Source organism: Alosa pseudoharengus, unplaced genomic scaffold (genome assembly GCF_046254945.1).
Source record: "Alosa pseudoharengus isolate Yale_2024_CS ecotype anadromous, Long Island Sound unplaced genomic scaffold, YU_APseudo_1.1 YU_APseudo_1.1_scf_2, whole genome shotgun sequence".
NCBI classification, from domain to species: Eukaryota; Metazoa; Chordata; class Actinopteri; order Clupeiformes; family Clupeidae; genus Alosa; species Alosa pseudoharengus.
The window spans coordinates 8,536,989-8,681,167 of record NW_027468663.1 but is presented as its reverse complement, the minus strand read 5'-3'; the positions used below and the strand labels follow the sequence as shown (position 1 = coordinate 8,681,167).

The window sequence follows — 144,179 nt, the reverse complement described above, 5'->3', positions numbered from 1 at the left end:
GAAATGTATACATAGTAAGAAAATAATATATGACTGAAAGATATAGAGACTACCCTAAGATGTATTCCTTTATGCAGTCAAGCTGTCAAACTAGCTGATAGCTTAATCATTAATGTTATTAATTGGGTTTGTTACTGAGCTACTTGTTGATAAAAACCTATAGGTAGCCATGCCAGCTCACTTCAGGTACTCAGATCCAACGGTGGTCTTACATTATAGCTATTTTTCATTTGTTCACTTCAAGATTTATTCAGATTTGTGATCACCAAGTGAGTTCATTCACTGAGCCATACATCAGTATACAAAGCAGATGAGCCTTCAAACTGTTGATTCAAACAGCATCCACATATACAAAGGTAAGAGGTAATGTTAGGCCTAAGACATAACATTCTTGTGCATTATTATTAGCCAATGCTAGCAATATAACTAACATTAACATAACTAACGGGGGCAGCCGTGGCCTACTGGTTAGCGCTTTGGACTTGTAACCGGAGGGTTGCCGGTTTGAACCCCAACCAGTAGGAACGGCTGAAGCAAGGCACCTAACCCCTCACTGCTCCCCGAGCGCCGCTGTTGTAGCAGACAGCTCACTGCGCCGGGATTAGTGTGTGCTTCACCTCACTGTGTGTTCACTGTGTGTTCACTGTGTGCTGAGTGTATTTTACTAATTCACGGATTGGGATAAATGCAGAGACCAAATTTCCCTCACGGGATCAAAAGAGTATATATACTTATACTTATATTATTATGTGTCTTGTCACTGTTACACATTTCTTTCTGTCATGGTCAATCTTAAATGAATCAAGGAAAGGAAAAGCAAGAACCTTTTATATTTCCCTTTAGACTGGCTCATAAAACAGGTGTTCCTAAAATCAGATTCCTGCTAAGGCTACTTGTAATAAGTTACAATTACTTACTTCACACTGGAAGAAACTGAAGTACAGCAAAGCTACCATTGGGGGAAAAAGTAGTTCACACAAACACTCTAACAGACTTTTTAGCCACTTCCCCATTGGCAGGCCAAAGTCAGGCAAATGAAGGCTTGTAGAGGCTAATTGGCTCCCCATGATCATTTATAATGCTCGAGTATGCCTCCACGGGGCTTCTTCACTGTCACCTTTACCCTCTGGCCCTTTAAATCATATTTCAGTACAAGACATCACTGGCTGAAGACAACATGGGCGAATGGATGTATAATTGCCATAAAATGTATAGTGGTTCATAATTAACACTTTTGTAGCCAGCCCAGGTTCACTTTGAGCCAGTGGTGTATTGTACTAAATATGAATGATAAGCTAGCTAGCCATGGAACACTGGGCTAATTGATCTGGGCATGACAGTAACATCAAGGCAGCATTGTGGGCGGAATCTAGGACAATACAGACAGTCATGAGGCTATGAGCCTGTTAATGGGGATGTAAACGTTTTCTCATTTTCGGGGTTTGATGCTCCGGCCATTAACATCTGTAAGCTCGAATTAGCCTTGTTATTGACTCAAGTTAGCCTGGCTATTGACTAATTGACTCACTAGTGTCTCTGTAAGAACGGCGTTACATTCTCTCACATTTGGTGTTTCTTTGGATTACAGAAAATTTAATAAGCTTATCTTGCCAGAACATTCATCACTCCTTTGCTATGTCTCCCTCCATAGTCATAGTCAGACAGCCTCATTAGTTAACACACAGTTTCGCACGGCCATAAATCCAACCCTGAGGCCAGACATCGGTCCGTGAAACATGCCTCCTCCTCGGCCAGGTGCCTGGCCATGTTGTTGGTTGCTAGGATGCTGCTAGGGGGCATGGGAGGTTACGTAGGGCCATGCGAGGGAGCAGTGGGCTGCCCTCCAAGGCAGTGAGTCAGGACCCTGAAGGTGACAAATGACTGGGCTGAATTATCAGCCCACTCGGCCAGATAATTGCTCCATTTGGTCCCGTAGCTGGTGAAGGAGTTCTAATTAGCCCCCTGTAGCCCCCACCCCCTCCTACCTCCTCCCTATCTGCCCCTGGATAAACACTCCTCCACATGTTACAAGGCTGACCAACTGGGTTTCTATGACAAACATGAGAATAGGAAGAAGCAACCAACAGTGGCCAGTTGCTGCCAAATCCAGTTTAATAATTTACAGGCCTCTGGAAAATATATATTATCTACCAGCCGACCTTGTTCGTATGGGAAAAAAGAGGTTCACTGATTGGAATACATTAAATTGTTTTCATAACCTATAATGCACAATGGCAGTGCTGATAAAGGGTTCACATTTGTTTTTATGATTGGTTTGAGGTTTTGGCATGTCAACAGTCTCTGCAAATAGAGTTAACATTTGGTTGAAAGATTTACATGCTACCATATGCAGAGATTTGCAGTTTAATATACAATGATTGAACTGCCTTTCACATTATGATATCCATTTGATAGTATAAAAATAGCATAAGGCAAAATGTCTTAAATAAGAGAGCATATAATAATCACATTGTTTTTTGTTTATTTCACGTCTTCAGTCCTAAAGGCTAATTGTTAAAACCAAGATACTGTCTCATGTCATTTCTGTGTGTATGCACCATCTGACGTCTAATCTGACTAGGCCTCATCCTCTTCACCTTTCAGGTCATGTCCATTGAGCCTGATGTCTTTATGATCAGTCTCTGTGGCTTTTCACCATGTTGTTTTAACACCTGTCTGTTAACAGCCTCAGGTGAGAGGTCCTGGTGGCCTTTACAACTGGAGATGAGAAGCAATTTGGAGATCATCTGCCTTCATTAGGGCCAAGGCCTTAGGTCATCACGGCCTCTCTGCTTCCTGCCAAGGTGAGTAGTGTCCCTATTGCACTCCCCCAAAACTCTGATCAGCTGGTCAACCATGAGCAAATGGCTTGACTGCCTTTGTCATACTGCTACACTGGTGGTCTGAGCAGACCGGAAGGAGTTACGGCAGTGTCTATGTGTGTGTGTGTGTGTATGTTGGGGGGTGGGGAATGGAAGGTTGCAACTCAATCACTCATTCTTACAGCAAAAGGGCATAGTGACTGGGAGGAGGTCTTTGACACATACCTAGTGTTGCCCCGTCATGCGTGAAAACCTGGTGGTTAGACACTTGCAAGTGTGAGGTCAAAGTCTTTCTATTGAGTCCAGCTGGATCAGTAGAGTCAGAAGGAGAGGAGAGGGGGGAGGGCAGGTGGGGAGCAAAGCGGTCTATAGATAAACCAAAAAAGAGACCCTAAATCAAAGCACTAAAACTAGCAACAGCTAGCTGTGCGCAGAGGACTTGCTGACAGATCAAGTGGACAAGCCACTGCTGTGACATGCTGCCACAGGACCCTCCCTGACACACATGGCCCACACTAAACATGTGCAATGAAGAGTGGGGCGAGAGTGCGTTGAGTGGGTGATAAAGAGGAGATAGCAACAGACTCCACACAACCTGATCCTAAACAGGTCTGTGCCAGAATCGTCTGCTATGTGAGCATCTAGCATATTGCAGTTGTTTGATAAAAGAGAGAGAGAATGTGTGTGTGAGAGAGAGAGAATTGATGCCGACATGTAACTGTAGGATGAGATCAGAAAGCAGCACTTACTGTACTCATGTTGCGGGCTAATTTTGGGATGAGGCATGGGAGAGGAGTTGACAGGCACACACATAATGAGTTTACACTGACTCCACTGTTTATGACAGCATAAATTGTCAGTCATTAAGGCATAATCCTCCAAGATGTCTATGGACTCTTCATAATAAATGCAGCTGAAGGATTTCACATGGGCGTAAATTTAAGTGTTAGATTAATCTTAAACAACACAATGTTATTATGGGAAACATATAAGTTAGTTTAAATTTAGCGCACTGTAACATATATGTACATTTCATTTAAAGGCTCATGTTTTATATTTTCCTTGGGGCTAAATGTGTCTGTATACATTTCAACTGTATTCACAAAATATCTAAAGACAAGGATCTGGACCGATAAATCCAGAGACATTTGTGGCTGATATCAGTATAGTGTGTATTGAGTTTAACTGACCAAAGATCTGCATAACAGGAATATGATACTCTTCACCTTTATGTGGAATCTTGAGACGGGAGAGCAGAGACTGGACAAAGACAGCGTGGTATTTCTATCTGGGCACATTCCCTCCGTTATCCAGGGGAGGGTCGAGGGAATCGATTTGCGCTATTCCACTTCGTGGCCTAAGCTCTGCTTGTTTGGAGTGCTTTTGGATATCCTAACACAACCACAGCGGCGGAGCTCACACAAAGTGCTAGTGGGATCTCGACTGGGCTCACGAACGAGGCACCCAGGGAAAATAATCAGACGGGGCGGCAGTGAATGATCCCAGTGTGTGTGGGGCGTAATCTTTCCCCAAACTCTCCTGTTTATGGATACTGGGATTTATCCCACAGGTGTGACATTTTTCTCTCAGGCGCATCTCAAGTGCTTCGCTGCAGAAAAAGAATGAGCATGAGGAGGACAGGGTCATGTTCAAATATACATTTTATGGCATACCTTTTATATAATGTTGGTGCTTGTAAAAATAAATAAATAAATATGTAATACATGACATAGGGCCGCTGTTTCAACATACAAGTACAGATACTAGCATGCTTCACCACAAACACCCAATGGATCTGCCAGTGCTCCAGGGGGACTTTGCTAATGCACTGGCAGTATATCATTATGCCTGTCATCAAGTGTGTTTGACAAGCATGGATTTATCACCTTCCCTGCGGGACAGAGCATTAAATATAAGGTGGTGCTGGAAGGGGGTGGTGGTGTAAATTTATAGGTGTTTTAGGAAGGGGTTCTTAATTACCTTTGAACACAAAAGGTGACACCCCAAGCCCTACTGAATCACCAGAAAACCTCAACATAGGGTTACTGATTCCACTGTTGTACATGTGATGGCATCAACTAGTTGGTCAATTTGAACACTCTGATGGCTTGGTCCTGACAACCAAAGACTGTGATGCCACCAATTCTCTGCAACTTTTTTCTAAACATGGTCGACATCCCACCGTGCTGATACCTGCGAGTCCCCGAATGTGATCGAGGGCGATAAAGCTGGATTGTGTAGCCGTAATCAGAGACAGATGGCGCGAGGGCCCCACACCACGGAGGTCCCGCCAACATCTGCAAGTGTCAGGAGAGCGGGGTGGAGCCACAGCTGGGTGACCTCCGACCTGCGGCGAGGCTGTGCGAGCCAAGGCTGACAGCAGCTGTGCGAGAGGCAGGCGACCTGCTATCATCTCCTTCCCTCCTGCCATGTTTTATTATTCCATTTCATATTTCAGTCATTATGGGTCAGCCAGATGCTTTGCCGGTGTCTGCTGTAGGTTGTATGATTTAATGGGAGCTCCATCCAGGCGCATGTGTTGCCTCAAGCCCACTGTTAGCCACTCAAATGACAGGGTGTGACGTTTATCAGTAATACTCATTAGGCTGATGGCGACACACACTGTGTTAACACAGTTAACAGTTCCTTATTTACTATTTTCAAAATGAAAAATCAAGTTAGATATGGATTTAGCAGCTCAGTTAATATGTGCAAATACTTATTCTTCTCGTCTAGATAACTAGTTATGCAACTTTGATATATTCTCTTGACTGGGTTGGCTGGCATTTTGCCAACCTTCCTAGGTATTTATTGTGTAATATTCAAGCATTCTAATTTTGATTAAGCCACACAATAGTAACCTGTGTCCCTTGTCTCAAACAGTTGTTGCACAGAGATGCAAAGATGTGTCTCATGTCAAACGGATCTCAAGTCAAGGAGAGAAAAGGCAGTTGTGCTAATTTATTCTGATTGATGTGTGGGTTTGCACATCAGACCATATGCCAACTTTCATAGCCAAAGGTGTTGTCTGTTTTGGTTGTTCAGTTTGCATACGTAATAGGTGAACATGTGAAACTCCATCTGTGATACTTAGTGATTGGATGTCAAACCGGCTCATACAAAATTACACATTTTTGTTGTGTAAAAATAATCCAAACAAACAAGCACATAGAACAGCAAGCTATGTTTTGCACTTCCTGATTTGACGCTGATATGAGTTTATAGACTGGTTTATTGCATGATCCTGCTGACATACCTGTGGGTTCACAAGCAGCCCTGAGGCATAAACTGCTGTCTGATGATGGACAGCTTTGTGGTTTGAGCTTGCTTGAATATTTCTCTCACTCTCTCTGTTTCTCTCATGCTCTTCAGATCTTCACAACTCCTATTTTATAAACGTTCGTTGATAGTGATAAGTACAGGTATGTTTACATGTATTATCTAAAATAGGTAAGCTTGGTATCAATGTTGCTTTTTATTTGCTATCTTGGTGCGATGACATGCGATAAGGCCTAGTCAGACTGTAGATAAGCAATCCATTGTGTGGCACCCAAACTCTGATGCCATGCATGACGCACATCATGACACTTTTAAATGTCAATCACACCACATGGCAAGCTCTACGTGACGAACGAGACAAGCCCAACAGGTTGGGATGGAAACTGTGGACAGGTGCTGAAAAACCAATTGAGGGAATATGAGTTATTTATGTTCAGGCCCGTCTTTCCAGAGCACAGACAATGAAAGGATCTGTTTGTGATACCTCAACGGCAATATTGCATCTGAGGGGGAAAAAAAAGTGAACATGTTAGGTGAGGTGAGATGGAGAATGTGGTCCTGGATGTCAATGGCAATTCAGTTCATGCATGAAAATGTCAACTGAGGTGATGAGGCTACAATAAAAAGCTTAAAGTGACATAATGTGCTTTGTCAATTTGCAATTAACTTAACTGACATAACTGCAATTAACATAACTGACACGCAGGGTCATGTTCCTGGTCGGAATAGCAAAGCTACATAGTGCAAAAGCAGACATTCTGGGCACGCATCTGTATTGACAGAAACACAGTTCTATTATAAGTCCGCATATCATCAAAATGAGTTTGAAGCCATTATTTTAAGATAAGTTAAAGAACCAATGTCATTGTGTTGTTTTATTTATTGAGTGGGACTTACACAAGATTTTGCTTTGCTGTAAAGGTTGTGTTGTGACAAGATGGATTATAATGTATTAAGGCTTAATCATAAACTACATCAAGGAGTGTAGGTTATGAAAACAACTTAAACTTAACATCTATGTCAACTTCCAATATCTTTAATGACAGCAAAGTATGTAGTTGTGAACTTGTGATATTTTTTGTTTACATTTCGTCATGAAATGTAAGACCGTGTCTGTAGTCTACTGTACCACAATGCATAGCTAAACCATGCTGAGGTGACGGTGAAGGTGCTGCAGGTGCAAAGATGTTTTTCACCAGCGGAGGAGGAGGCTGCGAAAAGACAGTTGGGACTGGTCACTCCACACCTTCCAAACTGGGCAAACAAGCATGACGGAGCTCCCCCAGGCGCTGCCTGGCCCAGTGGCTCTGCACCAGCAGCCTCACACAGCCATCAACCACCAGAACAGACCCCAAGATCCCGGACGGCGATGAGAGAACAAATCCCACAGCGTGCGGCCGAGCTCTGGCTCTCATGCGTCCAAGCACAGAGGGTGTGCCTGGCCAGAAAAATACACACATGCCCTGGAATGTGGCGCATGGCGGACACGGCGTCCATCCCTTGCCAACAGCACTGACGCAAGTCTAGTATGCTGGGGTGTTTGACCTCATAATGACACCCTGATTTACTGGAAGTGCAGATAATAGGCAGGGCTGAGTGGCGGGTGAGGTTTGGGACCATGCCCTCCTGGTTGCCACAGTTCCTATGACCTGGACGCCGGACCATGTTGTTTGACCACAGGGTCGGATGACGGGTCTTTCCCCCTGGGGGCCTGACACGGGCCCCTATTTTAGTGTGAATTAATCACATCTTAAAGACTCTGTTATCTTATCCTCTTCAGTCTTGTAGGGTGATTAATTAGCTATTGGCCGGTGAGCTCTGGACTGTCTCAAAGCCGTCTGCACAGACCCAGTCCACTCTCAGCATTACACTTGGAGCTTTTGAATGCCCATGTCATCATAGAGTTTTCCGCCAAACACCTTTCCAGAAAAAAAAAAACATTCCAGGGGTTTACGGTTATTACTGCAACAATAGCCTTGATGTGCAAAAAGGGAAATTAAGAGTGAATGTTTTGTGCAGGGTAGGTAGAAACAACAGCTGCGGACAATTCAAACGTGAGACTCCTTTTTATCTACTGTCTGAGTGTGCTGGGCCAAGCTGTCAGCCGCGATCTTAAGCATGAGGAGGGAAGAAAATGAGCTCTTTGGCACTGGGACTGCTTCAGGCCCCGAGTCTGCCTGCAGATGAGAGGTGGCCGAGAGGTCAAATGTAACTACCCACACTCGGCGGCTGAGTCTCGGGGCGATAGGGGCTCACAGTCATCACTCGGGCGGAGAGAGCCCTATCTCCTGCAGCCGCTGATGGAGATGCCATAAAAACGAGAGAGATTTATCTGTCCTCACGTCGGCCAAGACGAACGAGGTGCCGGGAGAAGTATCTCTGCGACGACGTGTCTCCTCTCAGTTCACTGCCTCAGGTGTTTCACGTTTCGGGGTGTGTGTGTGTGTGTGCATTTTTCTTTTTTTCTCCCTATGTCTCTAGTTAGTTGTGGCTCGCACTGCTTTTATCAGATAGAGAGCATGAGAGAGAGAGCTAAATCACGGCAGACAGGCTTGGTGTGAAGATGGGGTGACCCCTGGAGGCTCGGGCCAACTCGAATGGACTCCAGGTCACATGATCGACCACACTGATAGCCATGGACAGGTCAAATGTGATGATTGTGGTGCTGCATTTGTTTATATACATTTTTAGATGTAAATGGGTTTACAGGCCATTGATACTGCCCAGTCGATGAACACTACTAACTGTGTGACCGCACAATGTTGGACACAAATATTTGTCAAATACCTTGACAACTAAGCACTAGTCTCAAAAGAATCCAATCCAAGAATCTAACGACTAATGGCACTGCCATTGTTATTCTTCACTGTAACATAAACACATTGACAGAAGCCCTACTTCACCTCCTTTGTGAATACGAAATGTTTTCCCATAATGACGGCCTTTGCTGCGTGGGTTATTGTGGGTAATTTTGGCGGGGCAGAGGGGGTATGAGAGGATTCTTGTGTCCGTCAGGGAGTTCGGCACCACAGACATTCCTCAGGTCCACGTGACGTGATGAGATATAAATAGAGACATAGGTCACCGGGAGTTATTCTGGACAGTCATGACTTATCAGTGTAAGTCGACCTGATTTATGCCAGGCTGATTTGTAGCAGTGGGCGTGCTGTAAATCAACTGCAGCAGGCATCAATGAGCCGGACTGGAGACGCGGCCGTCAGACGCAGGGGGACAGGATTGGTAATATATGGATCTCTTTGACCTCCCCGCTCACTGTCATTTCCCACACAGCAACAAGCCGTCACCACGTTGCTATTTACATAACACTTTGCTATCTGGGGTCCATCAGCGAGCCAGGATGGACAGCCCTTTAATGTATGTGAATTGCATGCATGTGTTTTTTTTATAGGTCTCACATGTAAACCGTGGTTTGTAATAAATCATGACAATCAACATATATATAAAGCTCTCTTTTATAGTCCTGCTAAACCACTGAGACTCCGTCAGAAACAATGTGATTGAGCCATTTTACTGCAAAAGTCTTACATCATTTTCAAAACAAGAAATACAACTCAGAGAAAGAGAGATGAAATCCTTACTTTGCCGAATGTCGTCCCACATAGGGATCAAACTGCAGGAGAAAACTTTGAGATCTGCTCAGGCCTTGTGTAGTACACACCACTGGAGCATGTTTATTTTTTTCTTTTACAATTACTATATTTAAATCTGCCATGTTTGAAATAGATCTGAGGACCAAACGGTAGCAGTTCAGTGCATCCTGGGCTGCTGCTACAAATGCATTACTTTAACTCCTCCCCTTCACATCTTGCTGCTACCACAAATGTTATTACTACTGATATCACCACTACTATTTATTCAACAAATGTTTTTACAACTGCCAGTACTACTAAAACTAGTAGTAGTAGTAGTATTAGTAGTAGTGGTGGTGTATGGATAATTACCATCTGTATGCATTATGTCTGTTCATTTCCGTATATTGAAATGCATTGTCTGAATTAAAACAAATAATTTGCAAATGTGGAATGATAATGTCTTCCCTTAGACACTAAGAAAACGATTGTCAGTATAATATCAGGCAGCTGACAGAGATAGAGTGCCTTGGGGCTATTTTTGTAAAACCTGTATGATCCTGCACATCATGTTTGCATAAGCCCATAATAATGGGTGTTGCTAAAGATTAATTGTATAGCAACACACGAGCAAGCAGAGACCATCTCCACTTGCCTTGTTTACACAGAGAGTGGAGCATGCTGCCTATGGGGGGCGCTGTTGAGAGTGTATGTGTGCTACATAAAGGGGGTTTTGTGGAAGGCTTTGCTTGCTGCCTCTACTGACAGCAGCCAGCAGGTAAAGCGAGTGCTGTAATACGGCGTGTGTGTTTGGGCGGAGGTGTGTGTGTGGCATGGGGGTGGGGGGGGGGGGTCAAAGGGGGACTGCAAAGGACTGTTCATCTCAGCCTCAGCAGTCAGTGTGCCAAGAGACATCCATGGCACATGTATTTTCATGTTGCAATCGGAGCAAGGCCTTGGAATTTGTTCTGAACACAGCTTGACAGCTTGACAATTTGTCAGTTTAGCAGGGAAGGGGAAAGCCTGCGCTCAAGGGGAGCACCTGAACTACACGTGCAGGTTTCAGTGGCTGGGGTTGCTATGGTGATCTCACAAATATAGTTCTCCAGCCCAAACTCATGGCTGTCATCCAAGATTCACATGAATCAACAATAACTTACTTTTACTGACTAAAAATGACTTTTTTTCTGCATGAAAAAAACCTGGTAAGCAAAACAACTACTGTATAGTTACAAGAGAAGTTGTATATTGCACATATTATTTTCAGAGACAACACACAACTATCAATTAGTGCAGAAGACCGAGGACACGTGTTGAAGATTTAGCAAACACAACAGTGTTTCAGGACTTCTCAGGACAAACACAACAGTGTTTCAGGACTTAAGGATGTTTCCACAAACTCTGATGAAATCAGACGTTTTGTTTTTTTGGCCAGTTATCTGGTCATCTTTACTGATGCTGCTGATATTGGAACTTTCTCAGTTTCCTCTATGAATGATACCTTCACAGATCATATTTTTGTTATTGTGTCATGTCTTGATTGTGTGTTCATCATATCCCACAGCTACCTACAGTTACCATTGCAACTTTTGTTGCACTGCAATGTCAGATAGATGTGATGTACAGCTGCAGTCTTGAGTGAGGTGCCTTCCACAGTTGATAAACTGAGTGATTTACAATTTGATTGTATGTGCTCATAAAAAAAGTAAGTAACTAGGCCAATAAACTTTTTTTATTTTACGAGACATGGCAACATATTATTAAAGCCTATAATTTTACAAACTCTCGCATTTACATTTGCCCATGTTACGTCATGAGTATTTGTATTGGCTACCAAGGTAGGAGACCAACTGATTAGGAAAGTTAAAAGTGAACAAGACCTTTTATTAACCACAGCTACAAATACTTTCTTCTCACATGGTGGTAATTTAATGCTGATGTTTGCCAAGATATAAAAGGCAAAGAGAAAGAGAGAAAACAAAAACAGAAGCGATACAGACCTGTCCGACGAGAGATCGCAATCTCTGTTGGGTGCCACACACACACACACGCACATGAGTGAGTCAATCAGACAGACTAAAAAAAGCAGCTTGTGAAAAGCCAAAGCAAGTCCACAGCCTCTTCCCAGGTAACCTGTCACCGGCTTTGAGTGACAGGTAGAGGCTGGAGTGCTCAAGGCATGGCCGCAACTGAGGGCCTCTCCATTGTGTGGCTGCCAGCGTTCCTCGTCACGCTCCGGTAAGGGCAGGTGCTCGCATGGGTGTGAAAATAGGAAGCTCTCGGACAGGCTTGGCTGAGGTCCATGCCCTCCTGAGATAAGACAAAGCCCCTTTACACCAAAGACCCCGGCGGCTCAGGGCCACCAAGCGCACCGGGTTTCTCACAAAGGCCGGCCGCGGACGCCATGTCTTGCTCAAACAGGAAGGACTAACCTTTGTTCTGCACACCAATGGACTCTGGAAAAACATGATCATCCCTGTTTTTCACAATTATTTTTTTTAACATGAGCTCAGCCTCTCGGATTCTGACGATAATTAGCTTATCTTCAGCTTTCAACCGCAGGCAATGTGCCAACAGGACATCATAAATGACCACAAGGAAAACAACAAAAGGACGAGAAATTAGTGCCTTATCTCCTTGCAAACATAATAGTGATATGAAGTCACTCCTAATACCCTTTACAGATACTAGTCTGGAAACAATGTCAAGCCTTCCACAAAGTGGCATATGACTACCAAAAAAAGTTGTCTGTTTATTATACACTGCATGCGTCTTTGTATTGGACAGCAGGGTCAGAGAAAATTATGCATTGTTCATATGGAGAGAGAGACCAAAACAGTAAGGCATTGTGATTCGACAGACCGTTAGCATATAGAGGAAAAACTGGACAATGTCCCAGAAGATAGGCCCACTGCTCATCAAAGCCCATCTGATTATTTTCCACAAGATCTTCCTGTCAGGATGTTATGATTCTCTCGATGTTGGAGGCCGCTGATAAATTGCCACTCTCTCTTTCTCGTTTCTCTCTACTCAGGGCGTGATGTCATGTGGCAGAGAGAAAAGTCAACTTCCTGTCCGCACGGGCTAAAGGATGGCCCCTGGCCTATCCTCTCCCAGGCAGGCGTGTGCTGGAATGGCATTCCGCTGCTAGGGTGACCTTCTGCTTGCCATAGTCATGCTTGGTCTTAGGATAGAGGGCCTGGATCTCTTCCCAGACCTCCAGTGCCCTCACCAATACATTTACAGCCTCCTCCTTCCATGACATTTCATTTTACAACCCTGTTTCCAAAAAGGTTGGGACTAAACCTAAATGGTAATAAAAACAGAATGCTATTATTTGCAAATAATGTAAACCCTATATTTAATTGAAAATACTGTAAAGATAGCATATCAGTTGTTAAAATATATAAGTAAGTATAAGTATATATACTCTTTTGATCCTGTGAGGGAAATTTGGTCTCTGCATTTATCCCAATCCGTGAATTAGTGAAACACACTCAACACACATTGAACACACAGTGAGGTGAAGCACACACTAATCCCGGCGCAGTGAGCTGCCTGCAACAACAGCGGTGCCCATCTGAAATGATTCAGTATTTCTGGATTATGTCTAAATGGTTCTTTACATAGTAGAGTTTCAACCAGCATTTGTTGTTGGAGCAACTGTGTTCATAGACAATATTTATCAGAAGCTTTCCTGAGCCCATGCACTAATTTTCTTTTACAGAAACAGGTCTGTTTTTAATGCAGTGCCATCTGAGGCACAGAATGAACCCCCCAAATTATTCATGGTTTCACATTGAGGAGAGTTATTATTGTCCATTATCCATGATTTGCCATCACAGGCTTACCTCAACATTTTTACTTCCAAGAGACTCTTTCTATCTGGTATGCTCTTTTTGGTAACACTTTACTTGACAGTATCGACATAAGAGTGACATGACACTGTCATGACACATGAACCCTAACCCTAACCCTAACCTCTAACCCTAATCCTAACCCTAACACTAAACCTAACCCTAAACCTAAATTGTTATGACAAAAACCGAATGACGCTTAATGACAGAAGCGTTAAGTCATAAACGCTTATGACTTGTTTATGACACGTTCATGACAGTGTCATGTCACTCTTATGTCGATACTGTCAAGTAAAGTGTTACCCTCTTGGTAGTAAGGGATAAAGGCCGCCGAGGTGTCCTGTTATACGGAATTAATGGACGAGGGCGAGAGGCAAAGAACTCCCGGACGCGCAGCTCTGCCCAAGTCCATCAATTCCGTATAAAAGGACACCTCGAAGGCCGTTAATCCCGCTTATCACCCGGTTGCCACTATAGGCTATAGTCATGCCTTTAACACGCAAAGGAAACAAGCGGCTCCGTTTAAAAAGAACCCGACAACTTTCTTTGGCCCTATAACAGCGATTGCATGGACAGTTAGCTTGTTTACAGTTGATTCCATTGTTGCGAAGCCTGCTTTCAGGCTCTACCGTCGTCCTACTATGGTTGTTATAGTTACCATTCATAAGCATTGATATGGAACGGTGATTAAACTTTTTTTTACCAGATCTACTTGTCCTGTTATTCAGAATTAATAGCCACCCCAATAGCCAATCTGAAAAGAGTATTTCTTCTCTCCGGGTGATAATACACAATAATGTCTGCAGTAAGCTCCTCTGGATGTTTTACCAGTCAGTCATTGCCAGTGTCCTCTTTTATGCTGTGGTTATGCTGGGGAGGCAGCATTAAGAAGAGGGACGCTGGGCGACTGAACAGGCTGGTAAGGAAAGCTGGCTCTGTTGTTGCCATTGAGCTGGAGTCACTCACAACAACTGCAGAGAAACGGACCGTGAGACAATGACAATGACCGCCACCCACTACACAGCATGCTAAATAAACAGATGAATATGTTCAGTGGAAGACTTCTGTCACTGTCATGCTCAATAGACAGGTTGAGGAGGTCCTTTGTCCCCAGGGCCATCCAACTTTTCAGTACCACACAAAAGGGGAGGGGAGAAATTGACTTTTCTGCATGAGCCTGTCTCTCTTTGTCTGCTGTCCACCTGACTGTATACACAATCTGGACTGTGGTCATAACATCTACATCTTATAACTTATCCCCTGTTATATATTGTTCTTTAAGTATTTGTTCTTGTTTTTCAAGCAATTCTATGTTTACATTCTTGTCTTTTCATAGTCATAGATAATATTTAATAATATAGCAAAGCTATTCCACTGTTTAATCCCTGCACTGTTCACTTTTGCACTACCACCATTGCTCTACCACTCTACCATAGCACTTTATCATGGTCAATGCATCACATGGTCAGTCCATTCCAGACCTTTGTATTCACTTCACAAAATATTTAACTCTTTAATTTAAAACATTCTGTGAGTGATTTTTATGTATGTGAGTTATATCTGTGTATGTGTATTTGTTGTGTTATGGTCAGTGATGCCAGTAACGCGTTAGTCTATTTTTACCACTTTTTTCAGTAACGAGTAATCTAACGCGCTACTATTTACAAACCAGTAATCAGATTAAAGTTACTTATCTAAGTTACTGTGCGTTAATATTTTTGTCATGTTCCTTAATAAAAAGATATATTCTTTGCTTTCTTCTTGTCTTGGCGATAAATGTCATGTAGGCTATGCTCACGTTTTCAGCATGAGGACAATTCACGTGCAGCGACACAAACGAAAACAACAATGGAGGGAGAGAGAGAGAGATGCACATTTCATCAGTCATTACTTTGAGTTTGTGTCAGCTAAACATGACAACATTAAGGTACATTGTACATTCTGTGCTGGCGACAAAGTGCTGTCTAGCTAGACATCCCAAGTCTCCCGAACTTTTGGGAGTCTCCCACATATTGATAGCGGCTTCCTGACGCCCGCAAATTACATAAAATCTCCCGAAACCTAGAGCGAACAAGAGCACGCAAGCCAGACCGGACTTCAAATCAAAGATTCTAGAATCTTTGCTTCAAATCGCGTGTGCATAGCTTAATGCGCACACAAAGGAGAGGGAGAGAGAGAGGAGTGGTGAGTTTCTGCCTGAAGCGCATCCAAGACAGAGAGCATCCTGGTCTGTTTTGCTAAATCAACCAATCCGTTTTCAGTGTAAGTGCTTATATCTCTTTTCTCCCAAACATAATTAATCAGTTCAGTCAGTGTATCTAGGAACAGAAGCGTCATGGCAGCGTCAGTGCCCCTCAAAAAGGAAGATTTAAGACCCATTTCACATCAGACTACACAAAAGTGTACCCAATTGTCTCAAAAGATTAAAACATAATGATAATCTTGCACACTGCACTGTTTGTAACAGCAACTTTAGCATTGCTCACGGCGGGTTAAATGATTGCAAAAGACTTGTTGAGGTGAGTTTAACAAGTGTAATTTCATTTGCATATTACTCAGGCCTATAGGCTACAAGATGGCTAGTTGCCAAGGCTACATGAAAAAAAATCTACATATTTTACTATAACAATTTCTATCAATAGGCCTTCCTTATTTGGTGTACTTAGACATTATTGAACAAACATCTGAATTTCAGTATCTAAGTAGGTTAGGTTGGGATGTCTGCTATACATTGCTGTTAAAATGCACTTCCAGTATAGTGAGTATTGGCAAAACCGGTTATCATTTTTATGTTGAGGCGTTGGGGGTGTTGTCGGCAGCTGCTGAAAGTAACTAATAAAGTAACTTGTAATCTAACATAGTTACTTTTAAAATCAAGTAATCAGTAAAGTAACTAAGTTACTTTTTAAAGGAGTAATCAGTAATCAGTAATCAGATTACTTTTTCAAGGTAACTGTGGCAACACTGGTTATGGTTGTAAAAACTACTGGATGCCTAAAATTTCCCTCAGGATGAATAAAGTATCTACCTACCTACCTACCTACATACCTACCTAATGGTGCCAGTTAACCTAAATAGTTGTGTTGTTTTCTTCAGCATTCACAACTTTTCCAGCCTTTTGTTGCCCCCAACTTTTTGAGACCTGTTGCTGGCATCAAATTCAAAATGAGAACATATTTTTCATGACATAGTCAAATTAGTCAGGTCCAACATTTGATATGTTGCCTATGTCCTCTTTGCAACTAAATATGGGTTTACAAGATTTGAAGATTCACAGATGGTTTGTCTTTTAACATTTTTTACAGGGTACCAACTTTTTTTGGAAACAGGGTTGTATGTTTACCTTTCAGTGAAACCATTGAATAGTTAAGTTACACAGGTACTATTAGTGTGTTAAAGCATGCCAATGCAGTGGTGTTGATCAACACAGCTGAGTGGCAATGAAATGCTGTTAGCTTTGGGTGCTAATGAACAACAGGATTGTGAGCATCAAATGTTCACTCCAACCACATGAGAAAATGCCTGTTTGATTGTGTATCTGGTTGCATAATGGCTAATATCAACGCCTCAGAAAATGATTTCAGGAGGGGTTTTTAATCTTACAAAAGAGAAAGGAAAAAAGATACCTTGTTACATTAGCAGGTGAATGCCTGATTCACACCAAGAAGCTGAAACAAGTGTTTGGATAAGTATTTCATGACCATAGCAATAATCCTTCAAGCACTCTCTCTCCTTCCTAACTGTTTGTGCAGTAATTCAATTTGGATTTAATTATTATTGTCCACAAATAGATAAGTGAGAATGGAATGTGTTATTTCTCCCCCTTGGCACGCCGAGGTGTTTTCTCAGCAATCGTGTCTGCAAAAGCATTAAATCAACAAGCTGGGGTGCTTTGTTTGTTTTCACAGAGTATCTCGCCCTCACTCCGTATTGGATGATTGGGCTTAGATTTCCTGCCATGTAATGGGAGCCACTGCGGGAATGTGCGAGCTTCACCAGGCTACACGCTACACGCTAGTGCAGCGCTGGGTTGCCAGCCCAGGACCGACACAGTGGCTGCCGGGCGGCACGTCAGCCTCTAACCAAGTGATTACAATAATTGGAGGCTTGAGGGGTTCCCTCGTTTTTTTTTTTTAGCTCGACGTTAATCATTTTGGTGATGCCGTGTTGACAAGCAAAGAGTTGTAAATCAAGCTCACTGTACAAAACAGATGTGTGACTGAGCAACAGAAATGCAAACATACAGTATGTGCCAATTGACTATACATCCCTATTATATGTCCACATGTCTCTATTATATGGCCATTATTATGACCGCCGCGCAGCAGTCATATAGGTTTAGTCAGATTTTTTTTTTTTTTTTTTTTTTTTTCGCATGCCCAAATTTTCTGTCAAGGATTCCCGGTACACAAAACTTGGTGGGCATGTAACCCCACATGGATAGCATGGAAACATCGTTTTTCGTTTTGATCTGTAGCCTCCCCGCTGGACTGGACCCCCCGAAAGGAGGGTAGGGCAGACACAGTTTTCTGTGAATATCTCGAGAACCATAGGGTTTAGGAGGACCATTTTTTTTTGTATGTTGATCTCAAGGGGCCATGTCAACCCATTCCATAACCACTCATTTATTGTATAGCGCCACCTAGTTAAACACAAAAAAGTAAAAATGAGGTGTTGTAATCGAAGGTATCTGTGACCTAACATAGTCAAAACTGCACGAAATTGGAAGTGTAGGATTGGATCATTATGACACCCTCTGTATGCATGCCAAGTTTTGTGGAATTCCATTCATGGGGGGCCACACAATAAATTAATTTATGTTACTATACACCAACTGGCCTGTAGGTGGCCGGAGACAGTTTTCTGTGAATATCTCGAGAACCGTAAGGCCTAGGAGGTCCACATTTTTTATGTATGTTGGTCTTAAGGGGGCATGTCAACCCATCCCATTACCACTTATTTCATGTATAGCGCCACCTAGTTAAAAATTAAAAAGCAAAAAATTAGGTGTTTTCATCACAATATCTCTGGCTGACAAGGTCAAAACTGCACAAAATTAAAAGTGTAGGATCATTGTGACACCCTCCGTATGCATGCCAAGTTTTGTGTACTTTCGTTCATGGGGGGCCTTACAATAAAATAATTTATGTGTACATTTAGTGACGTACACCAACAAGGATTCCCGGGACACTGAAAGACCGGGGCACACAAAACTTGGTGGGCATGTAACCCCACATGGATAGCATGGAACCGTCGTTTTTCGTTTTGATCTGTAGCCCCCCCGCTGGACTGGACCCCCCGAAAGGAGGGTAGGGCAGACACAGTTTTCTGTGAATATCTTGAGAACCGTAGGGCCTTGGATGACCATTTTTTTCTGTATGTTTGCCTCCAGGGGTCATGTTAACCCATTTCATGTGCACACATGTGCACAAACAGATACACACACACACACATACATTCACAGTAATAATACGTATGACACATACTCACACAGTAGACATATGTATGCTTGCATGCACAGGCACATACGCAGGCACACACACAAGCACACACACACACACACACACACACACACACACACACACACACACACACACACACACACACACACATAACATAAACATGTACATGCACACATGCACACAATTCAAGAATTTCTCAGAATTATGAACAGGCAAGATGGAGGTGGGGTTGTATAAAATGAATTTTACATGTGAAATCTATGAAATAATCATGTTTTGGTACTTGTTGTCTAGCAGATACCAGTGAGAATTGAGTGTGGATAATGCAATTTAGTGAGACAGTTAGAATCATATAGGCCTTTCAGCGTGATTTATTTTTGTGGAAAAAATGTGCTGGACTGGGCGGCGGTCATATTTTGTACCGCTCTGCGGTACATCTAGTTATATGTAAAACTGTCAAAATCTGCACTTGCTGGTAAACAGGTCTTTTGGAACAGAAGAATGCATTTTTCCAAACAACTAGGAATTCATGATATGCAAAAAACAAAATCACAGCACCCACTACATACCAGGCCGGGTGATACCAGGTAAGCCTGTAAATGGAAGAAAGAAATGTTGCATGAAGTAACATGAGTCTGTGCCAACATATATTCTCATGCTTCCTGATAAAAGGTTATGATTGTCAGGGCACAATAAACAGCATGGTGTGACAATAATGACAGGCAGGGAAGACCTTACAGCAAAATTACACAAGACAATTGCAAATCTAATATCCTCCTTGGCCTCAGAGAGGTCTTGAGTGGGAGGTGAAGTGAGCACCAGAGATCCGGAAATGCTATCGGGGAGGGAGTAGGACCTCTGTCGTCTGTAGAGGAGCGGGAGTCCCGTGAGTAGGACCTCAGTCGTCTGTAGAGGAGCGGGAGTCCCGTGTGTTGGGCCGCAGGCTGCCTGTGTTTATGGGGGGGGGGGGGGTGTGTGGAAGACCAGCAGTGGGGGGTGAGTGGAGGGTGGGAGAGGACAGAGGGTAGCAGGGTTAATTGCAGGCTGACCTTCAGAATGGATTTTCCTAGCCAGGCCTGCCTCCTCTTTCCAGCGCTAGTTATTCTGATTGAGCAATTAATCCTCTCGCACTCCCCCTGTTCTCTCTCTCTCCACACACATATGCCTCTCTACACACTTGCATACGGCACACATACACACACACACACATGCACGCAGAACACACACATTCACACACACACACACACACGTGTTTGTGCTCACACACATGTTTGCACACACGTGCACGACTTTGACACAATTCCCTCCCTCCTTACTTTCTCTAATGTACAAATTCTTCCACTTTTCTTCTCACTTCCTTCCCTCTGTCTCCCTCAACCTTTGTTCATTTTCCTTAACAGCTCTTATGTCTCACTGACCTCTGTTTCCCTCTGTCCAGTGTGTGTGTGTGTGTGTGTGTGTGTGTGTGTGCGTGTGTGTCCATACCATAGATGGAAGGAGAGACAGACAAGTGAGCTTTCTGCCATAACCTAGCTGAAAGAACCATCCAAAACATTCCTGAGGTGATTCAATGAACTCTCCATCTCATAGTCCCTCATGAGCGCTTGAGTGTGTGTGTGTAGTGTGTACAAGAAAATATAATGTGTGTGTGTAAGTAAGTGTGCATGTGTGTGCCAATTCAAGTTCTTATTGCATCTCTCTCTCTCTCTCTCCCCCTCTCTCTCTTTCCTTAGCGGTTTATCTCCAGTGTCAGTGGCGCTGAGATTGCTGGCTGACTGTGCTTCCCCTTCAGCCATTGTTCTCCAGGCTGGGGGCACTGGGCAGGCCCCTGCGCTGACGGACAGCGCCGCTGATCGCCCCGCGCTTCCTGTGTAGACCCAGACACCACTCACTGTTTGCCTCACGGCTCTTATCAAGCCTGACACTGGGACACAGCCACAGAGCGAGGGAGGCAGGGGAGCAGAGGGAAGGAGAGATAGGGAGAAAGCAGGAAAAGAAAGAGTATGTGCAGGAGAGGGAGGTAGAGAGAAAGAGAGAGAGAGAGAGGGCAAGTCTGATGGGTAATAAAGATTTAAAAAAGAAGGGTGGGGAACTTTTGTGCATATGTGTATGTGTGTGTGTGTCTGTGTTTACAAGACAATGTGTAGTGTATGAACATGGCTTATTGGAGGTGTTAAAATTAATATTATGAAGCATGTTATTCTGTTCTGAAACTATATGTTTGCGAAAAAGAGAGTGTGTGTGCATACATGCATGCTTGTTTCAACGTAGGATGTGTGGAGGAAGAAATCGCACTTTCATTATGTGCCTCTCTTTCCCTGTTTGGGCACGACGAGACGCGAGATTGTTGCCGCCGATAAGATAAGAATGTAGCAGTCACTCGCTGCCACAGATCACCGCTGTACGAGGAGGAAATGCCTATCTGATGGGATTTTCACTTCGCATTTTCAATGGAGAGGGAGAGAGAGAAAGAAAGGAAAAAAGGAGAGATATTTACACATCTGGCTCTCTCCATGGGCAGAAGAGGAGGGGAGGGCCAGCAGACTTGTAAACAACAGTGAGACACTAAAAATGAACATTTATTCCACTGGGGTGGGGACAAGCCCACTCACGCCACTCAAGGGCCAAGATCTAACATCACAGGCAGACGATCGCCTGCATTCTTCAGTCCCCGGATACTAGAAGTGTTCCACTTCTTCTCCAAAGGGGGAGGGTGGACCTGACAGCTTCAGGCTTTTCGGAGAGGGGGACTGGCTGTATGAACTGACTGTCAAATATTCCATGGCCTCTCCTCCACCACCTCCCCTAGTTTTCTTTCCTTTTGTTTTTTTTTCTCTCTCTCTCTCTTCTCCCCCATGTCCTTGCCTATTTATTAACTCTTCTAGTGCCATGGACACAGAGCTCTCAGTTCACTGGATGGCATGCTCACTTTTGTCATCGCTCACTCTGGAGTAATGAGCTGTCAGACACAAGTCACAACAATCTCTACTCAGTGCTAACATGCTAACTGCTTTGCACTTTCAGCTTTCAGTGTATTGACAAGGAGGGTAGCTATACAGCCACAAATGAGTTTTAATCGTTCAGTGCACCATATTCTTCACTACATGCTTTTTTTTTATCTTTACAGGTTTTGGGTTCCACACAATCCAAAACACATCAAAGCTATCGTCTGATCTGAGCTCATAGCCAATGTGAATGGAGAATGGAGAAATATTCCTAAATGTGCTGCGACTGGAATGGTTGTGCTTACACATGGAGAGGGTATTTACCTCAGGCTTGCCCCTGCTGAGATTGTGTTCCATTGTGCAGGACGTGGAGTTGAGAGCGGCTGAGCTGCTGAGGGTGACAGGATCTGTTGGTGAGGGGAAAAGCTCTTTGGATGGGTGGATTTCCTCCCCCCCCCCCCCCAAAATTGCACACACACACACACACACACACACACACACACACACACACACACACACACACGCAAACTTAGTGCCAGGGACTCAATTCTCAGGATGTCTCTTGGGGAGCACAGAGCCAAAAATGCACATACAACATTCCTGGAAAAAAGGCATGATTCATCTCCATTAACAGTCCTGGTGATGACAGTACTTGGAGAGTTTGACTGTATCAAGGGCCTGCTCCCGTCCATGCAAAAAAAAAAAAAAAAAAGCACGCATGGTGACACAAAAACAGACGCAGTGAGGTCACATAACAACTACACTATATGATATCAATATAACAGTGATATGCACTGAGTGACCTACAGTTTGTGAGTAGCTGGTGAGATTGCCATTTGAGAACAGAACTGGAAAAAGAAGGAGGGGGGTGGCAAGAGGGAACGCAACGCAGACGCCACACAAACCGGCCTGTCAGATTCTGAGGGCTTGCACGAGAAAGACAGGAGCCGCCTCCCCTTTTATGGCCCGCATAGCGGGGCCCGAAGATGAAGTGCAGTCTGGGTACACCTTCACACAGCTGGCTGGAATGGGGGCCTCGGGGGCCCATCCCACCTCCGGGCCCTCACCCGTCTCCATCTCCAGCGCTCCCTGCCCTGACAAAATATTGCCCTTTCATGAGAAAGAGGAAGGAATTCTGATAGGGCTGGCGTTGCCCCCGTCCGCCTGTCCGGCCGTAGTGTGTGTGAGCAGCGGTGCGGCAGCAACACGCCGGAGAGCAGGAGGTGCTGAAGCAGGGTGGTGGTGATGAAGCAGGGTGGTGGTGATGAAGCGGGGTGGTGGTGATGAAGCAGGGTGGTGGTGATGGGTGGTGCTGATGGGGGAGGTGCTAATGCGGGGTGGTGGTGATGGGGGAGGTGCTGAAGCGGGGGGGTGGTGCTGATGGTGATGGGGGTGTTTTAGACCCACACCCGCGCAGACAGAGCTGGGGCGGCTCACGGGCACAGCACCCACCCAGGACGGGTAGCAGTGTCGCTGGTGGTCCCCAACACCCCCCCCCCCCACACACACACACACACACACACACACACACACAAAACATTTACACATGAGCATACATGAGCTTGAAACATTCACACATGCCAGACACAGACATACGATGTGTCAGACAAATATTCAGGTGAGTAGGGTGTCGCTTTTGTTAGAGCAAAGATGGTATTAACTGAAAATTAAAAGTAATTGTAAAAAATAAACCACCTGTTTCAAATAAACCATCTTGCATGATGTACTCTGTAAAGTAAAATAGCTATTGAACTTCAAAACTACGATTAACAAAATAAAAGGACTCAGTTATTTTCATTAAAGCAGGATCCACCTAGCCCAAGAACCATACATCTAGGGGTATATGTTTACAATATGTTTAAGTTTATGCAAGTTCACAGGCTCTCAACTACATACAAAATGTTCAGGATCGCCATTTGAGAAAAACACCCAAGGATTTCACACACACAGGCGCGACCATTAATACACACACGTACACACACACACTAACATACCAACGAAAGGTGTAAAAGAAAAGACTTTGTTTGCTGTCATGAAGTGATATGTCAAGTGTTGTGAAGTAAGGCCTATGGCAGTTTGGGGTAGGCTTCTTGAGAACTCTAGAGTAAAGTGCTGCTTGTTTTCCTTCTGCACACACCCTCCATTCTGTAGTGGTTGGGATGAGTTGACTTGTTTATTTTTGTTGGCAGTGGAAGCAGTCCAACGATGAAGACTGCTTTAGCCTCTCAAAATCATGCCACCATAATACAATGGAGAAGGGCAAAGATCACGTTCTTTCAAGTGTATGTCCTAAAGAAAAATACACAGAAGCTCCATAATACTTCATAAAAGGAAAATTATGATGTATTATGAGAGAGGCATACTGCACTTCCCATGAACCAGAAAAGACACACAAAACATGTTGTAAAAGTGTTTTTTATTATAATGTAATAATATATTTAAAATAGAGGTGACACTTCTGGTAGTATGTCTACTGTCTACTAGTCTGCCCACAGAGACTTAACAAATCATCAAGATTAAATTTTAGTATGCAACATTGTTGTTTAACACAACAGTTACTGAACATTATCTTAACCAAATCCAAGCCCTAACCTTAACCTTGACCATAAATTGTAGTTAACAGAGAATCAAAAGCTTGTTGATAATCTGAGCATCTATAGATCCAAGTTAAGTGTGACCAAAAAATAAATACATAGTAGCATTTGATTTCCAGTGCACAACACTGTTTTGAATCAAGAATGGACCAACCGAACAATCTATGAAAAAAAGAATTAATTTAGTCTGATGTAGGCTCAAATGATGCCGTCTTATTAAACATGAAACGTGAATTAATTAGTACAATTACCTCAATTAGATTGAGCAATGGTTAAATCCATTATGACCTCATATTAGCATGAATACATTCTTTTTATTGAAATGTGTTTTACCACAACAAAACTGAACTTCTATTGCCATTCTTTAATCACATTTGCTGAAAACTAACTTTGCAGCCAAGATTAAAAATATACTTTCCAAGCTTATTCTGTGACATTTATCAGAGCTGAGGTAACATTGCAAGAGCAAATCTCTTTGATTATTTTAATGGTATCCAGTGAGTCCGAGTCTTTCCTGACTAAGCAAGTCGTACAACAAAACAGTTGAAATCTTACTATAGCGTATTGCTTTCCAGGTGGCTCAACTGTAGACTTGTTTATATAGTGTGTGTGGGTTTGTGTGTCTGTGAATATATGTGTATTGTGCATGTGTCTGGGTTTATAGTCCAGTGTGTGTGTGTGTGTGTGTGCGTGTCTAAGTGTGTGCATGCGTGTGTGTGTGTGCATTTGTCGGTTCCTTTCATGTTTTCCCCACAAAATCCCCCCAGTCTCGTTATGAGCATGAAGTAAATAAAGCATTATGTCATCATTAATCATTGGCCAGTGATGTGTCAAGTCAGCAGTGGGAGAGAGAGATAAAGAGCAACAAGCGAGAGAAAGAGAGAGAGAAAGAGAGAGAGAGAGAGAGAGAGAGAGAGAGAGAGAAAGAAAATCAGAGAGCGGTAGAGAGAGAAAGAGAGAGAGAGAGCGAGATTCCTGCGCAGGACTGCAGTTTGCCACGGTGGGATGCAGGTCGTCCAAGCTCAGTGCGCCAGACTCACATTCTCCCTCGCCAGCCCTGCTGCAGGCCACCTCCCGCCCAGACCTCAGGTCCCAATGTGTAAGACCATTATTCAAATTACACGTCAATTAAGATAAGAAGAAATTACTTTCTCCGTCTCTCGATTGAAGTCCTGGGTTTTTTCCCTACTCTGCAGCTGAGGACCACTTGGCTAAATGGGGGGGGACTGCTGTCTTCAGACTTTGATCTTGTGGTTATGAAATTGCATGGAAAGCGCTGTGTGCCGTTTGATTAAATATGGACTGTGTCTCTGCCAACAATACTCAGCGATGCAGTAAGGCACCATCTCTATACATTAGCTCTGTACTATACTTCTTGTTATTTGCCATGTCCTATTTAAATCATATGGGAAGTATAATGTATATGTACAATAAGAGTGAAATTTAACTTTCATTTAGGCCCAGTCACAAAGATATTGACATTGTACAATGTGTCAAAAACGCCACTTGACCTGTAATGATATGCTATATGGGTCAATTTGTAGCGTTCCAAGATAAAAAGAAGAGTGAATGTTTTGGCTGGGGAATGATCCCTCAAATCCATGGCTGCCACTTCAGATCACTTCAAAGATGTCGGGGTTGGGGAAAGAGCGAGAGAGCATTAGAGAGAGAGGAGCGGGAGACAGAGAGGGAGGGAGGGAGAGAGAGAGACAAAGGGAGAGAGAGAGAGCCTTGCAGTCTGAACTCTCGGTGTCGGTGTGAAAACGTGACTTGTTGTTCCTCCCTCCCAAGCGCTGAGGCGGTGTAATTGAATCCGTTTCCCCGCCGGGTGGAGACTGGGAGAGGGTCAGCGTGAGCGCAGCCCCCTGCCTGGGAAGCGCCGCCGGAGGCCGGGGCCGCGGCTGCGTGTGTGGCTCAGCCGGGGCCTGCCGGGGGCAGCCAGGCCGTCCGGCAGGAGATGTGCCGATACACCCCGCACCACCAGCGGCCAGACTAAGCAAATTCACGCCCGGGATGCGTGGCGACGGAGGTGTCACCGTGCGGGGCCGAGGACGATGATTAATGGCCGCTTCATGTTTTTTGTACCAGCCTCTCTTCTCCATGTCTCTCTTCCTCCAAAAAGAAAAGAGGGGGGAACAGCGTGGAGGGGCGCTGTGTGTTTTTTTGATCACCTCTGGGCGTGTGGGGAAGGGAGAGATGGCAGCGCTGATCAGGGGCTATCAGGGAGCGCCATCGCCGCTGCGCACAGACAAACACCATCAGTCTCTCCCTGACCGCCACGCCACGGATACACAGGAAGTGGCATCTGCCTGCTTCCTGTGTACAGTGTGAAAAGTGTTACAGTGAAATGTGTGTGTGTGTGGGGGGGGGAGCAGATCCTGCTGCTAGAACAATGAGGAATTGATGTAATATTATTATGTGGGAAAATGCATAGAAATGCATCAATGATGTAGCATCTGAGACTGAGTTGTGAATTATACTGTTCATGTCAGTAAATCAGCCAATGCCCTAGACAGATATGAAATGGATTATGGCTATACATAGATGGATGCAGATTTTGTTTTCTGATAAATTACACACTTTTATTTCACTTCATAGCAAATTTAACCAAAACTGAACATGTTGTATGTAAATGTTTGCACCTCACATGCTTGTCTCCTTGCAGAGATCTGCTAACCGAAAACAAGTAGGTACCTTACTACCTTTACACCAGAAGCCTGTTAAAACCACAAAAGAGTTCCCAGGACTGTAACAGGCAAATAGCTGGTCGTTATATAAAAATAACAACCCAGTACCTGCTCAGGAATGATGCTGGACGACCCTGTTGGAGACTAATAGATTTGTTATTAACAACACACCTACACCGAGCCTGACAGAACAGGTCTATAGGAAACCCATTAATCTCTCTGTGACTGGAGCTGTCCTAGAGGCCTGGTAGTGTGAGGTAGTCAAGCTATCTCCAGTCACCTGCAGACTGATGAGGAACTCTTCTGCCTGCCCTGTTGGGTAATTATATACGACTCTGGGTTTGTTCCTTCTTGTCATCTGCGGCAATAAAAAAAAAAATGTATCAGGTTTCACTGTGTGCGTGTGTGTGTGTGTGTGCGTGGGTGGATGTATGTGTGTGAGTGTGGTTGTGTGCCTGCCTGCTTGGGTACTGAAATCTGACATCCAAATTGATACTGTTTAACGGTAGTCACCCAAATATGTCATCTTTACGGTGAGTTCAAGAAAAAGGACACTTCTTTGCTCTCTCCCCTTCAAACAACAACCAAAAAAATATATCATGCAGCATTTCCCACTCAAAAGTGTATGTGTGTAAATGTGTGTAAAGATTTATGATTGTAAAATATCCTCATAAGCGTTGCTATGTACATCTCAGTCTGTGTGTGAATGCACATGCAAATCTATGTACATGCCTACATACATGCATGTGTGTCTATGCTCAGGTGTGTTAGTGTGTATATGTAAGTATTTGTGTTCAGAGACAAGTGTCTTTGCACATCTTTGTGTGTGTGTGTGTGTGTGTGTTGTGTGTGTGTGTGTAGGCTTAAAATGAGAAAACAGATTTACCTTTCAACTACTCTGGCTTGAGTCAAGGGGGCATATCATGTGTCCAGCCTTGGAGGTGACCACTGGCACCAGAATCTCATACCTCTTACATATAAAGCTTTATGGTAAGGTAGCATTCCTTTTTGGCTGTAACTTGACCCCCATTTTATGCAGCATGAACTCCTGCCATATTAATAAAAGTAACATATGCTTAAACGCTGCCAAATGTTTCAATTTTGAAAAGTTTTGAGTGTCTCCTTTTTTTGGTGATTTCCTCATTTCTTGTATGTGCATTGTGGCAAAGGAACCCTGGATTGGACGTGCAGATTACATTGATAAAACAGGATATTCGCCGCGCTGAGGTTACCGGTACAACTCAAATCGGATCCATATGATGATTATGCGCTGTCCCATCTGGACGTGATTCCGGTTGAATTATTTAAAACATGCATCTCCTTGGTGTTTCGCACTGAGTGGAGGACTCTGATGGTCGAGGCTTTCTCAGCGAATGTTGTTCTTTGCACATGGGTTGGGTTTCTGTTACTGTGTCTCGGGCTCACCCCTCCTTACCCCTACACCATGGCAATCCTCGACACAGTGTGTGTGTGTGTGTGTGTATGTGTATGTGTGTGTGTGTGTGTGTTAGAAACGGAGAAGCAGAAAAGCAGAAAGAGTGCCAGTCAGTGTCATCTGCCCCCCCCCTCTCTCCCATTCTGTATGTTTGTATGTGGGTGTTTACAGAAAACTGTCTAAAGAGGCAAGTCCCTGTTTCCTGCTATTCTGATAGCAGGAATTGATTACAATCTAAGTCGAAACATAGAATGTGCCTGAGCGCAATGTTGTCACTTGCACAAAGCTCTCCCTCTCAAACATTTGTCTCACACACACACGCAAACACCCACACACAAGCACTCGTGAGCATTCATACTATAGATTATGTATCCCTCTCTCTCCAATACATATACACACACTCAAAAGTACTCATGAGCATCATGATCATTCTCACTAGATTATGTATCCATCTCTCTCTGACACACACACGCACACACACACACACACACACACACACACACACACACACACACACAGTGACCTGGTATGGCTTCTGTCTGCAGTGCAGTGATTATGTGAAAGGTGACATCATCTGAATTCACTATCCTGTTTACCGCTGTGATTCCCCACCTCAGCTCCACTGCCACCAAAAGAGCCATATTAGGCTTCTCCTTTGTAATCTATGCATTGATGTGTGAATACATTTGCCCGGGAAAGGCTGTGTTTGTTCTTGTTTAACTATTGTCTATGTGCACAAGCGTGTGTGTGTGTGTGTGTGTGTGTGTGTGTGTGTGTGTGTGTGTGTGTGTGTGTGTGTGTGTGTGTGTGTGTGTGCGTGCGAGTGAGAGAAATACAGGGAGAGGTGTGTGTACATTTTGTCTTTTTCAACACTTCCCTTGCTAGATAATTTTGCGACTCATATATTCTACGACATTATATATATTATATATGTCTGAGGAGGAAAATAATGAATGTGAAACGTGAAAAAACAAAAAAGGTTTAATCTTGCCCTTAAAGACCTGTGCAACGTGAAGGTAAGAATTCAAAACGTCAGCAATAGAATGTTGTTTGGTCTTGTCAAACTTTCTTTTGACTTGTTCTCATCCACAAAATTTCAAACATATCAAACCAAGTGTGTACTAACGTGGATAACATAAGATGTTCAATATTGCCTGACAACAGACTTTCAAAAACTTCCAAAATATATTTGGATGTTCTGGGATGCATTTGTGTGTTTGGAAGGGACATTTCCTAAAAACTGGTTATCTCTCAGCTGAATCAATAATATTTCCCTGGCGTCCTCCTCGAGCATTAAACAAATTGACTGTGGCAATCGGATTCTTATTGTTCCCGCATGTAAAATAAACAAGAAAGCATTTTCAAGTATGCCCATACGACCAAACACAGCTTGTTTGCTGTGCAACATTCCAAAACAAGCGCACGCCACTCCTATGTTCATTGAATATCTTATGGCTGTTTCTGTATAATAAATGGCTTTTTGACTGGTTGCCAGTTACATAATAGGCAGTTACAGATACTTGGTTTAACAGCAACAAATGGTAGGGGAGTGCATGGCAAACATGGTGAGCAGAATAGCCTCTGCATGTGGAACTACTTCAAATTTATTTCTGAGACAAAGAAAGAAAAGGGTCTGGGGTAAGGGGAGAAGAGAATATGACAAAGGGCAAGCGAGAAATAAAGAGATAGAGCTGCTTCTGTCTGTGTGTTTGTGTGTGTGTGTGTTATAGAGAGTAAAAGTGAGAAAATGTGTGTGTGTGTGTGTGTGTGTATGTCCTGTTTCTGACTTCACTTGGTGGTCTTCAAGCAATCCTCTATGGATCTCCCTGCATAGTCAGAACACAACAGGAACAGAATGTCCACAGGTGCCCACCTTTCATCGAATTCAGCTTGTGGAGCTACCGCTGCTCTTTTGGGTAATCTAGTGTGTGTGTGAGTGTGTGTGTGTGTGTGTGTGTGTGTGTGTGTGTGTGTGTGTGTGTGTGTGTGAGTGAGTGAGTGAGTGAGTGTGTGTGTGTGTGTGAGTGTGAGTAAGTGAGTGAGTGTGTGTGTGTGTAAATGGGTGACTGAAAAAAAGAAAAAGACAGACACTCAGGGCCAGAGTCCCAGAGACTGCAGATAGTGGGATGCTTTAATGATCAGTAAAGGCTGCATATCTTTCTGTGTGTGTGTGTCTCTCTCTCTCTTTCTCTCTCTCTTTCTGTGTCTGTGTATGCATTTGTGTAATTTACGCACATACACACCTATGTAAAAATAATCACTGTCGTGACTCTGATATTTTCCCAGACACTGAATTGCCCTTTTGATAACACAAAGGAGCCATCCTGCTGGATCCACCACTACCCCACCCCTTACTCCAAGTCCACCTACTCCCCTTTCTCTGACATACTGACACAGACCATGTGATAGGCTGTGTCACTGCTCAAAGTGACTTTCAGCATATTCGGTGCATTTCGGTGTGTGACTTTGCAAGGTGGCAGGGAAAAGGGGGTTTGGAGTGTGTTTACTTTGGGATTGATAAGGCCTGAGGAGGGAAGACATGTGGAAGTGTAGGGTGAACACAGAGACCTTCCATAGGAAGAATTAAGGTTGTAATTGCTGTTAATGTCATTATCAAAACAGACAGTAGAACTTACCAGAGTAAACAGTTGTGGCAGTGATGCTACCAATAATAACATTAGTTCTAGAACAATAAATACAGGTGGTGACGGGTTAGTAACTGATGCAAAGTCAGAATAGTGGAGAAGTAATGTCATGTTCCGGGGAGTAATTTGTTAGTATGAATTTCCACCAGGAAACTTTAGGTGTCTAAGTAGCATAGACTGATTGATATAAGAACGCCAATTTGTTACATCCAGAGAAGTATTATCATTAAGAGATCTCAGAGCAAACGTGACCGATCACTTTTTTTTTCAGCGCGCCATAGTTTATTTTCTATTTTTTGTTTATATTTTTGTATGCATATAGGCTATATATAAATACATTGTATGCATATAGGCTACATATAAATGTTTCAGCGTTTTTTAAAAAAAAAATCATAAGATACATTAATATATAAATATGCACGGCCGTTTTGAAGACTGCAATATTGCAGACGTATGGAGCTGATAAGAGATCACAATCATTACGGCTAAGCCTTGAAAATTACCAAAAGTACCAAAACAGTATAATCTCGTGACTTTGACCGTTATACAGGTACAGTAGCCGTGGTCAACGTCCATACCATACCCTCTTTTGAGAAATACAAATTGCACATTAGAAAATACAAATGAAATATATCTTATTATCGTATGTTGTGCTATATCTCATGTGACACATGAGAGATAAATAGATAACGGCACGATATCATCTACAACAATGAGATCATAGCCTACATGACGTGCACTGCATATTATCTCATACAGAATTATATTCAACATTTGCATGAATCGAAAACGAGTAAAAATAAACGTCTAAGGTATACTTAAAGGTCTACTTAATTTCACTAAAAATAATATATTACCTGAATATTTCTACAAGTTATTTAAAGACACACAGTAAAACCTGCATCAGTTCCCATTTGAGATTCCATTTTAGGATGACACTAATAACATAACATATTTTAACTGAAATGTTGTGATATAAGGGTTTTGTCCATTACAATATGTTTGCTTCAATGGCATATTTTTAGGTGATAATATTATTTTGCTAGGCCACTTTTAATATTTGATTAGATGAAATGGTCGTTTATGGTTGCATATAGTCTATTCACACATTTCTCGGCGCAAAACTTAATCGGGTATTTTTTTATTGAACATTCACATTTGTCTATACATATACCCTATTAAATATTTTAGTTGTTACAAACAAATCATTTTATTTTAAATTCTCTTGAATGCATTTGATGAGTAGCAAGCGGCCTGTCGCTTAACAGTGAGCGATCGACACAAAGACTAAAAAACGTTTGTAATTGAATTATGGCATTATACAGCTGTTTTATTCGTCATTGCATCATTCACAAGTATACCTTTTATTCACCAGGACCTCTTACAAATGATCATGTTTTCCTCCGACGGGATAATTAAAATAGAAAAGGGCAGCCAAGACGTCTGGGGAAAAAAGTTCAAATTCGGATCGTAAATTTAAACTAGAGACAATAAAATCTTCTATGTCAAACCGGGCAGAATCGAGACATTCAGGGACTGCGGTGCGTAAAAGCAGCTATAATTAGCCTCTCTACACATAGGGTAGTGGTGCAGAAAGGTGGGTTTAAGGTACGGCTTCAAGGCGAGCCAGTGTTTGGCCTCGGAGTTTCGTGCCAGGGTGCTCGGGTTATCCAAAGGTCGCCGGGCTCGGCCGTTTCCCCTCAGAATGAAATCACACTGCACCTTTTATTCTACACATGGAGTGGGATTCAAAAGGAGCCAACCCTGGGTGTGTTTAAGGTAGGAGTCCATGTTGCTAATAAACGTTAGCACCCTTGACCTTCTAGCCTTACATGGAGAGAAAAAAAAGATAACACACATTTGTTTGGTTCATGTTGACCATAACCCTTTAGAGTGGTGAGATTTGCACTGGGAAATGCAAAAGACCATGCTCCCGACACGCAAATATTTAGGCCTTTGTTAAATGTATTTATGCTGTCACATAGCGGTATATCAGCATGTATCTGTTTTAAATAGAGTGCGCGTAGAAACCGTGTAATGGGATTTCTCACTGACGACTTGTTCACAAAACAGCTCCACAAAGTTATGTCTGTGGGGGAGACCGTGTGACATTCAACTTAAATAGAAAATAGTGGGTTTCAAGTAGGCTAAAGAGGAGGCAACGGGGTGGGATATTTTTTAAAGACAAGTCTTTGAGCCTTTAACTCGCAGTTTGACTGTCAGACAGAGCCTGCGTCTATGTGGAGTCTTAATTGGAAACAGATGGCGCTTTGAGGTTCGGCCCTGTACACCAACTGTGAGCTGAAACGCAGCAGTTTTCCACTGAGCCGAGCAGCTCAGCCAGCCATACAGGTGCACGGTGTTCGACGGCACGTCACTCCTCTTCATTGCCCCCTCCTTCTCTCCTTCAGCTTGGGGGAAAATGGAAATGTCCAGGGTTTCAATTATTCGAAAAATGTGCGCACGGGCCGACGCGTGACGCCGCTCCTTTCGGAGCCGTTTTACCTCAAGGACAGGTTTTGAACAAGGCAGTCCCTCATTCGCTTTTCTGAGTATAAAACTAGCCGTGTTTGAATACTGCTGAACGATTACAAAATACATAAGTCAATAAAACAATATTAGCCGTGATGGCAAGCCATAAATCAAGTTTGCTCGCTTTGCCATTTCAAAAACCGGACCAAAACTGGGAACAGGATTGGGGGTGAAAAGGTCGGATTTCAAGAGGGATTTCATCATTCAAGACGGAGCCACTGAACGATGATAGAACCGCTAGGTCTATAACTTGGTCTTTGACTAAATGAATGTGTTTATTTATTTCAAACACCGTGCAAGGTCTACTGATCTGCGTCGTATTATGCGCTGGGGAAGAGACTGACGGTCAACACTGTCTGTAGATAAACTGGAATAACCAGACAGATGAATTAAAACATACATAGTTTTGTCGAAATGCAATGCAATAGCATATGAATAAAAATGAATGGACATCTGTTTTAACGGAAAACATCCGATTTCCCAAGGCTTACATTTTAATACAAACAACATCGCTCAAAGAAGAATACACAATGCTATTTAAATGTTTGATCAATATTGTGGAATGCATATATATTCCAATTCAATAAATACAGGCCAAATGATACCTTCACTGAGACGTCATGCCGGTATAAAGTAGGCCTAGCATACGTAAGCATATTTATCTAATGTATGGATGAACCATGTCAAGTAAATGTAGTCCAACATGCCTAAATGCAATTGTGTGTACCCTTGTTTGTTTTAAGTCCTTATCGTAATATCGAGTTCAACTGTGTCGCATGTAATGTAGTTATAAAGAAAGGAGTAGCTTAAGTGATTACACGGATACTATATGTAATTGTTTATGTTAACAAAATGCATATAACATATGAATGCATTATTATTATATATTACAATACTAAAGAAAGTGCAGTGGGGAAAATAATGGACATGACGGGACGTGATCGTTGATAGATCAGTTACCTCCATTTCCTGTGCGACACCCTGAATTTGTCCATGGTGAAATCTCCAGGCTGGCTTTGTCACTGTGTAGTCTAAATAAACAGTCCCCTGACAGCAACAAAACAACGAAACATTGAAAGGGAGATACCATTATTTTAAATTAATGTATGTATCTCACGGTGAGCCGGCGCATTCTTTAAGTAGTTTAGTCTTGCACACTATTTCTCTTTAATATTTCAAAACTGTGCATTGGGTGTCTTAATGCGCGCAGATCCACAGTCCGCGATGACTGACGGTGGTTTTTGATCTTAAACTTTGACCTGTTACTCCAATAATCATTTTTAAAACTTCCCCTTGTCAATATGAAGTGTATTCAGAAACTGTTACATAGAGAGATCCTCAATCGATGAGAACAGGCCTATAACAAAGACAGATGAACAGGTGAGTCACACGTATTCAGCAAGGCCCATTAGACTGCAGGAGGAGGCCGCCGTGTAAGCTACATGGTAAAGTGAAACACATATTTTAACTCCAAACAAATCTGTTGAGTGAGCATAAACTAAACTTAGATATGCTCTACACAATTACTTAAATCAAACTACCACAACGCACAACTAAGTTAACTCCATAATGTGTGTGTACAGTAGCTAGACTAGTGTATTGAAAGAGAACCTATGCCTACCCCAATCGTTCCACCAACTTCAAACGGAAATTGAAATTGTGTTGTTTTGACGAGCTAAATATCAAAGGAATGTCGAACACAGTGGCTTTTGTTTTTGGTATTTGACCCAAAGCCATGTGGAAGAGTGTGAGAAAGCGCGCGGGTGCGTGCTGACGCACATGCGGAAATGTGCGTTTGCTGGAATGTAGTGGAACGATTTGCAAATAGAGAGTGGTAGAGCGACGGTGGGCATATATGAAAAAAAAAAATTAATAGTTACAATGTGCTACTTAGTGGCATTCAGATTAAGTGAGAGTAGGGGCAGAAAGCAAAGATACATGCTTTGCCTAGTATCGTGCACCATCGCTAAGGTATAGGCCTATATCCCATGAAATGGCAAATGGTAGAACTGCACACTGCACACGGAGGACATGTTTCTCGATTACTCATCAGAAAGGGACGCTTCTGTGAAATAAGTTTGCCCTCGCAGTCTGCACTGCCTACTGCAGTGGTGAAATTTAAATAAAAAAGCATAGATGCTGTTTTCATGAGGACGTGTCTATGCTTGTGTGCTTTTTAAAAATATATATGGGAAATAATATTGCCTTTCTTCTAAATAAGGGTTAACCTACTATTTTAGACAACTTCTGACACGCAATTTACATATATTTTTCAACGTAATTTGATATCAGGCTCCTGCTAGAGAAGTATATAAAACAGTAAGAGAAAAAAAACTGTGGTGAACAAGGAAGAGCAGAGCGGTAATTACAAATAAAAAGACGAAGTAAACCTTTCGCCAAGATGTTATTTTTTTTTTTGTGCTCCACGTGTACATATTGTTCCCCGAAGTGTAAAGGAGCCCAGGGCGAAAGAGATTCGGCGCGCTGGGTCGAGCTGAAGTGTCTTTACAGTTTCCATAGAAAAAATTTAGCCATCATATAGGAAAACTATCAACAATATGTTAGCATTCCCAAACTGACACACAGGTAGGCCTAGTTGATTTTGCAAACTGGTACTAGAACAAATGTAAAACGTGGACTGTTAACTGGGTAGGGCTAATAATAGGCTACAACGAAACAAGGAGCGATGTCCTCAACACAAATATTTTAAAATATAATAACGCACTCTCTGACCCAAACATAATGCGCTTAACAGCATGACAGCTGCAAGCCAAATGAGGCAGTTAAGCAAAAATCAAGCTTTGAAACTGTTAAAAAGAACACCCTTCACGGTCTTTTTCGTAATTGCCGGTTGTTTGATAAGGCGATGCATCTTGCTAGGAGGAGGGGGTCTCCAAATCACAGAGATTTAGGAGAGTGTTTTGGAGCACAGAGTACATTCGTTTTGCCATTTTCTCCTGTGGTATTGTTGATGGTGCTACGGCGGCCGACATCCTCCCCATTGACCCCCGTCTCCCTCTCAGGCTTTTCCGTCCCATGAAAAATGATTCCATCGCTCTGATTGAATTTTATTCCTTCCTGACCTGGCCCGTTCTGTGAGGGCGCCATCAATCTTGAGTCTAACACGACGTTTGTTTATTACTTGGGAAAGGTTCTAATGACTTTTATGAGCCTGATTACAGCTATCCGAGGGAGGAGAATGGCCTATGCCTTGCAACATTCCATTGTGCTGTTTTCACAGCCTTTTACAAGGAGGCCAAATATTTGTCTAGTGTTAGGTCATTAATATTATTATTAGTATTATTGTTATTTATATTATTATTATTAATATTATTGTTGTAGTTCGTGTTATTTTTGTATTATTGCTGTTTTTGCTATTTGTTGTACTATTGTTTCTCTGGTTAGCCCCTTAGCCCCACTGCATGCTCACACCAAGACCTGCAGAGTTTTACCAACAACTAAGGGGTTTCACTATTAACTTTGAGGCAATGTAGGGAAAAAAACGTATTAATCGATTGATACGATAGACCTATGTTTGTTAGGTCTAATGTTAATGTGCTGGAGGGGGCAATTCAAGGGACATGACTGATATAACCAAAAGTCGTACACTTAACGCATATATGTAAAACCATTTCAAAATGCTCTGTTGAAGTTATCCAGGGAACTGACGAGTAAATCACCTCATCACTAACTACCTATTTTTCTGTAAAACTATAACAAACGCAACTGTGAGATGATGGGGATTGGGCAACGCATTCACACCGACTTTACGATAATTGCTTGTTGTAGGCCTATAGGCTAATACAAAATGATTGTATGCCTCATATTAAAATAACAATAATAATAAATAATAATAATAATAATAATAATAATAATAATAATAATAATAACCACAATCAGGATGAAGTACAACATAAATTGTAAATAAGCACCGATACTAAATAGGCTACAATGAGCATTTTCTTTACGCCCCAAGATATAGAATAACCCAAAATGTCCAAGCGCTATCACATGGTGAAAGGGATAAAGAAAGTGGGTAAGCTGAAAAAATAGTCTGAGAAAACGTCCTCTGACAAAAATGTCCCATTTCAATGAGTATGAAATTAGTGGAACACATTTCTGTTATTTGAAAATGTGACAACATGAAAAATGCGTGTTCATAGCCTTCCTGCGACAAGTCAGCTGTCAAGACATAAATAAATAAATAAATAAATATTGTTCCATCAAACAAGTTAAGGCCTTTTAATGCGTAGTGGTCTTTAGATTATGGTTTACAGAGGGGAATATGCTGCCATGAGTCAAAGATCAAACATCAGTTTTAATTGTTGTAAGTCTGTGTCAATGTGGAGTTCATAATGTGGTGTGAAAGTGTGTGTCTGAATGGCGGCGCGCACCTTCTTGAACGCGCGCTGCATATTGTCTTGAGTCATCCCCTTAGGTTGCTCTGCAGTCTTTAAACAACTCAAGGCTATAGGAGTATCTTTGGCATGCGTGGTATGATATTAACCAAGCACTGGAATGCACCAGTAAACACACGTGGCTATTCAAAACAACACTAAGCTAGGTGGACCAGACTCCGTCGAGGAACCGTTACCAGGCGAGGCCTCGGGTCAACGTGATGACAGATCGCCCATGTCTGACATAAGGAGGGGCGAGAAGAGAAGATGGCAAAATTGCCCAAACCAATCCACTACAATGAGTATCAATCAAGGTTAACCTTCTGTCCAACTGCTGGCACCAAAACGTGCTCTATAATCTCGCATTTAAATTTGACACACATTATGGTACCAAGTAAAATTGCTGTCTTTTTTGTCTGCTGAATTTTCACCACATTTCAGGCTAACCGAACAATTGTTTATTTAGGAATAAGTGCTATTAAACCATATGACATAATAATCTGGGTCGTGGGCGACATTTAGGTTATCTTGGTTTATTTAAATTAATTAACCTACGATAACAGTGGCGCGCTGCAGTGTGTTGTAGGCAGATTTCATACACAGGGCCTTGGGCACGATGCAGCATAAGAGTTCCCAACACCGAGGGAAAAATCAATAAGGCCTAGCATTTTACCATGTTATGTCATTAACGCATGATAGAGACACAACAATTGTTTTAAGTCATCGTAAATACTCGATTCAGATAAGACGACACATTAGCCTACAAACTGGGGCCTAACTTCAAAGGCTCCAGCATAGGCTAGCCTATAGGTGCCGTTGCCCTGCTGACTTCCACAACGATCGAAGTAACAAAAATGATGAATAAAACACAGCAGTTGAACACCTAATTTACTGCTACATCCTATAGGCCTACATCACATTAACTTTAAACATGTGAGAAATATCGGCATCTACTTGGCAAATGAACTAACAACAAGGCTAATAGGCCTTCCCCAATCGACCAATTACAATATTTCTCCTCTCGGGGGTTGAATGCCTGTCGTTTAAATAATTTTAAAATTCACGTAATCTGCTTTGTATTTAACTGCAACTCGACGCCATGAAAAATAGTTTGGAATATTTTAAGAAATCAGCCGTACTTCTAACTCAAATAAAATGGTAATTTATTAACAAACAATGCAGTTCCTTCAGAATACTTTTTCAACAAAAGGAGAAAATTTGAAAGAATACGGAGATATACATGTTCCTTTACTATAGTGGAACATTTGAACAATTAAGGCAGTTCAATTTAGAAACACTTTTTGGTGTTTGGTCCACAATATCCGGCTACAATTTAGAAATAAATTACTATATGCAATTTACACGTAATAACAAGTCCATGACAGTCTGGCGTCGTCTTAACATAGCCATTTAGCATAGCTCACAAAAGCAAAAAGAGACTTACGTGTTATTTGCAGTAACACTGTCCTTTACAAACCAAGATCATTTTTTTCTGAATGTGTGTTCTGTTTCGTTTTAGTCCATCGAAGGGGTAGGTGTGCATAACGACTCTCTGGGTGTATTGAAGGAAAGAAAAAGGAGAATGGGAAAAGGGGAAAAATAACAACAAAAAGACTTTTGGTCAAAACTTGCTGCAGTCATAGACAAAAGCCCCCGACGTGCGATAAATGGACTGGCTTGGGGGGAAAGACATTTGACAGCTGTTATTCCCGTTCACCGGAGAATTATTCAAGCCAATTCTTTGGGATTCGAACATCTCTCGGACAGAATGGAAGTTCTGCTGCTGGCTCGGGTACGTTGCGCCGAGATGGCCAAGATCTCCAGCTTGGTTTAGGTACCATGAAGCGAGGCGCCCTTGGTGCGGGTGATGGCCTTCCTGGCCCGAAGATAGATTGCCATGATTCAGCGAGGAGGTGGTAGTCGTAATGGAGTAATCGGGCAACGTTTCGTCCACGGCGGTTGTCGTCGCTAGGTGTCCAGAGCGGTCCCCAGCGTATAAACTCATGGCCTGCATATTGCAATGGTAGGTCGCGTTCGAGGTAGTGGAGATTGAGTTTTGATTACACGGTGAACTATAGACGGATGTCTGGTTTGGAGAATAGTTAAGGGACAAAGATGGAGTTATACCTGTCCGAGATGAGGCGATGAGAGAGGGTGCGAGCTCGCTTTGTCCTTGAGGTGAGCCCCGAAGGGACGTCATTATGTTGTCCACACTGAAGCCCTGCGCAGGGGCCTGGCCATGCTGGTGGTGGTGCTCAGAGTTCTCCAGGCCGATAGAGCGGTTTGAAGGGATGCTGTGTGGGCTGCCACTGGACATACTGCTGCTGTCGGGGCTCTCAATCTTGGGTACTGCATTTAGTGAGGGAGAGACAGCCTGTGGAGGTGTCGAGGTGCCGTTCTCAGTCTTAATGTCCTGTATGCGGACGGGCTGTGAGCTTTGGACGGGCTGCTCCTGCTCCCGACCAGACTGCTGCTGCTGCTGTTGTCGGGACGGCGTGTCCTTTACCTGCCGATCCTCTTTTTCCTTCAGCGCGTCCTTCTTTTTAAAACGTCGCCGTCGCCTCAAGAAGCTCCCGTTTTCAAACATGTTGTAAGAATCTGGGTCCAGGGTCCAATAGCTGCCCTTACCAGGCTTTTTGTCATCGCGTGGAACTTTGACAAAGCACTCATTAAGGGAGAGATTGTGCCGGATGCTATTTTGCCACCCTTGTTTGTTGTCCCTGTAGAAAGGAAACCTCTCCATTATAAATTGATAAATCCCATTCAGTGTCACCTTCTTGTCCGGGGAATTTTGAATGGCCATTGTGATGAGCGCAATGTAACTATATGGCGGTTTGACCATATCCTTCGGCTGGGGCTGTGGGGTGTACGGTCCATACGCCCTCGCCATGCTGGCGGGGTACTGGTCATGAGCCGCGTGGGAGTACATACTCATCGGGGCCGGCATCCCAGTGTAACCCCCACCAGCCGCGGCCCGGTAGTAGCTTTGCTCGCTGCCAATGTAGGGCACGACGCCCAGAGAGTTCGGGCTCGAAACGGAGTAGCGAGCCTGCATGTCTTCTCCTCTCAGCTCTACGGTGCTTGCGAAGAACGAACTTCCCACACTCCGCAGCAGCAAAGCTCCACTTTTGCTTCTTCTTCTCCTCGAATGAGTTGTCAAAACCAGTGTCCCCCTTCGGTCACTTTACAAATATTATAAAAATGAAGGCGTTGTAAGTCTGGATCGTATAAACTTGCTTCCTCTCTCAACCAAAGCGCGCATTGGAAAACTTCTGAACTTTGGGCATCCGTCAAGACTCTTTGCGCAGTTCAATTCTTTTCCCTTTTGCTGCCAGTAAGACTCCTCCCAAAAACATCCCCGCCATCCAATTGGAGGTCGGGCCCTGCAAGCGCAATGCATTTCATTTCTGGCCACACACAGAGGAGGTGTTGGGGCGTCCCAGCCCACCCTCGCCATACACACACTATGAACGCGCTCATTTTATTAGATTATGGACTACACTGCAGCTGTAAAACTTTTAAAGTCAGAAGCGGTGTTTTAGACTCTAAATATTCAGATACGATATTTAATATGGACACGTCAAAAACGCCAAATGGAAAAGTATCCGTTGATAATTACAAATTACTGTATATGGCAAATTAACTTTGTTGCGCTTGCGTTCGTATCATTTGGTTCATTTAAAAGAAGTTGGTGGGATTGTTTTTTCCTCTGATAAATATAATGCAGCATTTTGGTGGCATTGTTCTGAAACAGATCATTAACGTGGTTGATCATATCACTCATATTTTTGTTACATAGGGCCATTAAGTGTCTCAGATGCACTTTTTACTATTTTTAGCTGAAATAATCAATACAATGACTTCGATCTCGCACCACTTCATGAATCATTACATTAGAACGACATCGCGAACATCTGTTTTCAAATAAGCAATAAATGGCATTGGTGGTAATAATCCCTAGTGTTTGCTTCCTGCAGTTTCGAGTCCTAATGTTAGCGTTTATTAACGCTGGCTGTTAGTTAAAGGACTCAATCAACAGCGGGGCGCGGATCAAAGCAACAGGCAATGCTCCTCGTCCACTTCAGTGGGCGGCATGCGAGAGCTCATTACGGTGGAATTAAGATAGTTTGGGCACAGAAAGGAATCGAGGTGCGAAAGTTTGCCCCGAGTGCGAGTCAGATTAAGAGCCCTTGAAGCCAAACGGAGAAAGCCAAACACCTACCATGTGTCATTACTGGTCGAGGAGGTGAGAAGAATGCTAATGGCATGCCACTACACCGGACCTTTCGCATCACAGTTGTTTTTGGGGTTTGATAGAGGAACTAGCCTACTTGCAGAGCTGCCATTAGTTCAGGTACATGGGCCTGTTATATAAAGTAGTAGGTCACATTGGTCATAATTCCATAAAGCACCAACACACGGCCAGCATTTGTTTGAACAAAGACCTACATATTATATCACTGTTTTTCTTATCTATACATCACTGAACCCACCGAGAAGAGAGTTGATCAAGAATACAGTAGTCTTCGTATTTAAGATCTTATAGACATGGAGATCAATTAACGATTTAAAAAAAAAAACATTTTTAACCCCAAAGGAAAATATATACTATACCACTTCCACTACATTTTAACAATCAAAGCAGTCATATCAAAGTGAAAGCTTCACTGCAGATGAATTGGTAACTTTCAAACAAACCCTGTACCCACAGGCCTAATTCATTTGTGAAACTCAAAGGAAAAATGGGCCACCACAACTGTTTTAAATTGCGTGGAAAATACAAAGAAATGCAACGATTAATGGGAATGAGGATACCCTCATAATAGGAAACCCAACACACATTCAAACGGTCCGGCGTCCCTATTCGGGAGGATACGCAGAGGTTTTTGGGAAGGACGGACATGTAATTGTGAATGATAATTGAGAGGCGAAGTTGCGGTCATGATATCTTCCTAATCCCCCACAGGTCGCTCTGATTAAATGGCCGCGCTCGCCTATGCACCGCCGGTTTCTCCTTACAAGGACCCGGGCATGAACTTTTTCCTTTGCCCTGGGCTGTTTACACAACTCACAACGCGCCACTTATTTAACCCCATTCCTCTGCCCAACCTAAAGCCCGATGTTGATCAATTAACCAAGTTTGCCTCTCATTATGTCTGGAGTCGTGAATGTAATAATAATAATGGTAATAATAATAATACAAATAATAATACAAATAATAATAATAATAATAATAATAATAATAATAATAATAATAATGCATTTTCACAGATATTGTCTATATATATTTATCTTAGAACACTCTAAATCATACATAAACACAAATTTCTTGTTTACTGATCGGGACCCTTGACCTGTAGGATACTAATACCAGTTGTAGCCGAATACTACTAATACTACTAGCAGCCTATTACTAGTAGGCCTACCAATAATCCCAACTACTACTATTAATAATAATAATAATAATAATAAAAACAACAACCACAATAATAATAATATTAATAATAATAATAACGACAATAATAATAGTAATTATTATTAACGTTAGTAGCCAATGACATTGGCAGTAGGCTATAGCTTGCTACTAGTGATGGAGGACTTGTTGTAAGGCCCATTTTTATATATTTTTTCGTTTCAGTAGCCTAAAATATGAGCACAGAATACCTATGCTACTATTGAAAAAAAAACATCGACATTTAAGGGACAATACATTCTAAGAAAAGAAAAAAAATATTGCCTACATACGCGCTATAAAGCCCGTCGGATAGCATGCAGAAGACACAGTTGTTGACATTTGCCGTCTAAATTTGATGGTAGCCTGAAATATTTTCATATCTAGCAATAACCAAGTTCACATAAAAATCAAGTTAGAGAGATAAGATTTTTTCTTTACGTTTTTAGTTATTAGTAGATTATTGTTTTGCAATGTTATTTAACCCATTACCGTTTTTTTATTTTTATGGACGGTATTTCTCTCATGTAAGGCATAATATAAATAGGCAACAAGAGATAACATATAAACATTATCTAGATTCTTTTATTGGAATATTTTGATTAGCAAATTATTCTGTTTAGTGACTATAGCATAGACTATAGCAACAATTGACCAGTTCTGATATCACAGCTAAACTTAAAGCTATTGAAATTAAAATAGATCTACTATTGCTCCCTGCCTCACCAAAGCTAGACTTTATAATGCGTCATATACAACACATTTAAGGAAACATGGGTTTAACGGTATCTTAATATCCTTTGTTGATAGAGTTGGGCTCATGTGGTGTAGCCTACTACGTTAATCAAAATGAGTAGTCTATAATACAACACCAGTGAAATCACAGATTAATTTTATGCTTGATTAAATGATGTGTGTGAAGCTCAACCAAACTGTAGTTAAGTTCAACCAGAAGTTGCCTCTGATTACAATTTCAGCCACCTGCCGAGAGTCTTGTCCTACATGCTAGTAGCTCCCCCTGTTGATTAACAGCGGACTGCCTCAGTAGACGATGCGCCTCTTGTCAAAGCATGGTTAAGATGGGTTTTCTATGTAGGCCTCTCTTATGTTTCGATATGAACAAATAACTTATTTCTCCACCAAATGACAGCCTGTGGTAATAAAAAATCTGCATATTCAAATTACAAAAATGCCTTTGTGTTCCAGCTTGTCCTTGAGACCTGACCTGATTTATTAGGCCTAGGCTACTGTAACAAAACATTAAAGTTATTGCGAAAACAATACTCACAATTTCTGAGACATAGATTTCCCTAATTGTGTATGCACACTCATCAGTAGCTTCGCCAAGGAGTACATTTAGCCTAAGACACTAATGTAGATCTAAAACCTAAGTTTCTCAGTGGTTATTGACAGTCAAAACTTGCACAACGAAAACATGAAAATGAAACAAATCAAAGAGGCAAATACACTGGTCCCGTCAAAGTTTTGAACCAATTTTCCACAGTAGGACAAAAGTAGAACCCTCAGGCCAATTAAACATATAGGCCTACTGATGATCGACAAGTAGCGAAATGTGCTCCTGGAGACTTTAGTCGCAGCTGATTATACTCGAGTCATTCCAGAAGCCGACCACTTTCTCAACCACGGCTGACCAACAGCAATTCACTCTTTACAGAGTAGTTCTGCGACAAGTTTGACAATGCTGCCCTCTCGTGTTGCAATTACACACTACATGATGACCGTGGCCCTGCAGGATCTCGGAGACGGCCGAAGTTCAGTACGCGTGAACTACATGGAAGGACGATGGAGCTCGTGGTCAGTCTGACATTTGGTTTCCTCCGTTGATTCGATGTAAAGTCAATTTGGATTGTGTCCATATCCAACTATTTTTTGAGGTCAGATGGATAAAGCTACAGAGGAATTTTCATCAGTAAATTGCTGCCATCAGCATTCTCCTTGATGTCTATTCAATATGTAGGTTAAGCATGCTTTTCATGTGTGAGACTGGCCTGTCAATTGTTTTGAAAGGGGTTAGCTAGGGATGATTTTCACACAAGTTAATGGTGGACCATTAAGGCAAAGTGGGTAATGGTTTAAATGGGTTAGCAGCTGCACCTATACACACCTTGTGCTTTGTTTATCTTGTGAAGCAGAACGATGATCATGTACAAACCTCTAATCACTGACAAGCAGGGCTGTCAACATACAACAGTAATCTTTCTACAGACACATTTTATGGATAACTTATCATTAGTGATCGTATGATACTTTTTTTCCCTTCCATAACTAAACATTAATCCAGTCATTACTGAAATTTGGCCACGGCCATGTAGTCTATCCAAATAGCATCTAAGCATCTGAGAGGCTATGACAGGGCTACAATGACAAATTAAGGAAATTAATTTAATGATATTCTAAGTAATGTTAGTTTCCAAGAATGTCCCAAAATTGTTATGGCTTATGATTACAATGGTCAAGCATCCATGACTGTCAGAAACATCCTCTTTTGAATAATCCATTGAAATATTTATTTATTATTATTTTACCTAATCCTGTATACTTTTTGTCAAATTCTGCAAGTTGATCCACACAGTTCCCCTTATTAATGTTAGTGTGTACCTTAAATTTGATTTTGGCCCGATTTCAGCCCAAATTTCGCTGGATCCGACAAACTTACAATTGGGCCAAATTCCCATCTGATTTGTTGCGCAGTTCTAGATGGCTCATAATTTTCCAGCTTCCAGACCGATTGCGTTGGATTTCTGGCATGTATGTCTCCAAAGTTGGCAAGTCAGTTGGGTCAGGCCGTGTGTAGTGATAGGCTGCCAGCGCAGTGTATCAGGTACAGTTAGCTTGAACGCAAGCAGCTGGCGCGGATGGTCAGGTGGTCCTCCCATGTGACCATCTTACTGTTCCCTGGCAGAGAAAGGTTGACTGAGACTAAGGGGACATAATTCTCTACCTTTTCTGCTGGCATCTGGGGCCCTTTGGTGCTGAAAACGACTGACCAATGAAAATGGAAGCACATGGGCACTCTTAAACAAACAATCGTGAAAGGTATGATCAAGGCACCACAGTCAGTTAACTAGGTTTGATATTTTCAATTTTCTTCATTTTTTACTTTTTTTTTAAGCAGACACTTGAGGATTAACATTCAAGCTACACTGCAAAGGAGGTAACAATAAATACTATTAAGAAATAATAACACTGATTAAAATCAACCAATATTGCCAAGCAACCCCTTGGCTGTATCACCATGGGCTCTGGACAGTTTCAAGAAACAAACTGTAGTTCCAAACAGTTACATAACACATCATTTTTACAAATCAATATTTTTTTGAAGGGACTATTATCTTATCGGGATAGGGATTTGAACCTTATTTTGGACCAAACAAAGTGTTCTGCTCACTTTCATTCAATGACTAACATTATTTATATTAAAGGTGCAGTCAGCGATAACATTATTTATATTAAAGGTGCAGTCAGCGATCGTACACGATTTCAAGCCCATAACATTTTTTTGTTTCATTCAGAAAACTGTACACTGTAAAAGAAACCCGGTCTAGGCAGCCCAGGCCTGTCCCCCACACAAAAATTAAACCCTGTGTGGAGTTTCTCTGGGAATACTGAAGGGAGGGGTGAGCTACCTCTTTGGTGTGTTTTGTTTGGTTCTTTGTTAAAACAACACCAAAGAACTTTCCCTCTGTCGCACGCACGCTATTTGTTTATCCAGCGCTGGCTTTGCAAATAACAATGTCCACAGACAAGGTAGAATAGGTTGCATGATTTATGAAAGTATGATGTATTGCGACATCAAACGCAAGTCAAATTTGTAGTTTCTTATGTCTCATTCCATCGAACTACAGATCCGCTACCCGATCTGGCAAACTTACATAGTGTGGTTATAGCCGATAGAGGGCTGCAAAGCGAATGCAGAAGTGCCGTTCACCCTGTTACAAGTTGATGAACCACTGAACCGATTTTGGAAACATTATTTTAAGGTACAAAAAACTCTTTGGTGTTGCTTTAAAATATAACGTTGTTTTGGAAAAGCTCCCACTAATAAACTTAAATATAAACAAACAAACAAACACGACTTCCTGTGTAATTGCTGTGCAATTCACGATTTGATTTTCAATCTTTTTAAAATTATATTACTATTAATGCATGCATTTCTTATGTTGTTTGATTTTCTTGCCTTATTTCCTGTTCTGTGTTGGGGACATGGCCGGATCTAGAATAGGGCTGGGAGGGGCAATGCCCCCCCCCACACTGTAAAAAATGATCTGATCAAAAAGTTATGATAACTTATACATGTCATTTACTCAGACATAAAATAATGTGTTATGCAATTTCAACTCAATTGTTTGAGTTTTCAATCTTCCAATTTAGGTTCATAAGTTACTTCAATGAATCACAAATTCCAGGTGATTGGATGAACTTGCCATGTTAAATTGAGTGGGGTACAAGTTTTTGGCATGTTGCAGATTGAGTGGAAGACAGCTCTTTGCGCATGTGCGGGGGACTACCGAAGAAGCCAGGCGTCCAGGAGTTTACGCGCCAGCAGCAAGCAATCAAACTTCAATCCGGTGTCTCATTTTTCTGTTAGACGAGACGAGTTGGTTTGGCTTGAACAAGTTCGCGGTAAGTGTTCGTGTTTTATAGATATTTAGAATGTGCGTTGATGAAGCCAATAACGTGATTAACGAATCGTTACCTTTTGATATGTGCAACAACTGGGATATCATTTTAGCAACCGTTAACGTTAGCTACACGTTTGCTAGCAGTTAGCAAGTCTTTTCGTTCAGTGGTGGTTGCTAGCTAGTTGACAAGGTTGTAGTAGGCATCTAACGTTCTAGCAGCTAGTGGTTTTTCAACTTTTTGTCCAGGGACCCCGCAAAATCAATTGGCCAAGTCTCGCAAACCCTCACCCTTTTTGAAAGGATATTATAGGGCTAAATTCTGTTTAATCTTGAATGACCAGACTGCCTGCTGAGACAATATCAGTTTTCCTTGTAAACTTTGTTGAAGTAGAAAACACCATTTCTGATAGACTGTATGTCAAGGCCAAATATGTTCATGTCCAGGGCTGAAAAATAATTTTGGAGAACCACTGAGGCGGTCATTCGTGCTGGGGTCCGCTTGCTAGTGCCAGCTGAGTAACGTTAGCTGCCTGTCAATCATGGTGGCGATACTAAGGAACTAACGTTAGTGCTAGATAGATTATTAGCGGCCGTTAGGTTGCTGCAAGTTCATTATTGTTTCTTATTATTGAACATCAGTCGCATTAGCAAAAGAGCAATTCAACAATTCATAAATCCAATTTGTTAGACTTAACTAGAAATGTGCTCTTGTTCATTTTTTGCAATTCACATCATTAAAGCTTTTCTGTTGTTTTGTGTGTTTCAGGTGGTTTGTGATCAGTGTTGGGAGTAATGCGTTACAAAGTAACGCTGTAATTCCACTACTTTTAGTGGTAACGAGCATGTAACGAAGTATTTTTGTAAATCAAGTAACGCAATTACAATTACTGAAATTTCAAAGGGTTCGTTACTTGCGTTACTCTGTTGATCTTGAATGAACGACTGCAGACAAGATGACAGATGCACATTTGCTGCTTCTAATCTAACGTCTCCCGACCTTAGCTGTGTTTCCAGCGATTGTGTTTCATGTTTAGATTGCAGATGCATTCTTTACAGTTAATAGCAGCCTCCTCACATTCCTCCTTATTTCGTATATATGATAAAACACACAAGAGTGCATTAGGCTACAATTTAAATGGGCATCTTAAAAGCCTTTTCCCTTTCGTTTCCATCTCGTAAGCTCCACTACAGTAAAAGCGCATTGTTGTTTATTTTATCTCTGCTCTTTTTCGCCTATTGCGCAAAAGCCTCGTTATATCAATTTCTCATTCTTACAGATAGCCACGCCACAACACCAATAGGCCTACATACAGTAGCCTATATATAGCCTTGGCACAAGCAAGCACATGTTTAACTCGAGAGGAAAATGCGGATTTCACTTACCAGATAAAGAAACCTCCAAATAGCCTACCGTACGTACTACAGCGACATGAGTTATTTGCACAGTATGTTTACATCGGAATTGACGTCCATGGTGTTATGGATTCATTTGTCTGCGACGGAACATGCAACTTCTCTCTGGAACACCTTATCAGCTGAAGAGTAACCTTCTGCATAGTGCGCGACAACCCAAACCCTCGGATGCGCATTTGAACTTATTTTGGTAGGTCAGCACTTGTGCAGCGCAGGCTTTTTCCAAACTGGTGGTGCTTAAAATGCTATATAATACAACTGTGTTCAAAGCAGGATGAGGATAACCTAAGGTTGTATGTGTGTGTGAGCAGACAATAACGGCTTTGAAAATAGGCCATTTAACATTGTTTCACATTACATCCCATTGAACTCATTCCATGTAGCCTACGGAAGGACTGCAATAACTAGACTGCATTTCCTGCTGGAACTGCGAAAGTGTGCTTGCCCTGGTCCGGTCACCAACGTGAGCAGACAGTGATATACGCTATGCTGAACCTGGCTTGATCCAAGCATTCTAACAGTGCCTTTCAGTGTTGGAGCAGTGGCAATACCTCAAAAGCTCTATTCAACTATTGCCTTGCGGGGTGAATGCAGTTTGTTGGATTTTACCTGTAGCCTGCCTTCAAATTTAGCTTCTATGACTAAAATCAAATCAATAAAATAAAACAACAGCAGTGATTGGCTGCAAAAATAAATAATGTCACGCGTCTTGAACCTCTCAAACTGGGCTATCAGGTAACCAAGAGAAAATTTTGAAATTATGAAATATGACTAAGGCATTAAAATGCTGCTTGTTTGTCAGGATACTTTTTCACTGATTTATTTTAAAAATATGAGCTATGAGTATGAATGTTATATATTCCATCCCCTAATTCTGTTTTAAAACCCAATGATCCATCTCAACAAAAGATTTAAGTTAACATCACTTAAAAACAGCAGAAAGTTTACATGACTTAAGTATTAAAAGTGTAGTGAACTCAATTTTGGTTTGAAGTTATAATAACTTAAAAAAAATAAGTTGGCATGATAATTAATCATTTTTCGAGTTGGAGTAAATTAATAGCATTGAGTCGATTTCATGGTGGAAAAAAAGAGTTTAAGATGAAAAGTTAGCAGCATAAGTCAACAGCCGGTGACGATCGGATGGTGACGTCGACCGGAAGTGTTTGGAAGCAAGCGAGTGGAGTGCGGAGTGGCGGTTTGTTTGTATCTCCAAGAGATATTTTCTTTGCTTTTTTCGTTTGTTGTTTGTTTTGGTTTATTTTTATTTGGCGGTTTGGCATAATCTGATTTGTGACTGGGTCTGGATAGTATAATGGAGGATGATGATGGGAGTGAGGATTGGTTAAAAGGTCTAGAAGATTGGAAAAGTCAAGGTTATGTACACGGTAGAGGGAGAGGAGGAAACAATACTAGGTCTAATGGGGCTGAGGGAATGGGGAAAGGGCCATCGAAGAGGAGTATTGAAGATGTATCTGATGAAGTAGGTAGAGATGTGAGAAGGAAGTTAAATCAGGAAGATGATTTGAAAGTAGTCGTTAAATTTAAAGAGGGGCATGATATAAGCGAAATTGGTTTGTTTACATTGACGAGTGGATTGAAAAAGGCTGTAGGAGACATAGAAATGGCAAAGGTGTTAAGGGATGGCAGATTACTAATTAAATGCAGGAACATTGAGCAAAGAGAGAAGGCTATGAGATTACAGTCGGTGTGTAAGAAAGAAGTGAGCGAAGTACGAAGCTTTGTAGGTATAAGAACAAAGGGAGTGATATCAGGTATACCGATTGGGGAAAAATTGGACGATCTTAAAAAGAATATTAAGGGAGGAACTGTAGTGGATATAAAAAGATTTAAAGCAAAGCGTAATGGAGAGAAAGTAGATAGCACTACAGTATTTTTGGAGTTCAAGGAGCAAGTGTTGCCAGATAAAGTGATGGTGGGCTATTTGAGTTTCAGGGTGCGGGAGTACATCCCTCCACCAACTCGATGCTATAAGTGCCAAAGGTATGGTCATATAGCAAATGTTTGCAAAGGGAAATTAAGATGTGGGAAGTGTGGAGGAGAGCATGAATATGGGAAATGTGGAGAGGGGGTCGAGAGGAAATGTTGTAACTGTGGTGGGGATCATACGGCTGCGTATGGGGGGTGTCCTGTAAGCAAAAGGGCAGTGGTGGTGCAGCAGATACGGACAACACAAAACATTACATATGCTGAGGCTGTAAAGGTCGTCAATATGGAAAGGAAAGAGACACATGAGATACCTGCAACACAAGGTGGTGCTGAATGCAGAAGGCCAAAGGAGGATGTGATAAGCTCAGAGAAATTGATACTGTTCATTGCGTATGTGGTTAATTGTTCTGATCAAGCTAAAACGAGAACTGAGAAAATAAAAATAATTGTTAAAGCTGCTGCAAAATTCTTGAATGTGGATAATTTATCATGGGAAAAAATACAAGCTGATCTTATGCAGGGTGAAACAAATGATACATCATTAACACCTCTAAGAACTTATTGATTTTACAGTAGAATGCAAGAAGTCTTATAGCAAATGGGCAGGAGTTAAAAGGTTTTATTAATAATTTAGAGGTTAAGCCAGATGTAATTTGCATTCAGGAGAGATGGCTTAAACAGTCATTAGATTTTGTTATAAAGGGGTACATAAGTATTAGAAGGGATAGAGTGGAGGGAAGTGGTGGAGGGTGTGCAACATTTGTTAAAAGAGGGATGCAGCTTAGAGAGGTTAAGGGTGTGGATTTAGAATATATTGTAATAGAAATATGGACAGATAGTGGTAGTATGGGTATCATTAATTTTTACAATCCATGCAGACAACTAGAAGTTGAGAATCTGGATGAAATGTGGGATAACTTAAATGGTAAAGGTATTTGGTGTGGTGATTTTAATGCACACAGTACTCTTTGGGGGGATAGGGATGATTCTAATGGAAAAGTGATTGAGGAATATTTGGGTGAGAAGGGGCTAGTATGCTTGAATGATGGCTCAGGTACGAGAATAGATATAGCTAGGGGATATGAATCTGCAATAGATCTGACTTTGGCTACAAAGACAGTAGCTGATAAATGTAGCTGGGAAGTATTGAGGGAAAGTAATATAGGCAGTGACCATTTTTCAATTGCAATTAAGGTAGGAGTGGAGGTGATAAGAGAGAGTGTAATGAGGGAAGGTAGGTGGGTGTTAGAAAGAGCTGATTGGGACACATTTAGAGAGTTCAGTGAATACAGATTGGTGGGTTTAAATAAGGATCAAAGTGTTGAGAATTTATGTAGGGAAATCAGCAGCAGCGTAGTAGATGCAGCAGAAGTAGCTGTACCTAAAACTAAGAATAAAAATGTCACCAGAATTGTACCTTGGTGGTCTGAGGATTGCAGTGAGAGTATAACGCATAGAAATAGAGCGTTTAGAATTTTGAAAAGGTCACACAACTTTCAGAATATGATTGAATACAAAATATTGCAAGCAATAGTGAGACAGACAATAAGGAAGGCAAAAAAAGTATACTGGGAAAAGTTTTGTGATTCTATTGGTAGAACTACACCAATACAACAAGTGTGGGGTATGATATAGAAAATGAGGGGTAATGGGAGAGAATATGAGTATCCAATAATGATGGATGATAACAGGATTATTACTAATAGTAGAGACAAGGCTGAAGTTATAGCAAAGACATTAGTAAAGGTACATAGTGAAGCAAATTTAGATCAGGTAGAAAGGGAAGGAAGGGAAGCTACTAAACTAAGATATAGTGCTGAGTTGGGTAATGATAATGAGGAAGGTGGTGTGATGGAGGTTCTATTTACAATGAAGGAACTGAATTGTGCTTTGAAGAAGGTGGGTAAATCTACACCAGGGAATGACAAGGTTTGTTATGCAATGATAGAAAATCTAACTGATAAAGGTAAGGAAGTAATATTGGCTCTTTTTAATAAAATATGGGTAGAAGGGGTAATCCCTTGCACTTGGAAGGAATCAATTATTATTCCTATTAGGAAACCTGGTAAAGACGCTAAATTGCCTAGTAGTTATAGGCCTATTGCACTGACATCTCAGTTGGGTAAGACCATGGAACAAATGGTAAATGGTAGACTAGTATTCTATTTAGAAACTGAAGATGCATTAAGGAATTACCAGAGTGGTTTTAGGAAAGGTAGGGGGACCATGGACCCAACTGTGTTACTTGAAGATGACATAAGAAAAGCTCAGGTAAACAAAGAAACAGTTTTAGCTATATTTTTTGATATAGAGAAAGCATATGACATGATGTGGAAGGAGGGGCTTCTTATCAAATTATATCAGTTGGGAGTAAAGGGGAGAGGGTTTGCGTGGGTAAAATCTTTTTTATCTGGGAGGAAAATTAGAGTTAAAGTAAATGGGGTTTTGAGTGAGGTATATGAGGTAGACAATGGTACTCCTCAAGGGAGTATTATTAGCCCATTACTTTTTTCAGTAATGATAAATGAGATATTTATAAATGTAGAAAGGTCTATTGGTGTAGCTTTATTTGCAGATGATGGAGCAATGTGGAAAAGGGGAAGAAATGTCAATCACATTGTAAACTAGATGTACCGCAGAGCGGTACAAAATATGACCGCCGCCCAGTCCAGCACATTTTTTCCACAAAAAGAAATCACGCTGAAAGGCCTATATGATTCTAACTGTCTCACTAAATTGCATTATCCACACTCAATTCTCACTGGTATCTGCTAGACAACAAGTACCAAAACATGATTAGTTCATAGATTTCACATGTAAAATTCATTTTATACAACCCCACCTCCATCTTGCCTGTTCATAATTATGAGAAATTCTTGATTGTTTGTGTTATGTTTATGTTATGTTTATGTTATGTGTGTGGGTGTGTGAGTGTGTGTGTGTGTGTGTGTGCGTGCTTGTGTGTGTGCCTGCGTATGTGCCTGTGCATGGAAGCGTACATATGTCTACTGTGTGAGTATGTGTCATACGCAGTGCCGGCCCAAGCCTTTTGGGGGCCCTAAGCAGAATTTGATTTGGGGGCCCCCTCCCACAACGCAGTCACCTGTGCTTGGTGATAATTGACAACTTCACACTATAATGTCATATTATAAATTAATACAGTGAGGTTATGTATTAGTACAGCGACTGATTATGAACTACTGTCCCCCTGGACACAGATGCATAAGGACCCTCTCCCCCTACCCTCTTTGTGCAAATGTGGGTACAAACGGGTGTGTGTGTGTGTGTGTGTGTGTGGGGGGGGGGGGGGGGGGTTAAATGTGATTTCCTGTATTCTGGTGCATTTTTGGGATGGTCAGCTGGATTCATAGCCTTTTGCTTTTTGACTTATTGGTAGTGAATTCACACAACTACTTGGGGTTCAGGGTCCCTTGACCTCTTGGGCTCGGTAGGCTCATTCAGTAATCCATCCTTGCTCACATGCCAAAAATGTTTTGGGGCTCCAATCTAGACTTCTGGCCCCATGTGCTTGGTAAACCAATGTATTAATATAGTTATTTACACCAACCCTGTCACCTTTTAATCTTAGAGGGTACTAAAATCACAGATTTTTTTGAAACATTCATATTCAAAGTGAAGCACTAAATGATGTTTTCTAAACAAAGTTCGGGAGGAGCCTGCGGGATGATTGACAGCAATTAACTCACCCACTGCCGCCGCAGGGTATGCCTATTTAAGCCGACCTCCTTTTCCATACGTCACACGCTCCGACGTTCGCGAAATCATTGGAGTCGCAAAGCCTCGGTAGGCAGACGTAATGGAGCTGGGGTTTTTCACTACTAACCATCCGAAAGCTACATCCAGTCCACGGGCTACAGCCACCTGGTTCACCAGCGTTTTCAGGTCACTGCTCAGAGCAAGGGTAGGCTACAACTATCGATTATGCTATAGCCTGCTCACCCCAGCATACTTCAAGGCTCTAACACCAAGCTGCTCCAAGCTCGCGTTTTCACGTCGCAAGATTATCCAGGTAACTCGAAATGCTCTAAATTCCACATGGCTCGGCACGCCAAGCGTCTGAAGTTGTAGGCTATCCACTATCCAGCGGAGGCCTATCTTCCGAAGATCACCCAATCCGTAATCCGTGTTGGCATCGGAAACGAACAGGTCTTGTTAATTCACTCCTCTAGTCGTCCAGTGACTTCTCATAAACTGATACTAGCGTTGTTGGATATTTAAGCTACTTATAACGAACTGACAAGCCTCAACCTTAAGTGCCCAGTATTTCGCTGGCTCGTGCTGCAGTCTGTTTAAACAATGGCGCTGCGTCGCAGACGTCAGCAATTATTAAAGCGATAGTACACTTTGTAATTCGCGTCAGGCGACGCAGACAGCAAGGACCCTGATTGTCAACTCGTCTGGTGTCGATGGCCGACTATTCATGTAGCTTCTACGGGTTATAGCAACAAGCTAGTTCACTGATATAAGCTTTGCAAATAAACTCAAGTCATTTTGGTTACAATGACTGGTTATTTGTATGTTTTAAATTAGCACTTCGCCAGCAAGCAGTGCTTTGTGGGCAGTTGCGTTTGCTCTCAGGAGGCCCTCAAACCCCAGTCTACAGCCAGAATATATTAATGACACTCTTTGAACACCGGTCTATTGTTTCATTCCATGCCAACACCGACAGGAGGGAGTTTACAGTATTGCACTGTAAATAACTATTGTTTACAGCAAACCCAAAGCAGTTTGCCCAGACAGCCAGGAGATGGCAGCAAAATTCACTGCTTAACACTTGTGTTTTAATGTTAAGACACTACAAGCAATACTACAATTAGTGCTTTCCTGCACCACACGCTCCAGAGCGTATCACTCCGCTGCCTCAGCAACAGCCGCGCCAGGTTCTTAACCACCGACTTCCTTCCCGCAGCATCTCCGCCGTACTCCGGATCCGACTCCACTTCTTCAGACGGCCCACCCACTTCCCCCAGCCAGGACCCGGTCCAGGGCTGCCCCCCTTCCAGTCGTTCCGACGACTGCTCCCTCCCTTCCCCCCCTACCCCTACCCATCCCCTCCCCGGCTCCGCGCTAGACCAGCCCGCCACAGCGGGTTATCAGCACTCCGCGAGTGCTTCGGATCACGACGTCCCATTCCGGCTCCCCAGCCATTCACTAGCCACAGCAAAGGCCTTCGACCACCTCCTCACGCTGCACGTTCCAGCTTTAACATCCCGTTCCGTCTACCCAGCTATTCATCGGCCACAGCCATTTCATTCCATCTGGATACTCACCATTCATGCTATTCATGCCTTATCATGCTTATCTGCTTATCATGTTTTATGCGTTGTATGTCGTATCATGCCGAATATGTCATGTTTATCAGGTAACGGTATTCTAAAAGTTTCTTCAGCCCAGGTTTAATTATCTAAGGCTGCCACAGATGGTACGGAATGAGCTTGGACCCGATGCAACAACAGCTTCAGGGAGACCCATGCAGCAACTGCTCCGCTGAGCCCCTGCTACAACGGCTCCGCCGAGCCCCAAGAGCCATGCAGCAACAACTAAGCCGAGATCCAGGACCCATGCAACTTCGGCTCCACCAAGCCTCGAGAACCATGCAGCAACAGCTACGCTGAGCTCCAAGACCCATGCAATGTCGGCTCCACCAAGCCCCGAGAACGGCTCGCATCCGCAGCACTCTCCATTCCCGCGGCATCGCGTTCCGTAGGTCTGCTAGGAAGTTCCATCTCCTCCGCCTTCTAACGCAGTCGGATAGCCCGGTCTTTTCGCCCTCCCGCTCCCTCCCTTTGTTTTCCTCCCCAGACCAGGAAGCAAGCTGCTCCTTCTGGCATCCCGGCGCGGTCCTTCCGCCGGCCATTCAGCCGGACGAAGCACACATCACCAGCCACCTCGCGAACCGGGCACGCCGACAGCACTTTCCGGCACCACACCTTCAGAGCGTATCATTCCGCTGCTTCAGCCACTGCCACGTCAGCGGCTCAGGCCCATTCCCACCGCATCTCCGCCGTATTTCCGGGTCCAACCCCACTTCGCCAGACGGCCCCGGTAGCGACAGCGTCGCTATTCCCCCCCACCCCTTCTTTCCCTCCCCCATCCACCTCCCCTAGCCAGGACTCGGTCCAGGGCTGCCCCACCTCCAGTCGTCCGTCGACTGCTCCCTCCCTCCCCCCTTTTCCCCCTCCCCTTTCTATTCCGGGAGCCACGTCTGTACTGCACGCCTCAACTCACGAAGCGTCAGTTCGAAGATTCACCTCGCTAGCTCCCCATATCTCTTACGAGCTAGCGAGCACCTGGTCTCAGCCGGCGCCGATATTCCCCCCCTAACCCTCCTTCCTTCCCCGTCCCACTTCCCGCGACCCAGGTTGCTCCCCTTCCGGTCGCGTCAGCGACCGCTCCCTCCCTCCCCCCCCCTTTTCTCCCTTCCCATTTCTCCCCCTGCTCCGCGCTAGACCAGCCCGCCGCAGCGGGTCATCAGCATTCAGCGAGTGCTTTGGATCACGACGTCCCATCCCGGCTTCCAAGCTATTCATTAGCCACAGCAAAGGCCTTGCCACCGCCTCCTCACGCTGCAGCATTTGAACCACCACCCGTCACAGCGTCCACCAGGAACCTCATTCGTCAGGTGCAGACGTAGACCTTTCTACCATTCGTCCCTCCCTTCCTATTCCCTCTCATAACCGGGAATTAGTTGCGGCGAACTGGTTTGTCTTAAAACATTCTGGCCCAGCATCAAAGATTCTGTCATTCCCCGAGTTCACCGTAGCTTTACCAACTACACAGAACTCATCTGTTTCGTGTTCCCCAGCCGACGCAAAGAGCTAAATGACTACCTGGCCATCATCGCCGGCCTAGCCGTGTCCTACGGGGGAGCCCATTTGTATACGTACCACCGGCTGTTTTCAGCAAAATGCGCTGCCAGAGTCGGCCTCTGGAACCAAAACCCCTACTGGGGCGCGCTCGATATGGAGCTCCATAACCGTGCTTCCTAGGACTCAAGCCATCTTGTCCTCTCTGCAATAGCCCAGTCACGGCGCGGTCGAGTGTCCACTAGTCAACCCATTCCCCAGGGCCGCCCTTTCATCTCGCATCTCATAAACTGCGCCTCAGCAACCCCATCTCTCGAAGATGTCTACATGCCCAGTGTCTGGCCGATATCAAACACTGGAGGATGTTTTAGACGAATGGAATGGTCTGTGCATGTTCTACGACGACTGCCAATCATCTCCAGAAGACCTCCAGTTGTACACCGACGCAGCCCCCTCAACAGGCTTCGGAGGCTTTCAAAAGGTGCAGGTTTGCATCCCCGTGGCCACTAGAGTTCAGAGAGCTAACAACTGAAAACGAATCGTCAGCCGTGTTCGAACTCTACCCCGTAGCCATCACGGCCTACTGGGGGAATGAGTGGACCTCCAAGAGTGTGCCAATCCACAGCGACAACGAAGCCGTAGTGCACGTCATTAATAACTCGAGCTCAAATCGCCTGCGCTTTCCCCTCTTATCAGGCGTCTAATCTGGATAGCAGCCAGCTACCAGTTTATTATAAGAGCCGCGCAGGTCCCCGGTCGCACACAATGAAATTGCTGACTCTCTCTCTCGTCTTAGCTTCTGAATCTCTGGAATTTATCTTCAGCCCATCACGGCCGACCTAGCCCTTCAAGCCCTCGCACCCAGGACCATGCAGTCCCGGACTGCTTGGTCGTGCTTCAAACAGTTCCACGCAAAGCACTCACTACCATTTCCCAGTTCGATGCTGTCACCATATCATCATTATTACCTACGCCCACACTTCACTCGGGATCAAAGTCTCTTCCATTAGAGTCTACCTAGCCGGCATTCATTTCTTCTACAAACGCCTCCACGGCTCCGAATGCCCTTCCTTCTCCGACACCAGGATAGGCTTGTTATTTAAAGGTATCCGTAGGCAACAGCCAGTCCCCCAAGACTCCCGCCTTCCCATTACCTCAAGCATTCTCGCCACCTGCCTCGCTACCCTTCGCAAAGGGTTCATGTCACCGCATTCCGATTCCACCATCTCAGTTATGCTTCACTGGCCTTTTTGGGCTGCTGAGATGTAGCGAGTCTACATGCCCTTCGTCTCTTCATTCCCGATGTCCACCCGTGCATCGCAGATCTAGAGCAGCTAGACCAAGACACCATTCGATTTACCATCAAACAGAGTAAAACCGATCAGTCCCGAAAGGACACTCCATATCCATTTTAACTCCGCCTCAGATCTTCAGCCTTTCCAATACCCATCTCACTACATCTCATATCGGTCAGCTCAAGCTTCGTCTACTAGCCCGCTCTTCGTGTCAGACGAAGGGCTACCCATCACTCGCCACAGATTCCAGACACTCTTAAAATCATTCTAGTCAAATCTGGTTTCCCGCGGATCGCTACTCCGCACACTCCTTCAGGATAGGAGCTGCCACAACAGCTGCGCTCAACGGCTTATCGGAGCAACAAATTAAAATACTGGGCCGTTGGTCCTCGGATGCCTACCAGTCTTACATCCGCTCCAATCTAGCGGATTTATGACTCGCTCAGCAAGCACTTATGTAGTTGGTAGCGGCCAGCGGCCTTTCTCTGTGATCTTTGGGGTGCAAGCGGTCATCGCTCTATCGCGATGTCCGCTCCAGGCACTCCAGGACCACGGACAGCTACCTTGCCAAACACGCACTTCTCCCATACATTCTAGTCTAGCTGAAGCAATCATATCGAAGGGCGAACTAGTGAAATGATGTTTTCTAAACAAAGTTCGGGAGGAGCCTGCGGGATGATTGACAGCAATTAACTCACCCACTGCCGCCGCAGGGTATGCCTATTTAAGCCGACCTCCTTTTCCATACGTCACACGCTCCGACGTTCGCGAAATCATCCCCCCTCCTCCCCCATTTCACCAATTGCCCTGTTACTCATCCTCCTTACACAGGGGGTGCAAGCGGTCATCGCTCTATCGCGATGTCCGCTCCAGGCACTCCAGGACCACGGACAGCTACCTTGCCAAACACGCACTTCTCCCATACATTCTAGTCTAGCTGAAGCAATCATATCGAAGGGCGAACTAGTGAAGGGTGGTTTACTGAAGTTGAATTGACAAATAACAAAATACAACAGCATTTGTATTTGTTGTAAACAAGTACATCAGTTTAATGACTTGTTTTTCAACAGATTTGCTGAACAAATCCGCAAATGTGCATTAAATGAGCAATTTTCAACTACAAAATAAAAACAAAATAGACAAACATTAATAATCAAAAATAAAATGTCCCAAAAAATAGATAATTATTCCTACTTCGTTCCTGGTTTTTAGGCATCTGCAACTCTGCAGTGGACAAATCTGCAATGATTAAATAAATACATAAATAAATAAAACGATGTTAAATGTGTCGTGTCATATTAACAGGCTATGTAACCATTTGCCATCAAGAAAACCTCACCTTCTGGTAGGTAGAGTTAGGTAGAGGTAGAGATGTGCTCCAAAGGACTTCAACAGTGTCTCTGAAAAAAAAAAAATATTGCATAAGTGCATAGTTGATCGAGCAGAATGAGTTTATTTTGCTATCATTACTTACAGTCAAATAACAAGCAATTCCACATGTAACAATTCATATTCTATTGGCAAATGAGGCATACTCAAAAGAGTATACTTAATTGCAGTATGGTGAACGCTTAACATGGTGATCTACTGCAGCCTAAATATTAGGGTAGCACCGCTACATCACTTGCCACTATCTTAATCAAATGTAAATTTATTTTCATCACAGAAGTCTCCCCACCCAACATGGTATATTTTCTCAAACACTACCATCTCTCTCCAAAGATCTTAGAGCAGAGCGGACGTACTGTTCCATCTTTGCCTATGAAGCTGGAACGTTACCGATGCCCAGAGTCGCGCTAGTCAGTGGGTTGGGTTGGGACTGGGAGCCTGGGCTTAGTCTGTTGTTGCTATCAGACTTACCACTATGTCACATATTATAGAGCAGTAATAAACTATCAACACTTTCAGGTGCGAAATCAGAAACAATCCCTCTGTGGTAAATTTGCCTTCAGCTACGTTTTCATGTAGCTACTGTAGTGCTAATGTCCACTTCAGTCAGCTAGCTAACTTTAATTTACGACATAATAAGCCCACCTAGAGCTAGGGTACATGCTTGATTGAACATCCAAAACAATCCCAATATCCTTGACATCTGAAATACATCTAGATAAATATATATTAATGGGAGACATTTCTCTGTTGATGGCGGAGATTTAGCTCTGGTGATGGCTTATATTAGATCATGACAGCTAGCTAGCTACCTCAAGCACAAAACATACTGTAAATAATCATGCAAAACATACCTGTATCTTGCTCGTTTTTCTCCTCCTCTGTCATTTTCTTCGTTCTGTTTTCGGCACCAGAGGGATACGTCCTTTTTTGTGACTTGTCTGAACATTACCGTCTCTTCCGATTGTTGAACTTGATGCAGTGTCTGCACGAATTGTATATGCACCCAAGGTGTCTACTTTATGCGCGTGACTCAAAGGCTGGCAGACACAGTAGCAGTAGGCAGGCATATTAATCATGAAATCATAATTTTCTTGATTTGAATGATAATTGTTTCATTTATTCATTCATTGATGTCACTTGTTTACGTTATTTATTATGTAAAAAAAAAAAAAGAAACTCGATTGGGGGCCCCCTGGTGGCCAGGAGGCCCCAAGCAGCCGCTTAGTTCGCTTATGCCTCGGGCCGGCCCTGGTCATACGTATGATTACTGTGAATGTGTGTGTGTGTGTGTGTATCTGTTTGTGCACATGTGTGCACATGAACTGGGTTAACATGACCCCTGGAGGCAAATATACGGAAAAAATGGTCATCCTAGGTCCTACAGTTCTCAAGATATTCACAGAGAACTGTGTCTGGCCTACCCTCCTTTCGGGGGGTCCAGTCCAGCGGGGGGGGCTACAGATCAAAACGAAAAATGACAGTTCCATGCTATCCATGTGGGGGTACATGCCCACCAAGTTTTGTGTACCCCGGTCTTTCAGTGTCCCGGGAATCCTTGTTGGTGTACGTCACTAAATGTACACATAAATTGTTTTATTGTAAGGCCCCCCATGAACGAAAGTACACAAAACTTGGCATGCATTCGGAGGGTGTCATAATGATCCTACACTTTCAATTTCGTGCAGTTTTGACCATGTCAGCCAGAGATATTGTGATGAAAACACCTAATTTTTTGCTTTTTAATTTTTAACTAGGTGGCGCTATACATGAAATAAGTGGTAATGGGATGGGTTGACATGGCCCCTTGAGATCAACATACAAAAAAAAGGTGGACCTCCTAGGCCCTACGGTTCTCGAGATATTCACAGAAAACTGTCTCCGGCCACCTACAGGCCAGTTGGTGTATAGTAACATAAATTAATTTATTGTGTGGCCCCCCATGAGCCGCTTAGTTCGCTTATGCCTCGGGCCGGCCCTGGTCATACGTATGATTACTGTGAATGTGTGTGTGTGTGTGTGTGTATCTGTTTGTGCACATGTGTGCACATGAACTGGGTTAACATGACCCCTGGAGGCAAATATACGGAAAAAATGGTCCTCCTAAACCTCACGGTTCTCGAGATATTCACAGAAAACTGTGTCTGCCCTACCCTCCTTTCGGGGGGTGCAGTCCAGCGGGGGGGCTACAGATCAAAACGAAAAACGATGGTTCCATGCTATCCATATGGGGTTACATGCCCACCAAGTTTCGTCTACCCCGGTCTTTCAGTGTCCCGGGAATCATTGACGGAAATTTGGACATGCGAAAAAGAAAAAAAAAAAAAAAAGAAAAAAATCTGACTAAAGCTTCGCTGCGCGGCGGTCATAATAATACTCTCCCATCATGATATGTAACAATAATGAAAAATTTAATTTGAATTCCGTCAATGTGAAAACAACTCTATTATGTAAGCTATATATAGCTTCTGTTCTCCTTGCTATTTCAGTTCGTAAGTCCATACTATCCCATGGCAGAGCAAGGATTTCATGATTGGGCAAGGTTGCCTGGAGACGTTGTGGCTGCCCAGAGACATTGAGCATACTTGGAAGGCATTGTGATAGAAGGTGAATGGTGTAATGGTGAATGGTGAGAGTTACCAAATACCTATTGGTGGTTTGCAAAATGATGGAAACTTTTGGAATATTTCTTTTTTTTTTTAGCTTATGCATCCTCACATTGGAGTCCCCAGTTCATATACAAAATTTGGTATCGATATGTGACAGTGTTCCTGAGATATGGACGACTTCCTGTTTCGGAGCTTCGCTGCCGATTTCGTTTGGCTGTGACGGGCAAACGCTTTCGAAAATCAAAAATCCTTTCTGTAACTTTTGTGAGGCTTGGTCCAAGGATCATGTACGTCAAGTTTCGTGAAGTTCGGACCAAATTTGTGACCTGTGAAACTTTAGTTTCGCTTTCTATTCAATCCAGTATGGCGGAAGAATGACAAGGGTCAGTGACATCATAGATAGACTTATAGGTAAACAATGGTGAGAATATTGTAGTCAAAATAACTATTTCAATCCAGATTCGAACTCTTGGACAGCTGACTGTCATGTGCTGCACATCGCAGGCTATCATCAGCCTTATTGCACTGCACCACAGAGATGACGGTGTAAACAAGTGAATAGAGGGTAAATAACAATAGAGTATACAACAGTTTCACCAGCACATTTAAATGACTAATGTTTAAAAGTGAAATCAAAGCAGTCGTTAATTTACAAGGTCAGCCTATATGAACCAATGAATTAACTTGATGACCCTGAATTACAAAAAAAAGAGAGAGAGATGATTTCATACATCATTACTGTAAGTCTGTTATTATTATTATGTTTATTAAAATGTGTATTTTATAAATATGTTGTAACTGCATTGGCAGTAAGTTGCTAATGGCAATTATTCATTCCCTTTGACACATGAGAAACATTAGAGTTGACAGTGTTGCAGTGGCTCTCATTTTTTTCTACAAATGCTGACTTGCACTACATACTTGGTTTCCCTCTTACTTTGTAACTTTTTCCACCAAATGTATGTAATAAATTACTTTTTGTTCAAATTCACTTTTGGTGTGGTCTCCCCATTGCTCCACCATAAGCCATGTGCACCATAACAAATGTCTTATGATTTAAGTTACACACATGCTGTCTGGGGATTAGTAAACTATATGCATGTGGGCCTACTAATGCATTTAAAAACAGTACGTGTATCTACTATTGTTGATGTTGAGAAACTTGCATACTGTACTACTACACCTGTGTTGGCCCTGAATGAAATAGTCTACGGTTAACATTTCTTGCACTTTATCACAACACTACAGCGTCTGATACGTGATTGAGTTTATGTACGACACTATATGAACACAGATTTCTTCCTAAGATAGTTTTGCTGTAGTCCAACTCCTCCAGTGTGAAATAACTAGACTAGCACCTTGCAAAATCAATGCTGCCCCAACTTTTTTGCTGACGCAAATGTAACCAGCTGAACACCACATTTGCCATTACTTGTATACTGCAAAGATGACGTTTAGTCTCTGTGTTTTGAGATAAAATGCAGAAGGCCGAACTTCGTTATGAGGTAGGACAACATTGTTACGGTCTTCCTTCCCATAAGCGACATAAAGGCACTTTGTGATTCTCTGAAGCCAACTGAGTAGCCAACTGGAAATGTAGCTTACGTTATAACGGGTATTGAGAGTTTGACTAATAATGTGGACGAGGAAAATGAACAGTGCCTATAGTAGCCTACGAACAGGTTGGCATATTTAGCGAACCGATTTGTAGCCTATCTTTAAGATACATTTATAACTAGAGATGTCCGATAATATCAGCCAACCGATATTATCGGCCCGATATTAGCATAAAAATGTAATATCTGTTAATATCGTTATCGGATTTTTTTTGCCTTAAAACCGATAACATAATGCTTGCGTTACACACAAATAGTACCTATGCGCTCCTGAAGCGTTTACCGGCGCACAGATGATGATCGATCTCATCAATCTGCGTCTTGAAGCATACAAACAAGCGTGGATGGCTGCAGTAACAAACTTGCTCGTGGCCGTAGTAGCCCCTTGCGTTGGCCGTGACGCCCCTTTGAAAATCAGAGGTTTACAGGCCACGGTGGCCTTGGTGCCCCCTTCTTTAAATATTCTGCTTTGCGTCCTACTAATAGCGATATATATTTAGCCTATGGCCTATGGCCAAATTACGCAGTGGAGAAAGTGACAGCGCAAGAAAGAAAGTGCGTCCAAATTAACCCATCCTACTCATCACACAGACATCACAAGTATCACACGAAAGAGCTTTTTCTCAGCTTTTAATCGATGTTAGCCGCTAATTGCTGTGGTGAACGGTTCGCGAGAAAAGTAAATAATATCATTCAATTTAATCATAAATTCTACCGAAGGTTTTGCGTCCATCTCCCTACCCATTCATCTCGGTGGAATACTTCGTTTAACACATGACAAACCATATATCAGAATAAACAGCAGACCTTACCGAACAGAAAGGTGTAAAGCAGTCCCCTGTACAGTTAGCCGTTCCAGACTAATCCCGTTTTGAATTTGCAGTAAATTTCCACATACATGGATGTCTCCAAATTTGGGATTTAAGTTTTACACTGTGTTTAAATTGTTCCACATTATTTCATAACGGGCCAAATACAAAACAAATATTACAAATGTCGCCTAGATATCGGTAAATCAGAGGACAGCTGACTATAAGAGTTTGTGAAAGTAGCCTTCATGATCACAAAATGCTAAGCATGCATCTAGGCTATTTGAGTTTCTTAAAGCTGAGCTGTGCTTAAATTGTTCAATACATGATTTCATAACAGGCCAAATATAAAATAAATGTTAAATATAGCCTAGATATCTGTATATGAGGAAGGACGGGTTTAGAGTGAGGGTCTGTCTTGTCTGTCTTGTAGACTGTCTTGTAGACACCTGTGACTCATATTTGTGCATTCATTCAATTAAGGTGATTGAGTTTTAGTTAAAGAAACAGTTCATGAAGCATCCTACAAATGCAGGCTCATTTAACACAGAAAAAGGGTAGCCTGTCATACACTATGCCTGTTATTTTAGTTGGCTTTACATTCTGCTATGTTGCACATAGTTGTTCAGGTACAATGTTTTATCATTTGTGAAGAAGTCAAATTTGCCCTATTTGTTGTGGGCATTGTCAAGATTATCTCAGGGAGAGTGTAATCCAAACTGTTGTTTGAGACAATTAAAAAAAAAAAATAAACATGGCACTTTTTCCCTAAATTAAGTTGAAGTATTTTTCTTATTTTGCACAGACAATGTTAACATTTGGAAAGCCTTGTTGCATTCAAGAATGCATCCAGTGGGGCATCACAATAACATTAAGCATGTTGTGTTAATTCCATAACAGGAGATATGTGATGTTACCTAAATTAGTTTTGAGGAAAAATAACCCACATATCGACATCGGTATCGGCTGATATCGGAATCGAAATTTGAGAGTTGGACAATATCGGCATATCGGATATCGGCAAAAAAGCCAATATCGGACATCCCTATTTATAACGAAACTCAATATCCAACATGACAGTAGCCAAGGCTATTTCAGTGTTTTCAAGCAGGCCTAGCTTCAGATAGTTAGCTTCAGACAACCCCAAGTAGGCCTAGGCTAGCTTATATTGGTCACAGACGCTACAAGTTTGACGTGCTGCATGACGCTCAATAAAACCTTAAAACGAGAGTCAGGGCTAATTGTATTTCACCAGAATAGATACATATTCCATCTTCTCCCCTATACAGTGTAAAATATAGGCTATCTATTTCGCACTGACGACTTAAATTCTCCCTTTTTCATACGTGTTTAGACAGTGTTTTACGAAGATTCTAAGAGACATTCACCTAGAAATTAACAGCTGATCGGAACGTGATTATTACGGCACCGGTGTTCCAGTTTAGATGGTGAGCAGTTTAACTGGTGATATTTGCATAAAATCAGTGAATATTCAACAAGACCCTGCCTACTTCTTAATCTGCTCTGCCTCCGATAGTGCAGGTTTATATTAGGCTACATTTTCACAAAGTGTTTGCAAGTGAGACAATATAACGGATATAGCTGAAAACATCACCAGTGTATGTCTAATACATGTCCGTTTAAGCATTATCCACAAATATGACACATACTGAATGAATGGAAAAAAATAAAACTAGCGATCTAGCTGGGATTCGAACCACGCATGGACTAGAAAGTTGATAGGATTAGCTTCTACATCGTTTATACCACTACACTATGAGCCGCTGAAATTGATGCCAGATTTTTATGTATTGAACTGTTAGTCAAAGTTAACACAGGTTAACATAAGTGAGAAATATACACCCATGTTAACTGGTGCCATCACAATTTAACATGGGCATATGCAAGCCTCAAAACAACAAAATAGGTTCATCTTTGCCTCACATACCAAAACCTAACTGATGTACAACAAACTGGCATGTCCCCTAACACTTTATTCCGTTTTGGGGGTTAATAATATGAAATACGTCAGTCATGTGAAAAAATTATCATAACTTAGTGTCATGTCTCGGTGAAGTTATGCAGTGAGCTGTCTAATGATTTGAAGTGAACATATGAAACTTATTTTCTCCGAGTTAAATATTATTTAATTTGTTGGTCCTAATTTGACGACACAAAATGGTTATCATGGTAGCATATATTACAAAACTTTGATGAGAGAGTTTGATGACAGATGTTGCTGTTTCAGATTCCCACGTAGCCTAAATTAGAAAATAGTTTAGCCTACTTACTGCTCGTTCAGCAGCCTGTTGCAAAACATTCACTTAGCCTAGATGTTTGCTATAATGAATATCTTGATCGATTGACAAATAAACTGTCACAAGACAACATAGACCTACATTCATTTAATAGGAACACCATGCTATTGCATAGATACAAAATAACCAGTGGTGCAATTGGTTAGCAGGGTGGACTATTGCTGCTAGCTTGCTATTTTAGTGAGCAGTTCGAGGCCTAAGTGATCATAATTTTTGCTTTCTGCACAAAAAACGAGCAACTCTGATGGGGTCATTTGTTACTGTTTGTGATGCAAAATTAATCTGCATTATTCAAGGCATGCATTCGCTGTGTTTGCTCATGTTATAGGCTATCACCAGTTAACATGGACATCAGGATAGCTAGTAAGCTAGTAGACTAGTCTAATAGACTAATAACAAGCGTTGCTCTCTGTGGCGTAGTGGTGATAGTGCTTACTGCTTAGAACATTTTGCCTCAGTGAGACTCATGTTCGAAACCCAACAAAACCTTCGCTGATTTACTTTGACACATTTCCTGTTTGCACAACATTTTGTGTGGATGCTTAAGCAGACATGCATTATACATAGCGATTCCCACATGTTTTCGGCAAGATCTTGCTTCATATTCTGTCACGCACTGTAGGCTTGTGAAAATGTGAATCTCCAGCACTGGAAGGGTTGAGGCAGAGCAAAGCGTTGTTAACAAGTAGGCAGGGTCTAGTTGAATATTCACGGATTTTATGCAAATATCACAAGTTAACCTGCTCACCATCTAAACTGGAACACCGGAACTTTTTCGCAAGCCGGAACTTATTGTTCATGACAGAGCCGTAAATTGTTCCTGCCACACGTATTTCATTACTTTGTGGTAATGTCTGAAGTTCTACCATGGACTCTGTAACATTTTTTACTTAAAACATGCCTTGGTTACCTTGTTTCAAGCCATAGCGTGGTATTGCGAGCCTGCAGGAAGACTCAGCTCGATTTGCGCCAGTTCTCATTAATATTCAACGAGCTAAGCTGCTTGACTCTGATTGGCTAACAGCTAGTAGGTTTCGTCCATAACATGACCGCTGTTATCAACTAATTTTAGCTTCATGGCATGAATTTAGCTTGGCTAGCGAGTGCTAGCTTTGTCCAAATTATGGACATTAAAGGGACACCAGGCAAGCCTGAGTGTTTTTTTCCTCAACGAAGCTCCCCCTAGTGTCTGTGAGTAAATGCGTTCAAACACACTGTCGTGAAAACGAACTGCTGTCCCTCCCCCCTCCAAGTACCCCACTCCACGAGCAACCCAGCTGATCAGCTGTAAACCTTGCTGAGCAGAGGAACCGGCTATTTCAAATCCAACTATGTCTACCGAGGTAAGTAAAGTAATATTTTCCAACTGATGGCGAGTTAGTTTTTTTACTGTGTTGTCATGCATAGGCTACTAGTATTTTTTACTGGAAACGAACGATAGCCTATGAGGCGAACTAGGCTACTGCTTTCGTGTTGTTTTTGGGAGAGTGGGCATGAGCATAAAAAAATATCGGAGGCTATATTGTCTAAAGTTATATTAGCGAGGCCTATAATTTCATCTGGTAGAATGACTGTTTACCTTTGCTTGTCTACAAAATTGTGTTGTCATGCATAGGCTGGCCCCTACTAGTATTTTTTTACTGGGAACGAACGATAGCCTATGAACGAGGCGAACTAGGCTACTGCTTTCGTGTTGTTTTTGGGAGAGTGGGCATGAGCATAAAAAAATATCGGAGGCTAATATTTGTCTAAAGTTATATTAGCGAGGTCTATAATTTCTGGTAGAATGACGGTTTACCTTTGCTTGTCTAAGATAATATCATAACGTTTCTTCTAGCTCGATCATGATGCAACGTTTTTATTGCCTATTATCAGACGCATTGACTTAGTGACATAAAATAAAAGTGTAAGCCATCGTAATTCAACTCATAAATGTAAAGTAAGTGAGATATTGTCAACTGTTTTGTGATATTGCAGGAATCAACGTCAGCCTCAGCCTCAGCCTCGGAGTACATTGCTCAGGCCATTGGTGGTAGGCCGACTTCAAGGCCGGTCAGACAGAGAACCCCCAGGACGGGGAGGAGTGCTAGACTGGATGCTGAGGAAGAGAGAAGACTGCAGGATCTTCAAGAAAGAAGAATCAATGAAATGAAGGTTTGTCAAATAGTGTAACTAGACCAGAGATGCCTTTTTATTTTGTTGAAAGACCTGTGTAATCATGCAGATTATTTTGTGTTTTAGGATACACTTCATTCACTTGATGCCTCACAGAAGGACCTGATCTTAGAGAGAGTTATAACCAGGTCCCCGGGGGTGATGTTCGACGTCTTATCATTTCTGGAGGTGCCCCTGCGTCCTGACCCTGAACCTGCCGGACTCCACTGGTGTGTCTGTGGAAACTGTCGGGAGATGAACACGGACCTGGAGAGGAAATGCTGGCGGCAACGTCCACAGAATTGCATAAGTAAAATGGCCTACATGGACTTTTATATTTTAGATGAGGGTGTGTTGCAGCTGGCCAGGGCAGCCTGGAATGATATATTTGCACTAGCCGATAATGCAGAACCTGGGATGGAACAGCGCCAGTTTAGACATGCAGCCTATAGGCAGTTTGTGTTGTGGCAGCACGGCCGCCTGGGTGTGGGCAACAGAGTAGTTATACCCAGCTGCTGTGTTTGCCGGATAAGGGACACTTTCCCTGACCCCAGAGGGCAGTACACCGGCTTCAGGGTGACCCGCCTAGCATAATTCTTCACAATACTTGCTGCATAGCAGTTGTTATCATATTGTAAATAGTTTGTTACCATACACATTGTAAAAGTTCTTACCACCTTTCATCCCAACTTTATGTATATGTTGTTTTTCACAGTACATTTGTAAATAAAAAATATTTTGGACAAAGTTTCAGAATCAATTCTTTATTATTTACATGTATATGCCATATGAAAACTGTTCAATTGTCCTCCAATTCTCTGGGACCACGGTCCCCTCGTGAGACATGAATCGCCACTAGTTCTGATGTGGGAGGTGGCTGTTGTGGAGCAAGTACACCCAGACGCCTTGGGTCATCAGGCCTTAGCGTCTGTTTGCGGGGAAGACCAGACCCACTTCCCATTCTCCTGGCAAGAATGGCCCTCTGGATCTCTGGAATGTACGTGTACTGCTTTTTCTCCTTCATCGTGTACACGCTCCAACTCTTTGATTTCTTGTTGTACTTCCGTCTGTAACTAGAGAGCAAGAACAATTTGTGTTTGTCGTTAGTCATTCTACAAGGTAAAAAAAAAAAGAAAAACCATAACCATGTCACAAAAATACCTACATTTTCTGTCCATCTTGGTTGCGTGCAGGGCGGCGTTGATTGTGTTTATTATAATCAATGGCTGCCAGCAATGTCCGAGTCTTGTATACAAACGGAGAGTAGGCCATGCGCTTTGCTGCATACATCAAAATATGATTTTGGAATGACTCCAAATCAGATGTGGTCCTGTGTGGGTGGGAGACATAATTACAACAACACTCGTGGTAATACATGTGTTGTTTTGTTATATATATATAAAAAATGAAATCCACATTACAGATTACACTGAAATAAGGTCAACTATGCTGCATTTGAAACATGACGAACACTTGAGTGAGAAATACTGGAAATTCAAAAATAACTTGGGTGAACACAATCATGTCTTACATATATTTACCTGAAGTTTAGGAATTTCTTTACCAGGATCAGCCATCTTTTGTCAAGGACAACAGCAGTAAGTGCCTTGTGAGCAGCTGAACCTATAGTCATAACACAGTCAGTAAAACATTCACATACAGTGTTGAATTCTGCACCAGTATTGGTTGAAATTACCTTGTATGATCCAAGGCTTGTTCTGGCTGTCTTCATCCAGTGGCTCATGTTCACAGCAACTGGTTGCCCAAGAGTGCTCATTGCAGACATGGTGAAGTACACCAACCCACATCATCTGCATAAAAAAAGTTATACAGTGCATGGAGCAACAAACATGTTCTGCTAGCATGTCAACTAAACTGTCCTAATCAACACATTTGTTCCCCCTCAACCATACCTTGAGTTGCTCCTCTGTGTCCGCATGCTTGCTGCAGTACCAAAAGTGGTTGACTATGTCCTTGATCCATGGCTGAATACCAGTCTGATTTTTCACGGTCCCAGCCTGATCAAGGTACACAAGGTACACAATAGCTAGCTTCTTTTCACAACACCAGGACAACATATAGAAACTGGTCACATGTCTGTAAATGTACTGATGCATACCCGTCGAAGCCTCTTGCTCAGGCTCTTAGCTGCATGCCAGATATCCAATGAGTGCTGAATACCCCACGCTTTATATTTGCCACGCTCCGGATCTATAACAAAGAGAGGCCATGAAAACAATGTAAACAAAAATGATACGTTTTTTAAAATTCTTTTTACATATATGTTAAAAATGAGGCCCTGTGGGAACAGCGATCAAACATGAACTTGGGACGGTCTTTATGACTTCACCATAACCAAAAGTTCTCCTTACTCAGTAATGCGGTGATTTGTGGGTGGGCATCAGTGACCACTTCCTTTATAGAAAGCTCTGGAAGGAGTGCATCCATTGTGCGAACAAAGCACTCCTTCTCCATGATGACTGAGTTTTTATTTGTTTCGCGTTTATCAACGGAAACAATGTGGACCACATCTCTGGAGTCTTGTTCGATTGTGGTGTATGTGCAGAACTGTGCACAATGACCTGAGGCAAAAGCACAACTGTCAGCATATAACTTGTGTACGTTATTACAGAGGCCGTCTGAATAACAGTCAATGAGGAAAGAGGCTTTGATCTAGCAATCATGCTCAGGAGAAAGCAGCAGACATAATTTACACATCCCAATCTCTAACCACAGGAAAAATCTAATTTGGATTATGCAATTCACAAAGGGAGGTGTGAGAGACAGTGGACATTTTGCCTGGACATAGTTTTGTATTTTTAACCTTGAGAGTTGCACCCTATAACAGGCCAAATGTTATGCTAAAAGAACAATCTAACAGTCTCGGAGCAGCCATGACGCTATTTCAGTCTAAAAGCATCATCAACATAAAACCAAAGATATTAGAAGATAATGATAAAGCAGTACCACAGTACATACATAAAAATCTGATCCTCAATTTTGACAGTATGCATACAGAACTTACCAGGAGAATCCATTCTGCCATCGCCTATTGCAAACAGACATTATAAGCATTAGAATCACAGCTTCCAATCATACAGTCATAGCATATCATACAGAATTGTCAGTGTAAAAGTTAGTCAAAGGTGTAAGACTGTTCCTCACCCAGGAGAACAACATGGTCCTTCTGCCGTAAACGGTCTAGGACTTCTGCTCTAGTTTGATCCCAATACTCCTGCACCGGCTCTATGCAGTAAGCATCCTGGATCCTGTAGAATGTGGATTCGGTAACCATCCCCATCGACATAAATTTGAAGAGTAGGGCTACTTTTCTATAGTTGTTCCCGGACAGAAGAATATTGGCAGACAGCATAAAGTCACCGCCCTGCATGCCAAACTTCAAGGTTGGCTGCGAATTCCATTTCCATACGGAGTGTCCGAAAGGGCATAACTAATGTAAAGAAATGGCAATGTTATGTGAGAAACAATAAAAACATACATACAAAAGTGTCAAACAATAACAGCACCCTACATAATTGACTTTTTGACAATTTTCACACCTTACCCATTCTAGAACTACTCCTGTCCCTCGTGTCTTCATGGCAACTTGAAAAGGTTGTGCACCAGAGCATGCTACGCCTAGCACTCTGTCTGCAAAGGTGCACTGTTGCACTGGTAGTTTCAAGTGCATGGCGAGATCAAGCAGATTGTTGTTGTATGTTATGCTGGCAGTTTTACCGACCAGATCATCCTCAGAGAGTACTCTGTGAAGATGTGCGGTGGACTCTGATTCTGGAGCGGGAGGGTCGGGCATGTCTATGTCTAATACGGCCTCATCCACACTGATTTCAGCCAGGTCATTCGCTTTGTCTCCAACCATTCTGAAGAGTTGAATATGCATATTGATCATCTTTACAAAAAATACTTCACATGAAGGATTACATGAGTTCATATTCTAGACAATGTCGTAGAACAGTTTAGAAAGAAATAGGCTGCGCTTTACGACTTACAAATGTAGCTCAACTTCCATCCAAAATTGATAAATAATATGCAAACATACCGTAAATGAAGAGAAGGGACAAAATCCTCATCTGAACTGTCTCCTTCCTCCAAACCCAAGACACTTGGATCAGCCCCAAAATCATCACACTCAATGCTGTTCAGACAACACATACAGATATTTCAGATAGAAGAAAGAGGTAAATGGAAGTAAATGAAAGACTAATGGACAGCACTTACATGGTCTTCCTAAAATCATTAGCCCCCTCTTCATCTGAAGACTCGTGGTGGTGTTCTTCGATGCTCATAGAGTGCATGCTGCGAGCAGAAAAATAGAGACTCCAAAACATAAGCCAACAGCCACAAAAAAGCAGATCAAGAAACCCTCTCTGAAAACTATACACCATACTATCGTATGGCGGTGAACTTCACCTCATTTCCAAATCACCAACTTCTCCCTCTCTAGACAAAGGCTGCACACCAAGCTCAGGAAGATTTACAGGAACATCCCTGAAACGTAAAATAGTGCATAAGTAACTGGAACTACAAAATTACAGGCAGGATAAATAAAGCCTGTGTAAGAAAACATACTGGTCTCGATCTGAGTCTTCTGTGATACTGGAAACAGGTGGTTTTGGTGGTCTGGACTGGGTCTTGCTTGGTGTGGATGTAACCTGCCAGCGCTTGTAACTAGAAAAAATAAGACAGCATTTTTGCAACATTTCTAACATTACATTGTGAAATTGCATGCGTATAGGTAATTGTGGTGGAATGCTTTGAAATTAGGCTACATTTGTCTGTTGACTACACTGCTGGGGGTGAGTGGATAAAGTGTGTGTGTGTGTGTGTTGTTTGGAGGGCGGGAGGGGGTTGTAGTGTCACTAACAGTAACTTGGTCAGCCCACGTAACTTATTTGCAAACAAGACGGTCGTGGAAAATATTCTGAGACTGGGGTTCATTGTAGGCGGTGTGTACGTACAGTAGCTGACGAGGATTTGTAGCATATTATGGATCAATACAGAATGCGATCGGTGACTCATCGACTTCTACACTATGAAGCACACTGCAAAAAAGCTACACCAGCGCCAAATAAAAGCAACACCTGGATGCAACATGGAAGCTAAATTAGCCACATAGAAGGGAATCATGCTAGATCAAGCAAAAATCTCCGCTAGCCACTTTACCAAAAAACACTGACGCGTGGCCACAAAAAGAGAGGAGGGGAATAAGAACTGTGATCTACCTAAAAAACAATACCCATGTTTGCTAGCAAACACACAGAGACATCATCCATCTAGCTAGAACAAGCCAAATTCTCCGCCCGCTAGCCACTTAGCTCGCTGAGAACTGCGACGATCGTAGAAATTCTTGGAATGTAAGTCTTTCTACCAATAAAACACTATGACGCGTGGCCACACAAAAAAGAATAGAGGTGTAAGAAATACCTAAAAAACAATACCCATGTTTGCTAGCAAACACACTACGATCTCCGCTAGCCACCTAGCTACCACTGTAGCTAACAGACATTCATAGAAATATCAAAGATACTTCATCAACCGTCTCTGGAAATAGGCTACAGTAAACAACACATTTACAGATAATAACGAACGCAATGAAAGTACAACCATACACAAAGTAAAATATCAAAGTGTTACTTACAAGCGTAAAAGCAAGAATGCGAGGTCTGCATCTGTCTTGGAGCCTTCTCTGTCTTTCAGCTCTCGCCATTCTGAAAAAGCTTGACCAAGGTTGATACGTGTGTGAGCCCTCGCTCGGTCTGAAGCTCTTTTCCTCTTCTTTCCATCTTCCGTCAAGGGTTTTCGCTGCTTCTTCGCTGGCTCTGCCATTACACGTTTGTAAAAATCGCTAGCCGGGTTTCGTTAGCCTGCCTCTGAACTGGGGATATTTGCCGTAAACAGATCCTGCTTCTCGCGATGAATGAGACTTTGTGAGCCTGAAGGACTCCGGGTCGGTGTTCCGAACTTGCAAGCGGGATATTCTTCCTACAGGCAGTAGGGGCGGGCGAGAGACTCTTCATTCGCCCTGTAATGAGTCATTTAACCATATACAGACTTACGAAGATGATTAATTAACACGAAAACGTTGCCTGGTGTCCCTTTAAACCTGCTAGACTAGCCAGTACATTAAACCTGTATAACATAGCATTTCCTTGAGTTGACAATAACGTTTTACTTACGGACTGAGCACTGGTCGTAGACTGCCACGATGGTAGCTGTTATAGACTAATGTTAGCTTCATGGCATGAACTTTGCTTGGCTAGCGAGTGCTAGCATTGTCCAAATGGGCATTAAACCTGTATAACATAGCATTTCCTTGAGTGAAGATCACTGTCAAAAGATCCAATGATTGGGCAAATCCAAGTACAAAATGTATCATTTCACCAAACAATTCCATATAAATATGGACATGACAAAAATGTAGCCCTACTTGAACTTGAGCTATCAGAAACTCACAACTTGAACTCCTATCACAAATTCCATAAAATAGTACAGTGAAAGTTGTTGTAGAGCCCTTAGCTTTTGGGGGTAAGAAAAAGGCCTACAAAACAGCTTTAGTCACTGCAGTCACCAGCACGTGCAGACTAGTGCTGTGCACATTAATGCTGCCTTTTTGCATTTACAGTGCCCGGTACAACTCGTTTTACAACCACAGTGCACAAGCTCATAGCATAGCATGAAGGACTTGGTAACTGTGGGCTAGGAACCAAGGCAAGGTTCCATATGTTAGCCTGGTGCATTGCTCTTTTAATGTGTTGCCTCAAAGCAGCTTTTAAGTAATACAGATCCCGTTTACACGAAGGGAACACGCAGATATTTCAACTTGGTTTGGCCTCTCATTTACACAAAAACGATTTGGAAAACCAATGGGCATCATTGGACCATTAAACCACACAATGATCCAAAACATATGGCCAAAGAAGGCAAGAAATGGTTAACTGAGCACAATATCAACATTTTAGAGTGGCAGAGCCAGAGTCCAGACCTCAATCAGTCAAAAAAGTGAGCACAAGGCCAGAGTGATGGCAAATAATCGTTTCTGACTGAAAACCCTGATTGCTGTTAAAAAGGTGTAGTCTAGAATCATTGTGGAGACATGGAGAGGCTTGGTAGATAATATAAGAACCATTTTGAGAGTTGTGAATGCAAATAAATATGTTTTCATTGATTATTTAAAAAGGGTATGAACTTGTCATTATTCATAAAAATGTTAAAAACGATCAAATCGATTTTTTTTTTATTCAATGTTTCTACCACATTGTATTACAACCTTTTGGCATGTGGCAGTGTATTTTCAGTCAGAACACACATATTGGTTAAGAAAAAAATCAACATTACATCAATATTTGGCAGGGGTATGAATAATTTTGTTCTTAACTGTATACAGGATAACAGAAGTAGATGTTTTGCCAGTGATCTTCACTGCACTTAATGATGTTGACCTCTTGAGAGTGCTATCAATGCAATAGATGAGTTCCTCATGCCCAGAAACATGGAAAAACATATTTAGTTTATATTTCTATCACATTTAGATCCTAAGATACACCCATTTCTTAGCCTAGAAATCTAGACGCGCCCCTAGGGCTAGTCTAGCAACTCTCCGTTGGCTTGTGAGCTCCAGATATCGAAACTTCTCCGGGCCAATGAAATTGTGTATAGAGTCGTTAGGTGGGCTTAACATAATGATTGATGGCAGAGTTGCAACGGTTTGGCTTGAATTCCCTGCTACTTGAAAACAAATAAGATGGATGTTGCTGTTGGCGAACAGTGTGACACGAGTTAAGCTTTTATTAAGTTGGCAAACGTTTGAACTAGCCAACTAGCTCCGCTGGTGGGAAACGCATGGGACTCATAGCGCTGCCGCTGTCCTATTGCGTGCAGAGGGAATTTGAAAGACAACTGATTATCCCGCCCCTCGGACTGAGCACTGGGAACGGTGAGTGTCCAGACCCTACATGTTAATGTGGGTCTGGCTCGTCAGGCTACCCATTTCTAATTTCGGGCCTAGAAATTTCATATCACAGAGGTACAGGTAAATTACAGGATAGTAGAAGTAGATGTCCATAAACCCCTCAGTAATTCTTTTCCCATCTCATATGACAACAAAATTAAAAAAATATTTTGAGCCTGGCTTTATCAGACAATCTGATTTTGTTTTTTAAAATGTATGCAAATTAGCACATTTTTAATGATAAGGCCTAATTTGCATATTTAAACATTAAAATATAAAAAAACTTTCAATAGATTTTTTCTTAGCTTAACATGAGTAATCAACTGAAAAAGTTTCATGGTGATATATATTATTTACATTTTTTACTCCATTCACCTGTAGTGTCACAACATATTACAGAGGTCAGTGACCTCTATCTGACCTCAGAGGTCAAACTGTGAATGCCTCCAGATCTTAAATTAAAGCTTAGGTCATCAAGAACAAATAGTTGGGTCATCTATAGCAGTTCCGTGACCGTGGAGAGCGAAGGTTCGTTTCTCACTAGATTTGTCATCTATAAAGGTTAAAGAAAAAAATTAGCTGGGGTGCCCCTCACAAAAATGTGGGAAAATTTTGTGAGAGCCCTATATCCAAAATGGCTGCCGTAAGCCAAGCTGGATATTAACTTTTTGATGGTTTTGCCCATAGTGCTGCATTACACATGGTTTCTGAGACTATTTGGGTCAAGAAATTTATGAATGATGTAGATTTATTGATTTGACCTATTTTGGACCTTCAAATTCAAGATGGCCGCCAATTTCTGGCTCTTTAAATGTCAATTTTTCAAAATTGTCATAAAGCTGTAATATTAGGCGCAAATGGAAGATCTGCTCAAACTAATTATTTATTTGAATGAACTAAAAAGATTCTCCATCTGAATCTGTTGAATCTCCACACCGACTCATTACATTACATTACATTTGGCAGACGTTTTTTTAGCCAAAGTTACAACATGGTAAACAGTTTAAAGCTTTAGAACAATTCTTTCAACAATACTAGAACAATTTAAAACAATGTAAAAAGGTAGAGCACAAAAGGAGTGAGTGAGGTTTTTATACAGTCAAGTGTCAGTTGTAGTCCGGTGGTAAGTGCTAGAATTAGCTAGTTGTAAGTAGTGCTACGAGAGCAGATATTTTCTGAAGAGCTGGGTCTTCAGGAGTTTTTTGAAGATGGAGAGGGATGTCCCTGCTCTAGTAGGAACTGGTACTGCGTTCCACCAACAAGGAACAACAAATGAAAAAAGTTTGGATTGACCTGAGCGTACCGGTGGCAGAGCTAGACGTCGTAAGTCTGAGGAGCGCAGCGGTCGGGAGGTAGTGAATGAGGGCATTCAAGTAGGTGGGAGCAGAACCAGAGACTACTTTGTAGGCAAGCATTAGAGACTTGAATTTGATGTGGGCGGCCATAGGTAGCCAGTGTAGCTGGATGAGCAGCGGGGTAAAATGTGCCCTTTTGGGTTGTTTGTAGACCAGGCGCACTGCCGCGTTCTGGTCTGGGTCATCTGAAGGGGTTTCACTGTGCAGGCTGGGAGACCTGTCAGGAAGGCGTTACAGTAGTCGAGTTGTGAGATGACTATTGCCTGTACCAGGAGCTGGGTAGCATCTTGAGTCAAGTAAGTCTTGATTTTCCATATGTTGTAGAGTGCGAAACGGCTAGTTGGTTGTCGAGAACGACTCCTACATTTCTTGCAGCCCTGTAGGTATGATGCCATGATGTATAGTAGGTTTAGCTGGGAGGACCAGCAGTTTGGTTTTTGAGAGGTTTAGCAGGAGGTGGTTTGCCTTCATCCATGTAGATATGTCTGAGAGGCAATCCAAGATCCATGCCGAGACCAAGGGGTCATACGGTGGAAAGGACATATAGAGCTGTGTGTCGTCTGCATAGCAGTGGTATGGGAAGCCATGCGATAACCTGTCACAAAAAGGTGGTGTAGATAGCAAAGAGAAGAGGGCCCAGCACTGAGCCCTGGGGGACCCCTGTGGTGAGATAGTGAGGTGCGGACAGCTGTCCAAGCCATGATATGTTAAACGAGCATTCTGTGAGGTAGGATTCAAACCAGGAGAGAGCAAAACTGGAGTTTCCCATGTTTAAGAGTATAGAGAGAAGGATGCGGTGACTAACATTGTCAAAGGCAGCCGATAAGTCAAGTACAATGAGTTCGGATGACCGCGTGGTCGCCTTGGGTTCCTTTAAGGCTTCTCTTACAGACAGCAGAGCCATTTCAGTTGAGTGGCCCCTCTTGAACCCAGATTGATTTAGATCCAGAAGGTTGTTCGGCGAGAGGAATTCCGAGACCTGTTTGGAGACTGCTTGTTCAATACCTTTGGATAGGAAAGGTAGGAGTAAAGCAGGACGGTAGTTCTCAACTTGAGCAGGGTTGAGAGAAGTTTTCTTAAGTAACGGTGTTACCCGGGCCATTTTGAATGCTGTTAGAAATCAGGCATGAAAACGGGTCGGGTGAAAAAGGTGAGAAGGACGCGCGAAGTGGGAAATGGCCGTTTCATAGCAAAACAGGCGCGAGTGACATTGTTGTCAATAGTGCATAGCTTCCATGGAGTATGAAGTTGCCTAAAACCAGAGATTTATGAAGAAAACAAACTACAAAATGACAAATTTTTACAAAAAAATACTTATTATTTCTTCTTTTTGGCTTGGGCCTAAGTGTGAAGGGGCCCACTTGCGCTGTTTGGCAACATGCTTCAGCCTGGCCCTCCTCTCCTCCTCAGTAATCTACATGAGTTTTCTTTCTTTCTTTCTTTCTTTGTGCCTGAAGTTATCAGACATTTCTGAAGATTTCATAGGCCTAATGGACACTTCATAGTAGACTATTAGAATAAGTCTGAATATTTGTTGGAACAAACCAGGTAATAAATAAACTTGGGCAGGGTAGACTAGGCCAGTGTTTTTCAACCTTTTTTGTGCCACGGCACACTTTTGACACATAAAATGTCCCACGGCACACTAACATCCTGTGTGAAGAAAAAATAAACATACCATAGCCTAAAATTTCAAATAATACACAGATATGGCCTTATTATGGCTTCTATGCAAGACCTGCTCAATAAAACAAGCGCCCTCTGTTTCATTTGTAGGTGACTATATCTAATTTAATTGTTGTTATGAACTGGATATGTGATGATTCTGTGAATACTGGATATGGGGCCCCCGTTGTACAATACCTGCATAACACAAATAGTGCAATCATACAATCAATGAGGGCATGTGGTCATAAATTATTTGATGCAACAATTGCTTTTCTGGACCAGTGAGTGACATTTGGGTAATTTTCTGGGGCACACCTGATGATCTCTCACGGCACACTAGTGTGCCCCGACACAGTGGTTGAAAAACACTGGACTAGGCTTTAATTTGTAAAACTGGTTTGAAATGTTTTAACCTGCAGCTAGGCTAGATTGTGGCATTGTGCTAGTGTGTCAGGCCACTGAGCGTTTCTTAAAAGACGGCATTACCATGTCAAACACTGTTTTTGTCTCCGAACTTGACAAAACGCACCAGCCCAGTTTAGGAGCATTTAATTCAACTATTTAGTTATTCACATTAGCCTTTGGTATACTGATAAAGTAGCCTATGCCTATTTGCTTCACCATTTGTCGATCTAGATGGCTCAAACTGCACGTATTCTTCATCAAATGAACTCGTTATGTCTATATTTCTGTCCAATATCGTTAACTTTAACAACAGCCTATGCTACGTTGCTACACCAATCTCAATGTCTTTTTCTGACAGAAGTTGAACGTTTCAACTAGCCCACCTGTGACATCAATAAGCATCTCTCCTCGCCGGGCTCACATTCCAGCTGACATTTCAGACGCATATATCTGTAGTCACACAGACAGGGAGGCTATTCCAGCGCAAGCGTTCTGTTCGCGTTGCATCCGCGGCAAAATTTAGCTTCCACTGTTTCATAGGCTAAATGCATAGGGGCTGCATTCACATAATCGTTGCTGGATCAGACAAGTTTTTAATTGGTCTCTTGTCTTACAACGCATCAAGATGCGTTCGCGTCTGCGCGTGATTTGTAAACTCAGTTGTAACCCCCCCCCCCCTCCTACAATATTTTCTCATCGGATCTGTGCGAACCACGTAAGTCCCCTATTTTGGATTCAAAACGGCGAATTTCGCCGAAAGGTGAGGAGTTTTCATGCCTGAGTTAAGTCAACTTACTGTAAAACATGTATAACATGTAAAACTATGAATATAAACTTGAAACGAAGGCCAAATGGTCTTTAGTATTTCTCTTCTTAATACAACATTAAAACATAAAAAAATCTTAATACAACATTAAACAAAACAAAAAACATGAGAGAGATAGAGTGTGAGTGTGTGAGAAAGAGATATTTCAGATTCTACAACAGCTTATAGTTGCAATGGAGAAACGTCAACATATCCACATGCTCAGCACTTAGGCTTGCCCTACATTGAGGCAATGTTCCCAGCAGCAGAGAACAAGCGCTCTGAGGGTGTTGATGTTGCTGGGATCCCCAAGAAAGACTTTGCCAGCTGTGGCAGGTTGGATATCTTGCTTGATTTAATTTCCACCATGGCAGTGGATTCTCCTTCTTAGAAATAGGCTGTTCACCAAAATACTCCAAGACCTCCCTCTGCACCGCTCTGCTCATTCTCACCCTCTCCTTCATCCTCAGATGATGATACCAGAATACTTTTCTGATGTGATCCACCTGTAGTGAGTGTAGCTGATGTGGTGGCAGTGGCTTCCTCTACCCTTACACGTGTCTGTTTTGAGTCATTTTTGACAGCTAGTGCCATTGATTGAATACTACCTTAAACACCTCTTCCGCAGGCAAGAACTTCAGTTTTCTAAACCTGGGGTCCAAAGCAGCAGCCAGAAGGACAGGGTTGGGAGCATCAGGTAGAAATTGATACAGCCCTTGCCACCTCTCTGTGATCTGCTCTGCAGCAGAAGCCTGAAATGCCTTCACTGCTGCAGTTTCAAGTTCTGCAGTCAGTGTGGACTTTTTAAGGTTTTGGACCAGCTGTGGAAGGGCAGAGAGGGTGACATACTGTTCTCCACTAAGAAACTCTGTAGCTCCTTCAAATGGCCCAAGGACCTGTGACAACTCTGCACTGATGTTCCACTGCTCTGGCTTTAGATCCAGGTAGTGGTGTTTGCCTCTCGGATTGACTGCTGGATCGGAGAGAGCTGCTGTCACAGGCCATCGCTGTTCCAGGAGTCTTGATAACATGTGATACCGGGTACTGACATCCTGTATCAACATGAGTGGTGGCTTTCCCAACTGCTGTTGTTTTTCTTTGAGCTTAGTGCAGGCCAGTTCACTCTTTTTGAAGTGTTCCACTAGGCACCTAGCAGAACCTACACAACTGGCAATTGTTTTATTGTTTTTGAGTGTGCTCTGCACAACTAAATTTAATGTATGCCCTGCACATTTCACAGAAGCCCACCCATGCCTCTCTCTAAGAATTATTCCTGCTGCCACCACATTTGCCCCATTATCGTGGACAACTGCCTTTACCTTTTCAAATGGAATCTGAAATTTGGCAGTTGTCTCCTCTAGCCAGTCTGCAATGTTGGCTGCAGTGTGTCTCTCTTCTAGGGGCATTGTGGTTAGGGAGAGGGACTTCATCTCCCAATCTTCCCCCAAGAAGTGGCATGTCACCCCCAGGTAGGCCTCTGTTGCCACACTGGTCCAAATGTCTGTTGTCAGGGCAACACACTCTGTTTGCTTTAAGACAGCTTGCAATTTCTCTGTGATCTCTCTGTATTTCTTCTCCATCAGTTGTGTGAAATATGTTCTTGATGGCAGGTTGTATTTAGGATTGAAAGTTGAGATCATGTTTCTAAATACCTTGTCCTCCACCATGGACAGTGGCCTCATATCGGTCACGAGCATGTTCAGAATGCTCTCTGTAAAAATTGCAGCCTCTTGAACAGTGCAGACTGAGCTGGGCGAACAAAGCTGTCCATACTGCGTTGTGAAGTGCTGAGAGGGAGAAAAGGAGGAAAAGCAATGTAATTTATATTAATATGCACAACAAGTTTCATGCTGTAATCTAGCCCTGACATCAAAGTAAATATCTGTTTTATGTAGATTTCTACACCTGCAGCATTTACCATTAGGCTACTAACAAATCATATATAATTTCTAGGGTGAGCCTATTTGCTATGGTAACCTAGCAACGTGTGTGTGTTTGTGTGTGCACGCGTGCTGTGCGTGACGGAGAGGGAGAGAGACAAGATGAGGGTGCATGCGTGTGTGTGTGTGTGTGAAGAAGGGGTTCTATAAGTTTACTACTTAAAAACATCGCTAAACATCATATCTAGTCAAACCGCATCACGACATCGCTACAAATACAGTATGCAATTAAAATCAGCGAACATCAATGGAGGCTACTGTAACCTGCGTTGTGTTGAACCTGCGCGATTCAGCCCTGCACACGCCCGGACTCGAACCCGCGTAACAGCAGCACCTCGGATCGGGAGGCGAGTGCGCTAACAATTGAGACAACAACAGACATTTTCTGCCGTTTATGGGGCTCTTGGCTCGCTGCCATCGCGCCAACTAAATTCAGATTGAATGACGCGCTAGTGGTGTGCTTCCTGAACAACGGTCCGTGTGGAACAATCAGATCCCTGCGCGTATAGTACGCATCATATGAATTTAACGAGGCTTAGAGGCAGAGTTTTTGCCTCAAGCAATTTTTGTAATCGAGTTAATCGAGTAACTCGATGAATCGTTTCAGCCCTATTTGCGTGCTATCGTCGGTTGGAAGTTGTTCAAATGGCAAAATTGCACCAGTTTCTGTCTTGCTTATATATTATTCATTGAGGCACGGTGGTTTATGGGATGAGTAGTTCCTTTGCTCGGAAATGAAAATATGTACACAGTCTTGTACCTTTGACTTTTTTTGGACTTTCTCTTCGTTTTTTCACTTGAAATTATATGTTTTATGCTTATGAGTTATGCCGTAGCTGATTAGCCTAAGACATGCTCTAAAACTCTTTAGATACGGATTTTCCAAATCGTCAATGGGAAACTTACTTCCGGAAACTAAGCTCTCTCGGAGGAGGGGTGGGACTGTGATGCTCTATATAGACACTTCCTTTGTATCAGCAACTAATCGCGAAAGTTCAAAAGGTAAGTCTAGGCTGAGAATGGAATCTCATTGGCTGTCTTTCAAGGCTGTTTTCTCAAAATGAGTTTCCTCTCCTAGCCTGGAAAATCCAGACCCATGGTAATCTAGAAAGATTAAAGGGTCTGGCCACGAACAATGTAATTGCCCAACTCGAGGGGCGGCAACAAGCATGCATTTATAAATCTCACTGCACGCAATTGGAAAACACTAGACCATGTTTACTCTGATTGATTTCGGACTTCGACGCAATCGGATAACACTACGACCAATGTGTACTGTCCTTCAATGTTAGAGCCCGACCGATCTATCGGCGGGCCGATATTAGGCATTTTCCAAACTATCGGTATCGGCATTTATAATGGCCGATAAATGAATATGTGTTGGCGTTGTATAGTTTGTCCTCCAGAGGGCACTCTACACCGTCCCTGCTGGCAACACTCGTGTATAACGCGCCACACATCCTGCAACCTGCTGATCCAGCCAGAGTCGGGAAGAGAGAACCAGTTATCCGCGAGTGAGATCATCAGTGAAGTGTGTTCATGGTGATTTGGTCACGAGACATACATTGCTTGAAATAACAATTAAAAGAACATCCCCATCAGTTCTCTTAACTCAAACAAGCATGACAAAATTCGTGAAAACAATGTCCAGTTCTGCTGCTGTTAAATAAGCCGAGAGTGAAGCAGAATTAGCTAGTAATTACGTTACGTTGTTACAGTGTAGTTGACTGTCTGTCCTTTTAACTTTTGACAATGTGACTGAAGATGTATTTCTTTAATAGCGTGACAGTTACAGCAGTGAGACGTAATCTCTCCCCGGCCTGTTATTTTGAAAGCGTATGTTTGCAGTATGACGTTATCCATTGCTAAATTAGGGCTCATCATAGACTAGCTAACCACAAAGCTAGCTAATGCTATTAATATCAGTGGAAGACCGCTAACGTTAACATTAATGAGCTTGGAAACCACAACGAACTTATTCTGCCTAAATAAAGTAATGATTTATTACTAGTATATCTGTAGTTACAGTCCCTGCATTGTAAAATGTAAATTAGACGTGAGAGGAGTGAACATTTAGACATAGAGAAAAAGTATCAAACGTAGCTTGTGCATAAAAGTTAGCTTTTCTTTTACACGTGTGTGAAATCCAATGATGCCAAGTGTGCGCTTCAGACTGTCGTTCAGCCGCAGCAGAGTTACATAATGGATTTAGATCACTAAATAGTAGGTTTTAGAAGACAGGCAGCAACTGATGATTGAAAATGGTTTGATGTAGCTTGATGGAAATAATTTTAAAAGTGCAGGTAAAGGGATAAGCAAGCTGACATTGTAATTATAAGGTAGCTTATAAGGCAATAGGGACTAATTATTACACACGCACACTCAAACATTTAAGAGTGACCTTTATCTTGTTTAATGATAATACAAATGATGATGATAGTTAGCCTGGTGGGGCCATCCTATATCATTGAGATGTATAGTCTGGCATCGAATCATTCACCTCGCTTAATCCAAGGGGCGGGCAGAGAATTGTCTTTCAAACTGCCTAGGCATGCAATAGGCCAGCGCTACGACCATATCCGTATCCGGTAGGCAAAACGGCAAACACATCCTTCTTAGAAAGGAATGACTTAAGTGCATTGTGTTGCTCAACTTTCAAAGAAAAGCACAAGTCCAACTCCTCCAAAGTTGACGGCAACGCCGATTCAAACAACCGCTCTTCGTTCGCCATAGCCACCTTCCTTGTTGTTCACCGTCACAGGACTGTCGTTATCCTGTTAAGCCCGCCTTAAGACTCTCTAACGAAATAGAGCGCTGTGATTGGAGAACATCCACGGTGTTAAGCCAATAGAAATTCCTATGGTTCGATACTAGACGTACAGGCTGAGCAAATTCTAAAAAGTTTGTTTTTGAAATGCATTATCATATTATTTTAGTCCATACTCATAAATAAGTAAGGGATAATGGACGACACGGTGGTCTGTTTACAGAAGTTAATGCACGGTCGAGGTTGTAAAACGGCCCCGACGAGAAGCGGAGGTTTAAACCTGGTAGTGCATTAACTTCTGTGAACAGAATTATCCATTATCCCGCTTATTCCACTGTTGCCACTTGTGTTGTGTTCATTTCCTGTTACAATTTAAACGTTTTAATCGCTAACACTGTCTTGTTTGTAGAACTAATTTCTCAACTCACAGGACAAACTGCCGTTACTAGTTCTAAATGGATGGTTGCAGTCGTTAGTTCTATCTCTCCCATTGTCAAGCGGGCGTATCCCAATATTCTGATGAACTTTAGCTTTGAAACATCGCTATTTTACTTAGCCTGCTGTTATCCATCTAGCTAAAAGCCACCTCCGTCATATGCTACAATGTTGCAATGTTCTGAACGTCTGCATTTTACAGCTCGGATGCAACGTGACCGTTCATTTAAACTTCACAATGAGTTTGGCGAATTAATATACAAGTGTGATACGGCCAAAAAATGGATCTACTTCATAGGTGTGCAGATAACATACGGTTAATGGTCGTTCTAAATTAAGTAGGACAATGGGAAATTCAACCAAGCAGTGGAATAACTACAAATAACTAATGTTAGGGAAATCTGTTAATGTTTTGTTGCGCGTTTCTGAAAAAATATATATATATATCGGCCGATATATCGGAATATCGGATTTTTAAATCAACAAATATTTGTATCGGTATCGGCCTTCAAAATCCTTTATCGGTCGGGCTCTATTCAATGTTGCAGCTCTGTCTTCATCAGTTTAGCTGGTTCCCCGGAATGCAAGGGGAAAAGTAACGTGCATCATTGCTCATTGCCAGAGTGTCTCGTAGAGACAATTTCATTGTGCTCTCGCGAGAACTCTGGATTTCCAAAGTATTCCTCTCCCACTCTGAGCACGAAATCTCCACTTCAGAAGCACATACATCAAACTTTCAAGACTTATGCCTAACTATATTTATGAGATTTTTACAAAAGGGTTTGTTGATATATAATTCCTAGCCTGATTTACATGACATTTTATTTCTTAAAAACATGGCAAAAATCGATCTTTTTAAGGCTATTGACAGCATATTCTGATTTACAGGATAACAAAAGTAGATATCTATAAATCCCTCTGTAATTTCCCCCCCATCTAATATCTGAACACAATGAAAACATAATTTTGACCCTGGCTGTATCCAATTCTCAGTTTTCGTGTTTTAAAATGTATGCAAATGAGCGCATATTTAATTAGATAATGCCTAATTTGCATGTAAACATTAAATTGCAGAAAACTTGTAATACATGTTTTTCTCATATTAATGTAAGTAATCATCTGGGGAAGTTTCATAATGATATCTGCTTGTTAAAAATGTTACCCTACTTACCTGTAGTGTCTCGCCTTAAAGGAAAATTCCGGTATTTAGCACTTTGAGTCCCTTGTCTGGTTTGTTTTGGATGAACTAGAGTGGTGGACATCGAAATTTTGACGATTGGTCCTGTCTCGACTTTTCTGACTCGTTTTGAATCGCCTTTGACTACTTCAGAGTGGCTGCAACAGGCATGTACAAACATGTCCTAAAACAACCCTTAAAGAAAGCGAGTCACAACTCGTAGCCTGGAAGTGAGCGGGGCATTTCAATTGCGCCGCTACAAAACGCTATTTCTATACCTCTTCTACAGTTCCAAACAACATAACACTTACGTGGTAGTGAGTAGAGGGTCCCTAAAGCCAAACCGAAGTATCCCGAGGTCTTTATGTGGTCGAATAGAGAGTCCAGAATGAATTTCATCAAGCCAGTACCTTTCCGGGAATGTTGCCATCTTTGCCGCCACCTTGAGGGGAAAGTCCGTAGGAGTCTTATTGCTGTGTAACACGCTCTGGAAATTCACAATTTCGTCGCCATTTTTAAAAAAAAAAACATAGTCCAGTCCATACAACTTCATTTCAATTTCGAAAGAAATACTGGACTATGTTTTTTTTTTTTTTTTTAAACGGCGACTCCTACGGACTTTCCCCTCAAAGTGGCGGCAAAGATGGCAACATTTCTGTAAAGGTACTGGCTTGATGAAATTCATTCTGGACTCTCTATTCGACCACATAAAGACCTCGGGATACTTCGGTTTGGCTTTAGGGACCCTCTACTCACTACCACGTAAGTGTTATGTTGTTTGGAACTGTAGAAGAGGTATAGAAATAGCGTTTTGTAGCGGCGCAATTGAAATGCCCCGCTCACTTCCAGGCTACGAGTTGTGACTGAAAACGGTACAATCGAACTTTCTCAAAACACATCCGAATGACATAATTTTGATGTCAACTCAACGTATGTACCCCCAATCATCCGGAAATCGATCTAAAGTGCATTTTACTCCGGATAATTCCTTTAACGTTTGTTTTCAAAACTGTGCAACTCACCGAGTGGTTAGTGGTGTTCGTTGATGTTCCAAAATAAGTAGCATAGCGAAATACAGTTTCTGTCGTGTTTTATTTGGCATTTTGTTAAATCCCGTTGATTTCTGTTGGAGGACTCATTGCACGTTGATATTACTGCGCCACTGTCTATGCTTCAGGCTCAAATATTGAGCGGAAGTTTATACACGGTTGTGAGGTGTCTGAAAAAATAGTTCCACAATAGCAAATAAGACGGCTGGAAATCATACATTGCGCCGATATATTTGATATTAATAATCAACGAACACCACTAGCTTTCGGGGCACACGTACAGTAAAAAGAAATTGCTATTTCTATACCACTAACAAGGCTCAAAATAGCACTATACTTACCCAGCTAACACATGACGTTGCAGCAACTTCGCCATAAAGTTGTCATTTGGTCACCGCGACATTACCTTCTGGCTACGTTGTTGCAACGTCACAGATACTTTGCAAGACAATGTTGTCACTTGGTACCATTAGTGACATTGCAGCGACGATGTTGCAATTTGGTACCGTTAAGAACGGTGCCACAACATTGTGATTAGGTCAGCTGGTGACATTGCCATTTGGTGCTGTGGGAAATGTTTCCGCGACGTCTGCCTATGACGTTGCCATGTAGTATTGTGAGTAGGGTTGCCAACCGTCCCGAATTGTGCGGGACATCCCGTATTTTGGGTGATTTTGATTTGTCTCGTCAGGGACAGCACCACTCCCGGTTTTCAATCACAGCTCATCGGCCTTGTTAACTTGTCAATAGTAGGCTACTGTAAACGCACCTGGAACAAAGTGTCCAGTGCCGCCGTTACCACGCGCATCTCGCACTGTGCGCACGGCACCAAGGGACAGAAGGGGCACCATAATTTAGCCAGAGAAGCTTTACTGCAAACTGCTTTTCACTCTTCTTAGAGAACGATTGCAATGTCAAAATGCAGCAACAGCATCTTACATAAGGATGATACTTTTTGGGTCCTCTCAGTCTCTCTATTATGCAGCAGATCTAACTTGAACGTTATGCTACTCGTTTTAATTGGGAACGAGAGGGAGAGAGGGGAAGTTTCCAGCTGGCTTGTGATTGTTGGTAATTGATTTCACCTTTTTAATATAAGAAACTTTTAAAAGGAAATCATGAGAACAACAAAAACAACGCGAGGAGATTGCGGAATTATCCGGTTCACACTATGCTACTGACCATTTACAAAATGTGAGGGCACTTTGACATAGGCTGCACGCACTGTGATTTGGACTGATAGAATATGAAGAGTGGTCAATTGCCTTTGTGTAATGGAATTGGCGAGTCTTGAAGTCTTCAATACCCTTTCCCTTAAACTAAGCATTTACATGAAGCACATGATAGGCTATGCCAATTGAAACACTTTCAACTCAGATAGCTAGGTGGCTACCAGGTTCATAATTCACTTTTAATTGCAAACAGAAAATATCTACCTAGCATCATTACTTCTATTTCCACAGGAATGAAGGTTGTTTACACCAACTTAATATACTTATCATTATGCTATAGGCCTAAATGTGGCACAAACAATGTTAGAGTTTGTGGAATGACCATAGGCTATATTTGCATGGAGCTGGCAAAATATTATGAATACCATGTAGACAATGCTCTTAAAGTGACAGTACACCATTTGTAAATTATTTTTTTTTTTTGGGGGGGGGGTCCCGCATTTGAAGTGAAGTGTCCCTCATTTGGGGTTGAGGAAGTTGGCAACCCTAATTGTGAGTGATGTTGCCACAACATCATGATCAGGTCAGCTGATGACGTTGCCATTTAGTATCAGGAAATGTCCCCGCGACGTCAGCCGATGATGTTGCCATGTAGTATTTGGAGTGATGTTGCCACAACATCGTGATTAAGTCAGCCGATGACGTTGCCATTTGATGCCGTGGGAAATGTCGCCACGATGTCAGCCGATGACGTTGCCATGAAGTACTGTGAGTGATGTTGACCCAACGTTGTTAACTGGTCAGCTGATGACGTTACCATTTGGTGCCATGGGAACCGTCCCCGCGACGTCAGCCAATGACGTTGCCATGTAGTATTGTGAGTGATGTTGCCACAACATTGTGAACTGGTCAGCTGATGATGTTGCCATTTGCTACCATGAAGAATGGTGCCACAACATCGTGATCAGGTCAGCATTTTACCTATTGGTCGGGGATCGAACCAGCAACCCTTCGGTTTCAAGTCCTGACCAGTAGGCCATGACTGCCCCAAATTAGTTAGAAATATCCACCATAATGTATTCAGATATATATGGGGAAATGTATTGGTAATATTTGTAAAGATATATGTACATATATTGTAACATATATGCACAATATATGTTACAATATATATGTATATATCAGTGGCGGCCGGTGGTTAAAAAAATAACGGAGGAAGGAATGTCCGCTTGATTGGTGTTAGTGGCAATATGTGAATAGATGTAGGCCACCTACCCCGACACATTCATAGCAGCAGTACTATGTAGCATTTTAACTGGCAATGTTGTGCAATAAGTCACTTTGGATAATAGTGCTAAATTAATAAATGTAAATGTAAATAAATGTAAATTTAGGTCTGGGAAGTCAGGGAAGATATGTAGGTTTAGTTATGAAATACTGTTTTCCAGATGTGCAAAATTATGAAAAGTCTGGAGGTTTTGCTCAATGTAATACATTTGCAGAAAAGTCTTTAACACTAAAAATAGACACTTGTTTTATAAAACCATGTAACTATTTACCATTAAAAAATAGACCTTAAATGTGGTTATTTGTAACATGCTATTGTTTTTAAAGTCAAATCGCTATAATTTAAAGACAGGTTGTAAGCTAAGTGAGAATTTATACTCAAAAGGCAAATGTTACTAAAGAAGTCATTACAGGAATCCATCATGGTCTGAAACATTCATTAACAATGTTACCATCCAAAGATACAGTTAGTAACAATAACATATTAACAACAAGAACATTATATAACAATTGTTTAGTTAAGGCATAACTTGGATGATTATAGCAACGCATAACTATCCAAAAATGTTTTAGCCTATCACCAAATGAACTGCCCACGTTTGTGACAGGCCAGCAGCTGTAGGCTATAGCTGATTGTTTTCTGTGCTAACGTTACCAGTTAGCCATTTGTCATACTATGTAGCATTCAGCAGCCTACACTAGCCTTACCATCTTTTTTTGGAATAGGAATTTTTGGAACTGGTCTTCCTGCTTTGATCCTAACCTTCGCACTGTATTTGAATGTATAAAAGATGGATATTGTCCTCTGATTCCATTGTACTGTTTATTTCACGAGCAAAAAACAAGCTTTCTGTTCAACACAAGATTCTTAGCTGTATGACTGCAGATAACGTTCTTGCACCGTTGCCGCTAAAAACAGCACCCCCTATCGCAATTGAAAATGACTGAACGGAGGAGCTTCCTCCCTTGGCCATTGAAAACGACGTGATTCACGAGGCGCTGGGGTCAGAGCCGTTTATAATGGACTTCAATGAGGGGATTGAGGAGGAAGCTCCTCCATACAGTAATTTTCAATTGCGATAGGGGGTGCTGTTGGCATTTTGACCTAGGGGAACGATTTTGTTCATTCAAAGTGTTAAAAATAGTAATATTAACAGTCATTTATCAGATTAGTAATTCACTTTATATATTTTTTATTTTTCTCTGAAATTTTAGGGAGGGTGTTCCTCCCTTTCCTCAATGAAGGAGCCTCCTCTGGTATATATGAGACCATGCACATACAATGTATGCACAATACATATGTGGTGATATATACAGTGTATGTACATTACATGTAACATCTAAAATATATGAGTACTTACAGTTTTTCTCAGTTGCTAAAACACTTAAATCCATTGGCTGAAGAAAGTTCTCAGTTGCTTGAACTCATTAAGCTAATTATTCAGTCTGTTGTCAATACCTTAAACCATTTCACATGGTAAAACACAATTTTTAGAAAAACTTTAAACACTCATTCTCAAAACACATTCTGCACTAATGCTCATGTACTGTATCCATACTGGTAAACACAAGTGGCAAAAATGAAATAGAAATAGACATACACATGTCATCGATTAAACACAACCACTCAAAATTGATTTCACTTGTTTCAAATGATGTGACAAAACCAATATATGCCAGTTCAGAAAGCAAACAGGTTGTTGAAGGTGGGAATGAAAATGGATAGAAGAAACTATGTAAGAGGACGAGTGCATATGCAAGGTTGGGGATGAGGAGGAAGGGGAGGATGGCAAGAAAAAGGATTTTTATTGGACACTGTAGTACAGTGCATTGTAGGCTGTATACTGTACAATACTGTAAACAAATCGTATGGCCCTGAACATTGTGCTTTCCATTTGTTTACAGTACTGACTGCTCAATAGATTTTGGTGCAAGTTCATATCAACAAAGGACAAGTTTGTGAGATGCAGGATACTGTAAAAATAGAGGTACAAGGAGGAGGAAGAAGAGCAAAATGCAAAGAGCAAAGCAAAGTAGTCATTTCTACTTGATGTTTCCTGTTTTGAGGCGAAAGTTTGATTTTGCAAGAGGAGTCAGAGGTTTTGTAAATAGTGCTTGTAAATAAGGTTTTATGTTTAATGCTTTAAGAAAATGGAGCAAAGTTTCAGAAATTGTGTTTTAGCAATTGAAAAAAACTGTAATTGTCGTCACTTGTGTTTACCAGTATGGATGACATGTGCATTAGAGTTCAGAATGTGTTTTGAGAATGCGAATGTGTTTAGAGTTTTGCTGAAAAGTGTAAGTGGGATCTGCAAATTGTGTTTAACCATGTGAAATGGTTTAAGGTATTGACAACAGACTGAACAATTAGCTAAATGAGTTCAGGCAACTGAGAACCTTCTTCAGCCAATGGGTTTTAGTGTTTTAGCAACTGAGAAAAACTGTAAAAAGTATATCATAATGAGGGGGGAACTAATGTAGCCTAAGGTGTCTCTTATTTCATGTTGAGGTTTGCTTCCCAGCATGCATTGCAAGTCAGTTGCCTCGTTTATAGGCTATTATTGTTATAGATTTTGAAACAATATGGTTGAAACAGTTTAGCTTAGGCTCAACTCTTACTGATGTTTTGAACAATAAATTGAATAGTTTATTTAAAAAAAAAAGAAACCGTGGACGTGAAACTACTAGTTCTAACCCAGTATAAAAGTCCAGCTGACAATTCTGTTGTGTATCTTGTTGGAGGACATAAGCCTGAATGGTTGAAAATCAGCTATACACATAAGGTAAGTTCATACATAGACTGTATGTAATTAATAGCAAAATGGATAACCATGACGATGTGATCTGATGTTACATAGGTTGTCTTTCTCCCACAGTAACAGTAATATCACCCGATCAAAGCATTCGCTGTGCCTACAGGTATTAATTGGCCTATGTACAAGTGCTGTAAGAAGGGTAGTTGTCATGTAAGGCACATACTATAATTTTATTATTGTTGCGGTTACGGATTGGCAAGTTACGTTGCGGTTAGTAATGAAACCTTTTACTTGCGACGTTGCCGCAATGTTGCCTGAAGTTGTTGTTAAGTACTGGCGACGTCGGTAACTTACGTTACGGTTACGAAATGGCACCTTTCAATTCCACGTTGCTACAACGTAACCTGATGTTGCAGATACGGATTGGCAACATTGGGGAGTTATGTTGCGGTTACGAATTGTCATCTTTCACTTTGCATGTTGTGGCAACGTTGCTAAACAGGACTGGTGGCGTCGATAACTTACGTTACGGTTACGGAACGGCAACTTTCAACTCCACGTTGCTGCAACGTCACCTGATGTTGTGGTTACGGAGTGGCGACGTTGGGGAGTTACGTTGCAGTTACGAATTGTCACCTTTCACTTTGCATGTTGTGGCAACGTTGCTAAACAGGACTGGTGGCGTCGGTAACTTACGTTACGGTTACGAAACGGCACCTTTCAACTCCACGTTGCTGCAACGTCACCTGATGTTGCAGATACGGATTGGCAACGTTGGGGAGTCACGTTGCGGTTACGAATTGTCACCTTTCACTTTGCATGTTGTGGCAACGTTGGATACGACGTTGTGGCAATGTATTTTGGGTCATTCAGTTACATTGCAGCAACGTACTGGCAATGTAACTGTGCTAGCTGGGTACACAGTAGCATAATGAGGGTCTCTACATGTAAACCGATTATTGAGAACTTTGTAAGTTTACAGGCAGTTTATTTAAAAGAAACACATTACCTTTCACGTCTGGTTCACATACAGGCAGGCGTCTTGGGAAAACAGAACTCTGGGATGTGAAGTGAATCTCGTGTGAAACGTTGTTGCTGAAAGAAAGCACTGAGCGCATAAGAGAAGCACTGAACGCAACAGGAGACATATGAGATGGCAGGTTATTTGAACTAATTTGAAGACACGGATAAACCTTTTCGGTTTGATGGACGTCCTTATCTTTTTGAGCTGGAATATAGGCTACCGACAAAGCTGCAGGAGCTCCGTGAAAGGGCTACGAGAGAGCTACCTGTAGTCAATGCTGCACACAGCCTCGCACTTCTGGAAACTGGTGGTGTACCTGCGGACTTGTGAAGCTATGGCCACCGAAGAGGAGTGCCTGTGTTGCATGGAGTGTGACCTGTTGCGTCGTGTAAAGCCAGCTCCTATAAACCTTACAAGAGCCGTCCTTACCGCACCCACACATCCGGAACTTCACACGCCCCTACTCAACCTAAATAGCTAAGTATCTGTCTAGGGATGACTAAACTAAGGTGTAGTGTATTGACGTGGAAAATGGCATATGTATGAGTCTAGTGGTGTATGCAACCAGGGAGAAAACAGCGTGAGGCTTACCTGTCGGGGCCGGCCCTGTCTTAGCCCGATGGCGGCCAGCACAAACAGGGGTAGGTTAGTTCACGGAAGCTGTGAAAACAGCCTCTACTCGATGATGGTCGGTATAGATTTAAACTACGCGCTTCAGCGATGGAGCCCCACAAGTGTCCTCTCGCGTCAGTCAACTTTGGTGTTGTGTCAGAGAGCGAGCAAGCCCCCATGCATCTGCTTATCTTCTCTCACAGCAAACACAGGTGCATGCCAACACACTGCCCCCTGGCACATGGGATGTGGAAGTGTTTTGTGTCGTGTCTACTAGGGGTGTGAATCTCTCATGTAAAAGACGATACGATTCGCATCTAGATACATGGGCACGATTCGATACAAGAAAAGATACATGTTTATAAAAAACGATTCAGTACGATTCGATGCGATGCGATTCGATGCAATTCGATGCAGTTCAAGAATGGAAAGCATTCTGAAAGATTTTTTATCATTTGCTCATGGCGCACATTAATTTTATATTATCAATTATCATGGTCATGGTTGTCAATTAGGCAAAAAAATGTGTGAATATGATTATCTAAACTGAGGTTTGTTTCATATACTGTATTGAAATGAAAAAAGATTAGTCTACATTTCAGTCAAACACAGCAGCCAAATACAACATAAAAATAAATTTTTATAGACTTTATAGATCTTTCACAGATTTTATAGAGTTATATCTGATTGTTTTCATGGAGCTGTAGCCTTGTTGAGGTAAGACAATACCGAAATAAAAGTGCTTAAGAAACTCTTGGAGTCCGTCTCAAATGGTGTACTTACGTGAGTACACTTTCGTGTAGTACACTATGTGCACTGTGTGCTTACTGGCGGAGTGCGCAAATTTTAACAAAATAGTATTGTCTCATATCAAACACTAACTCCGTGCACTTCACGGAAATGACGATCGCAAACATTTTAACATTACTTTATTGGCGTCCTCAACTCGACAGTGACATGGTCATACTGTGTCAAAACATAAACCGTTTATGTTATAACTTGCTTGTACCTCTGTAGTCCGTTTTCCACTGCTGCTGCTTCAGCTTTCTCAACCGCGATTTCCACGAGTTTGAAAACGCTCCCTCCCCTTCCGCTATTTGGCCAAGATGGCGTCCATTAAGGGCGAAAAGTGTCCAGCGTTGCACACTCAGCTTTTGGACCGTTATGAGTGCACCATCCGGGAACTTGCAGCGCCCTTCGTGTCGTTGGAATTGTCAGTGTGAACACCCTCATGCACTCAAATTAGGTATTGTAAGTGCAGAAGTACGCGATTTGAGACAGAGTCTTGGCCTTTTCTCATATAGCCTAGCCTACCCTACAAGCATAAAATAGGCCTACAAATCAATGAACTCTCTGGGCTTATTTTGTTCCAACAGTAGACCTAATGCAGAAACCTATAATGCCACAAGTCTGAGTGAATATGAACAAAATCATTGGCTAATAATTTGTGCATAGTTTTAGCAGCAAGAGCCAAATTATTATTTAACATTAAGGAAATCCCTTCATCAAAGGTAAGGCTACTCTACAGACTATCGTTGCTGTTTAGGAATGCTATAAGTGTTTAATTTCGCGCTGGATTTCGAAAAACAAAAGCCGACCGAGTGCAAGTTGTCACATGCTTAAATTGCAGTAGATGTATGGGTAATGAGGTCATTTGACAACTTAAGGCAATGAATGTAACCAAAAACGAACTGCATTACCCACAATTCCGTACCACGTATAGTTTCAAAACCGGAAGTGGGATGAACGCGCTGCTTGGAACGTGAATGAGAGAGCAGAAAAGGTTGTTAACCGATTCATAACAAGTAAATCGATATAACGACCGGTTCATTTCAGTTTTTTTCCGATACGGGGCTTCACGTATCGATGTAGCCGTATCTTACACGTTAAAAACGGATACCGATACGTATCGGTTAATCTTTACACCCCTAGTGTCTACTCTAAAGCACTAGACCATTTCCTAACAGTCGCTACTGTCTATGCCCAACACACGCAGTGTTTTGTAGAGTCTGAAGATTTCCCCTCATTGATAAACAGGGCTGTAGTTGAAACTATTTTCCATGTCCCGAAAAGAAATTGGAGGCGGCGATCCATTCCAGAGGGACCAGATGGACATCCACAAAGTAAGTAGGCCTACACTAGACAAGTTATGTTACATTGTAGCTATTATTTCTGATAGGCCTATATTGAGCAAATTACATTGATTTTAGTTCACATCGCCTGCCTGTAGGCCAGTGTTTCCCAAACTTTTTTTCTGGCGACCCACTTTTTAAAAATGACAGACCATCGCGACCCATTTCACTTCAAATCTACCCTGCAACCACCAATATTGTTTTAGGCCACAGGTTCTCCAACTTTTCTATGCCTCCCCCAACCATACATTGCTATAGGATCCCTGCTTTGAACACGGTTGTGTTGCATTTTGAGCACCATCAGCGTGAAAAGTTGGAAATGACTACTGAAAAGATACGCTTTAATGCGCATCCGAGAGTAGGGGAAATTTTCGCATGTTGTGCAGTCGTCATTCGTCAGCATAGTAAGCTGTTCCTGTATTTCTAAAAAAAAAATGTTGTAGGCTACGTTGCGTTGCAGACAAATGGGTCCATAACACTGTGGACGTCAATTCCAATGTAAACAGCAAATAACTCAAGTCGTTATATTATATTGTTGTATTATATTATATTGTATAGTCGTTATATCAGAACAAGAGGCGTTTGCGCAATAGCCGGAAGAATGCGCCTTTACTTTGGAGTTAGCGAGGTAGAAAACGAGAGGAATAGTGTTTAAAATGCCCATTTAAATTGTAGACTATAATGCACTGTTGTGCATTTTAAATCAGAAATAAGAATGTGAGGAGGTTGCTATTAACTTTAAAGATTGCATCTGCAATCGAAACTGTATGCAAATTGAATGGCCTTATGTCCGGTCTGGATGTCTGCTTTAGTTGACAGCGCGGTCACTAGATTTGAATCGGTAAAGTTGAGGAGCTGGTATCTATTAATGTTCGTGCAAATTGGCGGATTCATGTCCCTTGCAGTTTGCAACTGCGAGGTACATGGCAGGCGCCCCACAGAACGGTTTCATTTTGAGAGGTAGATATCCATGCTGGCATCCCCTCTGCGATGCGTTCGTCCCCCAGTTTCATGAGCTTTTATGACAAAACCGTGAGTGTGGTAGTTAACAATCTACATCCTAATAGAAAACTGTTAGCTTTCCTGGTATCAAATGACAAATGGTATCAGTTAGGCCTATAACACAACATAAATTATGCTGGCGACCCAAATAAAATCTCCTGCGACCCACCCGTGGGTCGCGACCCAGACTTTGGGAAACACTTCGGTTTACATGTAGAGACCCTCATTATGCTACTGTGTAAGTGTGGTGCTATTTTGAGCCTTGTTAGTGGTATAGAAATAGCGATTTCTTTTTACTGTACGTGTGCCCCGAAGGCTAGCGTTAAACGCTAATTAGGTTCATTTGCGCCGGAATTGTCCTTTAAGTGCTCTCCCCAATCCCAGACTTTCACATTGCATGTTTGTTTGTAATGGATGCAAAACAGCCTACTATTGCTGAATGTCTATGGAGGGACGAATTAAGCTGTCCTCCCGACCACGCAACCCCATGTATTCTAAGTAAATGCACACATATTAATGTTTATAGCCTAGGCTACTATATTTTATGCAGGTGAGACATGGAAAAGCAGTTTTAGAAAAATGAGTTATGTTAACCTATGGAGAGTGACGGCCTGTGGGCCATGAAGGACAGTTATTTGGATGTGCGGTGGCCTTACCCACGTAAAAACAGAGTGTAATAACATTTTGTTTTATAGAAACATTGCATCATAGGAATCATGTATTATTCTAGCTATATAAATGGCATAGTGCATGGTAGGCTATTTCCATAACCGCGAGATACGCGCTTCACGATGTCGGCAATGTTAACAGACAAGATGTAATCTATCTGAATTTATCTGCAATCTATCTGAAATAACACCTACTTGAAGTAAGCCTATTATTCATGTCACATATTGTGTGTTAGAGTAGCCTAGCTTAAACTGTAGGCTATTTTTAAACTGTATTTCGAGTTTAATGTCGGCATGTCGACTTCAAAGTCGACACTTCGAGATTAAAGTAGATATTATATTTCAACTTTATTCTCGAAATGTCAGGTTTAATGGCGACTTTAAAGTCGACACGTCGAGATTAAAGTCGACATGACATTTCAACTTTATTCTCGAAATGTCGAGTTTAATGTCGACTTTAAAGTCAACATGTCAAGTTTAATCTCGCCATGGCAAAAATATTTTTTTTTTTCATGTGTGGCCCTAATACTCCGTCGTAGATCCACCATTTACCATTCACAAAAACTGGTATTGTGTTTCCTGAATCCTTACATTCAGGCATTCAAATGAAATTTAATTAAATAGCATGTCAATATTCTTTCCTTTTGCGCAGTGTATGAGGAAACATCCCAAAAGAATGGCACCAATATAATTGCTGTTGTGAGAAGTATTTGTCATGCAAGTGTAACCAGAGCAGTAAGGAGGGAGAGAGAGAGAGACTATGAGCCACTCCCAGTAGCCTGACTACGCCACCCTGGGCTTAGTACCCAGGGACTTCTTTAAGAGAATTGCTAGGGAAGGTTTGACACAGGTCCGAAAGCACCAAGCAGCCAACGTGAATTCCAGTGAAATCATAAAGGTTTATTAGACCCCGTTTACACAAAGGGAAAACGCAGAAAATCTTTAACGTCATGTGAGCGCCTGATGTTTACAGTTTCTTTGGCTACTGATCAGGATTATCATGGATGCTGTTAAGGTGCTGTCGTGGAAAAACCGGTCCACTTCCGAATCCAATGAACAATTTATCACTTAACTACTTACTAATTAGCACTCTGGAACAAAGCGTCCGAAGGAGACAATGCAGACAGGAGATCTCTGAAGACTGTTGATCTTTATTCACCGTATTGCAATGATAGTCCAGCCTAAACGATCTCCAGACCAGGTGTCAAGCAATAGGGTGATGTGAGATGTCATCAGCTGGCGCCCCCGATGAGATCTGAAATCAAAATGGCTGCGGCCTATCTTTTATACTCCTTAACCTTGAAGTTGGGCCTTCTCGCCTCCCTCGAAAGACACCTGTTGGCCTATCAGCATCCACCAAGGTTACGACTATTGGTGGAACCCATTGTCTCATCATGCATGAATTATATGCAAAACTGTCTTCTTCTGGGTTTTTCCCAGATTCAGTTTTTTTCCAGTTGTAACAGGGCTTCTTATCTTGCCACCTGTTACTTGGCCTTGCTGTTACCACCATTACATCATCCAATTACATCATCCTCTCGCTCTCGGCCATGTAGTTCACTGTGAACTCCTTCACCTCGACCATCTAGCCAGGTGTCACTGTGAACTCCTTCACCCCACTCCTTGACTGCTGGTCTGGTCTGTTTAAGATGTGTACAGGCCTTGAAGTCTCATAATAATTGCAGTAATATCAAAGTTTATAAAAACCATACATGCATCCGTTAAGTCATAGAAATCCACCACAGTGCTACTAATTTTTACTTTTGTGCAAACGCTTCTGGCCTGTTTGCATTTGCAACAATTGCTCTACATGGAGGAGCAGAGGCAAAGGATCGCACGGAGGTCAGCATTTTTACTGAGTTACTGCGTCCCACCATAGAAGGTCAGACTACCGTTATGCGCTCGCCAGTCAGTGTTGAGAAAAAAGTTGCCCTCACCCTGTACTATTTGGCTGGTGAGGGTAGACTTCGTAAAACGGCAAACGCATTCGGTCTGTCTAGATCGGCTGTTTCAATAATAATCAGAAAGGTTTGTAGAGCGATTACTGTCCACTTGGGTCCGAAATATATAACACTGCCGAAAAAGTGTCTGTCCGGAAACTTGGCCTCCCTCAGTGTCTAGGTGCTGTGGATGGGACGCATGTAGAGATAAAGCAACCACCAGCCAATTCCACTGATTACATAAATAGGAAAGGGAGGTTTACCTTAAACATTTAAGCCACCTGCGATTATAAATATGCCTTCATGGACGTGGTTGTGAAATGGCCAGGAAGTGTGCATGACGCCCGTATTTTTGCCAACTCCACGCTTAACACATCCTTGAAAGATAGAAGCATCCCTCCCTGTCCAAGGCAAATCATTGAAGATGAAGAACCCATACCGGTTTACATACTAGGCGACCCTGCATATCCACTGCTCCCATATCTTATGAAGGAATATGTTAATGGGGGAAGCACTGCCCAGGAGCAGTACTTTGGACTATCTTTGTGCCGAGCAAGGATGGTAATAGAATGTGCGTTTGGGAGACTAAAAGCCCGTATCGGAGCCCTGAGAAGGGCCATGGACATTAATCTGGCTGATCTTTCCTGTGTAATTTATGCATGTTTCGTGCTGCACAATTACTGTGAGGCTTCCAAGGACACAGTACACGACAACAGTGTTGCTGAGGCAATTCATTACGACAGGGAAAACCAGCCAGACACACAACCAGCTACCAGAGACTGCATGACATCAGAAGGGAAGAGGGTCAGGAGAATCCTCACTCAATTCCTGGATCCATAAAAGTCCATTCTCTCATTTCATCAAGCCAGTACCTTTCCGGAAATGTTGCCATCTTTGCTGTGGGAGTCTTATTGCTGAGTGTGTTGTAACACGCTCTGGAAATTCACAATTTCGTCGCCTTAAAAAAAAAAAAAAAAACATAGTCCAGTCCATACAACTTCATTTCAATTTCGAAAGAAATACTGGACTATGTTTTTTTTTTTTTTAAACGGCGACACACCCAGCAATAAGACTCCTACAGCAAAGATGGCAACATTTCCGGAAAGGTACTGGCTTGATGAAATTCATTCTGGACTCTCTATTCGACCACATAAAGACCTCGGGATACTTCGGTTTGGCTTTAGGGACCCTCTACTCACTACCACGTAAGTGTAGAAGAGGTATAAAAATAGCGTTTTGTAGCGGCGAAATTGAAATGCCCTGCTCACTTCCAGGCTACGAGTTGTGTGACTGAAAACGGTACAATCGAACTTTCTCAAAACACATCCGAATGACATGATTTTGATGTCAACTCAACGTATGTACCCCCAATCATCCGTAAATCGATCTAAAGTGCATTTTACTCCGGATAATTCCTTTAAGTTAAGGCTACCTGTATAAAACCCATTTTAAACTCTTGGTACAAAAATATAACTTTTCACGCTAAAAAAAACAAGTCCTCAAAATACAGTACCGATTGGCAAAAACTTTTTACAAATTACAATTGCACACATCAATTGAAACTTTTCATATCTCAATTTTGCTAATCTTCCTGAAGGGCTTGGGTATATGAAAACTGACCCTTCATGCCCTCAACAGGTGTGTGTGTCAAATCAGTTATGTTGATGGTGCTGAGTGGCACTGCATTGGGTGGTCTGTTGTCAGCTGACAAGTTGGGTGGGAATGAATGCTGAATTGGTGCTGAATTTGGGAAATAGCAGTGTGTGTGTACTGGTGGAGTGTGTGCATATACTGGTCCATAAGGACCTCTTCCCTCAAATGGGATATTGTAATGTGGCGGTGGCTGCACAACTTGACGCAGGAGAGCAAACCCATCTGCAATTGATGATGTAAGCCTATCCAAGGTATTTGTTATTTTAGAGAAATTTTCAGATGCCTGCTTTTCAGAGGTCTCCATAATTTCCACAAGTTTCTTCTTGACATTTCTGTCATCCTCAATGGCATTCAACCACTGGGCCTCAGCGGGTAGCTTCCTCTTTAACCGTTCATCCCGGTGTCCCTTCAGTTTAGCCTTTACAGAGTAAACCAGAAATTTTTTATTAAAACATGCTAATTTACAGCAGCAAACTTATCCAAAAATAATCACATTTGATATTACCATGATTAATGATGGTCTATATTTCCCTCGGCATAATCATTCTATGAACAAGTAGCCTACTTAACACTGAACGTCACGATTCACAACAGACTATAGGAACACAGAAATTAAAACATGCTTCATTGGAAGGTTAATCTCCCCCAAATGTAGGCCTGCATCTGAGACACAGGAAATCTTTTTTACCAATGGAAGCTGTTCCAACACTTCCCCGCACACGAGGACGATGTGACTTCTGTTCATCTAACGTTACTTTTTCATTTTTGCCTATTACCACTACTTTTTCATATATATGACCAGGCATGGCAAAACCAGGCAGATGTCTCCCCAGGACATTTTGAGTTATTCAGATTCTGAAAGTGTAGTTTCAAAGCTATCCAATGATGTCTCACTCATGGAGATCTGATAATATTTGAATAAGTTGTAGCCATTTTAAAGTATACACATCTCAAAGCTACAAGCTGAGAAATCAGGGTTTTCAATTTGACTACTTTCTCCCTCAATCCATGGGAGGGGAACACAATGGACCTCATTTACATGACATTAACAGGGCTTAAATTTCACTGCGGGATTGTGGGTATTGCGCATAATTTGTTCAAGTCCCGGCAACTCTAGCCATCATAATGCGAGAAATTCCCGCATACGCTTTTACAGCCTGTCTGATGACGTTAATATAATCATGAAGTGGCATGAATGTGGTGCTATTGACCGGACGGATCAACTACCGAGTTGAATTGAACATAGCCTCATGCAGGCGCAGACACACACAGGGAGAGAGAGAGAGAGAGAGAGAACCACTTTGCGCTTACGCAAATAGGCTGCGCAACCATGGCAAACTTTTACATCTGGAATGTCCTGCTAGCTCAGGTCACGTCAACACTTGATCCCAGAAAGATTGTCTTCGACTTGTTAGTTTTTTGAACATTTATTCTATCTAATGACATAGAAAACATAATGATTTGCATCCACATAACTGTATGCACTATGCACAACTTTTATTCACTAGCGACTAGCCTAAAACCGTCAGGCTGAAGGGAGGCTAATTACGTATTTTCTTAAAGTGTCAGGCACTCAATTACACCTACTCATCACCAATGTACACTCAATTAGACCTACACACCACATTAAAGATATGCCTAAGTGTTATAGGTTAAACGTCAAAATGAAGCATTCATATTACTAAATATGTTTAGCTACTAGTAATTAAAAAATACATTATTAACTAAATACACTCTATTATGAATTTAAAAATATATGAAATAGAAACATATCACATAAGCCATCATTTTCAGTGTGTGTTTGTGTGTGTGTGGAGAGAGTCAAGCAGAATCTAGGATGTCCACTGTTGTGAATGATCCCATTACAGTATATATTACTGATGACGTCAGAGTGGTGGGGGCACCAAAATCAAACACTTTATTAAAAAAGTATCGAAGAAGTATCGAAATCGCAATTCTTGACTTGGTATCAGAATTGACCAGCCCCACCCCCACCCCCCCAAATTGTGTAAATCCCCCCTACATGGGGGGAATTCCCCCCCATTTTTAAAAATGAATTTTAAGCCCTGCATTAAGATCAACCCTACCCCCTGTCACGGTCACTGATTTGTCAGCCTGCAGTGCTAATGACCCATCGAAAATATCTGTAATGGGTTACAGAACCAGCTAGTAACAATGGATAAAGTAGTCTAAAACAAACATGAGATCACGTTTGCAGACCATGTTATTTTGAATGAACACCCAGTGCAAGGCACCAAGTTGGCAATGGATTTAGCAGGTTTAGCAATGGATAAAATAGTCTAAAACGCGAACTAAACAAACATGAGATCACGTTTGCAAACCCTGTTAATTTGAATGCACACACGATAAGGCACCCTGCCATCAGTCAAAACAAGACATTCTCGCATTATTCAAATTAATTGCCCACCGAAACTAACCTGACCCTCGCCAGATGAATTTCGCTCTGCCTAGCTCCACTCATCCATCTGGAAACGATCCATTGGAATGGTGTTTCAGAAGGCTGGGCCTAATCAAAAAATGCTTGCATATGATTGAATAAGCCACTTGTCCGTCATCTATTGACGTGCTACTTCAACCACTCACATCGAAGCCAACCCGTGACGCTGATAACAGTCTCACAGTCGCTTCTCCACTACGTCACATCTATGAAACTCCCGCCCTGCGTCCTGATTGGCTGAACCATAAAGTCGGTTGCAGAAATCACTCTCAATAGACCTCTGAAGTTCGCCTACAAAAAAGATCCAAAACGGCCATCTTTTCCCATATAAGGAGATCCGGTTGTTAATTGAAGCTAACTACCTATGGCAAATTGCATTGCAAGTTAGCTCTGGAGTAGCAAACATCTAAGTGTGCCGCCTTCACTTACCGGAGATCACAGTATCCACTCGAAGGCAGAGGACAAAAGTGTGTTCAGGAAAACGTCTGCATTTCAGACTTTTTCATCCCCACGAGACTTTAACAGGTGCGATTATTCAAAATCCCCATGTTATTTTCCCATAGGAAAAATCGCCAGATACCGGATGTCAAAGATGGCAGCTTTTTTGTAGGCGAACTTCAGAGGTCTATGGAAGAGGTCCCAGATGGATGTGAGTGAAGCTAGGCGGAGCTAAGCGGAACGAAATTCATCTGGCGAGGGTCAGGTTACACCGAAACTATCTGTAATGGGTTTTGGCTAGTAGCCTATGGTGCCAATAGATAACGACAGTAGGCCTAAGTTAGCTGGTAGCAATGGATAAAGTTTCTAACACACAAACTTTATCCCCGTCAAATGTAACTGTGGAAATAGCATCTGATATCTTACGATCTAGTTCCTCTGCTGCCAGACCGAGAGATTCTTCCTCGTTGTAATTATCTTCGGCTAAGGTCAGCTCTAGATTAGGGATGTTCTCCAATGTAATGAAGTCGCCTTCATCATCATATTCCGGTCATCTGCAATCCGCTGTGCTTTGTCCATCTCCATTCCAATTGTAAACAAACAGCATGCTGGTTCAGTAAGTAGCCATGATTGGCCGACAAAACAAAAGAGCACTAATAGTCACGCTTGTGGTCAAAAATATCCAGGCAACACTCAGGTGTGAGGAACCACTGCAGGTTTATTCACGATACCGGGAGCAGGTCACTAGCAACAGCATGTTCCAGTAACAGTAACCAAGCCCCATCTTATACATGTTAATTACATTGGTAATACAAATCACATGAGTACAATGGTCTTTTCCAAAAATCCTCATACATGCAGAAATACAACAATACAAATACACTTCTTGGACATAGCATGTGATCCATGCGCCATACGCAAGTCATGTGGCTACTCCAAGTAAGTAGATAATTGGTCAATACAATACATATACATCCTTCAGCATTCTCTTGCCATAGTCTAGTTCCTGTCGGGATATTCCTAATATTACTGCCTCAGGCAGAATACCCTTAACTCGTGACAAAGGGGGTCGCATGACCTTTATTAGAAAATCGTGACATGGAGAGAGCAAATGACAGACAAAACAAAGTTGATGCACAGTATTGAATGTATAGAAAGCATAACACAGAATATAAGAAAATTAAATGTTAATCACTTCTATGTAATAAATGTTAGTAATCCAAAATTTCTCCTTCATTTCCCCCCTTTGGGGCTTAAGGCCACAAAGAAATTTTAGTAATCAAAAAGAAAAAAAAAAAAAGAAAAATCCAATTTCAAATAACATTGTCCAAAAACATTTCCGGGTCATCATATCAGGGTAAAACTCATTTCACAATTTAATATCATTCTATCAAATCTTTTGTCCAGTTTTATTTATCCAAACAGAATCCATTAGTGTTAACATAATATTCAAGGACGAACCACCTAAAAATTGTTCTATCCCTGTTACACCTACTATGTTAAGGCAATCTTTACTAGTACACAGTCGAGATGCAGAGCATGCAGAATCATCAGAAGTCCTGTAGGGAAAAACACGCATTTGAAAAGACTTTTCTTGGCACACCCAGCAGGTCTCATTCGTCCCTGCTACAGTTGTTCTAGCTTGGAAAGCCAGTTGACAGGCTTTATTAGTACCACAGATCTCCTCCTCTGGAGAAGTGGGCATAATCAGTAAGAACACACAGAATAGCAACACTAGCCCCACTCTACTCCCAGTTACAAAACAACAAAAGCTCTATTCTATCTTCAACAGCAGAGCTGGCTTGGGTTTTTAGGCCCTCCCCAGGTAACTGTCCAGCGATGATGAAATATCTAGCTAAACTGGAAATAAACAGTGCTAGTTTAGTGTATACTGATATCTTGTTTCTACTTTTAATATCCACCACTGATTTGGATGATGGATGGTTGAATCCACTAATTTAAATGGACACTGGTGTACCACACTAATTGATTTCCCTACCCTAAAAGGACTTCACATGTGTACTTAGTAAAATGTGTAACAATCAGAGCATACTTCCCTTCATTTGCAGTCCAATACTTTCTAGTTGTAATGCAGGTTAAAACAGCAGGATCTTGCAACACTTCCCTTATATGGAACATATATCCAAAGGCCTACTGGTGAAGTCTGCCAAAACCTCCACTGGTCAACCTCAAGCATAAAGTCACAATCCGTTGAGACAATGTTCCGGTTCTTTCACCGCTCTGCAGTGTGACAGATGAATCCAAGAGTCTCTTTCCGCAATTCTCACTGCGGTAGGTGTAGACAACAGAACTTGATACGGTCCGCGCCACCGTTCTTCATTCCAGCGTTTTCTTCGAAAGTCCTTAACAAGCACTGGGTATGTATCCAGAAAACTTTGAGGCAAAGTCAACTGCACCTGTTAAGAAACAAAAGATAGAGCAGCAATCAGTTCTCGCATGTAACCAGACAAGGTACCAACTACATTAGGTTAGGATTAGGTAAACCTGGAATTGGTATGGGACGGCCAGTCAAAATCTCAAATGGGCTTTTAACCCTTTTGATCTTGATGCACGGCCTCTGAGGTAGAGGAGAACCAAAGGTAGAGCAGTCAACCAATTCCATCCCATTATTTTAGTCAATTTATCTTTCAACATTCCATTAACATTCTGGCCATTTTGAAAACATATCTACAATTACAAGGCAATATTCATAACTTTTGCATTTTGTTAATTGATCAATTGAATAAAATCCATTATAATATATTCAAACGGGTCTGATGGTGGTCGGTGATGCCCTCCTTGGGTTCTCACTGTGGGTGCGGTGTTATGTTTAAGACAGGTAATGCACCTATCACAGTAAGCAGCTGCCGCGGTGGTGAATCCTGGTGCAAAATAAAGTTGTTCTATTGTTTTTACCATAGCTGTTGCACTCGCATGATCTAAACCATGAGTGACTTTATCAACTATATGAAAACATTCTTTTTACAATTTTTCCTTTTTCTTTTTTCTTTTATATCTGCCGATTTTTGTGCTTCTTTTAAAGCTTGACCTGATGTCACTATATCTGGTATATGCAAATTCAAAAACAATTGTGTTTTGTTCGAAAGTCTTAAAAACTCTGGTGGTATCCTCCTCTCAACTCCCCCCTTCGCGTCACTTTTAGCAGCCGAGTCAGCCCTCTCATTACCAAGGCTGACCTCATCAGCGCCTCTAATATGCACTGCACACTTAACCACTGCTAAAGCAGAAGGAAGCTGAATTGCCTCCAGCAACAATACAATGAACTCTTTATGTTGTACAGGTTTACCAGTAGCCGTAAGAAAGCCTCTTTCTTTCCATATTGCTCCATGGTCATGAACAATTCCCCAGCAATAACGACTATCAGTGTACAGTATATGCAAACAGATTTTCCAGCTGCCAACACACAAGCTTAAAAAAGTCCAATCAACTCAGCAGATTGGGCAGAAAAAGTTGGAGGGAGCGAGTAAGATTCAACCACTTCAAATTGATTCACCACAGCGTAGCCACTCCCTACCTCTCCAGATTCCAAGCGTAATGAGGAACCATCGACATAAAAATTAAGTCAGGGTTAGTAAGGGGTTCCTCAGATATATCAGGACGAGGTTTAATACAAATTGTTATGACATCACAGCAATCATGGCATGACAACGTACAAGTGTGACATGTGCTAAAGTCAATAACACATGTTGGTACGAGAGGAGGCGGGCAGTTGTCAGATGTGATGTCTTTGCTTGTAAAAGCAATGCATGCACGTCATGTGGAACATGAACAGTCAAAGGATGCATTAATACTAGATCCGCACAAGCCATTACTACATTTGAGGCAGCTGCAACAGACTTCAAACAAGGCGCCCAGCCACTTGCTACCGGATCCAGTCTCTTTGACAAATAAGATATTGGTCTATACTGTCCACCATGCAACTGACATAATACCCCAGACATGTAACCTCCTTTTCACACACAAACAAATGAAAATCAAGATTGGGCAATCCCAAAGCTGGAACTGAAGCTAAAGCTTGTTTCAAAAATCACAAAAACAGTCTCACAGTCGTCAGTCCAAGTCATAATGTCAGTCAAACTCTTACAAGCATTTACACACGTTCGGAGAGTTTGTGCCTTCTCCGAGAAGTCTAAAATCCAAACACGACAATAACCAATCATTCCTAAGAAGCTTAACAATTGCTGCTTTGTCCTGGGTCTCGGACAGCCAGTAATTGCAGTGATGCATGACGCATCCAGGGCCCTGCAGCCAGGAGTAAGTATATGACCCAAGTACTTAACTTGCTCTTGGCAGAGTTGCAACTTTTCTTTAAGAGACTTTAGGTCCCTCCCTGGCCAGGTATTTCAGCAATGCCACTGTGTCAATCAGGCATGATTCTTTTGATGGACTTCCTAATAAAACATCATCAACATAAGAAATAACAGTACTTCCTGCCAGTGGAGTGAATTGTGTCAGACAGGCCACTAATGCCTCATTAAACACTGAAGGTGATTCTGTGTATCCCATAGGCAAACGACTCCAAGTATACCTTTGACCTTTAAAGGTGAAGGCAAACCAAAATTGAGAGGCAGGATGTACTCTTATCTTAAAAAACGCATTTTTAATATCAATTACAGAATAAAACTTCGCAGTGGATGGCAGACTAGAGAGAATTGTGCAAGGATTTGGCACAATAGGATGCCTCGGTTGAATAGCGTCATTAACAAGTCTTAAATCTTACACAAATCTCCAAGTGCCATCAGACTTCTTAACGGGCAAAATTGGTGTGTTAACTGGGGAGGAACTGCAACGCACAATAGCTCCCCTGTCCAATAATGATTTGAATACGGGCTCTATCCCCTGCTCAGCCTCTTTCGACAACGGATATTGGGCTTTCGACGGGTAATGCAATGTTTTTGCGCATATTTTTTAATGGTTGAGCAGTAGATAGTCCCAAAGTCATAACTATCAGCTGCCCAGAGATTATCTGGAACAGCGGCTAACAGATCTGCTTTCTCTTTTAAAGAGAGAACCCTCCATTTATTGGGTTGGGTTAATGAGGGTATTAAACATGCAGAGAGCTCTTTCTGCACAGGAGTAACTTTCAAAGAACACTATGCATCTTGCATGCATCTTGTGATGGCTAATAAAACAAATTTAGGGTTTCTTGGACTCCTGTCCAATCTTTAGCATTCACACACGCTTTCACAAACGGCCCTAAATCAATCCAATTATCTTGGGCTTTCACCAATGCAACATGTGGATAAGAATTTGGGTTTGCAAACAAATATTTCAGACCTGGAGACAGGTCTACTACTACTGCAGAGTAGATTTTAGAGGTCAATACGCCGGCTACATCAATAGTCTCAATACTATTTCCTATCTGGTACCACTCTTTCACATACAGCTGATCTGGAGAGCCTTGAAAACATGCGATTGTACACTGAAATTGCTCAGGGGTTTCTGTCTTTTCTAGAACCGAGATCGGAGATTTTAATGCTAAACTAATGTCTTTACACTCATATCCTATCTTTGTGGGGTTAACTTTCTGACAATACAGATAAATGGGCCCTTCTAGACCTACTCCTTCAGGAGAAAGAAAAAGTGTAAGATTTAATTTACACATTAGATCTCGGTCTAGTAAATTTTCAGGGCAAACACTGCTCAGGAGAAAAGAATGTTCTACTGTCTGATGTTCATATTGAACCACTAAAGGGGTAGAAACTGGTTCTGCCACTGATTGACCTGAAGCTCCTGTTACATATATAACTCTATTGCTTTTTAATGTTAAAAACTATCTTTCCTTCCAAGTGTACTAACATCCGCTCCTGTATCATTACCATTCAGAGAAAGAGTTAGCTTAGGTTGTGCGGCAGCATTCAAAGTCAGTTGTGGATAAAGTTCATAGGGTGATACAGAAGTGTTGGTAAGGGGTCCCGGAGTCCCCTGTTCAGAGTCTTCTCTGTCCTATTCAGAATTTCCATTCTGTGTCCAGACCGGACCCTGAGGGCGTCGTTGTGATGATTTATCCCCGTCTTGTCTCCAATCACCCTGCTTCGGACAATATCTCGCTATGTGTTCTACGTCTCCACAATTCCAGCAACCGTTTCTTTCAGTCCACCTAAATCCTGCTCTCCTTCCTCCACAAAGTTTGTTAACTGCTGAAGCCACTCTTCCCAAGAATTCTCTAGCAGTCTGTTGTAAGCTGAGAAATAGCCATTTTAGTCCAATCTTCAGTAGCTGAATACTTGCAGGGACTTAGGGGCAGGAACAGCCAAAGCCAGCTGTGGTGTAGGGGGTGCTGAAGGGAATGGTGGTGGAGATTTACGGACTAAGGGCTGGAGGTCAGGTTCACTCGTCTGCACATAGACTTCAGTTGAAATGTCCATAGCTCCGCACAAACTTCTCTCTCTCTCTGGCCCTGCTCTTTCTGTTCCATAACTTTTCTCTTCTCCTCTCTTTTCCTCGCTTCTCTTTTCCCACTTATCAAACAAATCATACTTAAAAGGCCTAGCCTTCCTTTCCATCTTAGCCCTACATTCAGTTAACCTTTCCAAAACTCAACGTACCATCTAAAGGAAATTTTCCTTCAATCCATCTACTCCACTTATTCAATAAACATTCATCTACACATTCAGATCCATATTTCTATCCGAAAGACTCAGGGAGGTATAATGAAAGTTAAAACACGTTTTAATCCATCAAAGGATATACAAAAGGCCTAAGCAACAATAAGACAGTCTTTGGCATAGGCCCCGTCCTCGGTCCAGGTCACCGAGTGTGCAGACCCTTGCAGATCCTGCCGGTATGAGACGGCAGGGGCGGAGCCTACCCCCTGGACATCTGGACAAGGCCAAACTGGTGGTGGTTAGGGAGGGAGGGTGGGAACATCGAAAATCGGAACCTGAAAGCAACAGGCAGGTGCAAAGTAAAGTGATTATAAAGGCTGATGCAGACTGGTGATTGGTCAGAAGTAATGAATGAATGAGTGACGCATGCATTGAGTCTTCCTTACAGAATTTAACGCTAACGCTTCCATTTCTATCCGAAAGACTCAGGGAGGTATAATGAAAGTTAAAACACGTTTTAATCCATCAAAGGATATACAAAAGGCCTAAGCAACAATAAGACAGTCTTTGGCATAGGCCCCGTCCTCGGTCCAGGTCACCGAGTGTGCAGACCCTTGCAGATCCTGCCGGTATGAGACGGCAGGGGCGGAGCCTACCCCCAAAGAATAAGAAATAAAGATACCCACCAGAATGCTTAGATGGTCATCCTCTCTGAAATAGAGCATACCAATATTAAACAGTGCATGTTGTATTATCCGGTTGAATTTGGGAGATGAATCAGAGAAAGCAAGACAGACAGCAGAATAAACTGATGATTTGATGAGGATGATGATTATGATGATGGATTCAACCACCTGTGACTCGAATTCTATGATTAAAGTTATGGAAGGGAATTGAGCTTACGGATGTTCAACCCATTGAACAAGACTGCTTGAGTGACTAGTGCTTGCAGAAGCTTAGCTTAAGGGTTAACTAACAACGTGCAGGGCGATGAGCTTGCAATTACAGATGCTCAGGGTCAGTGCAGGGGATAGAGCCTGCAGTTGCAGATGCTCGGGGTCAGTGCAGGGGATAGAGCCTGCAGTTGCAGATGCTCAGGGTCAGTGCAGCAGAATAGAGCTTGCAGTTGCAGATGCTCAGGGTTAGTGCAGCGGGATAGAGCTTGCAGTTGCAAATGCTCGGGGGACGATGAGCTCGCAGTTGCAGAAGCTCAGTTTAGTGCAGAAGAAATAGAAAAGATTATGACCTGCACAAATGCGACCAAGCCAGTACGGGCACCAGAAACGAAGAGATGAGTAATATGATTACATTTAGATAACCACCACCAGACATTTGCAAGAGGAAGTACATTGATTACAAAATGCTCATTACTGCTGAGTGAGTCTTTAGTAATTAAGAACTCAGTAACCGTACAGTCCATAGATTCTTGTGAGCCTTGTGACGAGCAAATGGAGTAGCTCTTAATTGATAAGCAAGTTGATGCAAAATATTACAGTTTGTGAACTCCATTTGTTACAGTTCAATGGTGAACAGAAGCTGCAAGGACAAGATGTACAGGAGATGAAATTAACAGATACTACTGTCCATCCGGCAGAGGTAAAGCCATGTTAAAGAAAGCTAAATAGCACAACGTATAGGCCTACTATTAGGATAGAAATGTAAACAAAGCAAGGTTTAGATTAATGAATTAATTATGTTGACTTACCCCAAAATAACAGCACGGTGTAGTGTCCATGACAGATTATATCCGATTTAAGAACGACCCCTAAATGTGATGACTGTTTCCGTGAGCGAGCCGCATCCTGCAACGGAATGGAGCTAAAGGCAAGGGCAAGATGAAAAGAGTGAGGCCATGCTTTTGTACCTTGCTCTTGGAAAGGCCCCCCAAAATAAGATGAGCAGCATAAGTAACGTTAGCTAAACAAGACAGGAAAACATGAAATAGACATTGTCCATGGGTAATAAGTTCAGAGAGAAAGGTATAGAGAACAGATAGAAAGCTTGAGCACTCTGGTGAAAAGAAGAAAATGACCGGCATGGTCTGCAGCGATTGCAGCGAAGTTGAGGAGCTTGCACAAGCTCAGAGCTTTCGTAAGCTCGGTTCTTGCACGGCAAGAATGTAATGCAATGTGGTGCAAATCCCTGTGGAAAGTGCTTAATGATCGTTCTCAGTCCGGGACCCGAAGCGTGGAGACCCTCGCAGATCCTGCCGGGTGAATACGGCAGGGGCCGAGCCTACCCCCAAAGAGAAAGATTGGAAAGGCCTACCCGAGGGTAGACGTGAGGCTGGGACACTTCCTGGAACAGAGCATAATCAAAGAGAACATTAATATGAGACAAATCCTTCGTTAATAGTAAAGTGATTCATGAAAGGAAATGAAACCAAGAACAGATGATAGAAAAAGTGTACTCTCTTGCAGGTACAGAAGACATAACCAGCATGGTCTGCAGCGATTGCAGCGGGGAGCTGCACGAGCTCAGAGCTTTCGTAAGCTCGGTTCTTGCACGGCAAGATGTAATGCAATGTGGTGCGAATCCCCGTGGTAAGTGCTTAATGATCGTTCGGTTCGATAACGATTGATGATTGCGATTTGATGATGCGATTCGAGTCGACTGTCGAGTCGAGTTGCGTATGTATATGATGAGTGAAGTGGGGTGATGAAAGGATAAAGGAAATTAACTGTTGTGACGTGATTACCCGAGGTTGCTTGCAGAAGCTAGACCAAGGGCGGCGGTGCGTAGTGACTAGAATGTATTAACACTTTATTCTGTGCCTAAAGTGCCGGCTGTGCGTAGTGACTGGAGAAGAGTGGCTCGGGTCCATCGTAATTAATATAATGCTTTAGCTGAGCCGAATAACCACCACCAGACCTTTGAAAGGTAGCTTACCTTATTTGGCATCTTATATAGGACTCGTTATTGAGGTCTTATATAGGACTCGTAAGCCGACAAAGACCATCTTCCGAGCAACTTGATAGAGGATGCAGGTAATCCTAGAGCGGCTGCTGACGTTGCAGCGCCGATGCGAAAGGGATGGCCAGTATATTGGGAGGTTGAGAGCCCGCAGCTACCAACCGCTGTCGACAAGTGGATTCTGAACCATTGTTTAGACATAGATAACCCAGTGGGTAGAAGAAAGAGGTGCATTTGGAGAAGTGTGTGGGTGAAGTTTAACATAGTTGATCATAGAAGTATAGGGACAGAAGAGTTATTTACTTTAGAATCTCTGATAATGACCACAGAACCTGAGGTGTCCATTTTAGAATGTTTCAGAAATACATAGAAGTGGGAGGAGAAGAGGATGGCTGAGCAAGCCAGATCCTGAGAAGGGTTAAGAACCTGGCTGTCAGAACAAAATTCCCCGGAGCGCATGAACCCATAGAAAGCCATGAGGAACACTGCTTCAAGGAGTGAATTGATAGGGAGTGAAGAGAGCCAGGGTTAACTAACCAGCAGCAGACCTAAGGACACAACAGGACAAGACAAAATACAATCAACGGATACATAGCTGGAGTACACTAGCACTTATGGATGGTCGCTGAGGATGATTTAGCATAACTAAAATAAAGACAAAAGATGGGAGAGTAATCATCATGCTTACTGGGTGAAATAAGATTAAATGTGAGCAAAGCACTGCTCCAGAGCCAAGTGTAAGTGGGTGTTTAGAATATGTGAACCAGCATCACAGACCTAGTAAATTAAATAGTTAGAGTGAATTGGTGATGTAGCCTAATAATTGCTGGTTGATTTGATTATATGACGATTGAGAATTATGTGATTGAGATTCGAGGACATATGGATATTCGATAGTGAATTGCAAAATCTAATGATTTAACAATGCAAGTTCACTATTCTGCTGCTCCTACTGTGGTGGGATAAAGACATGAAGGGTTAGCGTATAGCTTAGATGAGGAGGTAAATAAGTTGACATCACATGACCTGGATGAAGTAAGATTAAATATGAACCAAAGCACTGTCCCTCGATGAACGTTTTGGCTATAGGCCTACGTGAACCAGCCCCGCATCCCTGCATGAAGTAGATAGTTACGGTGAGGGTCAGTACTCCACTGCCGACAGATGCATACGCTTAAATTAGAGAGAGAGGCATTTACATTAAACGAAGAGGAGCTGCTCCTGAAATGGAAAGATTATTAAGATGTTAAGTAATGAAGAAATGGGAAGGAATGCCATCCCTGTGCTTGCGGCTGCCGTGATGTAATGGGAGATTACGAATGACGACAAGCAAAGTGCATTGTGCTTGGAAAAGTATATGAGTGAGTGCAGTATTGGCCTGAAGGAGAGTTTGTGCCTGCTATGAGGTGTTGCTCTTTTGGCAGAGAAGAGTTTGAGGAAAGATCTTGTTCTAGTCCCTACAGCCTGAAGACCTGCGAGGAGGAATGGAGTGGTTAGAGAGGAGACATAGCATTTTCAAAAGGACCTAGCAGGCAGGCAAATAAACAGCCATGATACATTTACGTTGCCATTAGTTAAATCAACGAACACGATGTATGGGCCTACATATTATGTACATAACCAATGACAGTAACAGACAATAATGATCAGCCAGACAGGAGAATGAAAATAAGATTAATATGGCCTTCAGGTGCATCGGAAATATTATGGTTAATGACAGTAGCCTAGAAAGGGACAGGGACTAGGAAGAGTACTTTTGTCCCTGTTGGCCTTCCATGCACGACCGCCTGACCGGCGAGACAATTTGCCTAGATGTGGACCTAGCAAAGCTGTATCATGGCAGCTTTGGCAAGGAAACCATCGCGAGTGTCGATAACTGGAGTAACGGAGTTTTTTAAACGGTTCCGTACATGTATGTTAACAGCGTAGCCTGATAAGTCAGACGGTTTTCGTCAGAAAGTTTAGCAACCATATTTCCGTTGTTAGCGATACGACGTTAACCTCATTAAGCGACTAGGATCTAACACGAGACTAGGGTGAAAGAGAACCTTCGAGCCGCGGAACTTGTCTCTTTCCGTTGATAAGACCGGGCGGACAACCCGAACAGTGGCAACAATTTGGCCTACCTTACTCTCCGACGTTTACGAGCTACTATCCTACAAAGTCAAAGTCTCCCAACCCCCGAGACTTTGGTGAGATGCGTCCAACTCGGTTGAAGCGAACGAAAGGTAGGCTAAGCTTCTATGACTGCATCACATGTTAAAGTTGTGGCGAAGTGAATGACTAGCTACCCGGGCATGGATACGGAACATCGAAAATCGGAACCTGAAAGCAACAGGCAGGTGCAAAGTAAAGTGATTATAAAGGCTGATGCAGACTGGTGATTGGTCAGAAGTAATGAATGAATGAGTGACGCATGCATTGAGTCTTCCTTACAGAATTTAACGCTAACGCTTCCATTTCTTATACATATCTTTTAAACATCCATAATTATGTATACCTTTGGGCAATTTAACAGTTTAACTATTCCCCATAGCAGTGTCCCTTTAATATATTTTTATTAGCCAAATTACCTCACGCCTAAAACAGAGCAAACTATCAGAGTACAATAGCAATGTTCTCAACCAATCCAATCCCCGTATCAAGCGCTTTAAGCCAATCCTACCGATTGCTTCTCTTAGCAGATCCTTTATCGATTGCTCTTCGGCTGTGCTCACAAGCCAACCTTTCTACCCTCCTACAAGTAGAGCAGATTGCTTCGGTGGCACCCCGGCACACAAGCCAATTCTTAACTACAAAGCGGTAGAAAAAAATCGCTTCCCACTCACCACCTAGGTGCCTGTGACCACAATATGGTAATACCGTATCCGAGACACAGGATGACTCCCTTCCGGCAAGGATGGGTCCCACGGGCAATGTTGCCTTCTTTCCACGGTATTGTCCCAAAATCAAAAATAGATCTCCCGTAAGGCCTTTTTCGGGTCCTACGCCTTCCAGGTTTCACCGCCGCGTCTCGGAGTTAGGTATCCCAACCGCTGCCACCAAAATGTGGTCAAAAATATCCAGGCAACACTCAGGTGTGAGGAACCACTGCAGGTTTATTCACGATACCGGGAGCAGGTCACTAGCAACAGCATGTTCCAGTAACACTACTCAAAGTTCTCTAGGGCGAAGCCCCATCTTATACATGTTAATTACATTGGTAATACAAATCACATGAGTACAATGGTCTTTTCCAAAAATCCTCATACATGCAGAAATACAACAATACATATACACTTCTTGGACATAGCATGTGATCCATGCGCCATACGCATGTCATGTGGCTACTCCAAGTAAGTAGATAATTGGTCAATACAATACATATACATCCTTCAGCATTCTCTTGCCATAGTCTAGTTCCTGTCGGGATATTCCTAATATTACTGCCTCAGGCAGAATACCCTTAACTCGTGACAAAGGGGGTCGCATGACCTTTATTAGAAAATCGTGACATGGAGAGAGCAAATGACAGACAAAACAAAGTTGATGCACAGTATTGAATGTATAGAAAGCATAACACAGAATATAAGAAAATTAAATGTTAATCACTTCTATGTAATAAATGTTAGTAATCCAAAATTTCTCCTTCACGCTCAATTCAAACGCTGGTTTACTTCCTGAAACTTAACCATTTTCAAAGACAAAATATACACTTTTAAAGCAACCAATGCTGTTATCTGAAACATGGAATTGCTTCTTTAGGACTTCAACTTGCACATTCTGCAAAAAAACGAAAATAACTAATTTTGAAAAAAAAAAAAAAACCTTCAAAGTCGTTTTTCGCGACTTGAGCCTGATTTTGCCATGCCTGGTCACATATGTTTACACACTATGGACGGAACTATTATGATAGACATCTCTTTCAGGATTACTTATTCTGATAAAGTATGATCTTAAATTTCACAGATACATAGAAACATTCATTGAAACAAAGCCAAAAGTACACACACTACAATGATATGACAATAAATACATACCTGAAGCTGGTCTCTCCTTTGCTTCACTGTGGGGTTGGTGGCCACACTGCCATCAACATCTTGAACCTCTGCTTCAGACACGATGTCTGAGACTTCCACCAAGGACGAAGATGATGTGGCGGGGGAAGGAGCGACGGAATCCTCCAGTTCGTCGGTCTCGATGCCGGAGGCGATGGTCGTAGTGGCTGGGGAACCACCCCAAACCTGCTCGCACAGTTCATAGTAGAGGAGCACCACTCTTCCGTGGCCACTCCTGCGTCCACTGAATTTCTGAATTTCCCTCTTATTGCCTTAAGTTTCGTTGTCGTTATCTCCTCCTTCGCATGAGGAAAGTCCTGGTTGGTCTCAGACGGGTATTGTTCCAAGAATTGGGCCAACATGTCAACATATTTGGACTGGCAAGATTCCCAGTCGACATTGTCTTGGGCTTTACTTGCTTTGTAGTCTAACGCTACACGAAGGACTAACTCTACTTCGCTGTCTGTCCATACATTTATGCGGGTTGATGTAAATGACAAGTTTTTTGAAAACAATGTTGTGTGCACGATATTATTGAAAACGGAGGGGGGGAAATATTTGTTTCTCTAAATACCCGGCTATGTGTAAATGTGGCCTTAAATAAGGGAGGGAGGAGCGTCCTCCAATAATACCTGAAACGAGTTAGAGGTTATGAAAGTACAAAAATATTTATTATTGTATCTTTTATTATAATACAGTATGGACAGGTGATTTCTAAAGTAGGGCCAAGGCTCCACTGGAGCTAAAAAGATACAGTAGATGGGGGCTTACCTGAGGGAGACAGACTAACTGGAGGTGTGTTCTAAGTTCCAGCCATCACACGTGCATACATACTGCAAGAAAGTGACTTACCAGTGACACAGCAGCTCACCGCAAGCAACAACGACACCACAAATGTGCAGCTACAGGGTCCCACCACCAGGTGACTAGCCTCCCTAAAAGAGGGCCTCACATCTGCCAAACAAACAAATAAAACAGCACCACAAGGGGGCAAAAATACAGTAGGCCTATACAGACGTTACGGTAGATCATGCAGGCACACCAGGACAAAAGAAATACAAACACACGCAAATGACAGCCAGCACCAGACAGGCACTATAAGCAGTTACAAGAATGAAGCATATGCCACTTATGCCCCGTTCCTCTTTACTAATGCGGCAAGCAACATGCAGGCTGACATATAAACGGCAAATAAACCCAAAGAACACAGGCAGACAAAGACACAAAATTATACAGACAAGCAGACCTAGACACTAAGTTAATGCCCACAAAAAGAAACAAAAGACACGGACCTTACTCGAAAACGGCACCCAATTAGGCTACACCAAAATAAACTAACTACAGACAAGACGGCAGCACGACCCACGCTATGCACCCCGCTTAAGCCCTCCTTACACTGACAGACTTTGGAAAGATTTGCAAAGATTTGGAAAAGATTTTTGAAAGACTACAGTCTCAGACCCTCTCACATCTAAAGACAAGTAGTAGAGTTTTAAGTCACAGACTATGATTTTCCAATGACTAGGGATCTTGCAGGGTCACTATTTACAAGACTGCAACTAGATTCCTTTAAATTATTACCCATCGTGCAATAGATAAACAGGAACTGAAATGATAGCCTAAACTCAAAGACGTATTTTTGTGTTTCTGCAGCATTGTTTCATGTGTGACATCCCTAACCGATATAGAGTTGTTCTGTCACGTGGAAGAGCCGACTAAATATGTATAATGACAAATAACAAATAATCATAGGCTACAGCTGTCGCCTACTTTGCCCCTTCCTGTTTGTTGTTGGAGAGAGGTCACTATTGGTTTTTATAGTTCACGTCACTATTTGCATGAGCCACGCCTAGAAAGACTTACGATAATATCAAACATGTTTGATATTGTCGTAACGGCAAAACTAGAAAAGGACTGACTCCGACTGACTTAAAACCGCTAAGATTGGCACCTTACACTTAACAATCTAGTTGACGGGAGCGCGCCGCAATTCCAGTACAACTCCCATGATTTCGACTTTGGAAATTTAGTCGCCGACTGTGAAAACAGACAAAAATCGTACAATGTAAGGCCGCCATTAGATGGAAAGGGCCGCGCTACCTGGACAGGACAGAAAACACATTGAACATATAAAGCCTTCTACTGCAGCCTAGAAAGTTAACCATTAAAGCAAGCATCGTACATACCTATGTTCGTAACTACGATTAGTGCACAAAGTGCCGTATGGAGAGCACTCACCCACGTTCAGCTACAGGCATACAAGAGAAAATGTTACGACTCAAAACAGAAAAAAAAATACGAGAGATTTAAGACAAACATAGGTGCATATCTGTAGAATGAATAAGGGATGGTGTACGGTATTCATTTTAGGACATCCTCAGACTCAGGTGTCAGACTCAGACTCAGAAAAACATCTGTCATCTTCAGACAAAACTGCCTCAGCGTCAGAAAAACCAGACTCAGGTCTCAGAAAAAATGCTGTCAGAAAAAGAGGAGTCAGGTCTCAGAAAAAACGCTGTCAGAAAAAGTGGAGTCAGGTCTCAGAAAAAACGCTGTCAGAAAAAGTAGAGTCAGGTCTCAGAAGAAACGCTGTCAGAAAAAACAGTCAGACGAAAAAGTCTCAAATGAAAAGTTATTGCGGGGAAAGAAGAAGACGACGGATGGGTGGATGACATAAGCCTGAAAAAAGGAATTTTAAAAAACTTCAAATATCATCCCTAAAAAGTGTTTATATGTGTTGCTGTATCTCTAAACTTGACTAATATTAGGGTTGCAAAATTTCGGGAATTTTCAAAGTTGGAAACTTTCCATGGGAATTAACGGGAATATACGATCCAATCCAGTTTTTAAAATGGTGAGTATTAACAAATAGTACAGTTATATTCAAATATGGCAGTTGTCTACACATATCCCGCACCTTCCGCCGTCAAAAGCCTACATGTGAAAACGTCATGTCAGGACACGACAGTGTGGATTGTTGTGATCTCGAACGCGGCTCTGACATCTGATCTAAGTCGTAAATGAGGATGGTGTTGTGAAGCCTTGTGCACACACTCAGTTTTGCCCAAAATAACTGCCCAAAACGTGTTACCAAGATGGCTGCCGAGACGGGGACTTACCAAAAAGGAAGCCAATTTGAATCTATTAATGTGGGGTAATTATAGCTTTCAGTGAATTAGTAATTGAATCTGTCGTGGTATGTTTCATATAGTTTTATTTCTCAACTCTATGTGAAAACACTAATTTTGTGATAACACTTTGCTGTACCTTTAAAATAATATATGTGTTAATTATTTTAACAGGGGATCTCATTGGAGCTCAAGATTTGATACGACACAACAGACTGGGCCAGCACTGAAGCACGTATGTACTCGGACATGCAAGAGACTGAGCAGTGGGTAGAAGACATTCCTCCTACTGGCCACCTTTCTTTCATCCACCCCACTCACCTTGGGTGCAGTCGGACACTCACCTCAGTTGCTGTAGCCTGACAACTAAGCAGCAGCTACCTGACGACAAACATCAGCCGCTCCTCATTGACTACAGAGAGTCAGCTGCTTCAGAGTCTGTGACAACTGCACTCTCTTCTTCCACACTTAGATCGCGTTTGCAGATAAACTTATAGTTTATAGACCTGAACGTCATATTCATGAAATTTCTGTTAACTAACAAAACTGACGGTTCTATGTGTTCACTGAACCAAGATTGTTAAAATAAAACACAACTTTTCAATCTAAAACTTAATCTGAACAGATATTAGTGCCAAAACCTTTCAGAATTCTTCACTTTCTGCTAACGAAAAAACGAATGTCCGCCATGTTTTTTGTGTACGTGAGCAACGTCTTTTTGTTGTTATGGCACAGGGTGTGAATAGCTCAGCTGTATGGCCAAGGCTATTCGTATCTGGGGTGTAAATAGACACTCCGTTCATTATACAATGCTAACCTACATGAAAGTATTGTAAAAAAAATGCATTATGAGTAGAGCAAGGTAAGCCATGTACTCCCAGTCTGTTAGTTGGCTTGTTTGTGATACCTGCTGACTCCACTCCAACAGCGGCCACCTGCTCCACATCCTCCACGTCCTCCATGGTGGTGGCCACCTGCTCCACATCCTCCATGGTGGTGGCCACCTGCTCCACGGTGGTCACCTGCTCATCCACAGTGGCTGCAGAATCGTTGACAGGGTACAGGGTGATGATGGTGTCACCCACGTCTGTGGACGTTTGGGACCAACCTGTAAAAGTTTGATTTGAGAAAATAGCACAGCTACAGAAGCATGTGTGTGTACATGTGTATGCACACAATATTTTTGCCCATTTACTTAGACTGCAGCCTAGATTCAATACAAAAAATAAATCGTGAGCATTTTGACCATTCTTTTTCAGGGCATCACAGTTCTGTAGATGCAGTTGTCAGGAAACACTAATATTTGTATCCTTTTTACATATCTGGTAAATATTCAAATCAAATTCCATAGTTTTCCATACTGCATAGGAACCCTGTCTTTGAAATGGCAAACCAACTTTATTCGCTTTGGAATGCATAAATAAACAAATAGCTATCAACTGATATTTAAAAGTACCGTATCTGTTCTAATAGCGTAGGGAAAAACATATTATACTGTACATCTCACCTGAACATACAAATTCAAATAACCCAGCTATTTGCCCAAGGTGTTTAGTGGCCATGGCGTCCAGTTGGCACCTTGGGGTGAGGACTTCAAATGACCTCGGCCCTTGGCCCTTGCTTAATAGCAAGAGAGGCTTGTAGCCGAGGGCATGTAGCTTCTCTAGCTGCAAAGACAACATAATATATTTGCTATTTAGGACACATAAATTCATGATAGGATGCTATGTAATATGTCAGGTAGGGATGTAATGAAAATTATGAAGCATAATGATTATAGCAACCAAAATGTTCATGGTTACCTATTATTGCAGTAATGTTAAAATGTGCTGAAAATGTTTCTAAGCCTACCACCAATGATGGACAGAATGGGTAATTGGCAGTAGCAACAAAAATTGGCAGAAAAACAGCATTTTGGCTTTGGTGTGGCTCATTTAAGATAAATAGGTGCATGCTTTTTTTCTCTGTGCGTGTGAGTTGCAAAGACAGATAAACTCAGATGAATGGCAATTGGTCTGCATCAATGCAATTGCAATTGTGCAAAGTTGGTGGCAGACGTGGCCTACTGGTTAGAGGTTCAGGCTTGTAACCGGAGGACTGCCGCTTCGATCCCCGACCAGTAGGAACGGCTAGGTAGGAAAGTGCCCTTGAGCAAGGCATCCAACCCCGCAAGAATACTTGGCTGAGAAACCCGATATACATAAAAAAAGGGGGTCAGCAACTGCAACAATATTAATGAAATAAATGTATGCAAAGTGTGACCTGTTGGTCACTTTTTATTGGTCAATAAAAATGCTACTCATTTTGACTGAAGTTGTATCTTGCGTCTGCCTGTTAACCCCAAAGTTCCTGTGATAACTTTGGTTCTGGAATATCCTAAAATGATCCGACTATAGCCCTACAGTCTGGAGCTGAATTAGGAAAGGCTCACATATTTCCTGGTATCATTTACAAAATATAAGCTAACAAAATACTATGCAAATTGGATTTAACCACTGAGAAGTCCCTCCACATAATTTGTTTGCTTTCCCCCCAACTACTAGTGTGCAGTAAAGTGCAGAGCTTCCAACACACCAGCACACACAGGCCTTAAACAATTAACAGTGTAGTTTATGCCTATAGAATACATTAGCTAGATCAGTCTTTTTCAGCCTTTTTTGTGCCACGGCACACTTTTGACACTTAAAATGTCCCACGGCACACTAATTTCCCGTATGAAGAAAAAATAAACATACCATAGCATAAAATTTCAAATAATACACAGATATGGCCTTATTATGGCTTCTATGCAAGACCTGCTCAATAAAACAAGCGCCCTCTGTTTCATTTGTAGGTGACTATATCTAATTTAATTGTTATGAACTGGATATGTTATGATTCTGTGAATACTGGATATGGGCCCCCCGTTGTAAAATGCCTGCATACCACAAATAGTGCAATCATACAATCAATGAGAGCATGTGGTTATAAATTCTTTGATGAAACAGTTGCTTTTCTGGACCAGTGAGTGACATTTGGGTCATTTTCTGCGGCACACCTGATGATCTCTCATGGCACACTAGTGTGCCCCGGCAGAGTGGTTGAAAAACACTGAGCTACTGTAGATGCATCCTGAAAAAAACATAGCAGTGACATTTCAAACACATAAGAAGTCCACGCTGCATATGGTGCATGGGTGGCATTCAGACTCGAATGATTCTGTAAAGAATTTAACATATGATTTTTACACTGTGTTAATTCAGTGCAGTAATTAAAATTAAAACAGTAATTGTTACCGTAGAGAATTCCATTACAATATTCCATGAAAAAAGTGAAAAAAGGCACTATGAGAAACATCATTGATGTGTGCATTGGAAGGAGAGCCTACTGTGTAATATCATTAGACTCCGAGATGGTGGTTAAGTTACATGTTAGTAGAGCCCGACCGATAAAGGATTTTGAAGGCCGATACCGATACAAATATTTGTTGATTTAAAAATCCGATATTTTTTTTTTTTTCAGAAATGCGCAACAAAACATTAGAACTAAAAGATTTCCCTAACATTAGTTATTTGTAGTTATTTATGAGTATTGACTAAAATAATATGATAATGCATTTCAAAAACAAACTTGTTTATTTTTAAATAATATTGTCACAGTGGAACAGAGGAACATCAAAATATATTAAAGTTCTGATAAATAAAATGTATAAAAATAGAAACTTAAGATATGAAACTTAGTCTTTTGAACAAAAACATAATAGCCTAATAACAACAACAACCAAATCAAAGTTACCAGTAATAAAACACTTAGTAAGCTTCATAAATATAACTTTGAACTAAGACTTAATAATTACAAAAAATAATGATGACATTATTACTATCATCATCATTTGTATCATTAAACAAGAAAGGTCACTCTTGTTTGAGTGTGCTTGTGTAATAATTAAGTGTGCTTGCAAAGCAGCACTATTATTAGGGGTCCGAGCAGCGTAGCTGCAGGAACCCTATTGTTTCTGTACCGTTCATTTTTTGGCCAAAATTCTGTAAAAGTCATACTGCAGCCTAAACCGTAACTCCAAAACTCTTGAAATTTTCAGGTATGGTTACCAGTACCCCCCTCTACCCATAACCCAAAATTTGGGGTACTGCACCCAAAGGTGGCGCTATTGAAAAAAAAAGTTAATTATGCTTATTTCTCCTTACCAGATTCACCTAGACTCAAAATTCTTTCAGAATATTAATCTCTAAACTCAGATGCATCTTTTTGGCCCTGGTCTTATGGTCTACAAATGTTTACTTTTTCCACAATTTCATGGAAAAGCCAAACATTATAAAAAGTTTCGAATCTTCACCAAAATTCTCACAGACAATGTTTAGACAAAGCCTCACAAAAGTTATCAAAAGAATTTGGATACGTTGTTCCATTTCAGAGATATAGGCCAATAAAGTTCGACCACTCAGCCCATTTCTCCTATATCACCTATATTCCTATATGAGTAATTTTTTTTTCTTGGATAACAACCATACAACCATCATTAGGTGGATACCATTAACAGTGCACATTTTCAGATATGTACTCTTTTTTTATAAAGCCCTTAATTCTATTGTCAAATGTATGCTAGGAATTTTCTTGATGTTGTGTGTTTGCCAACACACATTTTCACCATTTGAATGTGACTGCTCAATGTGTATGATTGTCAGTGGCTGAGTGGGATAATGCCTAGTGCTGGTGTTTGTTAGGTTGAGAGTTCGAATCCTGCTAGAGCTTTAGGCTCAAGATGCACATGCTATTGGTTATTGAAGATTCACACTATTGAACAGCACCTGAATGACATCAGACAATTAACATTCACACTCATTAGTTGCCAAGAATCAGAATGCCGACACACTCTATGACATATAGGGGAACTTCTTTGTTTACTATTTTTCCTTCATCATTAAGTCTATCATATTTATATTTCATCCATTACTGTTCTTCTCTATAAATGTCTAATTGCCCCAGAATATCCAAAAGTTTTCAGGTGTATTTTTTCAGGAAAGCCCTTCATTTTATTGTCAAATATATACTTGGAGTTTTTCTTGTGTGTTTACCAACACACATTTTCACCATGTGAATGTGACTACCCAATATGTAGGATTGTCAGTGGCTCAGTGGGATAATGCCTAGTGCTGGTGTTTGTTAGGTTGAGGGTTCGAATCCCCGGTATTGCTTTAGGCTCTAGCTCGAATACTATTGGTTATTGAAGATTCACACCATTGAACAGCACCTGAATGACATCAGGCAATCAACATTCACACTCATCAGTTGCCAAGAATCAGAATGCCGAGACACTCTATGACATTCAGGGGAACTTCTTTGTTTACTATTTTTCCTTCATCATTAAGTCTATCATATTTATATTTAATCTATTAGTGTTCATCTCTACAAATGTCTAATCGCCCCTCCATGCTTGGAGTTTTTCTTGTGTGTTTACCAATACACATTTTCACCATGTGAATGTGACTGGCCAACATGTAGGATTGACAGTGGCTCAGTGGGATAATGCCTTGTACTGGTGATCCTTAGGTTGAGAGTTCAAATCCCACTTGAAGCATTAGTGAGTTGTGGATATTAGCATACTACAATAGAATGCTGTTGGGTTGTGGAGGATAACACACTATAACATTACAGCTACTTGTCAATATGGACTTGTAGTGCAAGGCAAGTATTACTGTATAATTATAAGCTGTAGCCTATAATTATTTGTTATTCTTATAATATTTGTCATTTCTTATACATATTTAGTCGGCTCTTCCACTTGACAGAACAACTCTATATCGGTTAAGGATGTCACGCATGAAACAATGCTGCAGAAACATGAAAATACGACTTTGAGTTTAGTAGGCTATAATTTTCAGTTCCTGTTTATCTATTGCACAATGGGTAATAATTTAAAGGAATCATGTTGCAGTCTTGTAAATAGTGACCCTGCAAGATCCCTAGTCATTGCAAAATCATAGTCTGTGACTTAAAACTCTACTACTTGTCTTTAGATGTGAGAGGGTCTGAGACTGTAGTCTTTCAAAAATCTTTTCCAAATCTTTGCAAATCTTTCCAAAGTTTACCCGCTGGGAAACCCTGTAGCTCCGGAGCAGGGGCTCAGACCAGGATAAATTGTTTGCTCGCCCTCAGTTCGCTCTTTTGTTCATCTCAACCCAGCACTCCAGTGTGTCCTGCTCTGTGTGCGTCTTTGAGTTAACGTAAGTCATCACTTTAATCACCCTCACTATGACTTTTGTGATGTTTATCAGTTGTTGGAGTAGCTCTGCCATCATGTGTAAAGTTAAGGTCTTTGTTTGTTGGTTTGGTGTGTTGGAGTCCCATGTGAGAGATGATTAGGTGATGTTGGTTGACTTGGGATGTCAAGTATTGTTTAGTTGTACCTTATATAGCCATATGATTTCAGTTTATTGTTCAAATGTCAATTGGTTTGTTTGTGAGTTGGAATCTGTACTGATTTACCCCATTTCACTGATTACTCCATTTTCGGTTTGTTTCCTCTTTGATGCAGCACACATACAAGTAAAGAACAGATGAATTGAAACTCAAATAAAGTTAACTTGTGTTGCACCGAAACCTGCCATCTCCGTGTCATCACTCCATACCATTGAGCCTTCTGAGTCACACCATTGAACAGCACCTGAATGACATCAGGCAATTAACATTCACACTCATTACACACTGCTGGTGTTTGTTAGGTTGAGAGTTCGAATCCTGCTAGAGCTTGAAGCTCAAGATGCACATGCTATTGGTTATTGAAGATTGACACCATTGAACAACACCTGAATGACATCAGGCAATTAACATTCACACTCATTAGTTGCCAAGAATCAGAATGCCGACACACTCTATGACATATAGGGGAACTTCTTTGTTTACTATTTTTCCTTCATCATTAAGTCTATCATATTTATATTTCATCCATTACTGTTCTTCTCTATAAATGTCTAATTGCCCCAGAATATCCAAAAGTTTTCAGGTGTACTCTTTCAGGAAAGCCCTTCATTTTATTGTCAAATGTATACTTGGAGTTTTTCTTGTGTGTTTACCAATACACATTTTCACCATGTGAATGTGACTGGCAAAGATGTAGGATTGACAGTGGCTTAGTGGGATAATGCCTTGTACTGGTCATCCTTATGTTGAGTGTTCAAATCCCACCTGAAGCATTAGTGTTAAAATACTGTTGGTTGTGAAGGTTAGCATACTAGAATAGAATGCTGTTGGGTTGTGGAGGTTAGCACACTATAACATTACAGCATTACAGCTACTTGTCAATATGGACTTGTAGTGCAAGGCAAGTATAACTGTATAATTATACGCTGTTTATCTTATTGACTCTGACACAGAACCCACCACCACAAATACAATTCAATTCTGTGGGAAACACTGCCTTCCATTATCAAACCCTTCATCTTATCCACAACAAATAAATAGTCCTGTAGAATCAAGTATTGTTAGAATACTGTTGGGTTGTGGAGGTTAGCACACTATAATGTTACAGCACAGGGTAATCCTAATTTTATGCATCAAATTTATTCCAATCCAACTCAAAAGTTTTGAACGACACAAAGTGAAGGTTTGAAGGTTTTCAAAACCAAGAATAGATTATGTGATCTAATCCAATTTCAGGATCCTTGTTTCCCTTTGAACAACCCATTTTCAAGATTTGATCCGATAGCTGAAATACGGTAACTGAAATCCGATAACCGAAATCCGATCACGTTTCTTTTGAACAATTGTGCACAAACAATCAAAGCATATGTAAAACTAAAAAGCTATGCCATCATGTTCGTTTTGCTCGGACCCCGTAAATCACCGCTTGCGGTTATATTTATTATTAATATTATTATTATTATTCCCGTCTCCCTTAATTTTTTTCTCCCTGTGCCTAGGCCCTTTGAGACAGAGACACCGTTCCAACTTTAAAACGTCCGGGCAGTACCGGTGTAACTTGCTCGAGAAGATGACGTCAAGTGGGCGTGTCGTTCGTCCGCCATATTGGATTGAATAGAAAGCAAAACAAAATTTTCACAGGTCACAAATTTGGTCCGAACGCCACGAAACTTGACGTACATTATCATTGGACCAAGCCTCACAAAAGTTACTAGAAGGATTTTTGATTTTCGAAAGCGTTTGCCCGTCACAGCCAAACGAAATCGGCGGCGAAGCTCCGAAACAGGAAGTCGTCCATATCTCAGGAACACTGTCACATATCGATACCAAATTTTGTATATGAACTGGGGACTCCAGTGTGAGGGTGCATAAGCTAAAAAAAAAAAAAGAAATATTCCAAAAGCTTCCATCATTTGGCAAACCACCCACAGGTATTTGGTAACTCACACCATTCACCTTTTCACCTTCTATCACAATGCCTTCCATGTATGCACAATGTCTCTGGGCATCCACAATGTCTCCAGGCAACCTTGCCCAATCATGAAATCCTTGCTCTGCCATGGGATAGTATGGACTTACAAACTGAAATAGCAAGGAGAACAGTAGCTATATATAGCTTACATAATAGAGTTGTTTTCACATTGACGGTATTCAAATTACATTTTTCATTATTGTTACATATCATGATGGGAGAGTATTATTAAAAATGTTACAAGTATGCAAATGCATATGTTTACGGGCATTTAGGTTTTACTGTGTTTTGTTGTAAAGACATGCAAGGCATTCTGGGCCATGTAATGAACAGTGGTCGGCAGCACTCCATAGGCTACGTATTAATATGAATAGGTGTTTCTGTAAACCTAGGGACAATAAACAGCTATCTCTGTTACAAAAACGAGCTGGTAATCGCTCATTGAAGAGGGAACTATGTTAAAAAGATTGTTTTCCTAAAAGCATGGAGTTGACGAAAGAATAAGCAAGCAATGTCACGTTGTTAAATAGCCTAACGCTAGGTGGCAACATTTCACTGAATACGTGTGAGCTTCACAAGTAAGGAAGGTGCTATTATGAGCAGAACAAAGATTCTAGAACAGAGCTTCAGAGAGACACGTTTTGAGTTCGTGGCCAAGTACCTAAAATATCGGTTTCCATGTGTATGTGCTGGATGGCGTGCTTCCTTTATGAAAGTAAGTGTTTTATAGAGTTACAGACATAATGAGTCATGTTGTAGTGGTCAACATAAATGTGCCCCTTCTGTTATTAGAATGCTAAGCGGAGATTTAAAATCATTCATTTCTTGTGTGGCTAGAAGCTAGCTAGCTATGTCAGGGAGGAGATGTTGCTGTAACGTTAACGTTATGAGATTTATGTTGCTTGATATGCTTGTGCTCGTAACTTCGTCACTCGTAACTTTAGGACTCCTATTTTTTTTTACTAAGAGTAATTCAGGAAGCATTTTAGCCCTAAGTAGCGCCTGAGTCTGTGACAGCTTAAGCGAGGACTAATAAGACCGATTCACAAACAATGTTTTGTGGTGGCATTTCACGTCGCGATGTTTTGAAATGCGTCTAACAATCACGAGGGAACAATTTTGCATAGGCATTATAACTAAGGGATGCAGTAACACCACCAACAACAACCAAAACTAGCCTACTCATTGTTTACATGTACATTAAATGTAACGTTTCATTGTGAATCAAATTAAAAGATTCTCCTCTTTGCAAACGTTGGCATAGGCATATGGTGACAGATTAATTTAATAATGCTGCTGTATGAATCACGGTAAGCACGAATGAAGTGGCCACTTCTTAATGGGACTCACTGTATGGAAGTAGGCTAAGTAAAATAGAGATGTTTAAAATAAGATAAAGTTAGGATATGCCCGCTTGACAACGGCAGAGATAACTGTGGCCTTTGGCCATAGCAACCATCAATTTAGAACGACTGGCCTTCATAGCAACCAAGGATCTTAGCTGTGATTCATGTAGCTACAGTATGCATGCAATGTGATGCAAAGTATAGAAAGGTGATGAAATATACAGACAGGTCAAGAAATATAGTGCAATGTAGACAGTAGTATACAGTTGATTTACAGAAGGTGGTTTAGAGTAATATGAATTAAATATAAATATGTGCAGTGTATTAGCAGTTATCTCATACAATAAGTAGAATAATGCATGTAAATGTAGCAGTAACAGTATAATAGTAGAAATAATAATATAGATATAGGCAGTGTATTAACAGAATATAATAAAACAGAATAATTATGGATATTCAATTTGACAAATATATAACAGAAATGTGCATAACATACAGCTATGTGCAGTGTGGAAACAGTGTCATTGTAGTGCAGAAACAACATCATAAGAGTAGTAAGAATAAGTCTATGTGCAGGATGAATAGTATGAAGATCAGTAGAATAACTATGTATAAATGTAATTACAGTAGGCCTATGTACATTTGTAAATAAATAGAAAACTATGGGTGAGAGGGATAAATTAATTTTATTTAATCGTAAAAGTAAATTGCATTCAATTAAATTGCAATTAAAAATCTTTCCAGTAGGCTTTAATGTCACGCAAAAAGTATAACCAAAGCTGAGCTTGATCAACTACAACGTCTAAAGAACCAGAACTTCAGTGTAGTTTTTTGCTGGGTCCCAGGCCATGTTGGTCTGAGGGGAAATGAGAAAGCGGACAGTGCTGCTAAGCAAGTCCTCAATGAAGAAGTCACAGATGTCAAATCCGTGCTCCAGACCTTAAACCTATACTGAACTCTTACATCACAGATAAGTGGCAATCTGAATGGGATTAATGTACCAACATCAAGCAAGGAATGTGAATTTTGGCACGTTTTCATGATCGATCCACTGGGTCGTTATGGGCCACACAAAATACGGTGTTGCTAAAATTACTCCTATTGTGGCTATTAGAGACATGCGTTCATGAGTATTCAGCTACATTTAATGAGTTAAGTAAAATACATTCACACACACAAAAAAAACATCACTAATGTTGTGGACATTACTTTATTCTGAGATACATCAATAGGCTCAGAAAAACAATCCTAAACAGACATACGGTCTTTATAGAGCAAATCCATATAGATTATTTGTCAAATAAACCAGTAAAACAGAATTAGGGGATGGAATATATAACATTCACACTCATAGCTCATATTTTTAAAATAAATCAGTAAAAAAGTATCCTGACAAACTAGCAGCATTTGAATTCCTTAGTCATATTTCATCATTTCAATTCTTCTAGGTTACCTGATAGCCCAGTTTGAGAGGTGCAAGACACGTGACATTATTTATTTTTGCAGCCAATCACTGCTGTTGTTTTATTTTATTGATTTGATCTTAGTCATAGAAGCTAAATTCAAAGGCAGGCCACAGGTAAAATCCAACAAACCGCATTCACCCCGCAAGGCAATAGTTGAATAGAGCTTTTGAGGTATTGCCACTGCTCCAACACTGAAAGGTACTGTTAGAATGCTTGGATCAAGCCAGGTTCAGCATAGCGTATGTCACTGTCTGCTCACGTTGGTGACCGGACCAGGGCAAGCACACTTTCGCAGTTCCCACCGGAAATGCAGTCTAGTTATTATTATTCCCGTCTCCCTAATTTTTTTCCAGCTCCTGTGCCTAGGCCCTTTGAGACAGAGACACCGTTCCAACTTTAAAACGTCCGGGCAGTACCGGTGTAACTTGCTCGAGAAGATGACGTCAAGTGGGCGTGTCGTTCGTCCGCCATATTGGATTGAATAGAAAGCGAAACTAAATTTTCACAGGTCACAAATTTGGTCCGAACGCCACGAAACTTGACGTACATTATCCTTGGACCAAGCCTCACAAATGTTAGCGGAAGGATTTTTGATTTTCGAAAGCGTTTGCCCGTCACAGCCAAACGAAATCGGCGGCGAAGCTCCGAGACAGGAAGTCGTCCATATCTCAGGAACACTGTCACATATCGATACCAAATTTTGTATATGAACTGGGGACTCCAGTGTGAGGGTGCATAAGCTAAAAAAAAAAAAGAAATATTCCAAAAGTTTCCATCATTTGGCAAATCACCCACAGGTATTTGGTAACTCTCACCATTCACCGGTATTTGGTAACTCTCACCATTCACCTTCTATCACAATGCCTTCCAAGTATGCTCAATGTCTCTGGGTAGCCACAATGTCTCCGGGCAACCTTGCCCAATCATGAAATCCTTGCTCTGCCATGGGATAGTATGGACTTACGAACTGAAATAGCAAGGAGAACAGTAGCTACATAGTAGAGTTGTTTTCACATTGACGGTATTCAAATTAAATTTTTCATTATTGTTAAATATCATGATGGGAGAGTATTATTCAAAATGTTACAAGTCTGCAAATGCATAATTTTACGGGCATTTAGGTTTTACTGTGTTGTTTTGTTATAAACACATGCAAGGCATTCTGGGCCGTAATGAACAGTGGTCGGCAGCACTCCATAGGCTACGTATTAATATGAATAGGTGTTTCTGTAAACCTAGGGACAATAAACAGCTATCTCTGTTACAAAAACGAGCTGGTAATCGCTCATTGAAGAGGGAACTATGTTAAAAAGATTGTTTTCCTAAAAGCATGGAGTTGACGAAAGAATAAGCAAGCAATGTCACGTTGTTAAATAGCCTAACGCTAGGTGGCAACATTTCACTGAATACGTGTGAGCTTCACAAGTAAAGGCCCGTACACACCGAGTCCGATTTTTCGGACGAAATATTCGCACGAAATTACGCAGCCTTTTAAACACATGCATTCGTATTAGTCTGTACACACCGAGGACGAAATTCGTTGCGATTAAAAACATTTTCGCAACGGTCTCATTTCATGCGAAATTTCGCATGCGAAAAACAGCTGTTGACCAATCAAATAATGATTTTGCAGGGTTCCATTGATGTCACAATAGAACGACGAGCAGCTGATAGATTGGGTGATACTACTGCTCAGTGCTCACGATGACTAGTCTCCTTAATAGGTCTATATGCCAAAGTTACAGAGAGTTTACGTTACAGTAGACTCTCTCAGGTGTTCAAGAGTAGGCCTACTCCTGACGAACTTCTTACGTAGTGCAAACTCCTTACAGACAGCTTTGCCCACTTCTTACCACCGTCCCATTTTACACTCAACCAAAAATAATTAAATCTCACTAAAGACAGAGGGCTTCTCCCTGCACATATTTGCAATGAAAAAATACAACATGCATTCATGGAAATGGAAGTTTTAAGAATAGGTCATGATAGGCTATGCTGCTGACAACAGCATTATGTCCAGGGTTACCGCTATCGTAATTTTGCCTCACATTTCCTGGTGCGTTAACTTTGCTTTATGATTCATAACTGAAGTAGCCCAATGTGGAACTCTGAAAAACTTTCTGTGGATCTTATAAAGGTAAGCTAATGACTGATAGGCTATCATTATTAGCTTTTGCGGTTTGTTGGATCATCGTCATACAAGCTGATCAATTTTTACCACTTGTTGCAGCAGTGCGATTTTATCCCATGCTCATTTCTACAGGCTGTCTCTGTACCTCCGCTTCTTAGCAGATAGGATGTAGCCTGCGTGTGAAATGGTTTCGTGAGATGTAGACCTACATGATATAGCCTAGGCTATGGCCGTTTTATAACGTGTTGGCGTATAGCATTTTTGCATGTAACATTTTAAACGAGGCCTTGCCTACCCTACAGCTTGTTAGGCTACACCAGTCCGCCCAAATGGCATACCTCGAGTCCAATATGCGGGCACCCCTGGCTGCAGCTTGCAGATCGGGGATGGGCTCAATGTGGGGTTGAGCTCAGCACAAAATCAGCTCGTCATTCCCTGCTGACCTCTCTGTGTCCGTCTATTTACCCGGACTCGGAGTTTTTCTCAAGGAAGAATGCTTAATTCTATAAAAGCGTATCCTCCTTAAACGACTGCCATCGTTAATCATGTCTCTTCCCGTCTAGCGTTAGAATTGCGTGTGTGTTGTGTAGTGGGGGTGGGTGTATGGGTGCACTAATGAGCCCAACCAATTTATGTGTTGGACTGCACAATTATCACAATAGCACAAGTAGAATAGACAAGGGATGGGAAGGATGGCCGTAAGATTTAATTCCCCCAGCACCTCTCAAGCCAATAGCCACATTTCCACGGTTCCATGAATTATCAAGGCTATAATCTGTTTCAAATCTTGATGATTTTATGAGTTCTCCCTGCTTACTGAAAGTCGCTGTGTGAACCTGCATGACGTGAGTGCGAAATAGAATGCGAAATATTAAAATAATCGCATCGGACTTGGTGTGTACACTTTGAGTGCGAAAATTTCGCACACGAATTTTTCGCATTTTCGCACTGTTATTTCGTATCGTATCTGGTGTGTACGGGCCTTAAAGATGAACTGAACTGAAAGAATCAACATTGATAATGTGTTGATTATGACAATTAAAAATAAATGACACTAAAAAAATAATTTAAAAAAATCAATACGTAGCCTTTTTTAAGCAACACCAAAATTGCGTTTGTTAGTATTAGAACGCTGCCAGGTTCAATGACGTCACTGGCATGGTAGGACCTGAGAAGTTCTATAGGCAACAGCTGCAGCATATTATGTATACACGAAAATTTGTAATTTTAATGGCATGGGTTACAAATTTGAGCCTGTGAGGGACAGGCCTGTAGTGTCTTGACTACCACTAGATGGGTTTCAGGCTCCAGCTCAACCTTCAGTAGGATCATTTGGGTGAAAATGACTGTGTGGGCGCTGCCGGAGCATGGACACTGGAATCTATCTGTTGCAAAGCAGTGGCGAAACGTAGGGAAAATGTTCAAGGAAGCCAAAGTGACGGGAAAAATGTGTTTATTTATGTATGTGTTTATTTCGGGGGGTATACATTTTGTGCAATGTACAACATAGATACATTTTGTGCGGCACAACATAGGCTACTGTAAACCTAGCCTAGGTCATGTAGAAAACTGGACGAGGGGCGCTTGAGACAGCAACACGCACGCTGTCTCTCTGTCTCCCTCCATCCCTCACACACATACATTGCCTACTGTACATCCTCCACACAACTGCATACTCACTCACCACCACTACATTAGGCCTATGCGAAGGCTACGTGCATATACAAATAAGCTATATAACACGCATTGTCACGTCAATGTAGGCTAACGCAGTATGGACTACTGGCACTAGTAACAGCAACTCACACGGGCTCTCTCTCTCCCTCCCTTGAAACTGTTAAAAACTTCGTTACCCCAAGTTGACCCCAGATACACGGAGGATACACGAGTTTGCCGTTTATTTTAGGCTAACGTTAGTGGAGAGTTTGCAGATTTTTACCTTGTGGATGTTGATATTGCACGAGTCTCTTGGATAGCAGTACTGCGAGTTAAACTCCCTCGCATCAACAATCTGTCCTGAGACGGTGAACAACTGGCTTCAGGGTGAGTAGAAAGGGACATTGGATTCTGTTTACAGACCCGCTGTGGTTTAGTTACCAGCTAGTAAAAGCATTATTATCGATCTGTGATATCGTCGGAGTCATGGTTTACTCTCTATGGTCGGAGTGCTAGCTTGTGGAGTTTGACATAAGAGTGTTTCCAAGGTGTTAGCTGCTAGCCCTTTCCTAGGTTGGATCGTATGGTAGCCTATCTAACACTGGACCTCACCTGAGGCTACTTTGAGATATTATTCCAAAGGAGACAGATAGGCTACTGCACTTAAAACTTTAAACGATTGAACGAACCTTCCCAGACTTTGTAATTGCGACCAGTGACTGCATTGAATGAACGAAGCCGAAGTTGAAACTTAGGCTCCATGGCACATAGACTGTGGGCTCGCCTTTCTATGAATTGAAAAAGACTACAAGCTGTTCCACCGAGTTTGCGATAAAGTAAGCAAGAAAAGGGTTTTTTAAGTCAGGATATGGCAAGTCAATGGCATTTATTCGTCCAAAGTTACAGACCAGTTTCCATAGTGCACATCTTATCAATAGTTTGAATGTCGTGTGTGTTTCTGCTCATTGACAAAATAGCGTTCAGTATGATTCATGCCAAATTAATTTCCCCTGTTAAAGTGTTCGCCTTTGTTTCACTAGTTTGGTTTCATTTTGTATGAGATTTTGTGATGTAGGCTAGCCTATGATAAATGGCTTATGGCCAATATGTAACTCAGCTAGGCCTAATGTTAGTTTCCTCAGCCATGTCAGCTAGCCTCAGACTCATTATCTGCTATGGCTGCTAGTGCTAGTGCAGAGTAGCTTACCATGCCAGTGACGTAGCCGATTGTTGAAATCCAACATGGCGGCGCCCGTGTAACAACAACACCACTTTCAACGTACAATTTTATCCCTTTTAATAAATTCAGCCATTTTAATCATTGTACCAATGAGAAGAAATAAAATACATCTGTTATATCACCTTTACTTCAAATTCCAGTTCAGTTCATCTTTAAGGAAGGTGCTATTATGAGCAGAACAAAGATTCTAGAACAGAGCTTCAGAGAGACACGTTTTGAGTTCGTGGCCAAGTACCTAAAATATCGGTTTCCATGTGTATGTGCTGGATGGCGTGCTTCCTTTATGAAAGTAAGTGTTTTATAGAGTTACAGACATAATGAGTCATGTTGTAGTGGTCAACATAAATGTGCCCCTTCTGTTATTAGAATGCTAAGCGGAGATTTAAAATCATTCATTTCTTGTGTGGCTAGAAGCTAGCTAGCTATGTCAGGGAGGAGATGTTGCTGTAACGTTAACGTTATGAGATTTATGTTGCTTGATATGCTTGTACTCGTAACTTCGTCACTCGTAACTTTAGGACTCCTATTTTTTTTTACTAAGAGTAATTCAGGAAGCATTTTAGCCCTAAGTAGCGCCTGAGTCTGTGACAGCTTAAGCGAGGACTAATAAGACCGATTCACAAACAATGTTTTGTGGTGGCATTTCACGTCGCGATGTTTTGAAATGCGTCTAACAATCACGAGGGAACAATTTTGCATAGGCATTATAACTAAGGGATGCAGTAACACCACCAACAACAACCAAAACTAGCCTACTCATTGTTTACATGTACATTAAATGTAACGTTTCATTGTGAATCAAATTAAAAGATTCTCCTCTTTGCAAACGTTGGCATAGGCATATGGTGACAGATTAATTTAATAATGCTGCTGTATGAATCACGGTAAGCACGAATGAAGTGGCCACTTCTTAATGGGACTCACTGTATGGAAGTAGGCTAAGTAAAATAGAGATGTTTAAAATAAGATAAAGTTAGGATATGCCCGCTTGACAACGGCAGAGATAACTGTGGCCTTTGGCCATAGCAACCATCAATTTAGAACGACTGGCCTTCATAGCAACCAAGGATCTTAGCTGTGATTCATGTAGCTACAGTATGCATGCAATGTGATGCAAAGTATAGAAAGGTGATGAAATATACAGACAGGTCAAGAAATATAGTGCAATGTAGACAGTAGTATACAGTTGATTTACAGAAGGTGGTTTAGAGTAATATGAATTAAATATAAATATGTGCAGTGTATTAGCAGTTATCTCATACAATAAGTAGAATAATGCATGTAAATGTAGCAGTAACAGTATAATAGTAGAAATAATAATATAGATATAGGCAGTGTATTAACAGAATATAATAAAACAGAATAATTATGGATATTCAATTTGACAAATATATAACAGAAATGTGCATAACATACAGCTATGTGCAGTGTGGAAACAGTGTCATTGTAGTGCAGAAACAACATCATAAGAGTAGTAAGAATAAGTCTATGTGCAGGATGAATAGTATGAAGATCAGTAGAATAACTATGTATAAATGTAATTACAGTAGGCCTATGTACATTTGTAAATAAATAGAAAACTATGGGTGAGAGGGATAAATTAATTTTATTTAATCGTAAAAGTAAATTGCATTCAATTAAATTGCAATTAAAAATCTTTCCAGTAGGCTTTAATGTCACGCAAAAAGTATAACCAAAGCTGAGCTTGATCAACTACAACGTCTAAAGAACCAGAACTTCAGTGTAGTTTTTTGCTGGGTCCCAGGCCATGTTGGTCTGAGGGGAAATGAGAAAGCGGACAGTGCTGCTAAGCAAGTCCTCAATGAAGAAGTCACAGATGTCAAATCCGTGCTCCAGACCTTAAACCTATACTGAACTCTTACATCACAGATAAGTGGCAATCTGAATGGGATTAATGTACCAACATCAAGCAAGGAATGTGAATTTTGGCACGTTTTCATGATCCACTGGGTCGTTATGGGCCACACAAAATACGGTGTTGCTAAAATTACTCCTATTGTGGCTATTAGAGACATGCGTTCATGAGTATTCAGCTACATTTAATGAGTTAAGTAAAATACATTCACACACACAAAAAAAACATCACTAATGTTGTGGACATTACTTTATTCTGAGATACATCAATAGGCTCAGAAAAACAATCCTAAACAGACATACCGTCTTTATAGAGCAAATCCATATAGATTATTTGTCAAATAAACCAGTAAAACAGAATTAGGGGATGGAATATATAACATTCACACTCATAGCTCATATTTTTAAAATAAATCAGTAAAAAAGTATCCTGACAAACTAGCAGCATTTGAATTCCTTAGTCATATTTCATCATTTCAATTCTTCTAGGTTACCTGATAGCCCAGTTTGAGAGGTGCAAGACACGTGACATTATTTATTTTTGCAGCCAATCACTGCTGCTGTTTTATTTTATTGATTTGATCTTAGTCATAGAAGCTAAATTCAAAGGCAGGCCACAGGTAAAATCCAACAAACCGCATTCACCCCGCAAGGCAATAGTTGAATAGAGCTTTTGAGGTATTGCCACTGCTCCAACACTGAAAGGTACTGTTAGAATGCTTGGATCAAGCCAGGTTCAGCATAGCGTATGTCACTGTCTGCTCACGTTGGTGACCGGACCAGGGCAAGCACACTTTCGCAGTTCCCACCGGAAATGCAGTCTAGTTATTATTATTCCCGTCTCCCTAATTTTTTTCCAGCTCCTGTGCCTAGGCCCTTTGAGACAGAGACACCGTTCCAACTTTAAAACGTCCGGGCAGTACCGGTGTAACTTGCTCGAGAAGATGACGTCAAGTGGGCGTGTCGTTCGTCCGCCATATTGGATTGAATAGAAAGCGAAACTAAATTTTCACAGGTCACAAATTTGGTCCGAACGCCACGAAACTTGACGTACATTATCCTTGGACCAAGCCTCACAAATGTTAGCGGAAGGATTTTTGATTTTCGAAAGCGTTTGCCCGTCACAGCCAAACGAAATCGGCGGCGAAGCTCCGAGACAGGAAGTCGTCCATATCTCAGGAACACTGTCACATATCGATACCAAATTTTGTATATGAACTGGGGACTCCAGTGTGAGGGTGCATAAGCTAAAAAAAAAAAAGAAATATTCCAAAAGTTTCCATCATTTGGCAAATCACCCACAGGTATTTGGTAACTCTCACCATTCACCGGTATTTGGTAACTCTCACCATTCACCTTCTATCACAATGCCTTCCAAGTATGCTCAATGTCTCTGGGTAGCCACAATGTCTCCGGGCAACCTTGCCCAATCATGAAATCCTTGCTCTGCCATGGGATAGTATGGACTTACGAACTGAAATAGCAAGGAGAACAGTAGCTACATAGTAGAGTTGTTTTCACATTGACGGTATTCAAATTAAATTTTTCATTATTGTTAAATATCATGATGGGAGAGTATTATTCAAAATGTTACAAGTCTGCAAATGCATAATTTTACGGGCATTTAGGTTTTACTGTGTTGTTTTGTTATAAACACATGCAAGGCATTCTGGGCCGTAATGAACAGTGGTCGGCAGCACTCCATAGGCTACGTATTAATATGAATAGGTGTTTCTGTAAACCTAGGGACAATAAACAGCTATCTCTGTTACAAAAACGAGCTGGTAATCGCTCATTGAAGAGGGAACTATGTTAAAAAGATTGTTTTCCTAAAAGCATGGAGTTGACGAAAGAATAAGCAAGCAATGTCACGTTGTTAAATAGCCTAACGCTAGGTGGCAACATTTCACTGAATACGTGTGAGCTTCACAAGTAAGGAAGGTGCTATTATGAGCAGAACAAAGATTCTAGAACAGAGCTTCAGAGAGACACGTTTT

General features: G+C 41.8%; 2 protein-coding genes and 1 long non-coding RNA gene across 3 annotated transcripts; 1 reads left to right on the top strand and 2 right to left on the bottom strand.

Annotated features, from left to right (window-relative positions):
• Nucleotides 1–39,391: 39,391 nt before the first annotated feature.
• Nucleotides 39,392–41,548, bottom strand: foxc1a (forkhead box C1a). The gene has a single exon (XM_076293572.1). The coding sequence runs from the start codon at nt 41,298–41,300 to the stop codon at nt 39,867–39,869; it is 1,434 nt and encodes a 477-aa protein (XP_076149687.1). The 5' UTR covers nt 41,301–41,548; the 3' UTR covers nt 39,392–39,866.
• Nucleotides 41,549–71,519: 29,971 nt separating this feature from the next.
• On the bottom strand, nt 71,520–76,835 carry LOC143135455 (uncharacterized). Its single transcript, XM_076296120.1, has 15 exons — nt 76,380–76,835; nt 75,311–75,409; nt 75,152–75,229; nt 74,960–75,037; nt 74,781–74,876; nt 74,286–74,601; nt 73,886–74,171; nt 73,746–73,769; nt 73,093–73,302; nt 72,840–72,931; nt 72,634–72,738; nt 72,417–72,531; nt 72,262–72,343; nt 71,886–72,050; nt 71,520–71,793 (listed from the first exon to the last, which is right to left on the bottom strand). Exons 1-15 carry the CDS (start codon nt 76,565–76,567, stop codon nt 71,520–71,522), a joined length of 2,208 nt encoding a protein of 735 aa, XP_076152235.1. The 5' UTR covers nt 76,568–76,835.
• A 21,984-nt stretch (nt 76,836–98,819) lies between these two features.
• LOC143133731 (uncharacterized) lies at nt 98,820–127,747 on the top strand. Its single transcript, XR_012988535.1, has 2 exons — nt 98,820–99,264; nt 124,254–127,747. It is a non-coding gene; the product is annotated as an uncharacterized LOC143133731 (long non-coding RNA).
• The last annotated feature ends 16,432 nt before the right edge of the window (nt 127,748–144,179 follow it).

Bases quoted from the DNA above. Each gene is read 5' to 3' on its own strand.
- foxc1a (XM_076293572.1), bottom strand. From the start codon at position 41,300: ATGCAGGCTCGCTACTCCGTTTCGAGCCCGAACTCTCTGGGCGTCGTG.
- LOC143135455 (XM_076296120.1), bottom strand. From the start codon at position 76,567: ATGGCAGAGCCAGCGAAGAAGCAGCGAAAACCCTTGACGGAAGATGGA. The intron at 75,410-76,379 runs GTAAGTAACACT...TATTTTTTCTAG, and splicing joins GCATTCTTGCTTTTACGCTT to TTACAAGCGCTGGCAGGTTA. The intron at 72,932-73,092 runs GTAAGGAGAACT...TCTTTGTTATAG, and splicing joins ACAAATCACCGCATTACTGA to ATCCGGAGCGTGGCAAATAT.